The sequence below is a fragment of the Cervus elaphus genome, chromosome 28 (assembly GCF_910594005.1).
Source record: "Cervus elaphus chromosome 28, mCerEla1.1, whole genome shotgun sequence".
Classification (NCBI taxonomy): domain Eukaryota; kingdom Metazoa; phylum Chordata; class Mammalia; order Artiodactyla; family Cervidae; genus Cervus; species Cervus elaphus.
Genome location: NC_057842.1, coordinates 30,907,723 through 31,051,901, shown reverse-complemented (window position 1 = coordinate 31,051,901; position 144,179 = coordinate 30,907,723). Strand labels below are relative to the sequence as shown.

The following is a 144,179-nucleotide window of genomic DNA, read 5'->3' as shown; positions in this document are numbered from 1 at the left end:
TGATGATGTGGTATAACTTTAAGAATTAACCTTAATACAAGTTAATGATGTGACTTTCTGGATGTCAAGCATTAATCGTGGCCGTACCAGCAGAAGCCTCACCATCACAGAAGTTGTTGCTGACTACACTGTCTCTTCTGCTGATCTGTTATTTCAGCTCCTTCACTCTCCAATTCCCAAGTTGCATTTGGTTCTTTGTGCAAAGGTTTCAACTTGCTGTGCCTCACATTTTCTTAGTGGTAAATTTAACTTGCTAATATCCAACTATCCCATGTGTATTACTCAGGGCCCTGGTAGTACACGCAACTGTCTCAAGATAATTGGTAGCTCCGAAATCTTTGATAGCACACATTAGACATATATTCATTCTTTTCACTAATGCAACTCTAATTTCATAGACATCCTCATAGAAAATTTCACATTGATTAGAAATGACAGTATTTTTTCTTGTCTTTTTATCATTGTACTTCCATATTGAACATATACTTTTTAAAAATTTATTTTTTTAATTGAAGGATAATTGTTTTACAGAATTTTGTTGTTTTCTGTCAAACCTCAACATGAATCAGCCATAGGTACACATATAGCCCCTGCCTTTTTAAACATATAGTTTTATTTTCATACTATATTTACTTTTACACAAAATAAGAGCCACTACCAAACTAAAATAGGTATTGTAATTATACAATAAGTATCAACTATAGGCAAAATACATTTTAATACATATACCATATGACTTGGTATTTAGAGATGAAAAAATCCTGGGGGAATTTTTGACCCAATCATTTATTTTGTTATGTAATTTCCTCTACAGAGAACACTGTTCCTGATGGATGACCACTTGTCCGTTGCAGGAATACTTCTAATCAATTGTTTTCTTATAAAACGGCTCTTTCCATCTCAAAGAGCACTATTTCAAAATCCTTCTTAACATAAACCTAGATCTATTTCATCATAATTTCTAGTGACTGGTTCCTGCAAACTCTTCTCCACAAGTCACTCCTAATAATTTGAATTTCTTAATAACATAATCACCTAGATAAAGCAAAGGAATTATCATGACATGAAAACAAGAAGATATGTCATTAATGGGTGGCAAGAAACAAAGGCATGACTTGACAGGACCGAAAGAAAAGAAGAGAATGAGAATCAGAGCAAGAATAAAGTCAGGCAGAACTTACCCTGATGCACTGGAATATAGAGTCCTTAAATTCAGAGAATGACACTTGACCTTCAGGAGAAGCAGCATGTAGCTCTTTTGGAGGTAAGAGGATGTTTATGGGAAAGCAAAAGCAGCAAGGTGGGTGGTGACTTGAGTAGAGTTAACCATATACAGGGTGAGCTGCTTTGTCAATGAAAAGTAGATTTGTCCAACAGGAAGAGGGGTCCTTGATGGTGATGGCTCCTGGCAGGTAAAGGCAACTCTATGATCACCTAATGAGACCACCAGGGATTGTTTGTTCTTCTGAAAGCGTGTATATGGGATGAGAAATGTCCTCATATGTAAAATAAAGATGATGTATTGTGATTAGGACTATGTTGTCCTATACTGCTATTCATGCATGTGTGCTCGCTCAGTCGTGTCTGACTCTTCGCAGCCACATGGACTGTAGCCCACCAGGCTCCTCTGTCCATGGGATTTCCCAGGCAAGAATACTAGAGGGGACTTCCATTTCCTTCTCCAGGGGGTCTCCCCACCCAAGGATTGGACCCACATCTTCTGCCTTGGCAGGTGCATTCTTTACCACTGAGCCACCAGGGAAACCACATACTGATATTCATGGTTGTCAAATATATATTATATGTATAGTAATGTATGATTTTTATATATAAATATATACGACAAAAAATTGAGTAGAATTTTTCTCTTTGCCTGGAACATGTGGGCAAGCATATTTTGGTGATGTACACGCTGAGTTTTGACCAAGCTAGGCAGGGAATGAGAGAGATCACTCCACTCTATGTGTGTGACTTCTTTCTCTCTATGATGTCTTCCCAAGAACACTTTCCTTGAATTTGGCAGCCAGCATTGTTATACCATTTTTACCTGAAAGTAGGGCTGAAAGCTGTAGGAGATGAAGGATGTTTTCTAATAGAAAGAGAGTCAGAAATCCTTGGAGGACTTAAGATTACTATATTTGGGCTATTCTTAGTTACAAGTGGTCTAGATGTTTGTGGTAGTGAATAATAACCCCTCAGAGATTATCACATCCTCATCCCTGAAACCTGTAAATGTCACTTGACATGGCAAAAGAGACTTTGCAAATGTGATTAAGTTAAGAATTTTCAGATGGAGAAATTATTCTGGATTATTTTAGGGGGCTCTTAATGTAACCACAAGTGTTCTTACAAGAGGATTGCAGAAGATCAATCAGAAATGTGAGGAAGGAAGCAAGAGATCCCAGTGGTATGGACAGGAGACAAGGGATGCAGGCAGTCTCTAGAAATTGGAAGAGGCAAGAATGAGCTTCTCCCCTGGAACCTCCAGAGGAAACATGCTCTTCCAACATATTGACTTTAGCCCTGTTAAGACTCATTTTGGATTTCTGACCTCCAGATCTCTAAGAGAATACATTTGTTTTCTTTTAAATTGCTACATTTATGGTAATCTGTTACTGCAGCAATAGGAAAGCAGCAGTATTTTGTATGTTTTCCATTAATTTAACTGCTTTCTATAAATCTAGTAGAGGAGCCCTTGTTTCTACATCAGATATTCCCAGGGTGCTGTGAGAGGAAGGCGAATTGAGAGAGTATACATTCAACCATGCAATAGTACGTGAAACTAAATTGTATCAGTCAAGGTCTGTTAGTTGCAAGGTTCAGAAAACAACTCTGACAGATTTGAGCAGAAAATGAGTTTACTGAGAGGATATTGGGAACATTACTGACTATAGGATTTGGAAAATAAATAGGAACGAGGGAGCCAGGCGTCAGCTAGGACCAGACTGAGAGTCCTGTGGAGACGCGCCTCCTATTGTTGCCAACACTGACCACGAAGCTATGGCAGTTCATCAAGGCCCCAGACCCCAAGCACCACCCGACTTGACTGTCCCTGATGCTTCTGGAGATTTAATGATTTTGCTGCTGTTGCCAATACCTGCCAATGGAATAAGGTTTGCATGGCCCCTGCCTCTTTAAATCACTGACTCCTGTCCATAGTCTAAATTGGGTAAATCCAATTGATCAATTCCAGATCACATTTGGATCACCATAGCTGCAAAGGAAGCTGGCAAATGAGCAGCTGTCGGTTTCAGCTCATCAGAGAGAGTTTGCTCTGTTTCTCATGCGTGGTAGGATATGAATTCTCAAAAGGTGGGAAGAGTCTCAAATGATGGGTAGGCTTAAAAATGTATAAATGTCCCTGACCTAATTGTTAAGGCAGACTGGTATAAAATGCACTGATATGGCCAGGAAAATGAACATAAGAATGTAGTAGAATACACATAAATATGACATTTTGAAACTGGAGGGGAGGGGCTGAGCTTAAAACTAAAAGAAATCCTACAAATGGAGAAGTATCATTATTCAAAGAAATAATAGTAAATATTTATAAAGAGACTGCTATATACTAAATACTCTTTTAAGTATTTAACATATTAATTCTATTAATCCTTGTAGGAAAGCATTTACCTTACTTGTAGGTAAATAAATGAAGGCATCATATGTTTAAATAACACATGTAAGGTTACACATCTAGAAATAGCAGATCCAGGCTGTACACCCAACAGTCTGATCCAGAGTTGTAATCATTAGACTTTATTGACTCTTGAAAATAAGATCTGTTTCTTTGAAAGAATCTAATAATTGACATATTTTACTAGATCCTTTAATTTAAAAAAGTCAGGCACACTTATTGTAGAAACAGCAACAATACAGAAGTTTATTGGGAGTGGAAAGTAATAGTGCTCTTTCCCTTTCCCCATAAATCGCACACCACTCAGATGGACATTTATTTGTGTAGTGCAAGTTCTTACAGTCTCCAAGTTGAGTGTTAGGCTGGCCCTGTATTATATAAAATCCTATGAAACTGAGCCTTGTTAACCCCAGGGAACTATATGAATGAGGATAAAAGGGAAGAGAAATTTTAGTGTTTCTAATGTGGAAAGGTTCTGTTGGGTTTTTATTTTTATCCATTATTTTCCTGAGCCCCATCTTACACACCTGAGCTTTGGATAGTCTTTACCTAAAATCTGAGCTCAGGTAATGAACCAGTGACAATCATGCAGAGAAATTAACTCATACACACACAGTTTTTGTTTGTAGGGGTGGGAGGCTTCAGATAATCTAGTCACTTTGGTGACTTTAGCCTGATGAATTAAATTATAGTTGAGCACTCTAGTTGAGGACTCTCAGAATAAGACTACAAATCTTACCCCCAGATCTCAGGGTAAAGGAAATGGGGTTGATGAGCTCTGGGCTCACATTACCATACTGGAACCATTAATCCTCCTGCTTTGTGTAAGTGTCCTATTTCTTCGAAGATTTTATAATAAGCTGTGCTTTTTGTGTTATCTGTAGATGTCGTCAGTGTTCTTTCTCATTTATCCTATGCTCTCATTCCCTTCCAGGATCCAGGGTGACATCAACATCTCTGGATTAAAAAGCCAACATCTGGGCTGCCCATTCTCTGGTGCCTCAACTGTACTGACATCTTCAGCTTCTTAGTAACCCATTTCCATTGCCATATTCTGGATCAGGACAGCACCCAGAACTGGTCCAACCTGTTACTTGTACTTTTAATCCCTTCATCTACCTCACTGAGTGTATCAATCAGGGTTCTTTATTGTAAATCAAATAATCTGATCTAGATTGTTTAAGCATGAAAAAAAAATTTGACATAGACTAGTTAGATCAAGGAAACCAGGGAGCCATGTCTAAATGCCTTAAAGTAGGAATGGTGTTTGACTCTATTAGGGACTGCTCCAGTACTCTTGCCTGGAAAATCCATGGGGTCGCTAAGAGTCAGTCACGACTGCGCGACTTCACTTTCACTTTTCCTTTCATGCATTGGAGAAGGAAATGGCAACCCACTCCAGTGTTCTTGCCTGGAGAATCCCAGGGACTGGGTAGCCTGGTGGGCTGCCGTCTGTGGGGTCGCACAGAGTCGGACACGACTGAAGTGACTTAGCAGCTAGTGAAAATATCCCTGCTGCCAATATTCAGTATCACCAGTGTTGCTGGTACCAATGATGACATGGGTGTCATTGGATGCTGAAAATGCCCAGCCAATTCTTCTGAAAAGTCAGGCATCTTTACTGATATAGTTGCTAGGAAATGCATCCCTTTTGCTCACTTTCTCACATTGTTCACTCTTTGAAATTGATATTCCAGGAGCATGAAGCTGGTTGCTATTCACATGCCATGCTCTAGTAGAAAAGTTTGTTCAGGGAAGAACAAACTTGGTTTGTTCTTGGTTTCTACATTGGGTAAGCAAGACTTAGAAGGCAGAAAGTACTCAAATATCATATATGTGTCCAAAAAGTTCCTTGAAGCCAGAAAATATTGCAAAAAGCCACTATATAATTATTTGTCTTTCCATTGGTTCTCCCTTATCAGGAGTTCTAGTACAGATCACTCTACATGTACTTTGTTTATACATTTTCTATTTTCTTGTCATCTCCAAGCTAGGTTAGATTTTATGGTACACAATTTCAATCAGTTCCTTAAGAGTATATTGGATTCCTTTGACCCATTATTTTTTCACCCTGACTAACCCAGTATTGGACAAATCCAGCTATTTACATTTTTTTAATGTCTGCATAGGGACTGTGCAGCATTGTTGGAAGTAATTACACAATTAAGCAGATAATTGTCACTTCATGTTAATGAACCTGGGGACCACACCAACCCTGCCCTTAAGGTTGTCAAGGATTCTGTTTCCCTTGTCAGTTCTTTTTCTTCATAGCTGCCATTTTGAAAGCCCTATTCTATTCTTAATTCTCTCATTATACCTTTCTATTAAGCTCCCTCATATTTTGGGCATATAACTTTGTCTGTTACTTCTTAAAGAAAATAAATCCATCAAAAATTTTTTTTCAAAATGTTGCCCATCAACCTATAAACCTAATTATGTATATTTACATCAAATTGCCTTTTTTTCCCTACTTAATAAAATGAGGCCCGGTGGCTCAGATGGCAAAGAATTTGCCTGCAACATAGGAGACCCATGTTTGATCCCTGGGTCAGGAAGATCCCCTGGAGAAGGAAATGGCAACCCACTCCAGTGTTCTTGCCTGGGAAATCCCATGGACAGAGGAGCCTGAAGGGCTACAGTCCATGGGGTTGCAAAGAGTCAGACATGACTGAGTGACTAACATTTTCACTTTTCATTAAAATGAGACAACTCTTTACGGTTTATCTCTCTCCATCAGCATTTAAGCACACTCATATAACTCCTTATTAAATTAATTTAAAACATAAAAAGCCAAGTAAACAATTGTATAAAAATAACCAGACCTACTCTGTACCAGCAACTCTTCTATTGCTTTTACCCTTCAAAGGAAACTTTGATTTCTGGCTTAACTTTCCACTGAAACAGCTCTCTAATAGGATTTTACTACCTAATTCTCTCCCTCCCTCCCTTCTCCCTTCCTTACTTTCTTTCATTTCTTTTGACACTTTTAAAATTTATTTAATTTTTGTCTGTGATGGGTCTTCATTGCTACTCCTGTGATTTCTCTAGTTACTGTGTGTGGGCTTCTCATTGCCGAGGCTTCTCTTGTTTCGGAGCATGGACTCCGGGGCATGAAGGCTTTAGTAGTTGCTGCTCACCGGCTCTAGAGCGTGGGTTCAGTAGTTGTGGCCCATGGACTTAGTTGCCCCTCAGCGTATGGTATCCTCCTAGGCCAGGGATTGAACCTGTGTCTCCTGCACTGGCAAGCAGATTCTTCACCACTGAGCCACCAGAGAAGCCCTCTTTGCTTTCTTTCCTTTCCTTTCTTTCTCCTTATCTTATTTAACCGCCCTGGGTCCTTAAGGATATGGCTTCTTCCTACTTCAACCTCGCTACTTGGGGCCATGGGAAATAGTTCTGTTATACTGGATTTGTTCTTGGGAAAATGACATTTGGTAGCTTCAAAATTAAAATTCAAGTACGTTTGCATCCAAAAATGTGTTATAAATTCTGATAAGTTTGCACTCTCTGAATCTTTCTCTGACAGTCTAGACAGTCTAGTTGCAAAGAACAGGAACCCATTAAAGTTAGCTTAATGAAAATGGGAAATGTTGGGCGTATTTAGAGTTGCTTTGTGTGACTGACTGGCAGAAGTGCAGGTGGTCCTCGGGGGGCCCTGGCACCAGGAGCTGGGCAGTGATGACCTGGGGCTCCTCACTCCATCTCTCAGGGCCGTGAGGTCTCTCTCGGTGGTTTTTACAAGCCGGCAACTTTCTTTTCACTCCCTGCAGACTGCCTTTTTCTGTCTCTCAGTGCACATGAACAGGTGACTTTGGATTTACAAACCACATAAATAGTGTTCTCAATAGGATACTAGAAATATTTCTCAGAGATTTCATGGATTCCAAGGAAGTAGGTTCTTTTCTGCTTAAGACCCAATATCATCCATTCATCCTAACCAAGAATTGTTTTCAGGTTTGAAATCAGTATTTTACTTGTGTTTTCTCTGGATTTAGAACTCTCTCTCACTTGACCCCTCTTTTTCTTCCTGCTCTAATGTTATCACACTGCATCCTGGCTGATGAATGCATTCAGGTGTTCTTGTGACCTTGAACAAACTATCTTAATCTCCTTTCTAGTTTCTGCAGAGGTTCTGCTCTCCATTTCTCTAAAATATCCTCTTTTTAACCCATCACACATTTTTCACTTTTGTTTTTTAAAGTCTTCAAATTGTTTATTTAAAAAAATCCTCCTATAGTCTAAATAGAATATATCAACTCTCATTGCAGAAATCATAGTTTTGAAAAATGAAACCATCATTTATGTAGACAATAAACATCTTCTAAATGCATGCCATGTATGATATGTATGACTCTGAGGATATAGAATGCATAAAATTTACTTTTAGTGTTCTAGCATCTTCCAGCATTATGATTTGGGGCTCAAACATTAGCAATATTATCACTATTATTTCATAACTGAAACACTTAGACTTGAAGAGTTTAAGTAATACTAGTTCAAATTCTCATGGTTATAAATGTAGAGGCGGAATTCAAACTCATGTCTGAGTCCTCAGAATCTGTGTCAAAATCTTACAGAAATCTTCAGTAGTGGCAGATTGCTATCCCTTTTGTTTAGTGGATAATTAGAATCAGGTTCAATGGACGCTCCAAAAGTTATTGGGATCCAAAAGTAATATAAAAAGTATTTTATTAGACTGATATGCATGATCATTACAATGTGAATGTAAATATAAGCTTTTTTTTGGTTTCAGAACTTGTATAAGGTAACTGTAAAAAAAAAGTTCCCGAAATATTTTGAGTAGTGACAGCCTCCCTGAAATGAGTATGTGAGTGAAAGTTGCTCAGTTGTGTCTGACTCTTTGCGACCCCATGGACTGTAGTCCATGGAATTCTCCAGGCCAGAATACTGGAGTGAGTAACCTTTTCTTTCCCCAGGGGATCTTCCAGCCCAGGGATCAAACCCAAGTCTCCCACACTGCAGGCGGATTCTTTACCATCTGAGCCACAAGGGAATTCCAAGAATGCTGGAGTGGGGGGCCTATCCCTTCTCCAGGAGATCTTCCCGACCCAGGAATCGAACTGGGGTCTTCTGCATTGCAGGCAAATTCTTTACCAACTGAGCTTAGTTTTCTAAGATGAAGGATATTCTGAAGAATAACTTTCAATTATATGTACACATTCTTTGGTTTCAAAGAAGATATTTTATTAATTTACCACTATTTCTAGAAAGCTTTTAAAGGAGAGATAACTTACTTCAAAATCCACTATTTACCACCATAGACTAGTTAGTTTATCATATTAATTTCTGTCCCTCAGGCAACCCAGGGGGAATAAGAATACAAAGATAACTCAAATACTAAGCAAAAGGCATTCTGAAACATAATAATTTCTACCATAAAGTTGACATCAATGTGCTTGTGTAATTGGGCTAGTAAAAAGATCAAGATCTATTGCATCTCAAAATATGCATTTTCTATAGTTTGATTTAGGCTTTAAGTCAACCTTCTTTAGATTATAGCTTTTTAAATGGAAAGAAAATGTGCTCTTTCCTTTTGTAGCACATAAGACTTATTTGTCCTCATTGTTTGCTCACTGTTATTCTCAAGGCAGTTTTCTGTTCTTTCACATCTTTGTGGATATCACTTCAAATAAAAAGAATAAGCATCTTTTCATTGTTGCTCAAAAGCACAAACAAATACCATCTGTTCCTTAAACTCTTCCAGGTATAGTGACCACCTATTGCTCTCCATCTGTCCGCAGTACATCTATCCACATCAGCTGTGCTGTCAGTAGATCCTACACTTTAACGCTGTGGCAATAATTTTTTTACATCTCATTTTATGTTTGGTAAAATGTGAAATTTTGATTCATAAATAAAATATGAAACTAGAAAACAGTCTGTTTTCTAAGTTGACTTGGGAAGACATTTCAAAGGAGAATTTCCAAAAATCGTTGCAGCAGCATTGGCATTTGTGTTAGTCTTTCCAGTGGATTGTTTGGATGGCAACACTCATTGGGATGTTTGTCATTCAGTAAGTTAATTTTTTAAAGGTAAATCTTCCTATTTTTCTTCATAACTCACAGAAGTAAATACTATCATAGCAAATAGTGTTAAATACAGTTAAATGGGTAGGCATTTAAATAACAAAATATTAGTATTGCCAGCCCCGCTGATTTTGAGTCATTTCAATTGCAATAAAAATTATAATTTTAGCAATATTCATATTAAAAATTTTTTCCTCATAATTTAAATTAATCATAGGGCATTTGACTGCAATCACTAGGCTTTTAACTATACATTTTAGGCTTTTAACTATACATTCAAGACAAATTCAATTTGTCTTGAGAGTTGAAGAAATTAGCTAGGAATGTGAAAAAAATTTATAAAATACACATTCAAAGAAGAAAAAGTTCCATAAAAAATGGCAGAATAAGAACTTCTGGCCCTCAACACCCCCACAGAAGCAACAATTTAACAATGATATGTGGATCAAAAGAACTTTATGAGAAGTTTAGAGTCTAGTTTAAAAATTGTATTACTTTAGATGAGCATAAAACAAAAGAAGCCAAAAAGAAGTGAGTGAGAACAGCAATCTCACTTTACCTGCATCAGCCCCTCCCCAGGACAGCACCTGGGAGGAAAGAGAGGGTGGAGCAGGGCTTTTGGTGCACCGCCCTATGGGCCAGTCTCCTGTCTCGCCTCCTAGGGAGAGAACTTATGGATCTGACATACATCAGATACCGTGGTTCCATTAGGATCAAAGGAAAAAGAGCATGGTTCTATGAGAGGGAGGTGAGGCACAGAACCCGAGGCTTCTTCCCCGGGAGGGGAGTGTCCCGGAGCACAATCTTTTACTTTGTTTGAGGGACTGGCTTCTGTCTTGTCCCACCAAGACGACTGACACAACCTGCTAAGTTTGGTGGAGGCAGCTAAGAACAAGAGACTTGTATTCAGCACAGCTCTGTGAGTTTGAGAAGAGGCACAGAGCTGGAGGCGTCTCCACTAGGATCAATTTAGAATATTACTTAAAAAATCAATACATCACAAAGACAGCAAGAGAAGTAAAGAGTGACAAAAGAACTACAGAATAGAAAAAAAAATTGAGACAATGACAATTTACTGTCTTTAATTATGTTAAAAGTAGAAAAGTAGATGGATTAAACTCCTAAGTAAAGAGCATAGAGGGGCTGAAAAGACTTTAAAAAAAGAGAGAGAGAGAGAGAGAAAAGATCCAGTTCAATGCTGTCTACAGGAGACTCATTTTCAACTTAAGGATGTGTATAGCTGCAGTTCTAGATCAAGGTGGCAGAGTAGAAAGATCCTGAATTCACTCCTCCCATGAACACACCCAAAATACAGTTAACAACTTCATTGAGAACAACTATCTCTGAGAATGACCAGAAGACTAGCAGAACAGATTTTCTACAATTAAGGACATAAAGAAAAGGCCACATTGAGACAGGTTAGTGGGGCAGAGATGTCAGAACCCACATCTCCAGTGTGGGAACCCACAAATGGATGTCACAACTGCAGTTTCATCCTAAAGAATCTGGGATGCAAGTCCTAGGTTAATCTCTGCATCATGGGGGACCCGCACTGGGAAAATGAACACCCACAATGTCTGGCTTTGAAAACCAGCAAGGCTTGTATCTTGGAGAGCCAAAGAGCTGTGGGAGACTGAGGCTCTCCTCTTGAAAGACTCACACACAACCTCACTTACTCTGAGTCTCAGGGAAGGCAGCAGCTTGAGCCATAGGAGGTTCATTGACTAGTTTTAGAATGTGTGCCAGAAGGGCAGGATTCTGGTGGAACATTCTCCGGAGACAGAAATACTGGTAGATGCCAAGTTTCAAGCTCCTACTAGCAGCTTCAGTGTCGGAGGGCGCCATTTTGGTCACTCTCCGTCAACCTCGCTAACACCGTGCTCCCTGTACTGGTGCTCCCTTGAGGATCTGCCTCATGTCACCTGCAGAGCTTGGCTGCCACCTCCAAAGGCGTTCCTGTTCCATCACACATGGTGAACAGCCCTGAACCCCTGCAAAGTGGTTCCCGATCTGGGGGAGCAGGGCCCAGTCCTTCCAAGCCTGGATAGTGGCCTTGGCCCACACAAGTGCCCCTCCAAAGTGGCTCTCACCCTGGGGGCCAGCCACACACACCAGTGTACGCAGAATAGTTGCAGCTAGGGCTCACAGCCAGTCATGCCAGGGGCCAGACCTGTGTAGTAGTCAAGATATAGACACAGTCTAAGTGTCCACTGATAGATGAATGGATGAGAATCTATACACTGAAAGAAGAAAACAAGGAAACAAACAAATAGAATAGAAACAGATTCATAGATACAGAGAACAACCTGGTGGTCACCAGAGGAAGGGGTGGCAGAGGGTCAGCAAACTAGACGAAGGGGATTAAGAGGTACACATTTCAAGTTCTAAATAAATGATTTAGTCAATAATTTTAACAGCTTTGTATGGTGGCAGATGCTTGCTAGACTTATCATGGTGATCAATTCATAATGAATTTAAATTGCAAATTGCTAGGTTTACTCCTGTAACTAGTATAATATTATATGTCAACTATAATAAAAAAATTGAAATAAAAGCAGGCAAAATGACTCAAAACTGTGATTTAAGTCAGACAAAGACAAATATCATATCATATCACTTGTATGTGGAATCTAAAAGAATGATACAAATAAATTTATTTTAAAAACAGAAATAGAGTGACAGATGTAGGAAACAATCTTATGGTCACCAGGGGGAAGGAGGGGGAGGGGTAAATTGGGAGGTCAGGATTGACATTTACACACTACTATATATAAAGTAGATAACTAAGGGGGACCTACTGTACAGCACAAGGAACTTTACTCAATACTCTGTAATGATATATATGGGAAAAGAATCTAAAAAAGAGTGGATATATGTATATGTATAAATGATTCACTTTGCTCACAGAAGAAACCAGCACAACATTGTAAATCAACTCTACAGTGAAGGTCATCATATAATAATAAATGGGTCACTTTATCAGAAAGATATAACAATTATAAATACGTGTGCACCCAACATCAAAGCACCCAGATATATGAAGCACACATTGTCAGGACTGAAGGGAGAAAGAGGCAGCAAAACAACGATAGAAAATTTTAATACCAAACTTTCAAAAATCAGTCTAAGTAAACAGAGGATTCGGGCAACTTGGAATTATCTATAAAGATTTTTCTGGAAGTTTACCAAGCATTAAATGATTTCATTTATGTTTCTCTTTCGTGTACTGTCATATTCCATATTTCTCTCCATCAAATCTACTGTAGTCTTACAGGGGCAAATTTGTTTTTCATTCTTGTTGGTGAAAGTAAATAGTATTATTAAAAATAGCAAACCAGAGCATACACAGTTCATCAAAGAATTTTGTTCCACGAGTCATTTACTCTATTCAGAGTCAAATCAAAGAATTCATACCAAACACTTAATGATAGGGTACAGATTATCCAATTTGATAGGAGACTCTATTGACCTCATAACAGCAGGAGTTGCAATATAAAAGACATTAGGAATAAACAGACAGTAATGATATACTGAGAAATGTCTTAACTCTGCCTATAACACAGAATAAAAAGGAAATTTTTTCTGTTATATTTCTTTGAGGTCTAGGATGAAATTAAAACCCCAGGAATTTCAATTTGGTTTCAGTACCCTTCAATACTTATTTTTTTATTAAAAATAAATAATATTTCCTTCAGCTCTTATCTTTAAAGACTAAGTGAATCTTTGTTACTTCTCCCAGGAATATTAAATTCAGACAAAGCAATTATCTTTTCATTAGGAAATCTACAAAATAAAGTATTTCTCTATGGATAGTAGGACTTTCTAGATGGTGCTACAGGTAAAGAATCCACCTGCTAATGCAAGAGATGCGGGTTGATCCCTGGGTTGGGAAGAACCCCTGGAGGAGGGCATGGCAACCTACTCTAGTATTCATATCGGGAAAATTCCATGGACAGAGGAGCCTGGCAGGTTACAATTTGTGGGGCTGCAAAGAGTTAGACATGATTGAGCGACTGGGCACATGGATAGGTAAGGGACACTGGTACACTTATAAACAAATGTCTTTCTCTTTAAATTTCTTGTTTTCTGTAATAAGTTTATAGTCAAGATCAAGCTGTCAGTTGGCTGTGATAGGGTAGGTCAATGTTCCAGTAGATGAGTCTGTTAAGACACTTATTTCTTAAGCCCTTGCTTAAGAAATGCTTAGAGGCATAAAGCATTTTATGAGAGCACTGCCTGCAGGATAATGATTTATCCAAGTATTATACTCATTTGTCTAAGAAATGAAGTTGCTGCACCATCTTCCTTAATTTATGATCTTCAGTCCCAGCATGGGAGGACTAGGAAGACACGTGCAAGTGGTTAAAAAAATGAATTAAGGATATTAAATGTCATCACAAAGAAAACATAGGATATTATAAATACAGTCTGAAACACCATATATCGAAAGTTCATACTTGACTATTAACAACCACTTTTAAATCTTTTTACTATTTCTTCTCTGGCTGTCTTTATATCTCTTTATAATATCCTCATATTGATATGTATTATGTTATTGATTTTATGCCTTATATTTTGATTTCATGTTATGCTGGCTTATTGTGCTTTTCTCATCCCCTTCCTCATTTGTTCATTTAAAATATAGTCACTGTGTGCCGGGTCGTGGGGATACAACAATTAATGAAACAGATAGGGTCCACGCTCTCAAAGAGCATATGGTTATATGAGGAGAGAGATAAATATGTAAATGAATTAATGAGAAAATTCAAATGTTAACGGAGTGAAATGAAGACAATAAAGCATGGCAGTTCTAAGGGAAAATGTGGGTGGAACCACATACAGCTTTACATAGAGTCAGGGAAGTCTTGCTGGGAAACAGATCTTGAACTAGGACCAGAATAAAGGGATTCCTCTTACGGAAATCTGGGCTGTACATCCCAGATAGTAAAAAAAGCAAAAGCAAAGACCCTAGAATTGAAAATTTTTCCATTATGATAGTAATTACACTTTACATAAATTTTGACATATTTTCATACTTAAGAAATTGCTTTTGTTCCATTTCTATTAGCATATCTTCATTTTTGCAGTATATAAGATATGGATTTCATTGTTTTAAAATCTCCTTTCCATCATTTTCCTCTTATGGTTTTGTCATCTAAATGGTGGTATTGTTAATGCTAATAACTCTATTTTATGTTCTATAACCCAAACTAAGCTGTTCAATTTTCCAAAAGTTCATTCTAAAAATTCAAAAGAAAACAGTGTTTACATTACTGTGAGTAGTAAAATCTTGCTCTTTATAGAACCAATGGTTTGCCACGAGTTTTTTTCTTTTGTGTACAGTTTTTTATTTTTCCTCATTTCCCATGTTTTTCTCTTTTCCCTGTACTATTTGGTTTATCATACTTTTGTTTTTTAATATGCCAATCAAGCATTCTATTAGCTTCACCTTTTCTCTAGAGGCTCTCATGAATTTTTTCTGGTCTTGTTTGCCATCTAGACCTTTTACATAACTATCATCTGGAGACTTTCTCTGTTTTTCATATTTTATCCCCCAATTTCCTGAATTGCACATCTTTTTCTTTGAGTCACTAGAATAGTTTGGACTACAAGGAACAAAACTACACCGAGATGACCTAAGTAATTACAAAAATAATCACCTCACACAAAAGAAGGCCTGAGATGGAGTGATTCTAGAGCTGTTTAATTCAATAACTAAATGGAAGCAAGGATGTAATTACTTTCCATCTTTCTGCTTTGCCAGTCTGAGAGTTATCGTCTTTGTCCAACTGTCTTCCTGCTGTCAGGATGGCAACATGGAAGTCACAATTCTAAGGATCACACATAGGCATGAAAATATCATCTTTTTTATTTCTTTACTTCAAGGTTAGGAAAACTTAACCTAGAAGCCATCATGCAGATATCTGCTCTTGTCTCACTCCTAAATAAAATGTTGGCAAAGAAAATGAAATTAGTATGACTGGCTTAAATAATCAAAGTTTACCTATAAGGTAGGAGCTAGGATTACCATTCCAAGACCATCTGGGAGAAAGAGAAACAACTACCCAGTCCCTTCCTGACCCCAAAAGCAGAAGAATGGAAAGAGTGGCTATTGAAATACTTTTTTTTTGACTGAGACCACACTGTTCTGAGCCACATTGCCAGGAAGAGTACCCTAAGAAGTGCACAGAGGTAGATTTTGGTGGTCCCTGCATATGTGAAAATGTCTCAATTTTATCTCCCAAAAGACAGGTAATTGCCTACTTTGGGACTCTCAGAATGAAAACAAGTTTCTTCAGGACTTTGAAGGAATTTCTCCATGTCAACCAAGATCCAGTGTTGAGAGTTTCCAAACAGGACTTTCTAGGTGATCAGCTTAATCCTCTGAAGGTTTTTAGGATATTCTCTTTATTCTTGGTGTGCTGCAGTTTCTTAATGTAATGTTGTGTTTTGTTTTTTCATCCAGTGCCATTCACCTTTGAATCGAAGGTTTTATGATCTACTTCCATTCTGGGATATTTAGTTTTATTGATCAAATGACAATTTCCTCCCACTTGTCTTTTTCATTCTCTCTTTCTGGAAATTCTTTTAATTGCATGTTTGATGAGGATGTCATGAACTAGTCTTCTATGTTTTTTTTTTTTCCTCTTTTTTTATCTTTGCTGTTACATTTTCACCTCTTTTTAATTGTTACGATTTCTGAGAGGTGATCTTCATTTTATCACTTAATTCTCAGCTGAATTTTTATCTTGGTAATTATATTTTAAATTTTCATGATCTTTTAAATTTACTCCTATTATTACTTTCTTATTGCAGGGTATTCTGTTTCAGATATAGACGTGATATCTCCTCCAGTCTCCCTACATTTATACTAAAGTCTACTTGTCTCATTATTTACTACTAACAGGCAGATAATGTCTTTCCTCATTTCTGAATTGACAAAAGGATTGAGGGGAACTTTAATGGTTCTATTTCTATACAGAGATATTGACTTTATGAAGCCATTACTCCTCAGCTGACAAGAGTAATTCAGGCAGAGTGGAGAACGATATATGCAAGGACCAACAACATCTGACAGCTCGGATGTTGATTTCAGTGGAGTATCTTGGGGACATCATCAAGATTTGCCACTGTCAAAATTGCAAAGATGCTGAATTTGTGTTATGTATTCATCTAGTTCTCTTTCTCTTTCCTATTCTTTATAGCTATTTTTTCCTGTTTTCTCTAAACCCAAACTGGTCACTGCTCTCACATTATCCACTCTGAGATTCTGTTCAGGCCTTTCTTTCCCTAAAGTATGTCTAGTTTACTTATACTACTCATCTATTAAATCTGCTAATCTGTAAGATTTCAAAATTAGCTGATTAGTTCATGTTTAAATGTGAATGATTAATGATCCAAAGAGAGATCTTGAAAACTCAATAACATTTAATTGGCATAACTGAGAAGAAGATTTTTGAGACTCTTTCCAGGGCCCCTTGTTTTGTCTAGGCAGACTCTCAGAAGCTCTAGCCCAGACACATTTAAAACAGTAATCAGCAACCTAATGTCTTAATTCTGAAGAGATTTATTATACCAAAAATGACTTGTAAATGTATTCACTTGATATAAATCTACATATACATCATATACATACAGTCTGTTTTTAGGCATAGGAGTATATATGTCTTTCCATGTTTTTCAAGATCCAGATACAAATTATAGTCAATTTCTATACAATAAAGCCTTCAGAGAGAGAAAGTTGTTATAATTGTTATACTTCGTATCTTTCTTCCTTCTCAAAAACATCTAATGTCATTTTGACTGCAACTTGAAGTCTTTTATAATATTGGCCAAAGGAATTAATTAAACATAAATGAGAGTGTTGCACTTGTTATGTATTGATGACTGATTTAAGAATGCACTCAGAAGCGTATGGGACTTCCATGGTGGCTCAGATGGTAAAGAATCTGCCTGCAATGCAGGAGACCTGGTTTAGATCCCTGGGTCGGGAAGATCCCCTGGAGAAGGGAATGGCTACCCACTCCAGTGTTCTTGCTTGGAAAATCCCATGTATGGAGGAGCCTGGCAGGCTACGGTCCACGAGATCACAAGGAGTTGGACATGACTGAGCGACTTTCACTTTCACTTCATTTTAGAAGCATATATCTAGTTTTTCAATGTGATTATTGTAAACAAATTCACAATATATGAAGGACAGCTGCACTGAAGCAAAAAGTCATATATATATATATATATATATATATATATATATAGTGCAGTGCAGCTCCTACAAAGAAGATAAAAACGAGTCTAAATACTTTAAGACTTCAGGAAAGACCATCAGAGCTCATATCAACTTGGAAACTCTGGTAAAACAACAACCCATGAGAAGTACAGTAAGCATGACATGGAATGGACTGAGAATTAGGAATGAATTTTTAAATTTTTTAAAATTTTTAATTAGAGAATGATCGCTGTACAGTATTGTGTTGATTTCTACCATACATCAACATGAATCAGTCATAAGTATACATATGTCTCTACCCTCTTGAATCACCCGCCTACCTCCCACCCCACCCCTCCCCTCTTGTCACAGAGCACTGGGTTTGAGCTCCCAGAGGAGTGAATTATAATTGGTTCTTTACATGGATCCAACTCAGTAGGGTACAACACCACCACTCAAACACAATCTCCAGAATCAATCTTTCTTATCCTTTCTTCTCAGCATTTTGGAAAGATTTCATAGCTTTCAGTCATTTTCAAATATTGAAAAATGAAATCTAATGTAAAATTCTAATTTTACTTACAATTCGAGGCTTTTCTCCTTTTCTTAACTCAAGCCTAACCCAAGGCTTAAGATCAGGGATGGAAAGGAGAATCAGAGAGAGAGAGAGGACAGCTAGGCAGCACCTGAGGTCAAGTGCAGATTTAAGAGAGAGCCACCCATGAGTGCAGAAAACCTCCTTTAAAATGTTGCTGCTTATTTGCAAAATCGTGCCTGACTCTTTTGCAACCCCATGGAATGTAGCTGACCAAGCTCCTTGTCTAGACCTTTCTGTCTAGATCATGAAATGTAACAACTGAAGCCCATTTTATTTCTTCTTACCATTTCTCCTGTGGCATTGTGCAAAACGATTTAAATGAGTGATAATGTGAGCAGGGGATTTTCATATTTCAAATGTTTAGAATGTATGTGTAATATAAATAATATACCCTCATCCCTGCAAAACTGAAGTGAGGAAACGGAGAGTCTGGAGTGTTGATAGAGATTGAGGTTACCCTGGAGGAAAATAAGATAAGCTAATAAATATGTATGTTCTCAATAAATATGTGAAGAACTTCTACAATGGATATATACTTAAAATTGGAGTGCTGAACTCAGGTTTGAGGCAACAAGGAATTGAAGTATCTGAATGTATTCAGCATTCAGTTGGAAATAGCTGTTTAATAAGCACTCTGTGAGAAGTTCCTTTTTAAAAATTAAGCTAATGTTGATTTCATGATGCATGTATATTTAAACTTCTGTGGTTTACTAGTAAAACTTTGAATTAAAATTTATTTTTCTGCTTTTAAAGATTATGCATATTGATGTACATTGTATTAAATAAGAAGACATTTTTAAGAAAGAAATTTAAAAATTAATACCTACAATTCTACCATCTAGAAATAACAACTACTGCTAAGTGTTTGATATCTTTTAAATTTCTTTTCTATGCAAATATAAATTTATATAAATATTTTATGAACATAGCATATACAATATATTTATAATTTGAATTTTTAATCATGATTTTTAACATGTCATAATTTTTTTGCTATTATAAATAGTGCCACAAGAAAAAAACCCTTGCACATGTATTTTAGGTACTGCTGTGATCTGAATTTTTGTCTCTGCTCCCACTGCAAAGGATACAAATGTTGAAATCCTAACACCCAGTGTAACCATATTAGGAGGTGGGAACTTTGGAAAGCTTTCACTCATGAGGGTGGAGCCTTCTTGAATTAAATTAGTGTCCTTATAAAATAAGTTCTACTGAGCTCCCTAGGTCCATCTGCCATGGAAAGATACAATAAGAAGTCTGTAACCTGAAAGAAGGCTCTCATCCAGTCACATTGGCACCCTGATCTCAGACTTTCAGCTTCTAGAACTGTGCGAAATAAATGTTTGTTGTTCATAAGCCACCCACACTATGATAACAGACTGATAGGAACATACAAGTTCATCATATCTCTGATACAACTGTATTTTTATTTTTATGTGTCTTTTTATCATATAATGAATTTTGCCATAACTTATAGTTTATCTGAAATTAATATGCTACCTTGGTTTTCTTTTGATTAGTTTTTGCAAAATATATCTCCTCCCATCATTTTAAGGAGAAGGAAATGGCAACCCATTCCAGTATTCTTGCCTGGAAAATCCCATGGAAGGAGGAGCCTGGTAGGCTACAGTACATGGGATCGCAAAGGGTGGGACATGACTGAGCGACTTCACTTTCACTTTTCACTTCCATGTATTGGAGAAGGAAATGGCAACCCACTCCAGTGTTCTTGCCTGGAGAATCCCAGGGACGGGGGAGCCTGGTGGGCTGCCGTCTATGGGGTCGCACAGAGTCGGACACGACTGAAGCGACTTAGCAGCAGCAGCAGCAGCATCAGTTTAAGTTCAATACATATGTGTGTGTATATGTACATGTGTTGTGTGTGTGTGTAAGCGTGTTGCTTTATCAGCAACATAAAGCTGGATTTCTGTAAAAAAAAAATCTAACCCAACAATCTGATTTTTTCAATAGTTGGATTTAATCCATTTACATATATTAGAGCTAATGATTATAATTAATAGTTAACAGCATGGGTTTACTCTTGCAACTTATCTTGTATTTTCTACTTTATATATATATATACATACATATATATATATATATATATATATATATATATATACACATATATGTTTTCTTTTCCTATTTTTCTTCTTTTCTGCCTCCTGCTGGATTATTTCTTTTTATTCTTGTATTATTTTTTAGAAATTTCATTCAATTCAACATTAATTTGGCATTTTATGTCTATAAAATGAATTATATATTAGCTAATTATTTCAAACAGTTCCATGAGTTATACGCTACTAGTATGTTAATTTTATGGGTAAAGGAAAATGAGCCCTAGAGAGAGAAAATAATTAGCCTATAGTTACACAGTCAGTAAGTGAAAGAACCAGAATTCAACTCAAACATTTTGGCTCCAGAGTCTATGCTCTTCCCAACCACAGGGCTAAATCAATGCCATGGAGCAAAGTGTAGTTTTGGCCAAGGCTTTAGGATATTTTTGGACTATATCACATACCATGCAGTAAATAACAGTAGGAAAGTCTTCATTAGGAGGTGGTATTTGAGCAAAGACTTGAAGGGGTAATGAAGCAAGTTATACAGATATCTGAGGAAAGAGAATTCCAGATAGAAAAATGTACTGAGCCCTGTGGTGGAGGCCACAGACAAGGAGTCCGTGTGTCTGTGAGCAAGCAAGGGTTGAACGATGACAGTGAGCAAACAGGAGGATAGGTCATGGAGCACCTTGTAGGTTATAGAAAAAAACTTTTGCTTTATTGGACCAGACACACCCATTCACTTGTGCATTGCAGAATTGCAGAGTAGACTGGTTCCAACAGACTAACAGGATTGCAAAGCCTAAAATATGTACTATCAGGCTCCTTACAAAAAGAGTTTGCCAACCTCTGTTCTACTCCACGGATGTTTGTTGAATCAATGAAAAAAACCTCAATTTTGATACTTTATCACACAATTATATTATCATAGAGCATATAGTGTATATTTTATAATACTCACTGTACATTTTTAATGTATAAATACAATGTATATTCATACACATAAAATATATATTGTAGATATATTAATTTAATGTATATTAGATACATAAGTATGTTCTATAATATATAAATATTATTTAATAACACGACTATATATGCTACACAATTGTATATACTGTATAACAATATATAAATAACAGGGAGGCCTAGCCTGCTGCAGTTCATGGGGTCACAAAGAGTCAGACATGGCTGGGTGACTGAACAGTAATAAAAACAATAATAATATATAATTTTAGCTCTCCATAACTCATACATATATGTGTATGTATTAAAAACTCTTATACATATATGTGTGGTATTAAAAAATATGCATGTCTCCACAACTTTTATACTCTTTTCTCAATGAAATTCTAAAATGGGGACTAAAAGTAAAGTCAGGTCGCTCAGTCGTGTCCAACTCTTTGCGACCCCACTGACTGTAGCCTACCAGGCTCCTCTGTTCATGGGATTTTCCAGGCAAGAGTACTGGAGTGGGTTGCCATTTCTTTTTCCAGGGGATCTTCCCGACCCAGGGATCGAACCTGGGTCTCCAGCATTGCAGACAGACGCTTTACCATCTGAGTTATCAGGGAAGCCCAAAATAGGAACTAGGCCTTATAGTTTCTTTATTATTTGGTTCTCAATTTCACCTGGTGCTAAAGTGTTTAATAAATACTTGAGCTTGCATAAAATTGTTCAAGTTACAGTAATTCTTAACCCACTGACCTTTATAACCAGTTGCTCTTAAACTGAAGGCATTTGTCAGAGATTCAGAAGGAAAATATGAAATGGAATAAAATAAATGATTCAAGTATAAATCAGTAAGCTATTGCTGGAACAATTATATGTGTGCAGGATAAATATGCTGTCCTCTGTGAGTCGTTATTAAGCAGTCTCCCAGAATTAATGAACTCTTAAAGTGCCCTATTAGCAGCAGATAGTTACACATAGGGGGTAGCCAGCTTGAGGTACTATTGAATCAGAACTTTCTGTGTTAGTTGTTTTTTTTTTTTTTTCCTGTGTTAGTTTTATATGCTTCTTTTCCACAGGGGTTTTCCATTTTAAAAGCTGTGGACATTGATGGATTAAAAAGTAACATTGCCAATATTGCTGGAAACCATGTAGTCCCAGACTATAAGCAGCTTCACTGAAGGAGTGTAACTCTTGTTTAGAAAGAAAACGTAAGTGAGAGAAGTGATAACAACTTGGAAGAAGCTAAATCCACAAGTGAAGGGCACTGACATGTTTTAAGTTTGAAAAGAAAATGTCTAATAATGTGTTCTGAGAACAAAAATCTATAGTAGAATTATCTTAGAGCTAGTAGTCTCTTCAATTGTAATTTGTCGCTAGCTATGTGGAAGTTTTAAAGTATGATAAACATTACCTGGTAACACACAAAATTAAAAATCTCTATGTTGCACCATGGACACTCTTTGAATCAGTGTCACTTATCCAGTGACTACACAAACCATATAAATGATACAGTTTATAAATGCACAAATATTCCATAAAGGAACACAAAATACTAAACTTTTATTATATCAGCTTAAATATGTTTTAGCTTGTTACAAGGCATAGTGTCCATATGATTGATACTCCAACGTGTCTGGGAAAAAAAGATGGATATTTACATGATCACAATTACAAAAAGAAGTTGCTGAACCAATTGATTTCTTGAACTGCAAATGGTAACGTGCAGGACCTTAGGTATCCCACTCCTTTGGCATATGTATTTGTGTATTTTTCACTGAGTAAAGCCCAATGGACTCTTCTAGTGCCCACAAGGCTAGTACATTTTCTCTTTTGCTTTTAGGCAAAAAAAAAAAAAAAAATTACTGCCTAGTGTGTAGAGCTTGGCAAAGGGACACCCTTTCTGCCCTTAGACTTCGAATATCAACTACCAGCTTTGGATCCTGTGTTCCTATATTCCAATTTTTATTACAAAATAAACAACAATTCTCTCAGGTATAAGAATTTTAAATTTTGTAGAAAAACTGTGGCTGAGGCATGAGGGTAAGAATTGATAAGGGATTTGTATTAATCTTGTTACTTGGAACAAAAGACAAAAAACATTTTTCCGTGGAGGAATTGTACTTTTTTCTTCTGGGAACCATGTGAAATTTATTTGTTTTTACCTTAGGAAACAAGAAACAGAAAGCACTTTCCTTAATAAGTCTAAGAGTATGTGGAGAAAGAAATGTTGAGTCTCAGTATACAAGAAAGAAGAGGGAACTAATATTTACTGAGAGCTAAATGTGCAAGACACTGATAGAAGCTTTACGAAAATTATCTCTTTTAACCATGTCAAGAGCTTTATAGATCAGAGAGCTGAGCTTTACAGTTATTAACAAAATTCTTCAATTCATCCCACTATGCTTTGGTCTACAACTATTAGAATTTTTTATTCAAACTTACACATTAAGAATTCACATTGCGTGAAATTCAGAGCTAAGGGTAGGCTCCAGTGTTGATTAATTTGAGCTAAATAGGTTATCAAGGATTCAACAACAGCAACAAAACCTGTTAGCCCAAATACATCCAGTAAATTGCAAGATACAAAATTAGCACATAAAAATCAATTGCATTGCAAATCAATAAAAATGAATAATCCCAAAGGGAAACTAAGAAAACAATTATATTTATAATAGCATCTAAAAGCACAAAATTGTTAGGAATAGACTTAACCAGGAGGTGAAAGATTCATACACTGAAAACTTCAAAATATTGTAAAATAAATTAAAGACAAATAAATGGAAAGACATCCATGTTCACAGATTGAAAGAATTAATATTATTAAAAATTTCATGCTACCCACAGTAATCTATATATTCAATGCAATTCCTATCACAATCCTAGCATCATGTTATATAGAAGGAGAAAAAAACAAGCCTCAAACTCATGTGGAATGAGAAAGGATCTTGAAAAGCCAAAAGGATCTTGTTAAAGAAAACTAAAGCTGGAGGCCTCATACTTTCTGATTTCAAAACATATTACAAAACTGTAGTATTGAGAACAGTATAGTACTGGCATAAAGACAGACATATAGGTTAATGGAATAGAATGGAGAGACTTGAAATAAATTTGGGTTATTATTGTTGTTCTGTCACCCAGTCATGTCTGACTCTTTGCGACCACACGGACTGCAGCACACCAGGCCTCCCTGTCCCTCACCATCTCCCGGCGTTTGCCCAAGTTCATGTCCACTGCATCATTGATGCCATCCAGCCATCTCATTCTCTGATGCCCTCTTTTTCTGCCCTCAGTCTTTCCCAGCGTCAGGGAAATGCAATCAAATAATAGTCAACAAGGGTGCTAAGACTTTGTTGTTGTTCAGGCGCCAACTCCTGTCTGACTCTTTACAACTCCATGAACTGCAGCAAGCCAGGCTTCCCTGTCCTTCGCTACACAATGGGGAAAAAAAATCTCCCTAACAAAGGCTCTTGGGAAAGCTGGATATCTACATATAATAGAATAGAATTGGACTCATCTTACACCACACACAAAAACAACTCAACATGGGCAAAAGAGTTAAAAGTAAGGCCTGAAACTATAAAAACTCCTAAAAGGAAACATTATCGTAAAGCTTTACAGCATCAGTCTTGGCAATGATTTCTTGGACATGACGCTGAAAGTACAGGCAACAAAAGCGAAAATAAACAAGTAGCGCAATTTCAAACTATAAACAACAGAGTGAAAAGGTACCACATTGGATGGGAGAAAATATTTGAAGACTATATATTTGGTAAGAGGTTAAATCCAAAATACATTGATATAAGAAACTCCTACAACTCAATGATACAAAAACAAACAACCCAATTAAAAATTCGATAAATGACTTGTATAGACATTTCTCCAAAGAGGACATACAAATGGCCAAAAGATATGAAAAGATGCTCAATAGCACTAATCATCAGGAAAATGTAAGTCAAAGCCATAAGGAGATACCACCTCATATCTGTTAGGATGGCCACTAGAAATAAAACCAAAATAACAAACCATGATGTGGAGAGATTGAAACTTTTGTGCACTGCTAGTGAGAATGTAAAATGGTGTAGCCACTATGGAAAACAGTATGAAGTTTCTTCAAAAAAATTAAAAATAAAATTGCCATATGATTCAGCCCCATATCCCATTTCTGGGTATAACCCCAAAGAGATAAAAAACAGGATCTGAAAAAGATATTTGCCTTCTCGTGTTCATTGCAGCATTATCACAGTGGCCAAGATGTGGAAAAACTAAATATTCACTGATAGATGAGTGGATAAAGAAAATGTGGTATGCACATGCAGCAGAATAGTATTGATTCTTAAAAATAAGAAAATGCTGTCATCTGCTACAGTATGGATGAAGCTTGTGGGCATTATGCTAAGTGGAATATGACAGTTAAAGGATAATCACTGTATTATTCTACTTTCATCTAAAGTAATCAAATTCATAGAAGTAGGAAGTAAACTGGTGGTTATCTGAGGCTGGTGGAGGGTGAGATGGGGAGTTTCTGTTAAGTGGACACAGTTTCATTCATGAAAGATTAAAAAATTCTAGTGATTTGTTATACAACAGTGTACATATGGTTAACAACACTGTACTGTACACTTCAAAATTTGTTAAGAGGGATTTCACAATTTATTTTTTACCATAATAAAAACAAATTGAAAAATTGAGTTCTGTTAAAAAGGAAGAACAGAGTTAAATTCTGGGTAAGCAAGCAATCTATTCTATTAAAACAGCATTTTTGATTCCTATATTTTAGCATCAGAGGTTGCAATGTGTTGGCCTGTGATCTACTAGTTTTCATTTAAAATAGAAAATTTACTTTAGGTAAAAGGAATGTATATTTCATTGAGCATAATATTATTAATTACTGTTTAAGTATATGTCAAACACTTATTTAAGCTCTTTATATGTGTTACCTAAGTTAACCCTCACAACAATTTTATTAAAGTAAATAAAGTTATGTCTATTTACTGACATGAAAATTAAGAGCAGAAAGTTAAAGCAATTTGCTTCAGGTAAGTAAAGTGTAGGAAAAGAATTCAAACACAAGTAGCATAATTGTAGAGCCCACTCTCTTGAAACACATGAGAGAAAACTCCAAAGCGGGCTCTGTTATGAAAAAACATATGTTAGAGTTAGCCTGCCTTACATGATTGACAAAATCACTACAGCAGCTCAAAAGCAACAAAAATATTAACATTGATTCACTGCATCTTTTGTGATGTGTGATCACTTGAAGATAAAAGGAGGAACTAGAAGCATTAATAATATTTTGTCTCTCTTGCTGCGACACTAACATACACCCTTCTCCTTCACTGTTTAAATGTGGTAGTCTCTTGACTTCCTGACAGAAAAAAAATGTGAATTCTATTGTCCTTAGTTAATGCAGAAACAATTAGAGAACTAATATCTGCACTCTTAATTTCTGTCTCCTTTGATAGACACAAAGTACAATTAAATATTCTAAGAGGTAACCGTAAATCATTTAAGGTAATTAGCTACTCTCCCTAAAAAGTTCAGCTCTGTAGCTCTATACAGCAAACTGGAAAAATTGTCTTGATTGACCAGTAGTAGCTGATTCTCCAGGGAACATTTAATCTCTTAGGCTAAATATTACTTTTGTGTCACGAAGAATGGGTACAAGCCTGATGACTTTCACCTCCATTTTTACTTTTACATTTTTAGTTTATATTCCTTCACTTTCACAGGTGACATGCTAAGGGCTGTCACGCCTACACTTTCCTGCCATCACGAAGGATCTGTAGTCATTTTCCTGTATCACTCTTTCTCTGAATTACCATGTAAGGGTCTCAGAATAAAGTAGTTGTATGACATCACGGGCTTCTCTGGTGGCCAGAGGTTAAAGAGTCTGCCTGGAATTCGGGAAACCTCGGTTCGATCCCTGAGTTGGGAAGATCCCCTGGAGAAGGAAATGGCAACCCACTCCAGTACTCTTGCCTGGAGGATCCCATGGAGGGAGGAGCCTGGTAGGCTACAGTCCATGCGGTCGCAAAGAGTCGGACACGACTGAGTGACTTCACTTTTCAGATGACATCATGGTTTTCAAAGTCAAACTCTTCATTCTTCTTCTCAACACTATATTAAATTTGTATATATTCTTAGTTTTATTCTTGAATTATTTAAAGCAATATATTCCAAGTTTCATTAAAGTCTTAAATTTGAGTGTGCCGTCATAGTATAATAGATTTGAAAATAATATTGTATATTGTATTTTATTATACAGTAATTTCCCTTTTCCACATAGTTCTTCTTACCCATTGTTCTGAGAAAGAATTTTAATTCTTTGGTTTTTTTTTTTTAATGCATAGTTTTCTCTTTGACTGGTTAGTCCATGGAATAATTTGAATCATCAGTGAACATTCTGGAAAGTGAAAGCTCTGTCTATTGAAAGGGGATGAAATTAAGTAGGCTATCCAGGTCTAAAACTCTAAAAATTGTAATCTTGGACTTTCTCCAAAATTATCCTCTTGTCAGTAGCACAAGGAACCATTTACTTGAATAATTTACCATCTATGCTCCCAAGTGTGCATTTCAAAATCCTCTTTATTTCCTTTAACTTTTCATTAGGGGGATTTTCAAAATACACAAAATTAGAGAGACTAGCAGAGCAAAGTCACTTATATCCATAACCCAGCTTCAACAATTATCAACATTATCCCAACTATTTTTAAACTTTCCACTACTCGCCATTTTTTCCCCTAACATGTGCTTTAAAGTAGATCCCAGACATCATGTCATTTCACTGATAAGTAAAATAATAATGTTTGCATAGAGCTCTTGTTAAAGAGTAAGAATTGTGCAAGAAAAACATTCAAATGCATATGAAAATCACAGTTTTCCCTCTGTTGCAGGAAGGGGGACCCTTTCCAGGGCCCGAAATTGGGCTCTTGTCTAACACTTGGAGATGAATTGTCCGAGGAGACACATGTGCTGCCAAAGCAAGAGATTTTATTGGGAAAGGGCACCAGGGCGGAGAGCAGGAGGGTAAGGGCACCCAGGAGGACTGCTCTGCATGTGCTCGCAGTCTCGGGACTTAGAGTGACGGGATCAGTTTCCGGGTTGTCTTCAGTCAATCATTCTGACTCAAAGTCCTTCCTGGTGGTGCACGCCTTGTTCAGCCAAGATGGATGCCAGCGAGAAGGATTCTGGGAGGTGGTCAGACCTGTGGTGTCTCCTTTTGACCTCCGCGAACTCTTCCGGTTGGTGGTGGGTTATTAGTTCCGTGTTCCTTACAGGACCTCCTGTCCTAAAACAGCTCACGCAAATGGTTCCTATGGTGCCTGGCCAGGGTGGGCGGTTTCAGTCAGTGTGCTTCTCCTAACACCTCTAGACATGCTCAAGTAGTAGAGAGTGGAAAGGAGCCTTGGCAAGCTTCTAGTTCCCTTGAGTGACAATCCTGACTCAGGCACATATTAATGAGCTTTCAGTCATGCACCTTTCCCTCCGTGTCCTCAGTTCTCTTTTCTAAAGTGGAAATTTTGAAATGTCTTTTACCTCAGGGACAAATGCTGTGTTGTTACAATGAATACATACAAAGAATGTATGTTGCTGTTGTTTAGTCCCTAAGTCGTGTCTGACTCTTTGTAACCCCTTGGACTGTGGCTCACCAGGCTCCTCTGTCCATGGGATTTCCCAGGCAAGTATATTGGAGTGGGTTGCCATTTCCTTCTCCAACAAAGAATGTACACATACGTACAAAGATGTATACATACATACATACTCTGTTAATCTCGAATATGACAGCAACTTTAAGAGCAGCTCAGCATAAAAGCACCAAATAAGTATGTGTTAAATGGAAGAACAAGTATATAAAAAATGAATTAAAGACATTATCTGTACAATGTCAGATTGTTGTCTGAAATGCATAAAGTTAAGTCACTTCACCAAATGTTTTGCTCAACTGATGTTAAGCAGGTAGCTATTTAGTAAGTGATTGACTATATAGTGTATATGGACTTCCCTGTTAGCTTAGTCAGTAAAGAACACACCTGCCACTGTAGGAGATGAGGGTTTGATCCTGGGTCAGGAAGATCCCATGTTGTAGGAAATGACAACCCACTCCAGTACTCTTGCCTGGGAAATTCCATGGACAGAGGAGCCTGGCAGGCTACAGTCCATGGGTTTGCAAGAGTTGGACATAACTTTGTGACTAAACCGCCACCACCATATAGGGTATATAAAGAATATATACCTTTAGATCATTTGACTTTTAGTCTTTTGTCTATAAAACACCATATAATGGACAGATATTTTCATTCTTCATTTACAGGCTTTATTATCATGTAGTAATAGCAAGAAAAATGCTACATTTTGCATACTACTGCTTATATTAAATGTCAGATCTGTAACCTGTGTGTTTGGGCATTTTTGTTGCCTAGCATGGTGACTAAATGAATCTTCTCACATGAATTCTTATTGATCACTAGTTGCTCATGGTGATGGCAGTGACATACATTTCACAAGAAATTATTTTTTCCCGTGATTTTTTAAAAAGTAAGAGTATTTTGAACTGGTTAAATTAAATGATGCTCAATTAGACACAAAAATACTGAAATTTTGTCTCTTTGGAGGGTACCATATTTTGTGGTTGTGAAAGATGCTAAGATGAAACGGCCATGGGCACTGACTTTTAAGAGCTTACAGTTGTGTCATAGAGAAAAACATGCTAAAATAAAGGTCTGCTTCTAGACAGAAAGTTCTAGAAAGAAGGTTTTAATCAGCAGTTTTTCTAAATGTGCTATATGCTGTGCCATGCTAAGTCACATCAGTCATGTCTGACTCTGCAACCCCATGGACTTCAGCCTGCCAGGCTCCTCTGTCCATGGGATTCTCCAGGCAAAAATACTGGAGTGGGTTGCCATGCCCTCCTCCAGGGCATCTTCCTGACCCAGGTATCGAACTCGGGTCTCTTATGTCTGCTGCTTTGGTAGGCGGGTTCTTTACCACTAGTACCACCTGTAAATAACATTATAGAATTAAATAGTTTTTGTGGGGAAAATGACATAGAATTACAGGAAGCTTTTTAGTCAAAGCAGCTGCTCTTGTGATTTGTGTGGGGTTTACCAAATTCACACAACCCAGAAGGCTTACTTACTCTATCACTGTGGTGGTCGCTCTTGTCTCATCACCCTACAATACTCAGCTGTACCTAGAAGCCGCAAAAGGTTTACAGTGTCTAACGAATGGAGTTGATAAGATTTAAGGCTGTAGCTCTTGCCACTCTAGGGCTATGTAACAAACTGAGATTTTTTTTTTTTTTTCCATTTTAAAAATACTGTGTGTGGGGGGGATCTTTGAATGTGTTGTACATAGCCACATGGGGAAGATGTGTTGTGGAATTTCTATCGCTGAGAAGTCTGGGGAGGGGTACATTGACACCCAACTCTTTAACGCCGGTAACTTTATGCTTCTGTCCTCCTCATTCACACCCCCTGACTATACTGGAAGGAGGGGCCTCTTCTGCCCCTCACCCCGCTGCTCCCGTAAGTGCAGGCTTCTTCCAAGGAGAAGCCCTGGATCTCCCTGGGCCCAGCACTGCCCAGAGTTCTCTCTCCAGGACCCTCCTCGGATCAGCTGGGCCAGGGAGACATGCATGGTGCCCTGTGTTTGCTTTTCCCTTGGCCTCACACTCCTTGGGACCATCCTCAGTCTTCCTGAACTTCGCTACAGCTCTATGTGACACACGGATGAAACATTTCTCTCTCCCCAGCCGTCTTCACAGTGCCATTGTCTTAGACAGTGAAGGGAGGATCATGCTTATCATACAGATAGAGTCAATTGATTTCCATTCAGGGTGAGTCATGTTTGCTTTAATTGGTACATCATCAATGTCCATTCTACTAAGACAGCCAGTATGCTCTTTGATGAATTGCTTTTAATTTTGCTCTGACAGTTTGTGGTGGATTCTCAAAGGTGATATTACCTTATTCATTGAAAACTGGAAATTCTAATTCTATGGCCTCATAGCAACACACTGACATTAAATCATACTCATTTGAAAGAGAATAATGCTAACATTTTGAATTATCCATGCCAGCTTCCATATTGTGCTAATCAAAGAAGGATGCATAAAAAGGTACTAATAAAAGACAGAGTCAGAGGGAAAAAAAAGACCATTTAATTGAAAAGTGAATTTCTATCTGAGATTGAATCCTAGTAATTAAAATTGAATTACTAAAAGTAGACTTAAGAGTGAGTTTCAAGACACCATTTAAAACTGAGACTAACTTGTTTTCCACTTCAATTTTATTTAAGAATTAAGTTTTTCATTCTATAGTAAAATTGCAAAAACAAACTGATTTATAAAGAGTGTTAAAGATATTTAATCAAATAATAATGATGAATAAATATACATATATTATTTCATTTACTCCCATTTTACACAACTGAATAGAAGTAAACAAACCATCATGTGTGTGGGTGTGCACTCAGTCGTGTCTGACTCTTTGCGACTCCATGAACTGTAGCCCACCAGTTTCCTCTGTCCATGAAAATTTCCAGGCAAGATTACTGGAGTGAGTTGCCATTTCCTTCTCCAGGTGATCTTCCCAATCCAGGGATCGAACCCGCGTCTCTTGTGTCTCCTACATTGGCAGGTGAATTCTTTACTAGCTGAGTCACCAGGGAAGCCCTATTCCTAGTTAAATAATCTGGGAAACATTTATACTTTACATATATGCTGCCTACATTTGATGCTATTATCTGAGTAGAGAATTTTAAATTTGAAAGAAATATTGGGAAGTGTCTAACTGAACACCTTTGTAAGTGAAGAAAATCTGGTTAACAGATTTTAAATAACCTAAAGTGCAGCAAGTAAGAAAGACATAATTAATATTTGGTCTCTTGACTCCTACTCACATAATTTCTACCATGTAATTCATAAAGCTTTTTCTTATCTGTTTTAAATTACTGCTATCATATATCATTTGATGTATTTATTTGAATTTTCGAACCCACTGAGAAACCTGGCATATTCCTTAAGCTAGAAAGACAAATGGTGTTACTCATTAATTCAACATATATTTATCACATCCCTACAAGACAAAGCCGTAACTTTAAAGTGAAAGTGAAAGCTGCTCAGTCATGTCTGACTCTTTGTGACCTCATGGACTATACAGTCCATGAATTCTCCAGGCCAGAATACTGGAATGGGTAGCCTTTCCCTCCTCCAGGGGATCTTCCCCACCCAGGGATCAGACCCAGGTCTCCCACATTGTGGGCAGATTCTTTACAATTGAGCCAAAAGGGAAGCCCAGGAATTCTGGAGTGGGTATCTTACTCCTTCTCCAGCAGATCTTCCCCACCAAGGAATCAAACCAGAGTCTCCTGCATTGCAGGTGGATTCTTTACCAACTGAGCTATCAGGGAAGCCCGTGCATACTAAGGAACAGGATAAAGAGGAGGAAGCAGGCAGTTACCCTGGAGCTTGATAGGTGATACAGTAAGGTCATCACACAGCATTATGAGTAGAGTAGAAGCTCAGATCAATCTTAGCCACAGGTTGTGTGATGAGGTTGGTTTCAAACTGAGCCCTGAATGATTAATAGTTGTTTACACCACCGTGCAGAAGGACAGAAGAAGTATGTTCCAGGATTAGGGAGCAGAGTATGAAGCAGAGTGTGGAAAGGCTCAGAAGTGACACCGTGCAGTACTTAAACTTGCAAGGATACGCTAAGAGGTTGATTTTACTGAAGCTCAGTGAATGACAAAGGAAATGAGTCAAGAGGTTAGCAAGGTTCAGATAATATTTGGACTTTAATCTGAGGGAAATAGAGATCTGGTGAAGGGGTTTAAGGAAGAGATACAAAGTTCACGGTGGTCCAAGGGCAAGGACTGGCACCTCTGTGGTCAGGGTAGTCATCTTGCTAGGTGACTGTTTGATTTGCATTGATTTTCCATTCTCCTTAGGATAGAGTCTAATCTCCTTACACAGTTTACAGGGATCTGCTTCTGTTTTTTCTACCTTGGTGCCAGATTTGTCTTGGTGCCAAAGACTTTAAATAGCCTTTTGAAAAGGTTTAAAGGAGACAAGTGGGGAGGAGAAGGGTAGGGTGGGAGTCAGAGAGCTTTGTGAGGTTGAAGAACCCCATAAACAACAACATTTTTAAAATATACAAAATCATTTTGAGAATTCATCAAAATATTTTTCTTTGACTTGTAATTGGATGAATATAGAGACATCAAACAGGAAGGATAATTGTGTACCTAAAGACAAAAATCATACTAAATAAATGTGTATCACATACTTTGATTTGTATATTTGAGTCACTGAAGTATGTATATTATTGAAGCAACTGGTTTCTTCTTTCTTAAAAACTTATTGTGAAACATGTAAGACATAGACATAGAAACTATGTTATGAGGTAACCCTTACACCCAGTTATATACTATAAAATAAAATAATGCCAAATTGCTTAAAGCCCCAAGGCTTTTTGATTTTATCTCCCTGCCTTCATCTGAACTGTTACCAGCATTATGAATTTGGTGACACCTCCTCAGGAGATAAACTAAGAATATATTCTCATTGTGTCATTTTCCTGAAAGCAAAATGACCACAAATCAGGATTAGTATAATGTTGATTTATTATTTGACACTATGAGAAATTCTCAATTTTGAAAAAGTTTAAAACATATTTTTATACAAACAGTAAAATGAACTTTAAAAGATGGCTTAAACCCTGCAGGATAAGTAAATTCTCATGTAAACCAGACAGTCTGGGCATTATAATAAAAGATAAAGCTTATGAGCTAAACTAAAGCTCTTGCTTTGACTGGTGTTCCTAATTTCACGCCATTTCCTTATTCTCATGGTGTCTAATATGGTATTTTGTGCTTAGAATGATTTTTTTCCAGGGTTAAGCCTCTTAGGCTGAAATACCAGTCTTCCTTGTGAATGTTACAGTTCATTTGGTAGAAGGGCTGTGCTGTTTATACAGGTGAGCAGGGCAAGTCCAGACACTGGTCTAGTTGATGTGAGATGAGGAGGGGAGAAGATGGGACATAAGTCCAGAAGCACATCACCAGATATTAATAAAGTCCACATGGTACTCCTTGCTTATCCAATAACTTAAATCCCAGTCACGTTAAAATCACTCTGTCACTGGAGAATATCTAACCATTTTCTGTAAGACAGGAGTACTTGGTCTTGCACAGATTTAGCTTCAATAGTTTTAGTATTCACAGTGAAATATTTCAGCTTTATAGTAATAAAGAGATGCAATTATTTTTTACCACATTACTTTGCCCCCTCTTTTTGAAAGTCTCAATTACATTTTGATTCATTGATCATTTCTGAAACAAGCATACAGTTCTTGAGGCTCTGAAAGTTCCATTTTTACCTTTGGAGAAAAATAGTTTTCAGTCTCATGATCACAAAACATTAACATAAACATCCACAGCAGCTCCTTTGAGACACGATTGCATCAGGTGTTGGGAAGTCAAAATAAATAAATTTAATCCTTTTATTCAGGAAGCCCAAGTATCTCCTTGTGGATGCAAGCAGATCCCACTGTGCCTGCTGTTTCTGGGTCCTTTAAACCAAGCACACTTCAAAGGCTGGGGTTATTTCAAAAGACACATTTAACTCAACCATCCATTGAGTTTCTCTGAACTTGTAACTCTCCAGCTTTTCAGTTCCCTTGCATGAGACAGAGCAGTGTCCTGGAGCCTCTGCCCTCCCTACAAGGGTCGACGCAATCATGTAAGATGGACCAGATAAATCAAATGACTGGCTTCCCAGGCTATAGAAAACCAAGGTGAAGTCCATTGGGAAGTGTCTCCCAGATCCACTGCTCCTATTCTCCATCATGGCTACCCCAAAGATCCATAGTCTAAGCTCCTAGCTGATAGGTTCAGTGCCATTAGCATGAGCCTGGTCTTACTCACCAGCTTCTTGCCTATATCTTCCCTGCTTCCGTTTCTGGTATTTATTAAACAGGACCTGTCTTTTACTGTTAAAGTTTCTTTCTTCCCCTCTGTGGGCAACAGGCTTTTCAGCTGAGGCTGTCCTGGTGTGGCTCACACAGTAAAGAATCCGCCTGCAATGAGGGAGACCCAGGTTTGATCCCTGGATTGGGAAAATCTCCTGGAGAAGGGCCTGGCAACCCCCTCCAGTATTTTTATCAGAGAATCCCCATGGACAGAGGAACCTGGTGGGTTATAGTCCACGGGGTCGGAAAGAGTCGGACACGACTGAACGACTAAGCACAGCACACCAGATAAAACAGAGGGCTGTTCAGATAGATTTGGATTTAATTTTTTTTTTATAGTATAAATATATCTCAGATATTTCATGGGGCATATTCATGCTAACATTTTATTGTTATTTGAAAATCTTTTTTTTCTGAATCAGGCAATTTTTTTTTTTTTTCTGAATCAGGCAATCCTACTCTCAACTAGCTTTTGATAGCCCAGACCCCAAGAAACCCCTGTACTTTTGGCCCCTGGATGTTAGCCAAGCTCATTTAAGTTTGTAGCACCCTCTGCTGGGAAGCCAGACCACGTTTTTGACTTGAGCTCTGTTCTGAAGCTGTGAGCAGTGAGCAAAGGGTGGTACTGGAAGAAGGTATAAGATGATAATGGGGAATAGTGAGTAAATCCTTTTATACGAAGCATGCGGTATTTTGAAGAACTGGACCATACATTTTTTCCCTCATTTATTTTATATTTTAAGAATTATTACAGTAATATTAAGTCACTTATTGTTTACTTAATTTTGAAATCATGACACCTGTGTTTTATTTTTTCTTCTCCATAATGAATATACATCAAGCTATTACAAAATTCTTTTGTAACTTGGATCCTAGAAAATGTTGACTATCTTTAAAGTCTTGTTTTGTAGCTTCTTGAGGGTTATAAGATCAAAAGATAAAAACAGGATATTACTTTCTAGTGATTAGTGTTTGTGGCACAGTGGTAGAGAATCCGCCTGTCAATGCAGGAGACACAGGTTCAATCCCTGAGAAGGAAGATTGAAGATCCCCTGGAGAAGAAAATGGCAACCCGGTCTAGTATTCTTGCCTGAAAAATTCTATGGGCAGAGGAACTTGGCAGGCTACTGTCCATTGGGTTGCAAAGAGTCAGACATGACTGAGCGAATGAGAAATAGACAATTTGAAACTTCTAATTGGAGAAAAGTGAAAGTGAAAGTGAATTCGCTCAGTTGTGTCTGACTCTTTGCGACCCCATGGATTATACCCTACCAGGCTCCTCTGTCTATGGGATTTTCCAGGCAAGAGTACTGGAGTGGGTTTCCATTGGAGAAATGGCTACTGTTTTTCATTACAATGTTATTTTAAAAATTAAATTTTGCTTCTTTGTGAGAGTCCTTCAGATCTTTTTCCATAGTAACTTTTCCACAGTCATTTGACATGCACTTGCTGCAAAGTTGCTGAGGAGTGGGGAAGTATTTATACTAGATATGTCTTTCACCCTTTGGGATCAAGTAGTACAAAAATGGACAACTAGCAGGTTGACTGAGCCAAATGCAAATTTTACGGGGCAGCGTACCCTGGCCTGTATGTTACGGACAGCTTTGCATCTGGTGGTCAACATCAAACTCCTCATCAGTTTCTTGAAATGTGAGGAGAAACTTGCATAATCCACTAGTGGAAAACAGAAGGCATATTCTGGCCTATTCAAGGTATATTTTGCCTTTAATTGTAGTTTTGGTAGACTCAGAACAATTGTTGGCTGGGTAGAGAAGAAATGTGGAGACTGAAGATCTATCTCTGAGATGCTGCTGGGCTCCATTCTCCGGAAGGGCCTATGTCTTTCCCACACAGGGTCGTAGGAGAGACGTGCCCTTGACCATGACTCTGGCCGGCTGGCTGCACGTGTAGAAAGTGATGGTTCAGCCTCCAGTGCTCAGACTGGTGGGAGAACATTCACAAGTCAGAGAGTTCCTGGTCAACTTCTGGAGCAATTTTCTATTGAGGACTGATGCCTGGTTTCAGACACAAGGCAATATTCTGGCCACAAGGAGAGCAACCAGAACCAGCAAAGCAGGAAGACAGATGGCAGTTCAGTATGGACGTGTCTGAGGCGGGCTTCATAGCTCAATCCTGCAGAATGAGCCCACTTGGGTGTCAAATATAAGGGAGTGCTGAGGCGCTGTGACTCACGGATCATATGCGAATGAACTTCTGGCACACCACGTCCCAGGGAGCTTGGCTGATAAAGCTGAGGGGCAGGAGAGGTCAGTGGGACAGCACAACCAACTTGAGCATCTGGACGCTGCAGGGACAGTGGTTCACAAAGTCTCGGGTTTGAAGCATGATAGAGAAGAAGCTCAGGCAGAAAATACTAGCTTACATCAAAGGATGGAACCTGACAGCCCAGAAGATGTTTTGGGGGCTTAGTAATGGTTATCCACTCCAGTGTTCTTGCCTGGAGGATCTCATGGACAGAAGAGCCTGGTGGGGTACAGTTCAGGGGGTCACAAAGAGTCGGACACGACTGAGTGTCTAACACACACATAGTGTGGAAAGAAATCAGAAGATCTGAAAGTTAAATATGCTTTCACATTTGTCACAGTTACCAACACTCCCCGTGGCCTTACACAGACTGTTTCACATTTTAAGATACCCATTTAAAGTTTGTGTTTCCTTGTTAATTTTCTGTTTAGTTGATCTATCCATAGTTGTGAGTGGGGTATTAAAGTCTCCCACTATTATTGTGTTACTATTAATTTCCTCTTTCATACTCGTTAGTGTTTGCCGTACATATTGCGGTGCTCCTATGTTGGGTGCATATATATTTATAATTGTTATATCTTCTTCTTGGATTGATCCTTTGATCATTATGTAGTGTCCTTCTTTGTCTCTTTTCACAGCTTTTATTTGAAAGTCTATTTTATCTGATATGAGTATTGCGACTCCTGCTTTCTTTTGGTCTCAATTTGCATGAAATATTTTTTTCCAGCCCTTCACTTTTAGTCTGTATGTGTCTCTTGTTTTGAGGTGGGTCTCTTGTAGACAGCATATATGGGGGTCTTGTTTTTGTATCCATTCAGCCAATCTTTGTCTTTTGGTTGGGGCATTCAACCCATTTACATTTAAGGTAATTATTGATAGGTGTGGTCCCGTTGCCATTTACTTTGTTGTTTTGGGTTCACGTTTATACAACCTTTCTGCATTTCCTGTCTAGAGAAGATCCTTTAACATTTGTTGAAGAGCTGGTTTGGTGGTGCTGAATTCTCTCAGCTTTTGCTTATCTGTAAAGCTTTTGAGTTCTCCTTCATATCTGAATGAGATCCTTGCTGGATACAGTAATCTAGGTTGTAGGTTATTCTCTTTCATTACTTTCAGGACGTCCTGCCATTCCCTTCTGGCCTGGAGGGTTTCTATTGATAGGTCAGCTGTTATCCTTATGGGAATCCCTTTGTGTGTTATTTGTTGTTTTTCCCTTGCTGCTTTTAATATTTGTTCTTTGTGTTTGATCTTTGTTAGTTTGATTAATATGTGTCTTGGGGTGTTTCGCCTTGGGTTTATCCTGTTTGGGACTCTCTGGGTTTCTTGGACTTGGGTGGCTATTTCCTTCCCCATTTTAGGGAAGTTTTCAGCTATTATCTCCTCGAGTATTTTCTCATGGCCTTTCTTTTTGTCTTCTTCTTCTGGGACTCCTATGATTCGAATGTTGGGGCGTTTCACATTGTCCCAGAGGTCCCTGAGGTTGTCCTCATTTCTTTTGATCCTTTTTTCTTTTTTCCTCTCTGCTTCATTTATTTCCACCATTTTATCTTCTACCTCACTTATCCTATCTTCTGCCTCCGTTATTCTACTCTTGGTTCCCTCCAAAGTGTTTTTGATCTCATTCATTGCATTGTTCATTTTTAATTGACTCTTTTTTATTTCTTCTAGGTCTTTATTAAACAGTTCTTGTATCTTTTCAATCTTTGTCTCCAGGCTATTTATCTGTAACTCCATTTTGTTTTCAAGATTTTGGATCATTTTTATTATCATTATTCTAAATTCTTTTTCAGGTAGATTCCCTATCTCCTCCTCTTTTGTTTGACTTGGTGGGCATTTTTCATGTTCCTTTACCTGTTGGGTATTTCTTTGCCTTTTCATCTTGTTTAGATTGCTGTGTCTGGAGTGGACTTTCTGTATTCTGGAGGTCTGTGGTTCCTTTTTATTGTGGAGGATTTACCCAGTGGGTGGGGTTAGACGATTGGCTTCTCAAGGTTTCCCGGTTAGGGAAGCTTGCGTCAGTGTACTGGTGCGTGGAACTTGATTTCTTCTCTTTGGAGAGCAATGGAGTGCCCAGTAATGAGTTTTGAGATGGGTCTATGTGTTAGGTGTGACCTTGCGCAGCCTGTATGTTGACATTCGGGGCTATGTTCCTGTGTTGCTGGAGAATTTGCGTGGTATGTCTTGCTCTAAAACTTATTGGCTCTTGGGTGGTGGTTGGTTTCAGTGTAGGTATGGAGGCTTTTGGACGGTCACTTATTACTTAAAGTTCCATGTAGTCAGGAGTTTTCTGGTGTTCTCAGGTTTTGGGCTTAAGTTTCCTGCCTCTGGATTTCAGTTTTATTCTTCCTGTAGTCTCAGGACTTCTCCAACTATACAGCACTGATAATAAAACTTCTAGGTTAATGGCGAAAAGATTCTCCCCCGTTAGGGACACCCAGAGAGGTTCACAGAGTTACATGAACAGGAGAAAAGGGAGCTCTCACTGTTTGCAGATGACATGATCCTCTACATAGAAAACCCTAAAGACTCTACCAGAAAATTACTAGAACTAATCAATGAATATAGTAAAGTTGCAGGATATAAAATTAACACACAGAAATCCCTTGCATTCCTATATACTAACAATGAAAAAACAGAAAGAGAAATTAAGGAAACAATACCATTCACCATTGCAACAAAAAGAATAAAATACTTAGGAGTATATCTACCTAAAGAAACAAAAGACCTATACATAGAAAACTATAAAACACTGATGAAAGAAATCAAAGAGGACACAAACAGATGGAGAAACATACCGTGTTCATGGATTGGAAGAATCAATATTGTCAAAATGGCTATTCTACCCAAAGCAATCTATAGATTCAATGCAATCCCTATCAAGCTACAAACGGTATTTTTCACAGAACTAGACCAAAGAATTTCACAATTTGTATGGAAATACAAAAAACCTCGAATAGCCAAAGTAATCTTGAGAAAGAAGAATGGAACTGGAGGAATCAACCTCCCTGACTTCAGACTCTACTACAAAGCCACAGTCATCAAGACAGTGTGGTACTGGCACAAAGACAGAAATATAGACCAATGGAACAGAATAGAAAGCCCAGAGATAAATCCACGAACCTATGGACACCTTATCTTTGACAAAGGAGGCAAGGATATACAATGGAAAAAAGACAACCTCTTTAACAAGTGGTGCTGGGAAAACTGGTCAACCACTTGTAAAAGAATGAAACTAGAACACTTTCTAACACCATACACAGAAATAAACTCAAAATGGATTAAAGATCTAAATGTCAGACCAGAAACTATAAAACTCCTAGAGGAGAACATAGGCAAAACACTCTCCGACATAAATCACAGCAAGATCCTCTATGACCCACCTCCCAGAATATTGGAAATAAAAGCAAAACTAAACAAATGGGATCTAATGAAACTTAAAAGCTTTTGCACTACAAAGGAAACTATAAGTAAGGTGAAAAGACAGCCGTCAGAATGGGAGAAAATAATAGCAAATGAAGAAACAGACAAAGGATTAATCTCAAAAATATACAAGCAACTCCTGCAGCTCAATTCCAGAAAAATAAATGACCCAATCAAAAAATGGGCCAGAGAACTAAACAGACATTTCTCCAAAGAAGACATACAGATGGCTAACAAACACATGAAAAGGTGCTCAACATCACTCATTATTAGAGAAATGCAAATCAAAACCACAATGAGGTACCATTACACACCAGTCAGGATGGCTGCTATCCAAAAGTCTACAAGCAATAAATGCTGGAGAGGGTGTGGAGAAAAGGGAACCCTCTTACACTGTTGGTGGGAATGCAAACTAGTACAGCCACTGTGGAAAACAGTGTGGAGATTCCTTAAAAAACTGGAAATAGAACTGCCATATGACCCAGCAATACCACTTCTGGGCATACACACTGAGGAAACCAGATCTGAAAGAGACACATGCACCCCAATGTTCATCGCAGCACTGTTTATAATAGCCAGGACATGGAAGCAACCTAGATGCCCATCAGCAGATGAATGGATAAGGAAGCTGTGGTACATATACACCATGGAATTTTACTCAGCCGTCAAAAAGAATTCATTTGAACCAGTCCTAATGAGATGGATGAAACTGGAGCCCCTTATACAGAGTGAAGTAAGCCAGAAAGATAAAGAACATTACAGCATACTAACACATATATATGGAATTTAGAAAGATGGTAACGATAACCCTATATGCAAAACAGAAAAAGAGACACAGAAATACAGAACAGACTTTTGAACTCTGTGGGAGAAGGTGAAGGTGGGATGTTTCAAAAGAACAGCATGTATACTATCTATGGTGAAACAGATCACCAGCCCAGGTGGGATGCATGAGACAAGTGCTCGGGCCTGGTACACTGGGAAGACCCAGAGGAATCTGGTGGAGAGGGAGGTGGGAGGGGGGATCGGGATGGGGAATACGTGTAAATCTATGGCTGATTCATATCAATGTATGACAAAACCCACTGAAATGTTGTGAAGTAATTAGCCTCCAACTAATAAAAAAATTAAAAAAAAAAAAAGATACCCAGCTGTGGGGTCCCTAATGCCATCTGAGTCTGGAAACTCTGGTGGACACCTGACTTTTACTTTGATTGACCTGGGAAGCTGAGAAGGGCTGGAATCTTCAGAAGCAGATTGGATCCAGCTGTGAGAAGCTGGATCAACCAGAGGTAGAGAAGGTAAAGTAGCTGCTGACAGTGCTAAAGGGAAAACTGTCATCAGAACCACTATCAAAAACGTCTGGTTACTCTGACACAGAAACTAGCTAAGCTTCATGTCAATTGATGAAACCAAGGTCAGTTGCTCCTAATTATAGGGAACCAACAGACACATATTTTTGCCTTTTCATACTGTTCATGGGGTTCTCAAGGCAAGAATACTGAAGTGGTTTGCCATTCCCTTCTCCAGTGGACCATGTTTTGTCAGAACTCTGCACCATGACCCATCCGTCTTGGGTGGCCCTACACAGCATGGCTCATAGTTTTACTGAGTTAGACAAGGCTGTGGTCCATGTGATCAGTTTGATTAGTTTTCTGTGACTGTGGTTTGATTCTGCCTGCCCTCAGATGGATAAGGATAAGAGGCTTATGGAAGCTTCCTGACAAGAGAGACTGACTGTGGAGGAAACTGGGTCTTGTTCTGATGCTGACAAAAGTCCATCTAGTCAGAGCTATGGCTTTTCCAGTAGACATGTACGGATGTGAGAGTTGGATTATAAAGAAAGCTGAGCACAGAAGAATTGATGCTTTTGAACTGTGGTTTTGGAGAAGACTCCTGAGAGTCCCTTGGACTGCAGGAGATCAAACTAGTTAATCCTAAAGGAAATCAGTCCTGAATATTCATTGGCAGAACTGATGCTGAAGCTGAAACTCCAATACTTTGGCCACCTGATGCAAAGAACTGACTCATTGGAAAAGACACTGATGCTGGGAAAGACTGAAGGCAGGAGAAGGAGATGACAGAGGGTTAAATAGTTGGATGGCATCACCAACTCAATGGACATGAGTCTGAGCAAGCTCCGGGTGTTGGCGATGGACAGGGAAGTATGGCATGCTGCAGTCCCTGGGGTCACAAAGAGTTGGACACGACTGAGCGACTGAACTGAACTGAACAGACACATTTTGTAAGGACTCCAGGTTGTATTCTGTACTTATTTAAGTGGAAGAAAACTAGATAAGCAAGCTTTCCAGAGATTGCACAACACCCAAAGGTCTATCTTACCTATGAGATCATTGGATGATATCTTAAATAGGTTGAGGAAACCTGTTTTGGATGAAATTTAGGTGCTCCTAAAGAGATGCTAAAGGATGCCCTTTAGGTTACAGTTTGAAAAGTCACAGTATCACCTGTAATGGTCACTATCACAAAGGATTCTGTTTGAATTTATAGACCTGTGCCAATCTGAAACCAGAAAACATGACCTTAACAACCCTAAAAATGAGGCTTTTGCAAATTAATCCTCTAATAGTTCAGATAATTTAGCTACGGTATATTATACAGTGGTGAGCTAAAAAGGAAGCAAAAGTTGCCTAGCACAGGGTCTACATTGATTTTCAATAAATATTTGGTGAAAGAATAAATGAATTTTCAGAGAATTGAAACTGCATTCCCATCTTAAACAACATTTTGTTTTTTTCAAACTTCATCCAAGGATTGTCCATGACTTACTAGAATGATGTTTAAAGTAATCTTTGTATCAGTAAGAGTGTCATCTTAATAATCTGTCAACACAGATCCAGCTGGACAGTTTCAAGACTTTCTTCTACTACATAATCCTCTCTAGTAAGCCAGAAGATAAACAGTTTGGGAAAGGCACTTGAACGTTTGTAACTGTAGCCTAAACGGAAGCGAACCAATGGATAGCTAAGGAAGGCACTTTCAAAGGATGATTTAACTGAACTGCAAAAGAAATCCTAGAAAACCAATTTATAACATACAGTCAAATGTCAAAAACAATTGCTTTCAAGAATCTAAAATATTTCACTGGTATATTATGTGGTCTATTTCCACTTAAAAATACTCACTTATAGTTGGAACGTGTAGGGATTTTTTTTAACTCCACAAGTTTTACTTTTCTTCCACTTGTTTCAATGGTGGCCTTTTTGAGCATTTAATGTGTGCTGAACATTGGGGCTATAAGCAGGGCAAACATATATATGACTTCCATGTGCTTTTTGTACAAAATTTACTTCAAACTTTCATGAAGTTTAGCTAATTATGTTCCATTATAACAAACCTAGGTCCTATTAACTGATTGGTAACAGATACGACGCAATAACAGGATTCTCAATATTTTGGAGAATAAAAATGAAAGATTCAAGTTTGAGCAATTGGTATGAAAATATGTTATAACTGTAATTATATTCCTCAAAGTAAGAGCAATGAAGCAGAACTGAAATTGTTCTTATCTACTGATGAGACATCATCAACAGGATGACATTTAGTCACAAACATATTCACTGCCATGGACAAGCCTGGATATGTTGCCTTTATTTACAGAGTGACAAGTCTGGGAAATTCAGCATAACGTTAGTTTTCTACATGTTTTTCTCTTTAAGTAGCTTCAGTTTGACAGACTCTTTAGTATTGTATTTGGGGTGGACTCATTTGGGGGCTAGAGTTGCTTATTAAAAACTGCTGTCCAGGGAGTGAGCATTCAGTTGGTGATTGTGTTAAAAATAGCTGAGGTTCATATACATCCATCCAGACCTTCACACACACACACACACACACACACCCCTCTTAAATCATTTATGGAATATTTTTCCTTGAGGTGGTCCTTAATGATTATTTTAATCTAGTTTCATCTGCACAGCTATATCAGAACTATTGACACATAGAATGAAGTGATCCAGGCAAATCTTTTTAGTAAATTCTTATTTAAAAGTAGGAAACAATTTTGCAAAGTAAAATAAAATAACTAAGAAATTAATTTAATATAGATCTGTGATATGAGATAATAATTAAAATAGTTATGTATAATATGTATTAATGAATTTGACAAAAGCTGTCAGGCTAATAATTTAATGTAATCACCTCCTTGAGTACATTTACTTCTCTGAAAGAAGGGAGAGAGCAGTTCAATCACCTAGACTGCATGAAATAGGGTCTCTGGGAAGCATTTGTTCATCAAGGGGATAGCTGGATCAATTTCCCATTACTGGTTTCTGTGAAGGTGTGATATTACCAGTAATACAATACTAAGGTGAAATGAGAATTTGTCAACTACTTCTGCAACACCTCATCTATGCAATACTATTAAAGACCATACATACCCTTATCTGTAGTACTACCTATATAGGAAAAAAAGAGAGAGGGAGAAAAAAACAAAATAAACCTCTGGATGAAAGAACCTTGCCTATTAACTATCACAATAGAGACTATACATGATAATGTGGAATGAAGAATAATGAAAAGGATAAATAGGTATGTACATCTAGAGCAACAATTGTCAAACTTTAGTGTAAATTATTAAAGCCTGGAAGGCTGTCCAGATGACAGTTAGATCCCTCACCAGGATTTCTGATTCAGTGTGTCAGGGCTGGGAAGTTACATTTCTAACAACTTCCCAGGTGATGCTAATGGTACTGGCCTGGGGCACCTACTTTGAGAAACACTGAGAAATATTGGTTGTAAAACAATGATATCTTGTGGGGTTTAAAATTTGTATAGAGTTAAAATCAATGTATATACGGACAGTTATTTTGTGACAATGGTAGCTCTTCTGCTCATTAGGAAAAACATAGTCTTTTCAATAAATAGTCTCAATAAATAGTCTCACACCCTGCACTAAACTCAGTCTCAGGAGGTCCCAGTGTGAAAGGCAAAAGAATAAAACAACTAAAAGGTAATATCAGAGAATATCTCAGTGACCTAAAATATTCTTGAACAGGACACAAAAACGCTATATGTGGAAAAAAATTAAACTACATTAAAATTTTAAATTACGTTAATCAAAAGACACTATTAAAAAGAGTAAAAAAACAAGTCCCAGACTGGAAGAAGATAGTTGTAACAAATATAACTGACAAGGGATTCATATTCTGAATCTATAAAGAACTATAACTATAATAAACAATCCACTCTAAAAGTGGGCAAAATTCTCAAAATGATACTTCACAAAAAAGGTTATACAAATGGTCAAATGTATGGAAACTTCATAACCTCATTAGCAATCATAGAAATATATATGAAAACCACTATGAAATTCTCCTGTTTAAAATAAAAACATGGTTTTAATTAAAATACAGTTAAAATGATAGACAATAGTAAGAACCTATGAGAACTGTGGTACGGTGAAAAACCTTCCATACTGTTGGAGGCAGGGTAAAATGGCACAATCTTTGGGATATAAATAGTTTGGCATTGTTACTGTATTTGATGGTGTTCTCTGGTGGCTCAGCGGTAAAGAATCCACCTGCCAATGCAGGAGACACGGGGCCCATCCCCGGGTTGATGGCAACCTGCTCCAGTATTCTTGCCTGGGAAATTCCAAGGACAGAGGAGCCTGACGGGCTACAGACCATGAGGTCAAGAAAGAGCTGGACACGACCAGGTAATTAAACAACAATGATAACAACTGAATTTGAAAATGCATATTCCACATGACCCAGCAATTTCATTCCTAGGTTATGTCCACATGCACTAAGAGACTTGTACCAGAATTTTCATACGTCACGACTCCTAATAGTCCCAGAGAGAAAACAACACACTTTTTATGAACAGGAGAATGGATAAGGATGTCATTTGTAAAATGGAATTCTATGCATCATCACTGATTATGGTTGAACTAACTGCATGCAACCAGTTAGGTGAATCTTAGAAACATAATATTGAAAGAAAGTGACCAATCACAAAATCACATATGAATGACTATATTTATTTAACTCAAGAAAAAAGACTAATTTGTAGGGCATAGTTACTTAGTTTGCAAAATTTTAAAGAAAGACAAGTGACTTGAAGTGATTATTTTCAAAATGGAGATAGAATGGTTTCATTTTTTGGGAAGAAAAGCCAGTAGTTATGAGGGGAGGATAAGGGGGCTTTTTTGGGTACCTGCAATGTTCTATTCCTTAACCTTGGTGGGTGTTTACTTTATAATATGTCACTGAATTGTGCTTCTCATTTTGTGCCTCTTATGGTATGTATATTTTATTGGACAACAAATGGGATAAAATGCTTTAAAACAAAAACCACTCTCTCCATTTCAATACAGCAGTAATGCCAACTGTCCTTTTGGTTGCTTGAAAACACCTGAAGTTCTTAATTTAATCATTTTCCAATTATGATTTAATTATTCCTGTTGCTTAATTTATTTTCATATTCAGTTTCTACATTGCTGTAGTCCATGGGGTGGCAAAGAGTCAGACATGAATTAGTGACTGCACAACAACAGTTTTTACATTACTTTCCATTAATTTGTCAAAGTGAGTTAATTTTGAATGAGAATTAAATGCTCTGGTGTCATCTGGATAAACATCTTGTTTCATTTTTAGAAGGCTTTACATATTTATTTTGGCTTCAGAACTGATTTCAAATGTACAAGGGAGACAGAATAAAAGTACAGTCATTGAAGGACTTAGTAGTTTGTAAATACAACTAACTGACCAGCTCCAACAATGCTACTGCATGACAAAAGTGATCTATATCATATATTGATACGTTGAAATGAACCTTTTTGAGGCAACTGTATTATTGATATATAATGAAAACATCACTAAACATGGGTTATACAATTTCAATGACCAACAGGTTTTATTTTATAAATTCTTCTCTAAAAACATAGTTTAATATTTCCATCTCGGGGAACAAAATTAAGCAATTTTAAGCACCCTGAAGGATTTGAGATTTAACCCTTCCTGCAAGTGAACAAGTTAGATGACCACAGTTTCACGGATGCAAAACTCCTGGGTTACAGATGAAAGACTCAGACTCGGCAAGCAGTCTGAGCATCAGCATATTTGGGGCTGGTTTTCTGAGCCCAATTCCCACAAGCCTAAGAGAAGAGTTACATTTGCATACCCAGTGGGTGGTGTTACAGGATAGTAACTCTTGAGTTGAAGGAAACCAAATAAATGGGCTTGCCCTTTGTTCAGGAGAGAGACAGTATCTCTCTTCCTCTAAAGCCCTAAGCAAACCAGTCCTTCCTTCAGATGGAAGTACCATTTGCAGCTTCTAAGGCTCTTCCAAAGTTGCTCACTATGCACACAGCCTTGAAAAGATGGTCTCGAAAAAAGGATAGTTAGTATCTTGCTCATAAGACATGAAGAAACATGAGACCCATGAGAACTGTGTCTCCTTATTGGTGATAGTTAAAACCTCTCTATGCATTTGATATGAATCATTTTCCTCAGAAACTGAAAGCTGAATACTGTTCTACACTGAATTTTTCAATTTTTTTGGAAATAGGAACCCAAATATTTTAACAATTCATGTTGCACTCAGAATGCTTTTGAGAATCATAAACACATAAAGTCCTAGAAGGACTTTGAATATATATAGTGCATATATATGTATAATGCATAAATATAAAATATGTAGTGCTAAGTCATTTCAGTGGTATCCGACTCTTTGTGACCCTATGGACTGTAGCCTGCCAGGCTCCTCTGTCCATGGGATTCTCCAGGCAAGAATACTGGAGTGGATTGCCAAGCCCTCCTCCAGGGGATCTTCTCACCCAGGGATCTAACCCTCTCTTTTAAGTCTCCTGCATTGGCAAGTGATTTTTTTTTTACCACTAACACCACCTGGGAAGCCCATATATATACATATAGATGTGTGTGTGTGTTTATATATGGTTTATTTTCCATCTCCCTTATTCTTTGAGGATAATGACTATCTGTATGTATACAATTTTTCTTATTCTGGTTTGCTTCACTTTGCGTTGGTTTAATTAATAAAGTGGTATACAGGTCTGCCACCCCTCTTCTTTCTCTTTGTCACCACCATCACCTTGAAAGCAATAACAGAAGGCCTGTTTTTTAATCTGAAGGTTCTAATAGTCATCAAATACAATAATGTTTTCTTATCTTCAAGACCACCCATCCATAGACTCTAGGACAATGGCTCACACCCAATGGAGCTCAGTAGATATTTGTTGCATTGAGTCAATCTGAACTCAGGACTCCATTCAACATTTTATAAGCCAAAAGTTTATAAAGTGACAGGCTCAGTAATACATGCTGTGCTTTGAAAATTCATTTTTCTCAAACCCTTAGACAGTCATCTTAACCTCAAAGACTTCTGTTCATGATGATTCTAGTATACAGATGTATCAAACTGAGGGAACTATCAAACGCATCTCCAGAAACGTGTTTTATTATCAGATGAGAAGTCAAAGAGTACTTGTTTTTCCTTCCTCTGAAAACGTGTCCCTCCACCCCCACCCCGAGCTCATTTCCATCCTCTTCAATAGGAATTTAGCAGCCAGAGTGGTTGAAATACTATTCATATAAGTTCCCCCGGAGGCTTAATCATCAGCCCAATGCTGTGGAACCACTCTGGTCTTTTCTAAATTCAACATTTCTGTCAACTACAAATGCGGAAAGTACAAAATGTTTCCCTACTTCTTCCACATCAAAATTACCTCCTACAGGAACTAGAAAATGTGTCGCTGAATTACCATCTACAACAGCCACTCGCCACCGGGCAGCTCAGGGGTCTTGCACACAAAGGGTGAGAGAGGGGCGTGGGGAGGCTGCGGGGCGTCGCTCCCCCGCCTGGCCCCGCGACGCCCGTCCCGAGTAGCCGGCCCGGGAGTCGGGGGACCGGGAGCGGGCTAAACTTGGGGCTCGGGATATCTGAATGCCACGGAAATTGCGGTCCTATCCGAAAGAGTCAGGGCGAGAGGAGCGGAGTGCGTGCGCGAGCTGAGTGAGTGCTTACGTCGCAGCGAGATCTGTGCTGGGATAATTAGGAGTTGGGCTGAGCCGAGTCCTCTTTTAGCAGCGGCAGCCGGAGCCGCAGCGGCAGCGGCAGCGGCAGGGGCCGCGGCGGCACCCGGAGGGGCGCGTCTGACTTCGGCCGCCCGGGCGCGCACAGGCTGAGGGCCCCCGGGCCCGCAGCAGCCGCACCCTCGGCCCCAGCGGCTCCGAGCGCACAAAGGCGGCGGCTGCCCGCGTGGCCTCCTCCATCCAGGCGTTCGATTCTCGCTCGCTTCCTTCTCTTCTCCGGCAGGCGAGAATGGCAGGGCCGGGCGAGGACCTGGGACAGCGGGGGCCCTAGCTCTGGTCTCCCCCCACCCCCCACCCCTCCCGCGGGGAGAGGAAGCGGCTGCTCGCCGACGATGTGGTCAGGGCTGCTCCCCAGTGCGTCTTCTGCCCGGGTCCCCGCTGCCGTCCCTCTTCTCTGCTCGCTCCATCCCACCGAGAGGAGTTGATGCTGCGATCGCCGCCGCCGCCGCCGCCTCCGAAGCCGCGGCTGATGGATGCCAGGGAGTGCCGCATTGCTTAGCGTCCCCGCCTCCGGGTTTGCTGGTAGGAGCCGGCTGCTCTTTCTTCTCTCTTGCTTTGGGGCATTGTAGAAAAGGTAGAGATATTTTAATTTTATCTTCCACTCCTCTTTCCCACCCTCTCCTCCCCCCAGCCTCGCTTTTGAAATGTACCTTCCCGGAGAGATATCCCTCCCCGCCACCCCCCTCCGCAGCAAGTCCGTTGAAATAAAGGGCTAGAGGCAGGCAGAAGTTGGTGGGGGTGGGGTGAGGGGGCGCCCACGCGGGTGCCAACGCCACTGAAAACCCTTCTGGTGCCTTAAGAGATCACGGTGTATCCAGGAGGGGAGGAGGGAAGGTGCGCTCTCTGCAGTCGCCACCTAATTGGACCCTAATCGTTTTCAACGGAATCCCACAAATGTCTTAGAAATAGCATCTCTGAATAAGTAGGAGAAATAAGCTCCGTTCCCCTCTCTTTCTCTTTCTCTCTTTTTCCTTCTGGCAAAGACGCTCTCTCTCCCCCGCCCCGAGCTCAGCGCGCTGAAGAGCCACCTTATTATTAATCAGAATTTCCATCGTTATCCCTGGCAGGAGCAGCGTTCAGTAGGGACCGCAGAAGCATCACAGTGCTGGGGCTGAGATGTGCGTGGGGGTTGTTTTTGTTCCATCTCGGAAGAGAAGAGGACGGTACCAAGATCAGCACCCCCTGTGCTGGGTGCAATTAGGGGTGTTTTGTTAGGAGAGAGAGAGAGGACAAGAAGAGGGGTCCTGGGCCACCGGAGGGCCGCATCTCTTTGGAGGAAAAGGAAGAGGGAACCAAAGCGGGACATTGTTTTTAAGGAGGGGTGGGGAAAGAAGTTCCTATCTTTCAGAGAAAAGGTGCAGGAAAGCAGGAGCAACAGGGTACTTGATTGGACACCAAGACAAATCATTTCCTGTAAAGAAGAGGAAGCAGGCAGCAAGGAGGTCTGGAGGCCGGAGTGTGGTGGTGGCCAGGGCCAGCTTGGTGGTGGGACAGTCAGCAAGAGAGAGGCAAGGCTCAGGAACACGCAGGACAATGACTCATTTACAAGCGGGTCTCTCTCCTGAGACCCTGGAGAAAGCCCGCCTGGAGCTCAACGAGAATCCGGACACGCTGCACCAGGACATCCAGGAGGTGAGGGACATGGTCATCACTAGGCCGGACATTGGCTTTCTCCGCACAGATGATGCCTTCATCTTACGCTTCTTGCGGGCTAGGAAGTTTCATCACTTTGAGGCCTTCCGCCTCCTGGCCCAATACTTTGAGTACCGGCAGCAGAACCTGGACATGTTCAAAAGCTTCAAGGCCACTGACCCTGGCATCAAGCAGGCACTGAAGGATGGTTTCCCTGGGGGCCTGGCCAATCTGGACCACTATGGCAGGAAGATTCTAGTCCTTTTCGCTGCCAACTGGGATCAGAGCAGGTAAGTCCTAAATGCAGTCTTGTGCTGGATCTTCTTTTACTCTCCCATTTTTCAGAATGTATCTTGAGCAGTGTCACCGTTTTCCTGCTTTGATGTTACTGTTAATTTGGCTCCTGGGAAAAAGAGAAACCGGAACTAAGAAAAGAGTTTTTGGTGGCCGCCCTGGGGGCTGGCGGGGGCTTTTATTGTTACAGTTGAAACTCTTACTTCATTAGCACCCTTTTTCTACTGGAGATTTAAGGATATCCTGAACCATATCATTGTGCTGTGTAGTCTAAATCATTTGGCTTCTAAATAAAGCTGCTAAATTTATCAGCTCCTGAATAAGTTTACTGTTCTGTGGAGAAATGAGTTTGAGAATAGAGACAACTTTCCCTCTTTCCTCCCTAAAGAAATTCTTGTGTTTTTTTTTTAAAGAAATTCTTAAGCTAAATTCATCATCACCACCCTCCTTCCCCTCCATGTCCTCCTCCTCCTTTTCATCTCTCTCTCTCTAGCACTGCAATTTTATTTTATTTTTTTTTAAAGAAGAGCCTGGCATTCAACCAATATCAAGTAGCTTTATTGCTTGGGAACTTTTCTGCTTGGTGATGTGTAGATGAAGGAATAATATGATGTGTGTCACTTCAGTAAAAAGGAAGAGTTGTCCCCTCTGTTGCTGAGCATGCTGCTGACACTGAAAATAAAGGCTGACTGGTGTGCATGTTCTACACCTGTCACTAATCTAAAGAATGTGTTTCCTGTCTGATGTGATTTTTCATCTTTTGTAAGGAAGTGAAAAATGTTCAGATCTGTCAGTTGGTAGATGTTTTTGAGCTCTCTTTTTAATAGAGGAGAACTAATATTCTTATTTCATCTACATGACAATAGAAAATAACAGACAATGACTTCTACTTCCTCAGTCAGGGGAATTATTTTCTTAGATTGAAAGATATAAGAAATTATAAAAGACTCTTGTGGAAGGTAGTTTCAATTAAGTTCGAAGTTAAATAAATTTCATGAAACTTAAAAATGTTACCAGAATTCCGAATCATAGGAAGCCTGTTGTTAAAACATCAGTGTATTTTTAGTTCTGTGAACCGTGATTTTTGATGCATCTGGTTAGTTTAAACCATCTCTGGAGCAATTTTGAAAGACTTTATAGTTACTGGGAAACCTTATAGATCTCCTAGATCTCCTATGGCTTCTCAGAGTCTTGGGATTTTAGAATGCAAATTAATATTTTTAACAGGTGTTTAACCCTTCGATTGGTCTCCTATTCTCTTTAACTTTAGGTTGAGAACTACTCTAATTCCTTTTTAGGTAAATAAAAAGATAAATTACTGCCTGAAGAATCATAAAGCTAAGATGCTCATAGAAAGAGTTAGCCATTGAGGTGAAATGAAGTTCTCTTTCTGTTTGTTACTTTGGTTATTTATAGAGATTTTACTCTACTTTTTATCAGGTAGCAAAGTTTAAAGTCTCATGAAATGCCATTCTTTGACCACAATTTATCTTTAAAAAGTTTTTATTTCATCTAAGAAGTACATTGAAGATTTATGCAAACTAATTATTGTGTAGATCAAAGTCAAAAAAATTTATTCAAGAAAGAATCTAATATTTCATATGTCAGTTAGGCAGGAACTTAGTTTATTGAGCTACCATGGAATGGGAACTGTGGAAATGGTATGTTTAAATATGTGTCAGAGTCTGTTAAAGATATCTTTAGGGAGGCAGATAGCCCTTAGAGACATGAATATACATCAGACCTATTTTCCTTTATTTTTATAAGTGATCTAATATTCACATTGATTTACAAACCTAATTAAGTTGAAAATCACTTGTAGTTCTCACCCATATGAGAAGGTGATTATTCTGGATTTACTAAAGTAACTATGTTTTAGTTGTCTATCTCATGCTTTCATATAAAGTATAAGTTGCTAGTAATCAAAATATATCTCCCTAGAAATCTACAGTGGGAGGGGACTTATTAATTGATATATAGAATTATTTGTTTAAATCAACATATGTGACATTAACATATATGGGACATTAAAATGAAAAGCTATGCCCTGTAAAAATACCTTGCAGGTTCTATAGACTAATAATTGTGAATTCTATTTCTAAGGTTTAAATGAATAGGTATGATCAAGTAATAGTACTTCAAGGTCAAAAGGTGTACACGGTATTTAGAGCTTGTCTAAAATTCAGTTGAGTTTCCTCCTCCTATATTCATTAAAAAAAGTTCCCCCTTCCTTCTCCTTGTCTCCTGCCACCCCCATCCCAGATCTAAGTATACATATGGAACTAGTGGTAAAGAACCCACCTGCCAGTGCAGGAGACATAAGGGACGTGGGTTCAATCTCTGGGTCGGGAAGATCCCCTGGAAGAGGGCAGGGCAACCCACTCCAGTGTTGTTGCCTGGAGAATCCCATGGACAGAGGAGCCTGGAGGGCTATATACAGTCCATAGGGTCCCAAAGAGTTGGACATGACTGAAGCGACTTAGCAGCAGCAGCAGCAGCAGGGGATAAACAGGTCCATCCTCGTGGCATCTTCTGTGAAGCTTTATCATGGGGACATGTGCATAAGGACTGTCTCTGCCCTGCTCTGAAACCAGCAGGACAGCTGCCTTTCTGACTGTACCAGGGTGTCACCAGCCCTTTTCTTGCCTTCGGCCTGAATCCTCTTCCTCCACTATACATCTTCAGGGCCTATCTGACCTGACTCCTTCAGAAGTTTCTGCCACCTTCCCTAGATGTTTGCCTTATGATTCTTCTGTTAGCAGGATATACCATGTGCCAGATTCTCTTGCTCCTTATCCCTCCCCTGTTCTGTGAGTTGGGTGTTCTCATCTTCCTGCTCTGATCCCTCCAGTCCAAACAACCTGGGTCCCTGGAGAAGACTGCACATCTCAACATAATTCTAGCCATCTTCCTTGAGTTTTCAGTGAGTTGTCTGGCTTTCAGTAACTTAAAAAAAAAAAAACAAAACATTTTTAGAAGAAACAAAGTAGCATTGTTTTTAAAGAAAGAATAGGTGGGAATTGATCAGGGTTACATAGGGAAATTCTAGAAATGAAGTAGAAGAAAATTCACCCTCCTCTTTTATTTCCAGCTTCCCAAAGGGGATAAGCAAAATATTCTTTGTGAATTTTGAAAAACTTGGTAAAGACCCATGAAATGATTGATCTGTATAACAAAGAACAAAAACAAAACTAAGCCTCATATTACAACAGCACCTAAACTAGAGTTAATGTTCAGTAAATGTTTGTTGAGTTGAATTGAGTTATGCATTTTTTTTAAAAAAAGGTTTCTAAGTAGGAAGTTATCTGATTTATACTTTCTCCTATATTAAATTTTTAGGACAGTTTTCTGTGCTTCTCAGGAGACTAGAGACAGTAAATACATGTGAGATGGTGACTATAAATAAAATAGTGTCCCTTCCTACTGCAATATAGTGCAGGTCAGTTTCAGGTTATTGCAAATAACTGGACCATTTCCAAAGCCTTACAAGAAATATGGAATTGTTGGTAAGATGAAGATGTAATATTTACAGTGTGCCCACCTAATAAAAATAAAAAAATAATCGAAATGCTGAAATGTCAAAATGACTTTCAGTGTGGTCTGTGGTTCTTTTTTTAAAAAAATCATAGAACAGGTTCAGATGATTTATTACATTTATTGAGCAGGCTATCCTTGGAAAAGATTCACATAATCTTATCTTCTTTCTTTCAAGTTGTCCAAGATAATTTCTGAAAGCAAAAGTAGATTCCACAAAATTAAAAGCGATTGAATTGATACCCTGCAGCACGATGATGCGGTATCCTCCATGCCTTACACGGTGTCTTGCTTTCCTGAGTGACGGTACCCTGCTTTAGGACTCAGCAACACCTTCACATTTTCCAACTGATTTCATCAACAGAATGTGACGCTAATGTACCAAGAAGCTAGAGCAGATTACACTACCTTAAGAAAGGAAGTTTGGAATGAAAGTAGATTGCAGTCTAGACCCTAGAGCCTGAGAGCAGATATCTGAGAGGTGGAAATTCACTGGCATGTGATGATGGGGAATGTTCATGAGTAAATTGTGTCACCCAAAACATAATGACGACATACATTCTGATAACTGGCCTATAATTTGTCAGTTAGTCTGTAAGTGGTATTTTACATTTGTTGCTGTTCAGTTGCTAAGTCATGTCTGACTCATTCTAACCCCATGAACTGCAGCGCACCAGGCTTCCCTGTCCTTCACTGTCTCCCTGAGTTTGCTCAAACTTATGTCCATTGAGTTGGTGATACCATATTGAATCCAGCAGACAACCATTGATTTGGAATCAGATTAACAACCTCTAGAAAACAATTAAGTACAGTGAAGTTAGTGATTCTAATATAGTGGCAATCTGGAAAGCACTGACCATCTTGCACCATGTTTGGCTTGTCATAATGGATATTGATTATCACTTTTAGTACTGGAAGTCTGAAAGGGCTGGAAGACTGATTGGTGAGACCATGCTAAGATCCTCTAACCTGTCCTGGAATTTGCCTGAAAAATGTACTATTGTCAGTTTGTTCCCACTGTATGGCTTTTTCATACAAAAGAAAACATACAAATGGCCAGCTATTTGAAGCTTTAGTTTGAATTATGAATTATGTTGTAATTTATTGGACTTCCCGGTGGCTCAGACAGTAAAGAAACTGCCTGCAACGCAGGAGACCTGGGTTCGATCCCTGCATTGGGAAGATCCCGTGGAGGAGGGCGTGGCAACCCACTCCAGTATTCTTGCCTGGAGAATCCCCATGGACAGAGGAGCCTGGTGGGCTACAGTCCATGGGATCCCAAAGAAAATTATGTGGCCAACCTTCAAAATGAACGAAGATTATGATGATGGTAGCTTAAAATTTTTTAAAAAATTGCCATAGACTACACATATTTGTTTTATTCTCAGCCACAAAGCTTTACTGTTCTATGAAAGTGCAATAAAATAAAGCAACTATAAAATAACTAGAAATAGATTAAAATAGACAAGAGCAATTAACTAGATAATTACAGAGAAACACTCTTACTTGGTAATTTGCAAAACGCAAGCCAAAGAAGAGGTTTAATTTTTTGGACTGATTTTTCAAGTCTTCCTGGCTCTGTTTACTAAAATATTTAAATATTTCTCAACTTTCTGTTTCATGGGAGGGTCAGGATTCCTTAACTTCAAAATCCTAGCGACACTGCTGTGCTGTATTACGGCTGATTTTAAGATTGTGCTCAGTAACCAGTTGTGCCTGACTCTCTTGTGAACCCACGGGCTGTGGCCCACCAGGCTCCTCTGTTCATTGGATTCTCCAGGCAAGAATACTGGGGTGATTTTCCATTTCCTGTTCCAGGGGATCTTCTCAACCCAGGGATTTGAACCCACATCTCCTGCATCTCCTGTATTGGCAAGTGGATTTTTTTTTTTTTTTTTTACCACTGAGCTACCTGGGAAGCCTGATTTTAAGATTAGGTCAATCCTAGAAATGGCAGGTATGGATTCCATGAGGTTTCTGTCCCAGCAGAGCTTCTGTATTGCTTCCTTGTAGAAGGATGCTTTTTAAACAAATATTCTGGGAACTGCAGCTTATTTCAAAATATGCCCTTGGTTCATACCATGAAAAATGAAAGAGAAAAAATATTGTCCTGAGAAATGTTACCAAATACTGGAACAAATCTCTGAACAAAATAGGACAGTCTCTAAAAAGTAGGACAATTATGCAGTAATTAGAGAAATAATCCTGAAATAACAGCAATGACCAGGAGCACCAAACTTCACTAGGACGTTGATTGGGTCTGGCCCAAACCAGGCCATGTTCATGTTTCAAATATGCAACTTTAAACAAAGTTGGAAAGAAGCAATGGATTTGGTGTTACTATAGTGCTCTGAATCTTCAAAAGAAATCTTTAAAGATATTTTAAAACATGAGCCAATAGTTAGTAAATTCACAAATTATCCTTAGTAAATTATTATATTTCCTCCATTCTGAGAAAAAGATTGAGCTCTTTTACACCACTGAAGGCAGGTCTATATATATATATATGTGTGTGTATATATATATATATGTATATATATATATATATAAAAACATAGTTAATATAGTCATTAACATAGTAGTGGCACTCTTGATGTGAGGGAAAAGATGTCCTTGTATGTTGGTTGGATCTTTACAACATCAAGTAAGCTGAGTGAATAGTACTTAATTCAAATCAGTGTTTTAAAAAGTACACTTTTCTCCAGCATTTGCTACATACTTAGAATTTTAATAGGTGCTAGGGGCAAAAAAAAGACACATAACACATTCGTCGTACCATCAAGGAACATACAGCCTCTCTGGGAAGATAAAACATGAAAAGCTAAATGACTGTCAGAGAAATAGTGAGTGCTTAATGAGGATACTGCTCGGTAGTGCTGGAAAGTCCAGGCAGAGGCGGTAGCAGCCTGCTCTGTGTTATGTGGAAAGAATATCACTTGTTTGGGCAATGTAATTCAACCTTTTATTTTTTCATTTTAATTAATTCATTCATTTTAAAACACTTTCATATAGTAGTGTGACATATTGTAGCATGTCATATTTTATGTATATTATATACAATATTTATATACACAGACATACACATATATATATATGCATGTCATATTTTATATACACATATATATTTTATATGTGTCAGGCACTATTCTAAGCACTTTATAAACATTCATTTATTAAATCTTCTTCACAATCATAATAAGATAGGTCCTGTTAACATCCACATTTTGCAGATAAGGAAACCGAGGCACAGAGCAGCTAAGTATTTCACCCAGAACTGTACAACGAGTAAGTGAATTGGTCAAACTTGTTCTGTGTGTGCAGATAGTGGGCCAACAAAAATCTGGGAAAAAACAAATATACCAAAAAAAGCTAGCTCTGATAATTAAAAAATCCATCTATGGTTTAGAAAATCTTGATTAAACATCAGAATGTAGACAATTAGGCACAGGAGGTTAAGTTGGTAGAGTAAATATTCTTAAGACAAAGACTGTACTAAGCAGCTAAGTAAACAGTATTCTGCCCTGAGGAAAAGTTGCCTTTCCAATGTTTGTATTTTTTTCCAACATGACTTCATTCTGTTTTATTTCGTTTTGGTGGCAGTAGGTGCACATTTGTAACCTTTTTTTTGTTTTTCCCAAAGAAAGACATTTTTCCTCTAGATGTTTCATTTCCAGTTATTTTCTTGTTCTCACTCACCTATGTTTCCATAGCAGTAAAATACTGGAAAACACTCAGCAAGGCTGAGACGGCTTCATATGCCTAGTGATGATGTGATGATTTTGGATTTCATATTGCCTCCACGGTTTGTAGACTTAGCATCTTCCCATTCTGACTCAAGATGTCTTGATGTTTTCCTTCTGCCAAAGCCCCTTGCTGGGACCACGCTGGAGCTGCCCTGATACCTGGCCTGGTGCCATGTTGGTATCGACTTTCTGATCCTTCTTCTGATGTAGATTATGCCACTGACACATAAAAACACAGAGCAGCTCTTCATCAAACTCTGTTCTAGGTCTTGGCACCATAAGGAGTGGAGCGCTCTGTGGTGTCAGAAAGACCGAGCTTCCCATCTAGGCTTCCAGTTTTATTTACTCTTACAGTGATTTCAGAAAAACTCAATTCTCTGAGACCTCCTCTGTGTCTTCATCTTCAGAATAATAGGAATTAAGCCACGCACAGAGACTTTGGGCTTATTTTGAGATTAAGATAATGCTTTTGAAATTGCTTTGGAAATCCTAAATGGTTACACAGATAGAGATATTATTATTACCACTCAGTAATATAAAGCACCTTGATGGATTCATCAACTTTAGCACCAATGATACCCCAAGGCATTAATGAAGGTAATTCAGCTCCTTTGTCTCTCCCTCTAGCGCCTTTCTAACACAAGTGCTTTAGACATTAGGAAATGTGGCTTAATGAAAGCTGAGGGTTGGGGGCAGCCTTAATGAAGAATTTAATAATGGCTGATTGATTTAATGACCAAGGCAAGCTGCTTGCTGTTGTGCTGCTCAATGTGATGCCAAGATGCCAGTTTTTCCTTGTCAGGCTAAGGAAAGGGCTGGAAAGTAGGAATGAAATGAACTGTTTGTGATTTGTGTTGCGCTTTGCACTGATGGTCAGCTCTGGTAGGGGATGAGATCTTGTGAACCCCAGAAGAGAAGCACAGGCCAGGCAACTCCCCCAAATCTTGCAAGGTCCGAGGCAGGAGAAGAGGCTTCCCTGCTCTTGATCACCCAGGTAGTAAAAAAAAAAAAGGACAATTTTTTTTTTAAAACATATTGTAGCAGCTTTGATTTAACAGCAATGGCTTACATAGTCCCAAGTTGTAAAATTCCTTACTGGTGTCATTATTTCATCATCTCCAAGTCAATTTCTGATGCAGACTTTACCTGATGCTGCTTTGGGAAGCTGTTAGGAGTCGAGCTCCATGAACATGTTGGTTTATTGTTTATGGCTTTCTTTCAACATAGAAGGGAAAAATAGCTATGGTGGAGCTACTATAATTGGAGTGTAAACTCCAAACATGAACTTATGAAATACTTACTGTAGTAACATCTAATTTGTGAAGTACAGCAGTTAGAACATAGTTTTAATGAGAATAGTGAAAGTCAGATTCCTGAAGACAGAAAATTCATAAAATACTCCATTTCTTCAGAAGATATTTTATGGACTTTGGCATGTACTAATGTTCTGCTTAGGAATAACCTGCTGAGCTGCTAATGGTAGTAATGTGACATGTTTGACAACAGAGGATTGGAACATCAAGAGTGGTTTTGACCTGCCCTTTGAATGCCGTTATTAATAGCTAGAGTGTTTTTATATTTCTTCTATTAAATGTATAGTATATAACATATACTTCTAATAAAGGAAATATAAGAACACCCCAAGCTAACTGCATTCAAAGGGCAGGTCAGAAAAGAATCCACCTGCCAATGCAGCAGATGCAAGAGACGAGGGTTTGATCCTTGAGTTGGGAAGATCCCCTGGAGGAGGAAGTGGCAACCCACTCCAATATACTTGCCTGAAAAAGCCCATGAACAGAGGAGCCTGGCAGGCTAAGGTCCATGGGCTCACAAAGAGTTGGACATGACTGTGTGACTGAGTGTGTGCACACACACACACACACACATACATTAATATAATTTATATAAAGGTCATTTAATTCTCTCTTTGGAAGAAGATATTAAATAAAAAAAACCCATTGGTTAGATTTACTCTATTGATGATCCTGGGATTTACCTTATTTTATTTCCTTTGGAATAATGATATGTATGTAAGTTTTTCTCTTGATTTGACACAGTTTTTGAAAACCATACTTAAAATGTGTTATTTAAAATAAATTGCCTCTTATTTTCAGCCCTTACTGGTGTAATAGTTTATTATTATATACAGTGCATCATTCTTTCAAAGCTGATTTCAAATTCAAGTTTTTCTTAATCCTATTTGGTATTCTCACAGGAAAATCTAAGAATGATCATAACAGGAGAAAGTTCTAAGTTGGATTGTTCTAATTTTTAATTTTTTCAACCATTATTATTATGAATTTCAAAAATTAAAGTGAGTATTTTTTTAGAGGGGGCTCTGAATTTTAACCAAGCTTCCCTGGTGGCTCAGATGGTAAAGAATCTGCCTTCATTGCAGGAGACCCAGGTTTAATCCCGGGGTTGGGAAGATCTCCTGGAGAAGGGAATGGCAAACCCAGTCCAGTATTCTTGCCTGGAGAATTTCAAGGACAGAGGAACCTGGTGGGCTATAGTCTGTGAAGTTGCATAGAGTCAGACATGACTGATCAACTAACACTTTTCACTTTAAATTGTAACCAGAAGTACAGTCTTCCTGCTCCAAACTTTTCAGTCTGTGTAAGTTCACAGGCTTCTGGTCATAGTACTGTGTTAGGCCATTATATTTAAAAAGGAGATGAGCCAGCCATGAAGTGACTGATAAAGGTGTTCAGTCATTCATATTTCACAGTTTTAAGACAAATAAGTGACAGAGCTCTACAAAAAGTTTTATCTTATAGACTTACGTAGTGTTTTGGGATGCCATATCCTTAGGCCTATACATAGCCTGTATACTTGCCAGAGATTTAAAAATAGTCTCTTGATCCTTGCCTTTAACAGTAGCAGTAAGCTATGTAAAGGTTATCTTTAAGTAAAATTTACAAACACATATTCTTTAGTTCTGATTACACCCAGCTTAGTGCACTGTGAGTGTGGTTACCACTAAAGTGAAAAGTGTGCTATGTGTGTATTCCAACAGACCCTTCTTGAACACACATTCACATGCTCTTTTGCATTTTTTTAGCATTGCTCACATGCTCTCACCTGAATCATATCTTTGACTTCCCTTCCCATTCCCCCTCCTCTCACCTGGCGACTGCCAGTGAGATGCAGTGATAGTCACAGATACTCTCATTTAAGGAACTCAGCCTCAGAATGATAAATCATTGACTTGTCCAGGGCCACACAGCTAATGAGGAACAATGAAGAGATTCCATCTTGAAGTCTTCTGACACCAGGCCCTTTGCTTGATAAATGCTGGGACCCTGAAGAGATTCTATTCCAAACTGCTGATATTACAGATGAGGAAATGCGGCCCAGAAAAAGTGAGAAATTGCCTGAGGTTTCACTGTTGATTTTTCCTTCCTGTCTGAACTACTATGCTTTCTCCCTTCACCTCCAAATGTTTTTAGAAATAAAAATAGAAATACTCCCTCACATGTGCTCATTGTCTCAGACGTCTTCCTGGTGAGCCCATCACTTCCACTAAATTCCAATGATTTCAACTCCTAATCCACCACCCTTGCCATCTCACCTCTCCCCTGATATCAGGATCTCTTTCTCTATCTTTTCCTGGACACCTCCACCTGAATGAGCAGAAAAGTAAACTTGAAAGCAGGGTGCTAAAAAAGGAAAATTGTTAACATCTTCCGTAAATTTACGAATTTCTCTTGAAATGTGGGGATTCCCTCTTAGAACAATTACCTTGTTTTCCTCTCAGCTCTGATTGCATTACCTCCTTCACTTCTGTGAACATGGGATTGGTATGCTTTTGATTCTGGAATTTTCAATTTTGAGCTTTCTCCAGAGTTTGAAATTTACTTTCTTAGATGTTTACTTGATATATCTTCCTGGGTATACTACCTGTTTCTCAAGTACAATCTATTCTATTCCAAATTCTACATTTCCAGCCATCCTTAACTGCATCCTTTTTTTGCATTATTGATTTTGATGAAAGATTTCACCATTTGATAGATGGTAAAATCTAAAGTACCATTTACTTTAGATAGCTTACTGGTACTGTCAAAGGCAAGGGTCTGAAGCTAGAATCTGCGTGTCATCTTTTCCCTCAATCTTAGCCCCCACATCTAATTAAGGATTAAATTTTAACAAGTTTACTTCAAACATACTTCTCAAATTTGGCTTCTTTTCTTCTTACTTCCACTGCTTTGTTGAGACAATGCCTTCCTGTACAATTAGTGTCTTTGCACTCCAGCTCCATTTTACAAGAAAGGAAGCGCATTTATTGGATTTTTATAGTGTATCAAGGACTGTGCTAAGCTGCAAGGTAGAAAAAGATAAAGATGCAACTCCTGAATTTGGGTGGCCTATGTAATAACAGGCAGATGCATTTTCCCTTTTATTTTCATTGATTTCACTGATTTCCCTTTCTTTCTGTCCATCCCACCTTTCCTTTTCTTTTATCTTCATGATATAAACTCAGTCCAAGTAATTAAAATTGGTTGACACTTTCAACCACAACTGTTTACACATGGTGTTGTTTATTGATGAAACTCCTTCAAATCTCATTCTCAAATTTTCCACCTGTGAAGATAAGAAATGTCAGTCCTTTTAAAAGCATTCCTGAACTATTGAAAAGTACCATGCCTAGTTTTTAGGGAATGGAACATTTGTTGAAAATGAGATTTTGTAAAGTTATAAGAGGGCCTGCAAGGAAAAGGAATGATTGTAAAATATGAAACAAATTATAGAATTTTCAAAAGCATTGGAATTTGTTTTGGTAGAATGCATGTTAACTTCTAATATGTCCCCTGAGTATAGTGAATAATGTAAACTTCATCTTAGAAGATTTTTAAACAAAATGTTTTCCTTAAGCTTTCTGAGGTATTTTAAAGGGAATTTTCAGTATGCTAAAGACATTCCATAGTTTCTACAAATGGCGGTTGTCAGATTTAATGCAGTACTTCTCTGTTGCTGATAGGTACACGCTGGTGGATATTTTGCGTGCCATCTTACTTTCTTTAGAAGCCATGATTGAAGATCCTGAGCTTCAGGTGAATGGATTTGTTTTGATCATAGACTGGAGTAACTTCACCTTCAAGCAAGCTTCTAAACTGACGCCAAGCATGCTGCGCTTGGCTATCGAAGGCCTTCAGGTAATGATTTACAGATGACCCAGTTTCTCAGTCTCCCATGTTTGGCTTATCTCCAGTAGAGTAACAAGATGTCTGTTTTAAATAATAATAATAAAATTTAAAAACTAGTTTTTAAACACAAACACTGAAAACTAACGGGACAAAGGGTCATAGAAGAAAAGCTAGAAGATGTGGGCCTTTCAATGAAGGGAATTTTGTGGTACTTGGCAAAAGCCTTCACTATGTCTAAACATTAAGTGAATAATAATTTGAGATTTTTATCTTGATGATCAGAACAAAATCTGGATTTTAATTATTAGCTATTTAGGTTTTTGTTTCCCTTTCTTTTTCTGTGTAGAGTTGTTAATTAGCTAAATGTTTGCTTCATTATTACATTTAACCTGGTGAATTTGGGGGATGATTAGCAATATCTTCATGTAGTCCAACAACTGTTGGGAAGCCAATCAATCAATATGTATTTTCATGCCTAAGATGTGGAATCACTGTTTTGAATTACTTCTTTAGACTTAATTGGGAATTTTGTTGCTCTTTTTTTGTGGAGGGGCCATCATGTGGAATTGACATAGGAATGGTGTATCTTCTAGTGAATGACATTTACCTGGTTGCAGATTATGAAATAGAAGATCAATTATTACTTAGTGGCATGTTATAAACCTAATATTGACAATTTCTTTTTAGCTTTTAGGATGTCTTTCTTCTACTCTCTGCTGTCTGCTACTTTATATATAATATTTATGGAATAAAATTTAAATTCTTAAAAAGATTTGCAAATTAATTCTTAAGTGATGTTATTCAGTATTTATTCTCAGTGTGTTCAATGTGCGTTTTAAAATTTTGCAGCAGTTAAATTTTTGTAACTTTATGAATGAAAATATCATAAAATAACTTATTTTATCTTTGTTATTCATTAGGCCAGGATGTTAGTTTTCTTTAAATCAAATAACTAAAATTTTCTAGAGATGTCAAATCAGTTCAGTTGCTCAGTCATGTTCAACTCTTTGTGACCCCATGGACTGCAGCACACCAGGCCTCCCTGTCCATCACCAACTCCTGGGGTTTACTCAAACTCAAATCCATTGAGTCGGTGATGCCACCCAGCCATCTCATCCTCTGTTGTCCCCTTCTCCTCTTGCCTTCATAATAATTTCTGACTGTGTCTATAGGCACCTAAATTGATGGATGATGACCCTCTAAAATAGGGTCACTTCTCCAAGCAGCAGGGCATCTTAACCAAATTGAATTCACAGTTTGGGTTTTGCGTCTGAAGTGAATAAAAAACAGTGATCTTTTTATCTGAATGTGTTTTTCCTGATGCAGGCTTCTTGACTTGCTCCTGGTGAGCCAGCCTTGCTCCTACCTTATCTTGAACAACATTTTCTTTTTAACTCCACAGAAATAGTTAATATGGGTTGGAGAGAGGGCAACACCTGGAAATGTGTGTATCAGGTAGAATCAGTCCTAATTCTGCCCTATTGCCAGCAGCATATAAAGTGTTCTTCACAGAGAAAATTAGTTACTGCCGGCATATTACTTAACACAGAATGGTAACTTAGCCTTTGATTATTGTGATCCCAATTTCGCTGGCAAGAAACAAAGGCTAGGCCTTCAGCACTTGAACTAGAGAACTCTATTATTTCCAAAAGATTGAAAAAAACCACCTCAAGGATAGGCCTAGTATCTTGCTTTTTGCTAATTTACACACTTTATGGAGTCATTTAGTAGTAATAAGTCGTCACTGGAGAAAAAAACATGCTTGGGAGCTTGGACATATTTGGGATCTTCCCATGACTTAGGGCCCCAAACAGGACTTTGTAAGTGCTGAGAGTCAGCGCAGCAAGAGCTACGGTCAGATTCAACGTCTGTGCTTGTGTTAGAGAGGGCCATGGTCCCCTCTCCCCGCAGGGACCTCTGCTGAACTTCCCTGTCTCTGTCCCCCATCACTCTCCCGATTCCCTTTCCTTGTTCCCGGGACCCAGACTGCGTAAGCAGGCTTGATTCCTCCTGGTTGCTGATTGGGAAGCCACTTAAAAGAGGGAAACTCCCCCTGGGAATAAATTTGGCATGTTACTACTTTTAAATTCAGTTTTTCCTTGGTTTAAATTAATTTCTTTTTAATTTAATCTTTTTTTTGGCTGCACTAGGTCTTCATTGCTGCATGCGGGCTTTCACTACTTGTGGTGAGCCAGGGGCTATTCTTCATTGTGGTGTGCGGGCTTCTCACTGTGGTAGCTGCTTCTCAGATTAATTTTAAATGCTCCATATCTATATCTGTGTCTGTGTCTATATTGGTATCTGTAAACAATGGTGATTCTGAATAGGAATGTAAGATGTGCTAAAAGTGTTCCATTGTGACATGTGTGCTTTCATACTCAGTTTTACATGCTAAAGTAACATTTTCTGACTTTTCTAGTTAAGATTCTGTTTTATTTTACATTTACTATGTGAGAAATACTATTGTATAATGAGACGTGTTTCATGCAGAACTTGAATAAACTTCTTTTGAGATTAACATAAGATCATAAAATATTTGAAGTAAAGATACATATACACAATTTTTGATTGTTAAACACAATTATCACTATCAGTAAGATCATCACCAACACTATAATAATAAACCCCTTCCGATTAACCGAATTGGAGAAACTAAGGTAAAAATATTTTTAATAACTCGGTGATCATTTATATCATGCTATCATCCTGCTATAATATTGCTACTTTTATTTGTTGTTGTTGTTGTTTAGTTGCTAAGTTGTGTCCAACTCTTTTGTGACCCTCATGGACCCCACATGGACCCCCATATGATACCAGGCTCCTCTGTTCATGGGGTTCCCAGGCAAGAATATTAGAGTGAATTGCTATTTTCTTCTCCAGGAGAACTTCTTGATACAGGGATCAAACGTCTCCTGCGTTGCAGGTGGGACCACTTGGGAAGCCTACTTTATCAAGCATAAAAAATATCCTAGGGAATTGAACCCAAAGTAAGAAAAGCTACCGGTGGGTCTGATGCTAGGGAGGAAACTCATTTTAATGATGTATATTATTAATGAGATGTTACTATGTTTTGAAGAGGAACTATCTCTCATCTTTTTGAGGGTACTATGTAACCTGTCTGCCCTCACCAATCCCCTTTTTTCTCAAATATTTTGAGTGACTCAACTGGAGATAGTGCCTTATACTTTGGATAAAATATGTAGGCTCTTGCTATAATATCCACCCCTGTTCACAGTACAAGGCCAATAGGGAGACAGAATGGGCTATAGAGGCAGACAGACCTGGATTTGGATGGCAGCCCTGCCACATATCAAATATTTGAGCAAATTACTTAACTTGTTTGGATGTCAGTCTATTCATTTATACCAATTTTAAAGTATTAAATTAGAAGTAATACATCTTGCACCTAGCAGGTGATATTAATGATCAAAGTAATTGATGTGGATAAGCTCATTTTTCAAGTGGATTTCTTTCTGGATGTGTGCTGATTTTCTCACAATTCAGTGACTGCCTTGACTGTGAAGACTTAAAGATGATTGACTTTGCGAATCTAAAAAATATCATACTTTGTCTTAAATACTCAGATTATAGATGCTAAGATTATATTTTTAAAAAATTGCTTCACTTTGTGGTTAAATAGCATCTAGATATTTTCATAATAGGTGCCAAATAATATATTTTTTCTTGTTGAAAGCCAGGGGGAAAAATGAGTTTTTTTTCACCTGGTAAAAATTAATCTTTGTTTCTTTAGCCAGAAGCTCCAAGCACAGTTGAAATGGTGGTGATTGTAGAGATAGTTTTGACCTTAAGGGATGAGCAAGAGTTTGCTAAGTGGATAAGGGCAGGAAGAACAGCTTGGACAAGGAAACTTTGGGGAGGTAATTTGAACAAATATATAACTATTCAAAAAAGGGCTTACCTCGTGGCTCAGCTATAAAGAATTCTCCTGCTAATGCAGGAGACGCAGGTCTGATCCCTGGGTCAGGATGATCCCTTGGACAAAGAAATGGCAACCCACTCTAGTATTCTTGCCTGGGGAATCCCATGGACAAAGGAGCCTGGTGGGGTTCAAGCCATGGGGGTTGCAAGAGAGTCAAACACAACTTAGCAACTAAACAACAGCAGCAGTTATTAAGGATTGAAAGTATGTGGTAAGTCTGATTTGATGTAGCTAGAGTGAGAAATGAAACGAGTGACCAGAGATGATCTGGGGAAGACAGGCTGAGACCTGGCTCTTTGGACTGGAGGAAGGCAAGATTTGTGGTTTGACCTCTGTTCTCCAGATTTGTGGACATTTGGGATAGAAAAGTGACCTGGTCATCCCTCTGCTTTGGAAAGACCTGGCGAGTAGAAGAATTGACCGGGATCAAAGAAGGAAGGGTTAGATATAGAGAACCTCCAAGCTACCCTACAGGTAGTTATATTGATCCCATTTTATAGGAAAGATAATGAAACTTCAGGCAGTTTAAGTCACTTACCTAAAATTTCTTAACAGATATCAAGGCTTGAGTCCAGGTGGTCTGGATTCCAAAGAATGAATATCTTCCCTGAATCTTGTTGTTCCTATTGTTTAAACATTAAAAAAAATTATACAAGTTTCCATTTACAGTTATTATAAAATATTGGATAGATTCCTTGTTTTGTGTAATACATCCTTGAGCTTATTTTACATCCAATAGGTTGTGCCTCCCACCCCCTGTTGATGTTTCTGTTGTTTCCAAGACTTTGCCTAAGAAAACATGGGTCAGCTCAGGTTAGAGTAACTTCCCTCCCCATGCCAAACACCCTCACATTTTCACACAGGTGAAATTGCTTTATCGGGATAGTACAGGACTAAAATAGTCACCAATGGCTGACCTTGTACTTTTTGGAAACCAAGTGGCAGAACTATTTCCTTTTTCCCAGTGAGCGGTCTCCTTGAGTGACTGCAAGCCTCCCAGTTCCCTGTGATGAAGGACAAGGGCAAGGCACTTTTCTGATAGCCAAAGAAAACTTTTATCCTCACGGCCACAAATTGGTAAGCCCCTCATTATACTGATCCAAGGCAATTCTGTAGGCTTTCTCTCTGCAGAATCTTCAAACATTTTTTTTTTCCAAATGAAAAGCATAAAGCAATTTTTTTACCAACATAGTGCTCCTAAACAGATAAGAGGCAGCATCAGATATTTTTTGTGGAAATAAAGAACTCAGGCTTTTTTGGGGAAAGAAACGAGAAAGAGAAAATGGTCTGTACCTTACATGAAGTTAATTGATTAAGGTAGTCATAGTAACAAGAAGCATCTTAGAACAATCAATAGAAGATTAAGTGGATGTGACTTGTTGACTCTAAGATATCTGCCTGGGAGGCCAATTAAAACATGAAATGTTTGGAAATACCTGGAACAGCTGAAATTGAATTTATAATGAAGTGGTATGCTTTTAATATTTTTTGGTTGCTATTGCTCTGTCTTAATTTTTTTTCTCATAAAATATTATAATTCTTAAGACTCTTTGGTAATGAAGGGCTCAAACTCTTTTGTGAATCTTGAATCTCTTATTCGTGATTTTTAAAAAACATATCCTGACTCTCTTGTTTGTTGCCTTTTGGATGCATTTATCTGCTATTCCCCGTTAGCTCTGTCCTGCTGAGTCTCTGTGCTTTTGCTTTCACAATTTCACAGGAATCCCCAAACTCCATCTGCTAAAAAGTACATAATGTAGTCAGGACGTGGCTTGCTGGCAAGGGGTTTGGCTGTAACAAGGAATTGAATAGCTCTTTGAATTGCTACATAAGACTCAGATGTAGGGCTGTCACAAAGTGCCTAAATCAGTGCCAAATTTTGTAAGGACCCTTAATAAACAGGACTTGTGAAAGAATAAAGAATATGTAATCAATTCACAGTACTTAGTGCTGGCCCTTTCTTTTGACTCAAGGGTCCAGTGTTACTAACAACCACCAATCTGCTAGCTCTGAGAGCTCTGGTCATTCATGTAGAAGGCTGAAAGTGCTGCCACTACAAATTCTGGCTCTAACTGTTTGGAAGCGCAGTCCTACCTAGGGGATCTTGCCAAAAGCAGAGGCCATGCTAATGACTTGGAATATCCCTATCCAAGGCCAGCGGGTGAAGAGCTCCATTAACTTCAGTCTTGCATTAGATTATTTAGTCTTCCCGATCTTGCCCACAATTCTTTCTAGCTTTGAAACTGTATGTGTGTATGTGTGTGTGTGTGTCTGCATGTAGGATGGTTATGAGAGAATATTAAAAAGGAAGTCAGTGAGATCTTGAGTAAATTAGGCTTTCATAATAAAACAAAAGGCCTCTGCTTTGCAACTGTTTTTTGCAATGGTTGTTAACCTGCCAATAGTTTTCATGCTGATTAACTTTGGACAATGGCAGAAACCTCTTGCATGCAAGCTACCTTGTAAATTTAAGGCAGCATGATGGTGCATTGATGGAAGAGGTCTGAAACAATAACTATCTTTTTGAAAATGAACACACGGCCTTATGAACTATATTCATTCAGACAGCCTGGAGGTGGGAGCGTTTATTTCCACATTTTGTATGCACAGGCAGAACCACATTGAGAAACAGTGACAAGGGCAGTGTATAAAAAAAGTGACATTTTGTGCATCACATGCTTCGCTGTCTGAGCTAAGTGTGTTTCCTCTCTGTTGTTTCTTAACCTAAAACCCAATAAGTGAAAACTCTAAAGTGACTTTATTTCATGGTGTGATAATGTGGTTTGATTGAGAGGTTTAGTCCCCAGAAGTAGAATGTTGGAAATCTTTTTAAAAGCTGACAATAGGCTTGTAAAAGCTATATATAATATTTAGTTCAACAAGGAGGCTAGGGATTATATAATCTTTGCTAAGAGGCTAGGTTAATTCTATATACATATATGCACACACACATCACATTTATGCACCTATAAACATGTGTATCTGCATATATATCACAATTTTTCCTTGCATTATAATTGCTGCTTTTTTATATTAGCAGTTAAATCTATTTAAAACATCTAGTTATAGGAAGTAGCTGTCAACCTTGACAAAAGATGAAGAGATGAGTGCTCTAGATTTACTTAATATACACTTAATGAATTGAAGTAGAGAATATCAGCAAGTATCAATAAAATTTAGTACCTCTACACTTTCAGCCACTGAAAAGGAGACTAGTTACCTTTTTTTTTTTTCAAATAGTCAAATAATTTAAGCAGCAAAAGGGAAGGAAGAAAATAATCTTTCTGTTTGAGTCATTGAGATAATGATAAATGGATAGAAAGTCATTATCTAGAAAGAAAAACTGAACAAGCCCTATGAGTTATTCTGCATTTCATTTTATTGGCTATGTTTAGACAAGTCCTTAACTGGAGAACAAAGAAGATGAGTAACTACAAGTTCTTTCTTATTCTTTTTATTAGCAATGTAAATGTATCTTGATATATTCTTCTCTCCCAGTAGAACTACATTTTTTTCACTCTTCAAAGCAAAGTGGCAAAATGTGAATGTTCGTGTATCTTCAAAAAAGTAGTTTAGCTGCAACCTTAAAAAAGAAAGAAATCCTGCCATTTGCAACAATATGGATGAACCTTGAGGACATCATGCTAAGTGAAGTAAGCCAGGCACAGAAAGACAAGGACTACATGATCTCCTTTATATGTGGATTTAAAAAGTCAAATTCTTGGTAACAGGGAGGAAAATGATGGTTACCAGGGGCTAGGAGGTGGGGGAAATAGGAAGATGCTGGTCAAAGGTACGACATTTCAGTTATAAGATAAATAAATCCCAGAGACCTAATGGTAGCATGGTGACTATAATTAATAATAAAGTGTTGTATACTTGAAATTTGCTAACAGCATAGATCTCAGCTGTTTTTATCATGCATACCTAAAAAAAAAGGTTATTATGTGAGGTGACTGATTTGTTAGTTAGCCTGATTGTGGCATACCACGTCATGCTGTGTGCCTTAAATATATACAATTTTTGTCAATCATCTTAGTAAAACTGAAAAAAAATTGGTTTAAGACCCATGTGCCGTCAGATTTCCTACAGATGTTAATAAAATTGATATGCTTATCTCTCAAATGCTTAGTCATTTCCCCTTGATAAATGTAACCTCCTGGATTCTAAATCAAAACCTTTAAAAATCACAAATTAAGGTGTCATTTTTGTTTTCTTATGTTTTAAAATTCTAGTACTATGTTGCCAGAATTTTGGAGGTGAGCAATTCTTCTGTTCCATCCATGAATAGCAGTCTTGTTATATTCTCAAGATTGATCTGGAAATTAAAATACTCTTAATTCTTCATATCAGGGCTTCCCTGAGAGCTCAGTTGGTAAAGAATCTGTCTGCAATGCAAGATACCTGAGTTTGATTCCTGGGTCAGGAAGATCTCCTGGAGAAGGGGTAGGCTACCTACTCCAGTATTCTTGGGCTTTCCTTGTGGCTCAGCTGGTAAAGAATCTGCCCACAATGTGGGAGACCTGGGTTCGATCCCTGGGTTGGGAAGATCCCCTGGAGAAGGGAAAGGCTACCCACTCCAGTATTCTGGCCTGGAGAATTCCATGGACTGTATAGTTCATGGGATCTCAAAGAGTCGGACACGACTGAGTGACTTTCACTTTATTCTTCATTATAATCGTTCTGAGGATTTGTTTTTAATGGTCTTAATTTTCTTCAGTTTCTGCAATTGGAGAAGTCACAGTAAACTTGTAAGAGGAATGTCTCCTTGTGTTTATCCTGGGCTATTATTTCACACACAGTGAATTATAGTGTTTTTATGACTTCAAGTCAACTGCAAGGCTTCAGTCATCGGAATATTAAGATGTGGGTGACTGTGAGGTAATTACAAAAAGTAGTAATAGCTGCCGTAACACAAAAATGTGTGCATTGGCTTAGCCATCTCATGGTGAAGTCAAATAGAGTCTTTGATCAATGAATGTTGCTTTTCCTACTGAGTCAGTAACCCATGTTCCTTCCACCTTGTTACCCTGCCGTTTTCTATGTGTGGTTTCCCAGGTCACTTTGTCCACTTTCATTACATTTCCCTATAAGGTGAAAAGGCATGGAGAAACACGTATGATAACATTTCTATGGGCCTAAGCTGAAAACAGTGTACATTGCTTTATTTGAATTCCATTGGCTAGAAAACTCGGTCAAGTTGACATGCATAACTCTAAAGGAGGTGAAGAAATGTAGTCTGTGATCCTCCTCGGAAGAAGAGGGATGGTGGACACCTCGTTGCAAGGCGGGTTCCCTGAAATGACTTTGATGACTCTTCTGTGAGCTCTATAGCATGTTTGCTTATGTCCTCTGAAAAGAAGAGGTGATAATTAGTGTTTCAGGAAGGTTTAATTCCAACATTCAAGCTCAAAGGAGTAAATGCAGTTTTCCTACAATTCATTCTATGCACTTATTGGAATCTCTGTACCCAGCTAGCTTTGCCTAGGAAGGGGTGCTGGCAGTTTCTATGTACCTGGATCACTTAGCTGTATCCCTGGTACAAAGGTAGCGCAGGTGTGATTCAATCAGTTCAGTGCCCCTAAGATCCTGGTTTTAAAAGGAGAAGAAAAGCCAAACTCCTAAGATCCTGATTTTGAAAGGAGAAAAAGGCAAATCATTCCTCTAGGGTCTCAAGACTGCATGTAAGATGACTATAGTGATACTTTTGTTGTTTTACCTTGGAAGTTAGAAAGCCTCTGAATTGGAGATTTAATTTTCATAAAGTGAGAATATGATTTTTTAAATAACTTGAGGTTACCTACTTTGAGAAACTCCCTGAAAAGACTGTTAGCTGTTGAAACAGAGAGAATTTCGCTATAAAGTCTTATTATGTAGACTTAAAGACTATAAAATCAGTGTCAGACTGTAAGATGTGGAGTCCACCAACTTTTACCATTTTGTCAATGTCTATCAAATGCTTTAAAAATACCAGTTGAAGTTTTACTTACTGTTGAGTCATCTAGTCAAGACATGCAAAAACATCAACATAATTTTAGCACATAAATTAACAAAGTAAAATTATATTATCAGTACTTAATTTATCAATCATATTGTATACTATTAATGTAAGGAATCCACTTTCCTCTTGAATGTATTCTAGTAGCTCTTTATTTCCTGTTATGTTTTTTTCCCCTCTTGTTTATTAAATCTATATTAAGCTGTCATTCTAGAAAATGTGAGAATTTCACTTGTGTTATATTCACTGTTTTTTAGATTTCCTTTTCCTCAAGTCCTTTAATTCTTAGTTCTCCCCCCTTTTTTTTTCCTCCTCTAAGAGTACATGGGAGGTAAAGTTGCGGAACACATGCGTTCTCTAAAGTGTTTTTATTTTCACATTGGTTGATAGTTCTGTCTAGACATAAAAGTGTAGACTCAAAATAATTTCCCTCAGTACTTTGAAATCATTATTTTATTGTTGTTAGGCATCCATTATTTCCGACAAGAAGCCTGGATTCAGACTTTTTTTTTTTTTACTTTGTAGCTCCCAGTATTTTGTCTATAAAGATTTCAGGATCTTTTTTTCATCTTTGGCATTTACAAGAATGTGTCTGGGAGCAAATCTTTTATGTGTCTACCAGGCCTTAATGAATCCTTCACTTAAAAAAAGAAACATTTTTGTGATTCTTTCCTTTCAATTTTTCTCTGATCCCTTTCTGGTATTCCTATTGTACGGACATTGTATCTGTGAACTTAATCCTCTGTGTACCATAATGTTTCTGGATCACATGTTTTTAAATTAAACTATCCCATTTTTATTTTGAAATTAATTTAAATTCACATGCAGTTATAAGAAACAGTACAGAGAAGTCTCATATATGTTTTCCTCAGTGGTAACATCTTGAAAAAATTTTGTGTAATCTCACAACCAGGATATTAACATCCATATAATAGGACATTATATGTGACAGTCTAGGCTTCCCAGTCTGTCTCTTATATGATACTGATGGGGGCTGGGATGCTTCATCACAGCTTGGTGAGGGTGCTCTCATCCTTTGCTTGTGTGGGTGGGAGTGAGGTCACATTTTTTTTTATCTCCTCTAGTGTTTGGGTGGAGTAGACCAGTTATCACTTAAAACTTTTATGCATTGCTACTAGGCAACTTTCCTGGTCCTCTGTCCAGTGACAGGAAACTTTAGTTAGGGCCTTTTTTTTTCCGGTCTGTGCCCATCGTAGTTTCCAGTGGCCAATTTCCTGAACTATAAATCTGGGATAAAACCCACTCCAGTATTGGAATGGAAAATTGGAAAATCCCATGGACTGAGGATGCTGGAGGGCGGACTACAGCCCACAGGGTCACAAAGAGTTGGACACAACTGAAGGACTAACACCACTCTTACTACTTGAAACAAAATCAAACCCAGGGAATTTGCCAGCATTTCCTTCTTTGGATCCCAAAGTCTCCAGCTGGTCTGCCTCCTTCTCTACACCATTTATAGTCTTCTTATGTTTGTTTGGATAGCAAGGAGATCCAACCAGTCCATCCTAAAGGAGATCAGTCCTGAATATTCATTGGAAGGACTGATGCTGAAGCGGAAACTCCAATACCTTGGCCACCTGATGGAAGAACTGACTCATTTGAAAAGACCCTGGTGCTGGGAAAGATTGAAGGTGGGAGGAGAAGGGAATGACAGAGGATGAGATGGTTGGATGGCATCACCAACTCAATGGATAGGAGTTTGAGTGAACTCCGGGAGTTGGTGATGGACAGGGAAGCCTGGCATGCTGCAGTCCATTGGGTTGCAAAGAGTCAGACACGACTGAGTGACTGAACTATGCTTGTCTTATGTATAGTGCCCAGGCTTTTTAGTTATGCTTAATGAGAAGAATAGGGAAAAGTATAATTCCTCCACCTTTCTTGAAGTGGAAGCTACAACCATATGTATTTTTCACCTTTAAAAATTTAATCCAATATCTGATTTAATAAAGTTACTTTGCCTCATTTAGTTTTGATGCTGTTGTAAATTTATTATAGTTTGTAATATTTACTGTCATTTAAATTTGTGGGGGAAGGTGAGGAAATTGTGCTTATTGAGTGTGCCTTATTGACTTGGAAGCTCCTTAACTCCTTAAAACCAACCATTTTATAGTTTATGATCATAATACAATAGAAATGAAGGTCATGAGCCATCATTTTTGTCTATAGACAAGGATCTAAGGGATAAATTATTATTATTCTATGTAGTTATAGCTTGTATTATTATGTTCTTTAAATTTCTGGAATGATATATGGACTAAGTTTTTTTCCCCTCCCCCAAGAATTCCAAGAGATAGACCCACAATTCTTTGCCAGTCATTATAGAACTAAGACTCTAAAGCTGAGAAAGCCAGGTTTATTTGCAACTAAGACTCTAAAACTTAGAAAACCAGGCTTATTTGCAAGTAAGAAGTAATTTGGAGCTTCCTTGTAGATCAGATGGTCAAGAATCTGCCTGCAATGCAGGAGACCTGGGTCAGGAAGATCCCCTGGAGAAAGAATTGGCAACCCACTCCAGTATTCTTGCCTGGAGAATTCCATGGACAGAGTAGCCTGACAGGCTACCGTCCATGGAGTCACAAAGAGTTGGACATGAGTGAGGGACTAACCAACACAACAAAGAAGTAATTCAGGCTGAGGGGCAGTTTTATCACTTGGCTTTAAAAGAAGGCCTCAAAGAAATGCTACCAGTCAACCCATTATCTCTCCTAAAGTGGCTAAGAAAAGAACATTCTACCCCACATAGGATAGTGCCAGATTACTACAGAACTGGTAAGCAAGCTACACTTACTGATATTTGAGGCTTGCTGTCTCAATAGGAAGTAGATAATCAGCATCAGAGTGGGTTACTACTATATGCTAAACTTAGAGATGTAATTTACTCAGTGAAAGGAGAGTAAAAGCACTCTGCTGGAAATCATAACAGGCTGTTTTCTAGCTTCCTAAGTATTTGGATCTGGAACATGCATTAACTCAAAGAAGAACTAATGTGACTTCAGGGTTGCATAGTGTTAGTTGCTCAGCTGTGTCTGACTCTCAATGATCCCATGGACTGTAGCCCAGCAGGGTCCTCTGTCCGTGGAATTCTCCAGGCAAGAATACTGGAGTGGGTTGCCATTCTCTTCTCCAAGGGATCTTCCTGACCCAGGAATCAAACCCTGGGTTTTTATTCCTGCATTGCAGGCAGATTCTTGACCATCTGAGCCTCCAGGGAAGCCCATAGAAACCATCAAAGGAGGCTTAGGCTGAATATATCAGCACCACGGAGAGCTCCTTGAATTCCATTGCTGTGGTTTATCTTTTCCACCTTGCAGTTCTGTTTTTCTCTGGTCATCATTGCCTCTAAAGGGCTTCCCTGGTGGCTCAGATGGTAAAAAATCTTCCTGCCAATACAGGAGACCTGGGTTTGATCCCTGGGTCAGAAATATTCTCTGGAGAAGGAAATGGCAACCCACTCCAGTATTCTCGCCTGGAGAATTCCATGGACAAGGGTACCTGACAGGCTACAATCCATGGGGTTGCAAAAAATCGGACATGACTGAATGACTATCACACACACACACACACACACACACACACACACACACACAGCCTCTAAAGTAAGCCTTGTACCTCTTAGAATAGGTCACAGTCCTCACAGAAATAGAGATTTCCTTCATTATTCCTTAGTCTCATAGTTTCAATGATTCACTGTTTGAATCACAGCTACATTTTTCATGTGGCCCAAGGTTTTAAGTCTTCTTTTCCTTTATTATTTAGCTCCTATCTTTTTGGGATTGTTTACTGGAAACTCACATATTGGCATTGGAATTAGAACTATCTCCTCTCTTAGCTTTATTCTTGAAATCTTCCCATAGTTACTTATATTCTAATTTTAAAAGCACAAAAGATTTTCCAAAGTTGGATATAGGATAAGAGAAATGACACAGTGATTTGTGTTTCATCATAAGGTCATGCAAGGAAGAAAGAGATTGTCTTCTTTCACCCAAGAAAATTGCTAGGAAAGTGGTGGATTGATTATATGCTTTCTTCATAAAGAGTCATTTGGACAAAAATTATATAGGATATAGTTGAAAATAAAATTGTCTCTCTTCCTGACAAGTGCTAGAATAGGTCAGATTTTAGAATCAAGTATTCCTGGGCTTAAATCTTGTCTTGGTCACATCCAGATTTCAATTTTAGGTAGACTGCTTAACTGATCCTAGGCTTTGTTATCACATATAAAAATGGGGTTAATACTTTCCACCTAGTGTTATTATGAGAAGTAAATAAGATAATATATATGAAAGAGATTGGCATGATATCTAGTTAGAGAAGTCACTTGGTTACAGTCAGTCCTGCCCATCGCTTTCCACCTGCACTGTGCTGGAGAAGATAGTTTAAGTAAACTATGAAATTAGATGATTACGTCTTTAGAACAAAATATGGTTGTTCTGTAATGTCATTAGCCTAATTTGGTAGATCATAACAAAACTTTCCAACTAAAGTTAAGTGGGAAGAAAGTCTTCCTCCACCTAGATATTCAGCAAATGATCCACCTTTTAAGAAATTAAGTGGATAATTAATCCCCAGCCTGCCAGGCTTCTTCTATTCATGGGATTCTCCAGGCAAGAATACTGGAGTACGTTGCCATGAGCTCCTCCAGGGGATCTTCCTGACCCAGGGATCGAACCTGTGCCTCTTAATATCTACCTGCATTGGCAGGTAGGTTCTTTACCACTAGTGCCACCTGGGATGCCCAGATAATGGATAAATGTGATTATAATAAGTGAAATAAGTATTGTGTTTTATAACATGTGGAGCTCATTGGTTTGTTCTTAGGATGTAAGACTGAGGATTTTTCACTCTTGGAAATATCACAAATATTTTCTGTTGAAATAATTAAGAGATTTATATTTTACATGATTATTATACATATCTCTCCTCACTCAACTAGATGAGGAGTTCCTCAATAAAAAGAACAACATTTAGTGCAGCTAAGTAATGCACCGGTAAGGAGGATTATGCCTCTGGTTCTGGGTGGACTAAAAGTGTGTTAAAGACCTGCAATCCTTAAAACTTTTCCCCTTTGGTGAAATAGGATGGGATACTCTTGGAAGTGCATACACTGGAGAGTTCAGTAGCTAAGACATTTGAGAACTTCAGGGGAATTACTAATCAAAAGGACTGTGGTAAAGCAAGCTGGTACATTAGAGAAAGTCAGTGACAGGGTTCTCTGAGCAGTGGGGATGACTGGATTCAGAAATACTACTGGGCAGTTGATGACATTTACACACCAGAAGTATGTTGGGTGCAATTGTTATAATGGGGCGCAAGGTTGGAATGACAATCCTAAGGGCCTGGCCCTTAGGGAGCTATCAGTTCAGTTCAGTTCAGTTGCTCAGTCATGTCTGACTCTTTATGACCCCATGGACTGCAGCACACCAGGCTTCTCTGTCCATCACCAGCTCCCAGAGCTTGCTCAGACTCATGTCCAGTGAATTGGTGATGCCATCCAACCATCTCATCCAACCATAGGGAGCTATGGATATGGTTATTAAATATGGTGTTCCTATAGGAAAGAAAGATGTGAAGACAATAAGTTTTGCTTAAAATATTCAACCAAAGAATAGAGAGAGAGAGAAAAGGAATGAAGGCAGATATCTGAATATAAAGTTAGAATAATATGCCTAGTTTCCTGACCTGAGACAGTTTTCAAACTCAGAATCCATGTGCTAAGGGAGAGTATAGATCCTCATGAAGAAGGACTCTGCAACCCTAAGTTGTTTCTATGATGGATGATCTTTCAACAATGAGGAGTAATGGTTGCAAAGAATTTGTGGTAATGTTGGCGATGGGATTATTAATAATCTTAGGTGTGCGTGATAGAAACAAATGCAAAATGGGATCACATTTACATTAATAATATGTTAAAGAGAAGAAGAAAATGCTTTGGAATCTAAGCAATGATTGTATGGGAGTAGTAAGACTGTGGTGAAATTTTCTTTTTCCTACTTTCTACATTTTACACATTTTATCATTAGGAACATTGCATTTTTATCATAAAACATTTTATTTCAAGCAGCCATGATATACAGTAAAAAAAATAAAGGAAATTAACAAATACGTATACAATGTGCTATGTTTAAAAGATTAGCTTCTATTTTAAAGTGATATTGATATAGTCTGATGAGAAAATTAGTAGAATCAGGCAGCTGCAGCTGCTCATCTTAAGAAAATTATGCAGTGCTAACACATATAACTGTGATGGGTCACATTTGGGGAGCACAAAGGAAATTTACAACAAGACCTAGGAAACCAGTCAGTGAAAATGTAAATATGCTTTGGAGTTAAAGATCAGGAATGCTTAAAAAAGCATGTTTTATGAAGCTACCAGACTTATATTTAACCCCAAATATTATGCTAATATATCTGTATGTACTAACCAGTTTTTGGTAGGAGAAAAGGAAGTGGGATTGTTAAATAGCCATTAATAAGCCCTATTTAAAAGCATTTTAAGTGAATCTGAATACGATAACCATGGATGAGTTAAGTAAAAGACGAAAAGAGGACATAAATTACACCTTATAAAGACAATCATGGGACTTCCCTGGTGGTCCAGTGATAAAGACCACCTTCCAGTGTAAGGGGTGGGGTGCAGGTTTGGTCCCTAGTGGTCAGGGAGCTAGGATTCCACATGCCTCTCAGCCAAAATTCCAAACATGAAACAGAAGCAGTGTTGCAAGAAATTCAACAAAGGCTTAAAAAAATAAAGACAATCATGCTTTTAAATAGTACCTCTTATTTCTGCCTGTCAGTCATATCCTTATATTATTAAAGTTAATTCTATTAGTGGCAAAATAAAATTTGCAGACAGAAGTTGTTTAATTGATCAGAAGAGAGAGTTGATGTGTGTGGACTGAAATGCTAGAAATGTTTTATGGAAGAGCTGAAGATTGAACATATCTTCAAAGACGACAAGAGTTGGTATATAGACAGAGGGAGGGAAACAGCACAGCTAAGTATAGAGGTGAAAATTCATACATTGCATTTGGGATGTGTAATAAGTCTAGGCAGTCTGACGTGATGAGTTGTTGTAAGGTAGGCAAGAAAGATATGCTGAAGAAATCTGATAGGGTAAGGTCAAAATGGGATATGTTTTAAATTTAAACTGTATTTTATGATCACTGGAGAATCAAAGAATATTTTAAGTCAGAGAATAAATCTTGGAAGATGGCCAATGGAAAACTTAGTGTGACATAATTCTTTTGTTCATGATTTCAACCCACAAGTATCTATTGAGTGGGACTAATTTTAAAGAAAGAACTTGGAAAATTGGGAATTTAGGAGACTTTTATAGTAACCCAGCCCAGAGATGCTGAAAACCTGCATTTGTGCTGGCCAACTGATATGAAGAAGAAGGAGAGGGTACTTTTTGTCTGTTTTCTTTCCCATTCGCATTTTTTGTCCTATCCTCCTTTAAATCTTTGTTACCTCCTCTCATCTTTGTTTTCTCTGAAGATAAAACAGGGGCCTTGCCTCCAAGTGTACCCTATCCAGTTCCCCCTCATCATGGATGTGGAAACCACAGTTGTGTTTCTAAAATATGATCTGGTCACCAGACCCTCTGCCCCACCTCATGTCTTTGCTCACGTTGGTCTTTTTGCACAGACAGGAAGTAAGGGTTCTGGCATGCTCCTTGGACCCGGAGCTTGTCAGGCTTACCTTAAATGAAACAAATCAGAGGTTTTGGCAAGGCAAGAGTTTGGGACTTAAATTAGAATACCATTTAAAGATACTCTTAAAATATTAAATTAGTTGTTAGTCGTGGTAAAGCCTTATGTGGAAAAGTTTTTCTTGAGAAGGTTTATACTTTCATTTGCTCAAGATATGATGACAAATTATATTTGTAATATTGAAGTACCTCACATTTATAAGGAAATGCATTCTGTTTTATAAGACTTTTTAATGGATTGATCTTCTCCTAAAATCTGATCAAATGTTGGTAAATTATAAACATATGTTAAGTGTTTAACATTTACAGATTCATGTCTGGATTCTTCTTTTCCCTGTAGACTTTCTGGACTAGTAACTAAGTACACATGAATGGAAAACCAAATATTAAAATATCAGAGAGCATCCTAGTGTGATCTTTCTTGTCTAGTAGCTATGCTATTTCTTGGTATTTTATATGAGTCTGTACTGGGCTCTTGACCATTTTATGTAGATCTAAATTAGTTTCAGGCGGTCCATGACAGAGGAGCACATTCTATGTTGAATGCTACAATGAAAAGCTCAGCATAGATGTGGCTAGAATCTTAGCATTTGAAGGAAGCATAGACATTACACGGATGATCATGTGTAATAATTACTTCTGTGATAATATTAAGAGATGATCCTACAGCTTCTCTTTATACACATTCTGAGCCTGCTAACACAGCACCTCAAAAGGGAATACTTTTCATCTTTAAGAGTGGCAACAAAGCCCTTTCTTCAGCTAAAATCTGCTTCTGGGTCTTGCACCCATAGGTCCTTATACCAACTCACGAAAATAGTATCAATGCCACTACACCTAGTAGGGTGGCCCTTTTACATAACAACATTTCAGAAGCATAGAGTGTCTGTTCCTTGGGGCATTTGAAGCTCTCTGGTATTTTCTATTTTATGGTTTTCTTCTCCAAATACCTGTGGCCTGTTCCTCCATCCTTTTCTCTCATGACAGAGTTTCTAAATAGTGTATCCTTCTAGTTGCCTTCTTCTAAATTCAAAACATTTTTTTTCACTGTATATCCAAATTAAAAAAACACAATTACTCCATATATGTTTAGATCAGTGTGCAAATATTGCCTATGATGAGTAAAAGATATTATTAAATAGCCAAATGTGATGTTAACTTAAAATTGTAAATACTCTGTAAAAGTGCAAATAACGTACCAGAGAGGATAGTGGAAAGGGCAGTTACATTTTACTTAAGGAAAGATAAAGGAAAAAGATATTCTTAAAAGGCCCTGCAAGGATTTTGAGAGAAGGGAAATGCATCATTAAAAGCATTATAGACTGAGGAGCAGTTGGGGGAGAAATAGAGATGAAAATGTACATAATGGGTATTAGAAAGTAGATTAATTTAGTTGTATGTTACCATTCATGAAAAAGTAAAGTAGGAAATAAGGTTGCAAAAGTTAATTGATACCTAATAGTAAAAAGTCATAAATGTCGCACTAGAGTTTGAATGTTTTTTTCTGTGGGTGATCAGTCAAGTGTTTGAATTGACAGGAAAAAATGGATCTTAATAGAAAAATCTAGTGGGCCTGTCATAAAGGATGGATTAGACAGAGGCAAACATTGTAATATTTGCAACATGCTGTTGGTTAACTTAAGCAGATCATCAACCCTGCTTGTAGTAAACACTGCCTGATGATGGAATTCAAAGGTAGCAAGGAACTTGTGTATGAAAACACAGATTGATGAGGCAGTTCTTGCTAAAAGCGCCGTGAGAATAGTTCTCATGCATCATCTGACCTGGAGAACGCTGTTGGACCTGAAGATGCATCACCCTCCTTAGTGAAATGCTCATAACCTCTGCACACGGGACCTTTAGCGAGCCATGCAGAGAGCCAAGTCAAAGCCCTGTGCCAGCTCTGCAGTGCCGACTGGAAAAAAGACAGGAAGTTAAAGAGTTTATCACCATTACACTGTTGCCTTTTGCTATCCTAACATCTCCTTTTATGTCATTTTCTTCTTACTTCTTTGAAATAGGATGTTAATAAAAGTGTGTAAATTTAGGTCTTTTCTTGTTCAGTTCTATCTGTGCTTGATCTTTGATCTCATCTCTCGTCTTATGGAGCTATTATAAGAGACAGATAAGAGACTGGATTCTTGAAATCTTGGTGTCATGTTTAATCTGCAGTGGAGTCCCAGGTATCCAAAATCCTTATCTCATGTTCTGTTTAAATGTTCTCAGGGCTACAGGAGAGAAGCGGGAATGAGTCATGTTGAAGTCAAGCTTTATGCCACTTAAAACTGTATTTTGTTCAGACTCATATATGACTACTTGGAGAATGGCTCACTGTCTGCTGGCTAAGCATAAAGGTCAGCCCTATCTTCAGTAACATTTTCTTTAAATCTGCTTCCCTTTGTTTTTTTCTAATATCTCCAAACTGGACTTTGCTGTCCAGGTAATGTTGGGGTGGAATCAAGGTGTGCAGATCCCAGTGAGAGCATGTACTTTCTTTTTCACACTAAAACTTGCTCTGCCAAACTACGTGGAGTAAATCTTAGGGCTTTAACTTCTAATTTGTTTCTATGCATTCGGACAGGTTTGAAATACTTTTGTAAGGAGAATCTTAATCCTGCCTGAAAGTTCAGTTCAGTTGCTCAGTCGTGTCTGACTCTTTGTGACCCCATGAATCACAGCATGGCAGGCCTCCCTGTCCATCACCAACTCCCGGAGTTTACTCAAACTCATGTCCATAGAGTTGGTGATGCCATCCAGCCATCTCATCCTCTGTCGTCCCCTTCTCCTCCTGCCCCCAGTCCCTCTCAGCATCAGGGTCTTTTCCAATGAGTCAACTCTTCGCATGAGGTGGCCAAAGTATTGGAGTTCAGCTTCAGCATCAGTTCTGCCAATGAACACCCAGGGCTGATCTCCTTTAGGATGGACTGGTTGGATCTCCTTGCAGTCCAAGGGACTCTCAAGAGTCTTCTCCAACACCACAGTTCAAAAGCATCAATTCTTTGGCACTCAGCTTTCTTCACCGTCCAACTCTCATGTCCATACATGACTACTGGAAAAACCAAGGTTACATTCAGTTCATCACAGAGTAGAGGAAGGGTGAACTTCTGTTTTGCTAGGGGTCTCTCTTAGGCCACCTGTAAACGCTGCTTGTTTTGACATAAGCAAATGTTAGTCCTAATTCCAGCTCACATATCTGTTCACCAATCTGATAAACTTTTAAGTGACCATTTCCTGAAGATTGTCAGGAATTACATCCCCAAATTCTGCTGCTAAAACACCCAGGGATATATCTGTAGTCCACTAGTACGTACATATATCTCAATGCATTATCATTATTGTGAATCTTGGTCTTATTTTTCTTCTTTTAATATTTAATTTTATTTAAAAATATTTTTCACTGTTTAGTTGCTAAGCTGTGTCCAGCACTTTTTGCCACCCCATGGACTGTATGTAGCCCACCAGGCTCCTCTGTTCATGGGATTCTTCAGCCAAGAATGTTGGAGTGGATTGCCATTTCCTTTTCCAGGAGATCTTCCTGGGCCAGGGATCAAATCTGCATCTCTTATGTCTCCTGCATTGGCAGGCAGACTCCTTACTGCCAGAGCCACTTAGAAGCCCCCAAAATATTATATCAAGATATCTACTTCTTCATAAAAAATATAAGAGCTTATAATTAAAAGACCTTTTCCCGCTATTTACTGCCAGTATCTTTTAGTCACCTTTTCATACTTAACTTATGAAATTCTTTTTATTCTTTTAAAAAGCATTTTTCTTTTAGCCCAGTCCCTCTCCCTTCTAATTTTTCTATTAGCTTTCTAGTTTTGATTCATGACTATCATGTTGGATTGTTCTTCACTGAATTTCTGGTTTAAATCTATTGTTTCTTATTAAAATATCTATTTCCTGCATGTTTTCATGCCTGTATTGCCTCTGCTTAATTCATTAGACTTTCATATCCTTCTCCTATTCTAAAAATGCTTTGAAATAGCTTATGTGATCATGTTTTTTTTCCTCCACTCCTCTTACTGTTCATGGTTTCATTTCCTCAAAAAAAAATTTCCTTCTCATTTTAATGAAGTCTCAGGAGTAAGGGAAACAAATACACATGCTCTGTCTGTCATTTTAAATCAGAAAATACTCATCTACTTTCATATAATTTTATGTATTGCTATAAGCTGCCAAAATGCTCTCTGATAAAGCATAGAGTATAAAGTTTTATTTCAACTAAATGGCAAAATCCATGAGTGGCAGGGATGGTCTCTTACCATCACTAAGCGAATGACAAAAAAAAAAAAAAAAATGAGGCTTAACACAGGTTCCTTGAAAGAATATGTATGTCATCAATAAAATGTGAAGTTCTTTTTCACCTAAACTGACAAAATTTTGAAGGTGGGTGTTGACTGTAGTCTGACTGAAGCAATGTCACCATTACAGGAGTATGTGCAGTATTTTCTTAGTATGATACTTAACTCTACTATTCAAATTTTTGTCTCTTTCTCACTAACTAATAGACAAAAAATTTTAAGAGTGGACTAAAAAGTAGACTTGAAACTATGGTAGAGTCCATGCTTACCTTAACTACAGCTTGATTAGAAATTTAGTCCTTTAAAATCTTTGAACTTTCTGTGCCTCAGTTTTTTCAGTTATAAAATTCATATCATGTAATAGCAGATGTATCCAAGAGGCTATGGGTGTTCTGTATATCATAATTACCAAAAGTTTATTTGTTGTCTGTTGTTTCTTTGTCTATGTCAGAGATTTTTTAAAAAAATTAATTATTTCTTAGTTGTATATTTTTTCCTAGTAATTTTTTTCACTCTTTTGATATGTATTTTTTTATTCAGATTTGAGATTTTGGGGTTTCTGTTTTTCATACTGGCATATTAATCTTTTTTTTTTTTTTTTTTCGCTTTAACAGAAACATTTCAAACTAACACTATTTGGCCCATGAAATTGAAAGGCATAAAATGGCAAGTTAATTTTCAGCTGTTTCTAGGGATGGAATTGTTTCCTCAAAAATCAATTTTTATTTAATTTTCAGAGAACTGCATAGAGTTATATTTGCAAAATAATTTTAACTTACATCTTTAGAAGAGGTAGATTTTGTTTTTTTGTGTGTGTCAAATTTAAACAGCCACAGTAATATTATATATAAATATTAGAATGTTGAACTGGTAGAGGGTAAACACATAGCAAAATAGAGCAGAGAACCTAGAAATAGACTTACAAAATTATGCTTGGATCTTTTGCAGAAATATAAAAGCTATTCAGTGGAGAAAGTATAGCTTTTTCAACAGATGATGCAGGAAGTAACTGGACATCCATAGGCAAAAAATGAATCCCAATTTAAGCTTCAAACTTTATATGGAAAAATTAGCTTAAAATGGATTATGGAATTAAATGTAAATGACAGAACTATAACTTCTAAAAAACTGAAGAAAATCTTTAGGATCTAAGAATAGGTAAAGCTTTTTTAGACTTGATATTGAAAACACAATCTATAAAAGAAAAAATAAATTGAGTCTCATCAAAATTAATGTTTACTTTGTGAAACACCGTTTAAAGGGTGAAAAGACAAGCCACAAACTGAGAGAAAATATTTGCAAACCACATATTGAAAAAAGGAACTTTTGTCCAGGAAACAACTCTTAAGAAGTTAACATTTTCAAAAAAAAGCTCCAATAATAAAGTGAGCAAAATAAATGAGCAGATTTTTCACTGAGAAGGATATACAGATGACAAATAAGAATGAGAAAAGATGGTCAACATTTGGCATTTTATACCTTTAGGAAAAGGCAATTAAAACTATAGAGGACTTCCCTGGCGGCCCCCTGGTAAAGAATCTGCCTGCCTTTGCAGGGGACGTGGGCCCAACCCCTCGCGCCAGTTACTGGGCCCACGTTCTGCAGTGACTGAAGCCCATACCTCTTAGAGCCCCATGCTCAGCAGAACAGAAGCCACCACAATAAGAAGAAGCGTCCACTCACTACAACTAGAGAAAAGCCTGCTTGCAGCCATGAAGATCCAGCACAGACAATTCATAAAATTGAAAAAAAAAAAAACCCACAATGAGATACCACAATGAGATATCACTATATACCTATCAGAGTTGCTAAATAGTGAAAATACTAAATGATGGTAAAGATCCAGAGAAACTGGATCTCTCATACCTTCCTTGTGGTAATTCTCAAAAACAGTTTGCAGTTTCCTATAAAACTAAACATGCAACCATATGACCCAGCAGTTTCACCCTGGAGCGTTTATAGCAGATAAATGAAAATAGGTTCACACAAAATCCTACACACAGATGTTCTTGACATAATAGCCCCAAGCTGGAAATAACCCAGTGTCCTTAAATGAGTGAATGTTGGTATATCCCTACGATGGCATGTGTGTGTATTAGTCACTGTCGTGTCTGACTCTTTGTAACCCCACGGACTGTAGCTTGCCAGACTCTGTCCATGGAGTTCTCCAGCCAAGAGTCCTGGAGTGGGTTGCCATTTCCTTCTCCAGGGGATCTTCCTGACCCAGGGATCAAACCCAGATCTCCTGCATTGCAGGCAGATTCTTTACCACCCAAGCTATCAGGGAAGCCACTACTTAGTAATAAAATGGGGAAAAAGCAACTATTTATACACAAAGTTTTCAAGTATATCAAGGACATTATGTAAATGAGAAAAGCCAGTCTCAAAAAGTTTTATTCTGTTTGTTTCTACTTATGTATAAAATTCTCAAAATAACAAATTATAGTGATGGAGTACAGATCAGTGGCTACAGAGGTGTGGGATTGGCGTCGGATAGGTTGGATGTGACTTTGAAGAGGTAGCGGGTGGGAGCCCTGTGGTGACAGCTGATTTCTGGATCTTGAATGTGCTGAGCTACACAGATGATCCAAATCGCATAGGAGTTACACACGTACACACTCACCAATGAGTGCTTGTAAAGCTGATATCATCTGAATAGGCTCTGTGGGTTGTTGTTGTTCAGTTGCTAAGTCATGTCTGACTCTTGGCGACCCCAAGGACTGCAGCACGCCAGGCTTCCTTGTCCTTCACTGTCTCCCAGAGTTTGCTCAAACTCATGTCCTTTGAGTCAGTGATGCCATCCAACCATCTCATTCTCTGTGGATTGTACCAATATCAGTTTCTTGACTTTGATGGTTTATTCTAGTAAAATAGTATCCCACTGGATACTATGGTGCAGGAATGGTGCAGAGGGTCTTCCTTTCAGTTTTTTGACTTCCTGTGAGTCTATAATTAAAAATTTAAAAATCAATGAGTGACTAGATAGATACAAGTACCTTCTACATGGTGAAAAAAGTGAAAATGTTATAGCCTGGATCTCACCATCAGCATTATGTTATACTTAAATACTTGGTGAATGAGAAATAAATACCTTTATTATCTCTTTTGAACAACACCATAGAATAACATTCAGAAAACCTTTTTATTTTGCATCATTAAAAGGAGTAGAATATTTTTTGTGTTTTGTTTTTGATCAGATCTATATGACAGAGACTATTAGAGAAATAAAAGCAATACACTTCAATGTAAAATCTACCTTTGTGATAATATTTACTTGTAAAGGAATTTTTGATGCCTTTTCCTGAAGTTGGGGATTATTTTTTTAGAGTCAAATAAATAAATTTGATGGAACTTTCCATATATACATACATGAACACAGATAAGACCCATGTTGAAGGGATGGTAAGTGGATGGCAGGGAAAAAAAGGAACATGATCAAGACCTGATCCAATGACAAACTATATGAATGCAGTGGAGAGAGTATTGACGTTAGAGAAGAGGTGTAACTCTTGGTGTTTTGTCTCCAAAATCTCTTGAATTTACTTAAATTGTAAGTTACAGTTGAGCCATGGACTATTATAAAGGTTAGAAAGTGTTAGTTGCTCAATTGTGTCCCACTCTTTGTGACCCCATGGACTGCAGCCTGCTAGGCTCCTCTGTCCATGGAATTCTCCAGACAAGAATACTGGAGCGGGTAGCCATTCCCTTCTCCAGGGGATCTTTCCAACCTAGGGACTGAACTCAGGTCTCCTGTATTGCAGGGAGATTCTTTACCATCCGAACCATCAGGAAAGCCCAAAAGATTAGAGTGTGAGTTTTTAAAAATTACACAAATCAAAATATCAGCCTAAACTGTCACATACTTCAGTTTTTAAAATGACATGCATTGCCCCAGTCAGATTTACACCTTATATAAAATGGATATCTACCAGCTTTGTCACTAGTTCACAAGTGTTGTGTTCACTTAGATTTCAAGGTCAGGTGAAGGGCAAGGGATATAATTTCTTCTGCTCATGAATTGCAAGGAGTAGGTGAAGGTTGGGAGCTTTTTTAAACACATACATCCATGCGTTCAGTAATCATTGGAAATAACATTTCTTTATTCAGGAAACCTGTGCTTTTTTGAGGGTTTTATGCAACTTTATGTGGCTGGGCTGGAATTTTATTTTACTTTTTATGTATATGCCATGATTGAAATTATGGGAAGAGGATGTGTGGTTGCCTGAATATGAATGCTTAGACAAATAGAGATGTTTGCATATCTTTTTCACGCATATTGGCAGGCCAAAAACTAATATGAACTCTCCAGTACCATTGTAATATTCAACAGTGAAAGGAGCCCTTGTGTGTAGGAATACTATGAGGGGACAGTAAGTTCCAATGAGTGACATCTCTCCAGAGAAGTGTACCATGGTACAAGAACTTGTTGAATACGACTTCCCAAAGAGATTTATTTTTAAGAGGACTTTGCAGCAGTGTGAAGGCAAACTTCCAGGGAATAGCTTTGGATGATTATTACTGCCAATAAAATCACAGGGGGGGAAAGCAAAGGAAGGGTAATCCTACACAGGCCATGTGAATTTCCTGGTGATTTAATTAGCATCTTCTCAAATTAACCAAATTGACAAGTACCTTTGATTTTTGTAATAAACACTAGGAAAGCATGGTAAAATCTCTGTGAAATGAAGTTAGAATTTCTTTTTTTTTTTTTTAGAGGTACATTCATTAACGTGTTTTCAGATTTTGGAGAGGGAGTGATCAACCCAAGCCATACCCTTGCTTCCTTCCTGTTGTAAAACTACCAGGTAAGAAAAAGTGGATAGTCCCAGATTAGCTAAACTGAAGCATCATCCTCCTTACCCTTGGCCTTGCAGAAGATACTCAGAGACCAAATAGGAGCTCCTCATTAGCAGTGTTGGGCGAATGGGCTCCCTCCACCCTCAGCCTCGGCCATGCTCTCCTTCATGTGTGGGTCCATGAGGGACACATGCCTGAACATCTTTAGACCCTCTCAAGCTATCTTTATAATCCACTGCCTCACTATCCATATGGACCCCACACGGTCTTGGAAGGAGTCGGTAGAGCTAAAAATGTTCTGGCGAATGATTGGAAAACATCACTCTGGCTTCAGTGACCTCTTCTCTCCAGCTCCTTACTCAAGTCGGCAACGTGACATTGGTCAAGAACTTCAATTAGGGAGACAAATGGGAATTATTATCATTAAAGATATACGAGTGCCTGGAGCCTTTTAAAATGTTTTTCAGTGTACTCACGAGTCTCCAGTTTTTGCTCCCTTTCTGCTTTTCTGTGTCTCTACTCCAGTCTGAGCTATCCAAACTTGAGGATAGCTCCACATGGCCTCCCGCCAGTTGAAATTCGACATATCACACTTCCCTTCAAATATAATCCTTTCCCTCTTTCAGTTTCTAGTACAAGTAGTGGTCTCTCAACTAAGCAAGATTAAAATGTACCAGCCTGCTTTCAGCCTTTCTCTTGTATGCTACCTCTGCATCCAGTCATTTCAGTTATATAATGTCTGTCTTCCTGTATTTCTGAGAGCATACCTTGTTTTCCTTTTATCGGTAGCACCTTCATATGACTCGAATTTGGCTTTTTTACTGGCATAGTCCTAATAACCTTGACCTCATGTCTCCTTCCTCCCTTTCTCCCTACTTGATATCAAGTAAAGTGGGACGTTTTGCAGCTCTTCATTAAATGAACTGGGCAGGTCAAACCATAGAATCACTATTTTATATTCTAAGAAATGTGCACCAGAGACACCCAGGACTCTCCTTCCACCCTTATCTCCATTAGTTTCCAAGTCTTCCTTTGGCCCCATCCCATCCCTAACCCTCACTGTCTTGAACTCTGCCCGGTGATGGATGGATGTCTGTGTCACACATCACTTGGTCATTAAAGAACAAAACAAAACTGACACTTGTTTTCTATTTTTAACCTGAGACAGAATGTCTCTACATCAAAGTGGTTGCGCTAAAGCATAAATATTAAAACGTCAAATTTCCATAACAAACTACACAGCCCTGCTAGATAAGTGTTCCCACAGCATGGCTGAAACCTGCCTCTCTTCTCTGAAGGCCCAATGCGAGATACACACACACGCTTCTGTGAGACAGCTTGGACAGTTCGGGCGGACTTCAAAACCAGCTTCTCACTTGTGCTGCCAATACTTCTTCACACTTCGCCTCAACTGCAGACAAACAGTCCTGGCGTCTGTATCCTGAAGGGATCCCACCTCCCGTCTCTAGTCCCACCTCTCCTCTCTGAGATGCTTCTTCCCCTGGCTCGGTTGCCTCGTTCACAGCGACCGGATTCTCATGGACATTCTAAGATTTTCTGCAGATGCTACCTCTATGGGAAGTTCTTTCCTCATCATTCCAATTTCTGTTCAATCTATCATTCTTTCTCTCCTTTAAACCTTATAACATCTTGTGGACATTATCTTTCCTTATTTTACATTACTTGTTCCCTTTACCAGAATATGTATCCCTTCAAAGTAAGGAGTCTGCTTCATTCATATTCCCCTGATGTTTCCTAGGCTTGGGCACTTTTCAGTAAATATTTGTTAGAATTAATCAATGCTTAGTTCTATATTGTCTTTGTGTTGATTTTTTAATAATATTTCTCTAAGAGTGTGTGTGTGTGTGTGTGTGTGTGTGTGTGTGTGGTATATGGTCATTTCAGAATACTTGAAAGATACAAAATATACAAAGAATAAAATAAAAGCCATCTATTACACAGGGTTAACGAGGCCAATATTTGATATATATATTTCCAAGTCTTTCATATTCTTTGTTAAAATTTTTTCTGATTTATTACTTCATACTATATTTTGATTATTTTCTGTCATTAAGAATTCTTTGAAAATGCCATTTCAATGACTCTTTTAGTATTATATATTACAAATACATCATTCATTTATTCACCCTTTTGTTAAATAAATTTAAATTGATTCCAGTGTTTTCTTCATTACAAAATATGTACAAAACATTCTTGTACAAAAAATTTTGCTCCAATTAATGATAAAAATTTCTTGTAATTTATTTCCAGAAGTGGTATTAGGATTAATAAATTCCATGCTTTGAGATACTGGGGGAGAATGTTGCACCAGTTTGTATTTCCTTGGCAGAATATGAGAGGTCCTGTCTTGCCAAAGCTTTACAGCATTGAATTTCACCATTAAACAATCTTGGGCAGTTTCACCTGCCGGAGTCGGCAGGAGTGACCTAAAATATTCACTTAAGGACTTCTGCCTAATTCTTTTTATAATTTGCTCTTCTCAGTTCCTCTGGCTGAAGTTCTGCTGCTTCATTCCCCTTTGGCAATTTTGAAGATGAGAACGTCAGCACTTCTGCATGTGTGTTACTAAAGTAGTTTAAAAGTCAAGTGGGAGACCTGATGCGTTATTGGTCTCATGGCTAGGGGTAAAAGTAAGGCTGTCTTGCTACAGCTAGCGTATAGGTTGAAGTCACAAGACTCATGACACAGGTCACAGAAAATTACCATATATTCTCTTTTAGTTAGAAATGGCACAATTGTTTCTTACCTTTGCTTTGCGTTAATAGACGAACCTAGCATTTTATGTGGCAGTAGTTTTTACCTTGGGCTCCCTCCTGCTGTTACATCTGATTTAAACTGGTACTTGATGGATTGTGAAGAGGTGTGAGAATGGCTTTTTGTCCCATCCCAGGCTGTCTCGCCCCGCCTCCCCCGCATGTACCAGGCGTACAACCAGTAGCGACTAACTCACATACGCTGTGTGTCTTCGTGTGAAGGCTCTGTGACTGTGATTTGTTTCACAGACCTTCTCTGACAGCAAAAGTGGCTGGGGAGAATACCAACTGCTCACGAGAAAGAGATCTTCTTGCTCATTCAGTTATGTGATGACTAAACATGTTACAAATTCATTTTCAGTGTTGGTTTTACTTTAAGAAATATTTTTAGCTAGGTAGAGCTCTTTCGAGGAGGAATATTTTATGTAATATCTCACTTTATGTTGCTTATATTTTATTGTACTCAAGACTCAGACATTCCCTTCCATATACAAAGTTGATGTTACTATGTCACCAGTGTAATTTCAGAGTTTTATCTAGGGGTAGTGATTTAGCCGCACTAATAGACCAACATTGTGTTCCAGAGTTCTTCACAGGGTGGGAAGGGATGTATTTGAAGCAAAGTTTTATTTTTATTTTTTTGTCATTTTTTTCTTCTTTTGTATTTATTATCTTTTGTATTGGAAGGTAATTGCTTTACAATGTTGTGTTGGTTTCTGCAATACAACAATGAGAATCACTCATAATTATACATCGCCTCTCTCTTGAGCCTCCCTCCCCCCTCCCACCCCACCCCTCTAAGTCATCACAGAGTGCAGTAGCATCAGATGATCAACTGCAGGCACAAGAAAACAATAATAAAAGAACGATTTGCCTGGAATTAGAATATACCTGAGATTTTGAGAAAAATTAGTTCTCGCCCACAAATTTCAGAGACCCTGTTCACAAAGTTATAAGATAATCTCATGGGTGTTCTCTCCATAATAATCCCTCTGGTCTTTTTAATATTAATAATTCTAATCGTGTGGCTGGGGAGGAAGGGACAAGGAGACTTTTGCTGATGGAGACACATTTACCTAATAGGTAAGTGGATTTATCCCTGGAACCTGGAAGCCAAGATTATTATGGATTACTTTAATACATGTGCTTGAAGCATAACAAGGATAGGAAAAAAATGAAATAACACTTGTGTATTTTCCTGTGGAATTAGTGTATAACCATGATTTACAAGTGATGATTTACTGGTGAGAGAAGAGATATGGTTATTCTTCATAGATTTAAGAAAGCCAACTATAGTATATTTAAGATTCTTAAAACAAAATTAAAAATTGGGAAGTAGTGATCTATATTAAGATTACAACAATGATAAGAACATCAGAAAATTCTCATTTTCATGTGAGCAGGTGATAATCATGTACCATCTTGGGTGAGGAAAGGATTGCTCCTTCCCTTTCTCTAGGTCTGAAGCTTTGTGAGCTGGAGCAGCCCGTGGCCACCACTGACTTCAGGGTGGCCCAGAGATGTTCCTTCTAGTCCTTTGGAGTAGAAATTGGAAGATTGTCTCAGTGCAAACAACCACCAGAGTAATGCAGTCAGATACCTCTGCCTTCAAAATGTTGGTGTGAGACCTGCTCTCCCTATAGCACATGTCCACTCATAGTTTAAAGGACATGATAATTTAATCCCTAAGAATTCTCTGGCCATTTTCCTAGTTATTTGCATTGAGAAGATACAGCCCTCCAGTGATCCTGCTAAGCTTTCTTTTATGTTTGCCAGAAAGGAGAATATCAGGCAACATCCTTGCACTTGGATATCATTTCTAATTAACTTAAAAAAAGAAAACACCCTCAGACAAAACTGAAAAAGAACAAAGCTAGCACATCTCTATAATGGGAACTGAATTTTCTAAAAGCAGAGTGACAAGGCAAAAGATAGATTTATTAGGAGTCATAGTGTCATAATGTCTTCTTTAGCCAAATATTGATGCATATAGGATGAAGGAAAGTGGAATTTTTTAAAACAGAAATGTCAGAAATGATTTGCATTTGCCTTTGGGTACAGCACATTCTACTGGTCACCCTTAAGAGAAATACATGTTGACATACTTGTTTTCATGATAGACACTTTATTTTTTTTTTTTTTTAATTTTTTTCATGATAGACACTTTAAACAATAGCTGACCTTTGCCAGAGGTCTTAAAACAGATGCTATAAAGTATGCAAATGCAAATCTAAGAGCATCAATTTACAAATTTAAAATTTGACATTGTACTTATATAAAATTTAATTTTATATTTTTAAAATATAGAAAGTTATATTTTGACACATATTTGGATTTAAGAGTTTAACCTTTAGAAGGGCAAAGTCATTTCAAATTATTTTCATATCTCAAAAATTTTTAACTCTAAAAGAATGCCACATATTAATGGAAAATTAATGTACCCTATTCATCACTCTTTTAAATGATCCATCATGGTTAATCCATGTTTCTTAAAATACTTATTAAAATTAAGACACTGTTTTCTGAGGAATCATAAAAATTTAAATCTGTAATTTACATGCATTTTGTTTCAGAGATTGCTCATCAAATAAAAGCTTTACTAAGTGCTTATTTCGAAATGCAGTGTGATCTATTTTTGAAGGCTGACTTGTTTCCTGTAACGGGAATTTATTAATTTTTTCAACCATTCACTTTTTTTCCCCCTTTTTTCTCTGATTACAAACTCTAAATGTTATATAAACTGATTCTAGAAAATGTTAATCATTATTGTTTACCTACATATCAGAGCAATTGCTTTTTTGGGGGTGAAATTTTGTTTCTAAACAATTCTTTGCCTCCAACCAAATTCTTCTATTGTCTGCCTACCTAGGTAGCTTGAGGTTTTAATGGACAGTTAGAAGTTAAGAGGATGGAGATGAAGCAGCCTCCTGCCTGTGTGCAATTTCAATGTAAACTCTTATCTCTGTACCAGGGTCAAAGTCCTTCATTTTCAATTTGTTATTTGCGTTTATTTACATATGGCTTATTACCAGTTATGAGACAGGCACAGAAAAAGACATCCCAATTAGCTGATAATTAAATACTTTCCTGTGTGTCTTCTTACAATTTGGCAGAAGGCACTGGTTGGAATGTTTTGGTAAAAATTCTTGTTTCCCTTGTGAAAGCAATTGAATGACTTGCCTGGATCTGTCTGTCCACTGCTGATGACACTAAACATACAGGATCACAACTAATTTTCGGTCCCAGACACTGCTCAGGGTGCCAGTGTTAGGGAATGGGAGCAAGGCTTTGGAGCTAGAACAAACATTTCATTCTGGAATTTAACCTTCTTGAAGATGGTTATGACATGTAGTCAGATAGCTAATAGAACATTCTAAAAGATGGATATGAGGTAGTAAGACACTATTTTACCATCTAGAAAGGATATCCTCTGTATACATACTTAGGAAGACATGGTGTGGTTAGCATGGCAAAGAAATCTTCACAAGTTTGAACGTATCTGAAGGAAATTAATGTTGACCGTCGACTAAAAAATATAGTCACAACCTGAAAGAGTTATTTTTTTTTTTTTTTGTGGAAATGTTTAGGACTATGAGTCTGAGAGACAGCATCTCAGTAGCTCTGAGAAAACTGCTCTAAGAAGGAAGGAAGGGAAGTCAGGCTACATACAAGTTTGCAACAAAGGGAGCAGGCAATCTGAACATCAAAGATCAGGTGTCAAGTTAAGGAATTTAACATTCTATGTTTGGGAAGATGCAAGCCTCTGCGCTCACTGAATTCCGTCCTTTCATATGAACCTCAGCTATCTGGGACCAATCCTCTTTCCTTGTTCACCTTGCCTCTTGCATTCCCCAGCTCCTCAGCAGTTACTATGTGCGGGTGACAGCATCTGTTGGATCACAGTTTTGGGAGTCCTCATTCACATTTGGAGGCCAGAAATTGCTGATGGCTGTGACATTTCTTGTTTATTGATATGGCAGGAAATATTTTCATTTCACATGATCCTGCCTGACGAATGTGCATGTATTCTTGGTCCACAGTCGTGTCCGACTCTGCGATCCCATGGACTGAAGCCCACCGAGCTCCTCTGTCCATGGGATTTTCCAGGCAAGAGTACTGGAGTGGGTTGCCATTTCCTTCTCAGGATCTTTCCGACCCAGGAATCGAACTTGTGTCTCTTATGAAGTCTCCTGCATTGGCAGACAGATTCTTTACCACTGAGCCACCTGGGAAGCCCACCTAAGGAACCAGTAATATCAGTTGCTATAATAATTGCCTTCTACTTTCTATATCTGCTCATACTTTTAGAAAGAGTGATGTTACATATGTTGAATACATACATGCCATTATTAAAAAAAAACTATTGTCATAATTCCTGACTATTAAATAGAATTTCATGTCATCTATATAAAATTTAACTGAAAAAAAAAAATGGAAGCATATCCCAAGATGCCTAGAGTATTGCTTTTGTCTCTGGTTGGTGAAATTATGAGTGACTTTTTAAAATTATACTTATTTTGTGTTAAAAATTTCTGCAACAAGCATGTTTTATATTTATACTAAAAACATCATAAAAGAATAGTGTATTATTTTTTATTCTGATGTAACTTTAGGGATAGTATTATGGAATTAAAGATCTAATTTCTAGGTGCTGGTGCATTATCACTAAAGGCATTTTGCCATAGTACATATAGTAGTTGAAACTAAGTGCTATAGAAAAGTGCAAGAAAAGATGAAAAGAAAATCATTTTAAAAAGCTGAATAGATTTAATTCTGAAGGGGTGAACTACAAGTTGAATTTTTGCCTATATTCACATGGAGGACAATTCTTAACACAGTTGAAAAGTTTAGGAATCCTGGACAGTGTGGTTTAGGAATTCTAACTAGTCTTACTTGTGAAACAAGACCAAAGTTTTGGATTTAATAATAGAAAGTTCATTTTCCTCACATTTATGACATCAGACTTTATACCAGAAATTATATTGATTATGCTCTTAAATCTGACAGCTTATTCATAGTAGTACTAATCTTATTACACAATTTTTATATTTCATCAAGATCGATTTAAAAATTCAAGTAATATGCTAATAGATTCTCCAGCTTTTTCTTGAATGGCTAGATATTTGGAGCAAACATATTTTTTTGCTAGAAATATGTGAATAATCAGTTATGTATATTTGATGCATACAAATATGTTTGTCATTGTGTTGTTGTTTAGTCATTAAGTCATGTCTGACTCTTTTGCAACCACATGGACTATAGCCTGCCAGGCTCCTCTGTCCATGAGATTCTCCAGGCGAGAATACTGAAGTGAGTTGCCATTTCCTTCTCCAGGGGATCTTCCCTCCTAGGGATCAAACCTGTGTCTCCTGCTTGGCAGGCAAATTCTTTACCACTAAGCCACCTGGGTGGCCCCATAAATATGTCTACTCCTCCGTACAGTGCCAATGATGCCAAAGTCTACAGTGTCTACAGTTTTTCCTGTGCCAGTGAGGAGATGGTCAAGGCTTTGCTTTAACTGAGCTTGTTTTGCAATTGTTTGTCAAGGCAGTCACCTCTTAAAGAAACTCACATACTGCAGGATAGAAGTGCTTCCAAATCCATCTTCTCCCAAAGAATGATATCTATTTAAGTTTATAGTCGACAAAGGATGAGATGGTTGGATGGCATCACTGACTCAATGGACATGAGTTTGAGCAAGCTCCAGGAGTTGGTGATGGACAGGGAAGCCCAGTGTGCTGCAGTCCATGGGGTCACAAAGAGTTGGACATGACTGAGTGACTGAACTGAACTGAAAGGTCTACAGAGGCTTGCAGAGATGCTGAATTCCACTAGAGCTTTAGTGGGTCACGTTTGCACTAACTGAAGAATTTATTCAAGATAGTTTGTGCATTAAGCCCAAGTGTTCTGCTCAAGGGAAAATGAATGGAAGCAGGTGAATTGGCGAAAGCTCTTGGAGGATAGAAATTCTATTAACTTTCTTCAGCCCTTTTTGGCCCTACTCTCATTAATTGCAAAGCATTTCCTGTTTCATTGTCTCCAGCGAACAGCAATGTGTCCAGCAGAGCCAATGATTAGCATATTGTATTTTCTTGATATTTTTATTATTGTTTTGTACTCTGTAGTGTTGGAGAAGGGCATGGCAACCCACTCCAGTATTCTTGTCTGGAGAACCCCATGGACAGAGGAGCCTGGTGTGCTATACTCCGTAGGGTCGCAAGGAGTAGGACACAACTGAAGAACTTAGCACACATGCATGCACTCTGTAGTGTTATTTCAGGCCAAACAGCTGCCCAGTAAACCACATTATAAAATTTCCTCCACGGTCACTTCAACTTGTATAAAGGGAGAGTTGATTGTTAACTTGGTAGCTTAGTACCGAGGAGGTGTGCTGAATGTGTAACACCAGTGGTTAGCCTTAGCAATTCTATTAAATGTTGTTCCCATTTTGCAGATAAAGGAATTGTAGCTCAGAGAATATGGCTTAATTAAATAATAAATATCAAGATCCATTTCCTTTAATAAGTATTCATCTAGCTTTGCTCTGGGATGCACACATATATACACAAATTTTCAAAACACTAGTAGGATAAAGGTGAATCAAGCACAGTCTGGATCAGCATTCAATGCGCAAAACAGAAACCTCTGGATAGTTCAAGGGAAAGTGGATTTAAATGCAGAGAGTGAAGAGCAGGAGGAGTGAGAATTAGGGAGGACTGTGACTGCTCTCTTGTTTTGAGGTCACAACCCTGCAGATGTGATTCAGAGGTCAATAAACAAATGTCTTTACCTTCTTACTGACTGATGTCCCAGCAGACTTTTACCTGCCAAAGTGACAACTAGAAAGTGGAAGATCACGTCCAGATACTGCTGGAAACAATTGCTCCTCTAGAGCTTGCTTTTGTTGTTATTTAGTCGCTATGTTGTGTCCAACTCTTTTGTGGCTCCATGTACTTTAGGCTCCTCCGTCCACTGAATTTCCCAGGCAAGAATACTGAAATAGGTTGCCATTTCCTTCTCCAGGGGATCTTCCCGTCCCAGGGATCAAACCTGCATCTCCTGCACTGACAGATTCTTTACCCCTGAGCCCTCAGGGAAGCCCGGTGCTTGTTTAGCAGCTGTCATTGCGCAGAAGGTGACTGCCGCCTCCTTTTAGTCCTTTGAATCTTACTCAAGTGGCTCTTACATAGATCTCTCCTATTAAGAACCCTAGTGGTAAGTTTCCTGTGGTTTAGCCTTCCATGCCCTGCTCTCTTAGTTGGGCATGAAGTGGGTGGAAATGGATGCCAGGCCCAGCACCAACAGATCATATGGAACACTTTGACTACAGAAACCTCTGCACTCAAAGAGCTCACAGTTTAGTAGTGAAAGCAGGTGAATTAAGAGGCAGTGTTAGTATCTCATGGTAGGTGCAGTGATGGACTCCAGCACTGTGATGGTAGAGGCAAGCTTTTATGGGAGAGTAGTGGGATGACGCTACCAGTGGGGATTCCCCAGTGGCTCCGATGGTAGAGTCTGTCTGTAAAGCAGGAGACCTGGGTTTGATCCCTGGGTCAGGAAGATTCCCTGGAGAAGGAAATGGCAACCCACTCCAGTATTCTTGCCTGGAGAATCCCATGGATAGAGGAGCCTGGCAGGCTACAGTCCACGGGATTGCAAAGAGTCCACACAGCTAAACAAAGAGTCGACATGCCTGAGCGACTTCACTTTCACTTTCCTTTCTTTCAGTGGGATGAGAAGTGAGGAAAAGGATCAAAAGAGCTCCCTGGAGAAGGTGTTGCCTGAGCTGATTCTTAAGGGTTCAGTATGAGCAGATTATTTTTAAAAGCGGGAAAAAAGGAATAGAATCAACAAATAATAAAACAGCACATGAATATGAATAGACATGAAGGGGATGGAGGGAAGTGACATGGTACTAAGCAGAGAGATGGGGACAGTGGTTTCAGATTTTCCTGGGATCATATTAGCATCATCTGGAAGGTGAATTTGAAAATATGAAGCTGCACAGCATTGGGTATAAATATTTCAGGACTTGGGGTGTGGTAAGAAGTGAAGGAATCAGACTTCCGGTTTTCAGTTTCACATATAAAAAACTTGGAAGTTGCTACTCTGTCCTAACAAGGAAAAAATGGAACAGATTGAAAAGTCAATGACTATTCTTAGATTTTTAAAGATGATACCAGGATACAGGGCAATCCCCTACCTCCAAGACTGGAGAAACAGGTGAATACAGGCAGCCTTGACTTAGTGGGGCAGAAACTCTCGATCAGAAACCAACGTGGGAACCAATGCTGGAGATGGACAGCCTGAATTATAATTGACAAATTGCTGGAGGCTCACTGTACAAAATTCTGAGAGTGAAAAACTCCAGTGAGGGTGCAGGTATAGGGGGCCATCCACACTTCGGTGAGATTTACCTCCAGAATCTTGGCCCAAGTTCTCTCAGTGAGTATTTGAGAAAAATCCCCTTGTGTTTGCTTCAGGGGTGGGGGAAAGGAACCATTTTTAATTATGCCAGAGCACTGTGCTCTGGTCATCAAGGCTTGCTGTCAGGAGAACCCACGACCTCTGCACTTAAAGAGCTCTCAGTTTGTAAATTAAGAGACAATTTTAATATCTCCTGGTAGGTACAGGTAACCAGAGCCCAACCGGCTGGGTATTACTAGAATCTAACTGACCTATGTGGAGAAAGAAAGGACAACTCACTCCAGTATTCTTTCCTGGAGAATCCCATGGACAGAGGAGCCTGGCAGGCTACTGTCCACGGGGTCACGAGAGTCGGACACGACTTAGCGACTAAACTACCACAATTGACCTAAGGAAAGAAAATTCCCAATTTTAGTCTTCAACGTGGGAGAAGAGAAATATCCAACTCTGGGCACTTTAGCCATGTTGTTCTACCTAAGTGGGGAGAAAAAAATTAAAAAACAAAAACCAAACACTTGTGAGTGCACAGTCAAAAGGCAGGATCATTAAAAGCACGAGAGCCAGTCCACTGGACTCCAGAACGCTTTACCCTGCCCCACAACTTACCATTATGTTACTGAAGGCTTTTTACAATAGTTCCTTTTACCTGGTAGGTCATCCCTGGCTATTATGAAAAAATTATAATGCATAGCTGAAAAAAGGTAGAAAACACAATTTGAAGAGACAGAATAATCATCAGAATGATACATGACAGGGATGCTGGAATTATTAGACTGGGGATTTAAACAACTATGAGGAATATGCTAAGGGCTTTAATAGATAAACTGGAAAGCAGGTTAAAACAGGTGGGCAGTGTAAGTTGAGAGGTGAAAATTCTAAAAAAGAACCAAGAAAGAAATGCTAGAGATCAAAAACACAGTGACAAAAATGAGGAATGCCTTTGACAGACTTTTTAGTAGACTGGACACAGCTAAGGAAGAATCTCTGAGCTTGAGGATATATCAATGGAAACCTCAAAACCCGAAATGCAAAGAGAACAAAGGAAAAAAAGCAGAACAGAATTTCCAAGGACTGCAGGGCAACTACAAAAGGTGTATCATACGTATAATGGTAACGCCACAAGCAGGAGAGAAGGAGAGAGGAAATGAGCGGTGTCACAGTGAGGAAAGGAAGGAATCAAGTATTATGTCCTTGTTGTGGGCTTGGATACCTGAGGGGACACAGGCGGTTAAGTTAGAATTTTAACCCAAGTCTGCTTGATTTCAAAGGCAGTGCTTCTTTCTCTTTTACACCATCTTAACTGTGACCAAGTTATTCTGTGTTTAAAGATGTGTCTAATGGCATCATTTGTAAGTTATGTGCTTATGTGTGCATATTCCTTTTTCACAACAAAAGAAGCATGACCTTCAAATGATTCTCAAAGTTGAAAAATCTCTGAGCTAAGACTTTTGGTTCAATAAATCGATAACTGTTGCTCATTCAGTTTTGTTCTAGAGATCAAAATGCTCACTCAGGAGTATATTTTAAAAGCGTACCAAGTAGTTCTGCTTTAGGTAGTGCTGTAGGTTAAAAATTCTTCAAGAACGCCCTGCCATGAAACACCAAAGTCTTGAATAAATCACAGTGAAAATATGTCTAGATGATCTGCTGAACTCTAGTGAACATAAGACAAGTCCCAGCAGAGACTAGCACACAGAGTCTACTTGAAAGAAAAAAGAATTTAAGTGAAGTTTGAATGGTTCTGCAGGTTAAATGTTGACTGTAAGAACCTAGGTGGCACTAGTGGTAAAGAATCTACCTGCCAATGCAGGAGACAAGAGATGAGGGTTCAGTCCCTGGGTTGGAAAGATCTCCTGGAAGAGGGCATGGCAACCCACTCCAGTATTCTTGCCTGGAAAATTCCATGGGCAGAGGAACCTGGTGGGCTGCAATCCATGGGGCTGCAAAGAGTTGGATGCAGCTGAGCACACACACACACAAGAACCTAGAATTTTGGAGAGTAATGGTTGCTGGGGCTATGGGATTGGCAGGAGCAGGCATGAGGCTTGCACACACTGAGGGCAAGTTGGTGACTGATGAGAACCTGCATTCCTCCAAGTGCTGCATCCTTAGGGGAAGGTTGTGCTGGGAAAATCCCAGCTGGTCAGTAAACCTTCAAGGAAACCTGTCTGCCCCTCCCATGCGTGCTTGCTCAGTTGCTTCAGTTGGGTCTGACTCTTTGCAACCCCATGGACAATAGCTTGCCAAGCTCCTCGGTCCATGGGATTTTTCTAGCAAGAATACTGGAGTGGGTTGCCGTGTTCTTCTCCAGGGGATCTTCCCAACCCAGGGATCGAACCCCTGTCTCCTGCTTCTCCTGCATTGCAGACAGATTTCTCACTGCTGAGCCACCAGGGAAGTCCGCCTCTTCCATATTCAGGTATGAAAATAATAGTAGTAATAATAATATCAATATTGATAATGATGATGATAATAGTCTTCCCTGATACTCTGAAGTAATAATTGTCTCACGTGTCTGACATTTGCATATACATACCTTCTACAGGCAGAGAAACCATGAGATGAGAAATTAAATTAAAGCCAAACTAGGTTGATGGAACCTGGTAGGAGCTAATATAGATCTTGCCTGGAGAGAAGCATCCTCAAGATAGCTCTTTCAGGATTCCCAGTGATTAATAGTAGCCAAATATAAACTCACTGTAAACAAGATATCATGAACAAGGTCAGCAGAGACAGGCCCTCAAGGACTCAGAAGCAGAATACCTCTGAGTAAAATGGTTATACTATCAAACAATGTTATTAATGATGGAATTACAATGAGCAAAGGCCAAGCAACTAGCAAATTAAAGTGTCAAGAGAACCTATTTTATACTCATTAGATTGGCATTAGGAAAATTGACAATACCAAGTGTATGAGGAATAGCCAGAACTTTCCTGCATTACTGGTGGAAGGAAGAGTATAAATTGGTACAATTTAATCTCACCTCTTCTAACAGAAGAGGAACTAAAGAGCTTCTTGATGAAGGTGAAAGGGGAGAGTGAAAAACCTGGCTTAAAACTCAACATTCAAAAAACTAAGATCATGGCATCCAGTCCTATCACTTCATGGCAAATAGATAGGGAAAAAGTGGAAACAGTGTTTGATTTTATATTCTTGGGCTCCAAAATCACTGCAGATGTTGACCGTAGCCACAAAATTAAAAGACACTTGCTCCTTGGAAGAAAAGCTATGACCAACCTAGACAGCATAATAAAAAGCAGAGACATCACTTTGCCAACAAAGGTCCATCAAGTCAAAGCTATGGTTTTTCCAGTATTTATGTATGGATGTGAGAGTTGGACCATAAAGAAGGCTGAGTGCCGAGGAATTGATGCTTTCAAAATCTGGTGCTGGAGAAGACTCCTGAGAGTCACTTAGACAGCAAGGAGATCAAACCAGTCAATCTTAAAAGAAATCAACCTTGAATACTCACTGGAAGGACTAATGCTGAAGCTGAAGCTCCAATACTTTGGCCACCGATGTGAAGAGCCGACTCATTGGAAAAGACCTTGATGCTCAGAAAGACTGAGGTCAAGACGAGAAGGAGGCTGCAGAGGATGAGATGGTTATATAGTGTCACTAACTTGATGGACATGAATTTGATCAAATTCTGGCAGATAGAGAAGGCCAGGAAAGCCTGGCATGCTGCAGTCCATGGGGTCACAAAGAGTTGGACACGACTAAGCGACTGAAGAGCAACTATGCAATGGTGTGCTATACGATAGTGACGGTGAACTGTAGCTATGTACAAAATGTTTATATTTCAAATCCCACAAACCTCAATAACACCATTATGTGATGACATTCACTGTGACATTTGTATAAAGTTTACATGGCGCCTGCTAAGTCACTTCAGTTGAGTCCGACTCTTTGTGACCCTCTGGACAGTAGCCCACCAGGCTCCTCTGTCCATGGGATTCTCTAGGTAAGAATACTAGAGTGGGTTACCATGCCCTCTTCCAGGGAATCTTCCCAACCCAAGGATCTAACTCGCATCTCCTGTGGCTCCTGCATTGCAGGCAGGTTTTTACTGCTGAGCCACCGGGGAAAGCCAGGTATATTTGTATATGTAGTATTCTTGCTTGAGAGAGGAGCTTGGTGAACTACAATTCATGGTCTCTCAAAGATTCGGACATGACTGAGCAACTAACACACATAGCAAAATAATAAAATATAAAAATAAATAAAATATGCAAAATATAAAATAATAAATATGATATTTTATATTCATAATATTTATAATATAAAATGTAAGCAAAAGAAATGCTTATATTTGAAATAAAATATGAAATTTAAAAATGTGGGTAAGTGAAAGAATATGAAAATACAGTAAACTTCAAGGTTACCAGCACATTCTATTTCTTAAGCTGAATGGAGGGCACATTTTAGTATTCTTTTTAATGTATATACATTATTTATCTTCTTTTTATGTTTAAAAATGTCATGATTTAAAAACAACTATGTCTTCTTTTCTACTTGACTCGTTTCTGTTTTGTAATAATCTTTTGATGAATGAAAACCGCAAATTTATAAAAGAAGTAAGACACTGACATAGACTAAGACACATTTTACCAATTTATTATTAGAAATACCGTGGTGTTTTCATAGTGTATTATTCTCAGAGATAGAAATTTCTTTGCCAAAAAAATGGTTGTTGACTCAAAAGCCAATGTACAAAATCACTAATTAATTTCTTATGCTCATAAAGTGAAAGCGTTAGTCGTTCAGTCATTTCTGACTTTTTGCAACCCCATGGACTGTAGCCTGCTAGGCACTTCTGTCCTTGGAATTCTCCAGGCAAGAATACTGGAGTCACCAGCCATTCCCTTCTCCAGGGGATCTTTCCTACCTGGGGATTGAACCCAAGTCTCCTGCGTTGCAGGCTGATTACTGTCTGAGCCAACCAAGTCTTTAATGCTCATGTGTTCCCTAAAAACAAAATAGTGTTTTCAAATCTTTTGAATCTTATTCAAGAAAAAATTTAAATTAAGAAAATAGATTTACAATTATTTCAGTTTCTTTTCTTTTGTTCCTATTTATGCTCTATGTAGTATCCAGAAATATGTTAATTATTATGATGCCACTCAAGAGAGACTTCTAGTGGATGGATTTTTAAAAGGAGACTTTTGTAGTCAGCTCAGCATGGAATTTTGAACCATCAGGTGCATTTATGCAGAATCTTAGGACTGTCAAATGTCGTAATCTGTTTGATTTAAGGATTCTATTCAGATTTGGGGGTGGACTTGAGATGCACTTATTTAGTCACAGGTAGGAAGAAAACACCTCTGCATCACTTCAGATGCAAATCTTGCACGGGAGAGTTCTTACTGAAAGAGAAGATGGCTTTGTGATAGCCCTGTTTTCCTCCTGTGAGATGAGAATGGATTATGCGTGTTCCATTTAACCTGACAAAATGCGTGTGCAAATTTTCTTACATTACACTTCCAGGTTTTTATTTTGCTTAAGCACATTTCCTTTTTTTGGTAGCTGGAATAAGGAGAGTGTTCAGAGTAAAGCTGATAATAAAGAGAATAAAATGAGTTTGATATGTGACAGTCCTTACATTATAGATGTCTACATTGAAAATTAATAAAACATTTTAATTTAAATATAATTTAATACACACATATCTAACATAGATTCATTGTGCAACAAATTTCTCAGGTATTTTATTTATATTTCTTGGTTTATAATGACTGTCAGGAATTTGCAAGCTTGAAATGTGGCACTCTTAGAAACACTGAAATTCCTATCAACAACCAGTTCTTAAGAAAGATGCGTTTTGTTACATATTCCTTAAGTTTCCATATGAAATTTACAGTGTTAATTGCAGTAAGGTTCTTTTTTCTTTTTCTCCTTTGCTATACAGATAATCTCATTTAAGTGTGTGAAATAACAAATTTGTTTCCTTAACCTTCCCTTCACCTTCTCAATGTTTTAAAGTGTGTTTTGATTTTATCCCCCTCTGTGTTACTCTAGGATAGTTTCCCAGCACGATTTGGAGGAATTCATTTTGTTAACCAACCATGGTACATCCATGCCCTGTACACCGTGATCCGGCCTTTCCTGAAGGAGAAGACTCGGAAAAGGGTATTTATTTGCTTCTTTGTTTTTGTTTGTTTGTTTGTTTCCTTTCTGCTCCCCATTCAATAAGTTCTCATGCATACTGTGTGTGTAATGTTTGCTACAGCAAAAGTGTGCTTCTATACTGAATATATATTTAACATAAAAGATATTTTACAAAATTTAAAACCTTGTGATTAATTCTGAACAGTGTATCTGTGAAAGAAATATTTAAAAACTAACTCTCTTGCTTTTCCACAAATGGGGAGAACATTTTAGCACATTCATCATATATTAAAGCCTCAGTTTAAAAGTAAAAAAACAAATTATGCCATGTTACTGTATTGCTATTGGTACACTTAGTTTCAAGCAACATTTAGACAAAAGTTTTTAATATGTTGATAAATGGGTGTTAGTTATTTCACAATATGTATTGCATTATATATGGTGAATTTTGTGATATTTAATATAATTTTGTAGTGATTGTCATGAGCAATCATACATTACAGACAGAATGTTCATGTGTAGAAATTTTAATATTTCTTTAAATTACAGATAACTTGAATTCCAAGATTTAGTTTTATCCAACAACTAGGATATTCAAAGGATGTTCCAAAATAATCATTTTCCTGAGAATATAAAAATTTATGTAACTCATTTAACACAGTACATGTGCTCAATCACTCAGCTGTGTCCAACTCTTTATGACTCCATGGACTGTAGTCCACTGTAGGCTCCTCTGTCCATGGAACTTTTTGGACAAGAATACGAAGCAGGTTTCCATTTCCTCCTCCAGGGGATCTTCCTGACCCAGGGATGGAACCTGCATCTCTTGTGTCTCCTGCCTTGGCAGGGGGACTCTTTACCAGTATGCCACCTGGGAAGCCCCCAAACTACAATACCAAACACATTAATCATTATGATGATTTTGAAGTGCATTTAATATACATTATTTCATCTTATCCTGCAAACATCTCTGAAAAGTATGATTAGTAGCATCATTTTCTATTTCAAAGCTGAGGAAAGTAAGTTTTAGGATGGATAAATAACTTGCTTACTCATTTACACAGCTGTAAAGTTGTAGAGTTAACATTTGAATCCAAATAGCTTCGCATTTAGAGATATTTTTACCACTGTGCTGTGACCAATTTTCAAATGATTAGTTCCACAGTAAAATATAGTTACTTCTAAATCCATGCAGAAGATAATTTCCCATGTTTCTCAGTGAATGAGAAGGCACTTCGGGTAGGTTAGTGCCATAAAGCCTTACTGTAAATGTGAAAGTGAAGTCATTGTTAGGTGTGTGTTGGTTTCAAACATTTGTGAACAGAGAGTATTCTGCTTATGAATTTGTTGAATATGTTTTAGTAATTTAGGAGGAAGAATTCTGTAGACAATGATAATTTATATCAGGAATTATTTCTATCAATCAAGATTGATCAGTCATCAAGATTCAAGTTAATTTGTTGTTGTTCAGTCGATAAGTCATATCTGACTCTTTGTGACCCCATGGACTGCAGCATGCCAGGCTTCCCTGTCCTTCAGTATCTCCCTGAGTTTGCTCAAACTCCTGTCCATTGAGTCAATGATGCCATCCAAACATCTCATCTTCTATTGCCCCCTTCTCCTCCTGCTCTCAATCTTTCCCAGCATCAGAGTCTTTTCCAATGAATCAGCTCTTCGTATCAGGTAGCCAGAATATTGGAGTTTCAGCTTCAGCATCAGTCCTTCCAATGAATATTTGTAAATCAAGTTGATTTACAATTTATAGTTCAAAACAATGGATTGACATGCCTCAGAAATAACACTTTCAAGCAATCTTTTGTGAAGGGATGATCAGGTGATTCAAAGTACCTGCTGGGGTTTTTAGTACAAATTAGACCAGTGAACGCTAATGTAGCAATCACTCTACACCACATGCTGTTCTAAGTGTTTTCAATATGTTAACTCATTTAGTCCTTCCAACAAGGCTTTAGGGTAAGCATTATTATTTTTCTCCTTTTATAGATGGGAAAATGAGGCATGGAAAGTGAAACCATTTGCTCTAAATCTCAGCTAGGAGATAGTAGAACTGAAAATACAGATTTACTGGGAAGACTGTTCCAGGTTCAGGAATAGCAGAGGCAGTGGTTCTTGGGTAGAAACAAGCCTGGAATATTTGACAAATAGCAAGGAGGCCTTCCCAGAGGGCACTAGTGGTAAAGAACCTGCCTACCGATGTAGGAGACATAAGACACGTGAGTTCAATCCCTGGGTCAGGAAGATCCCCTGGAGGAGGTCATGGCAACCCACTCCAGTATTCTTGCCAGGAGAATCCCATGGACAGAGGAGCCTGGTGGGCTATAGCCCATAGGGTCCAAAGAGTTGGACACAACTGAAGTGAGTTAGCACACACGCAAGGAGGCCAGAAAAGTTGGAGCCAAATGAGCTATTAGAGAGGATAGTAGGGCGTTGGATGGGTGGGAACATGGTGTGCCAGCTCTTGGAGGGCCTTGTACACTGCCATCAGATCTGGGCTTTCAGTCAGAGTGAAATGAGTAGCATTTAAAAGACTGAGTTCAGGGTTGACTTGTTGTGACATTATTTTGACATGATTCTGCTCTGTTGAAAAGACTGGAGAGTGTCAAATCTATAAAACAAGGAAAGCTCTAGGTTTGGGAGTTATTTGGTGGAATTTGATGATTTTGACAATGTCTAGAAGAAGACATTGCTGGCACTATTCTAGATGGAAGTGAGGTATTTGAATTTTACCATTTTAATTAAAACTACATGATTTGGGAATTTTTGTATGAGAAAATAATTATAAATTAAAACACCCTTAATTTCTGCTTATATAATCAATGCAAAATACAATGCTATTGTTATATTTCCTTCCTGGAATCCCAAGTGATTCAGCCTTACAGTATTACTCAAGCACCTTATAATGCAGATGCTATGTTCTGAAAAGCTGGTAAAAGAAAACCTAAAGAAAAGTTGTGAATCATCTTTTACAAATGGACATTTAGTTCTTCAGTTTCTTAAATTAAAGCAGACTTTGAGTTTCCAACATGCTGGGCTGATGGGAATGTCAACCTTAAGTGTTACAGAGATCCCTTCTCAAAATTTCACCAATGTCTGGAACATTTCGTGTATAGCCAAACTTACAATCCATCATGGCCACTTTTGACGTGTTCACTGTTCAAACTAATATTAGTTCCTTGAATTAAGGTCTCTTTTTGGACCCAAACATCTTTATTGATGTTAGAATCCAATGACTAGGTTTCAATCCACTATCCCAGTGAACTTTTTAGCTGGTCCATGGACGTGGTCCTGCCAGACCCCAAGAGCTGACAGGAAACTGATTTTCCTACTAGTTGTCACAGCTTCTACTTCTTCCTCAGTATCATGGACTTTCTCTTCTACTCCTTGCTAATTCTTAAAAATATTTTACCCTCCTCTTCCTATAATTATGGTCTCCTACCATAATCTCTTTAATGGCACAGCTTAGGAAAATAAAATATTAAGCTTTAAAAAATTTTAATTAAAAAATTCAGCCTAAGTATCATTGTAAGGTAATCTGAGGCAAAAGAGCCCCTATGGACCAGACTTCTTGAGTGAAATGGAGGAAGAAAAATATATAAGGGGGAGAATGTAGTAAAACTTCAATAAGATGAGACAAATGTGTGCGTGGATGCTCCAGCAGATGAGTCGCAGGAGATGTGTTCACTGAAAGTGTTCAGAGAGGATTTGAAAGGATTTACTCTAAGAGAAAGGAGAAGCTGATGGGGGATTGTGAGCAGACTAATATGATCTGACTGATGTTTTGACACAGTCCTTCTGGCTTCTGTGTTGAGAGTAGAGTCCTGGTGGCGAGTGGAAGTAGGGAGAGCAGCTAGGAGGCTGGTGCAGTAATACAGTGGAAAGGATGATAGGAATTGAGTTAGGGTTGTAGCAGTGGGGTTGTTCAGATGTTTGAGTGCAGGATAGATTTTGGAGGTAGCACCAGAAGAATTTACTGACAACTCAATGAGAGAAGTAAAAGGTGAGTCAGAGGTTTTGGCCTGAGTAACTAGAAGCATATTTGTACCGTTAGCTGACCTTGAAAATAGGGAGAATCAGATTTAGGGGAGAAAGTTATAAGTTCCGTTTTGGACACGACATGTTTGAGGTGCCCATTGATCATTTAAGTGGAGGTGTGACACAGAGAGTAAAAGTAGTAATATGAAGTTCAAAAGAGAGGTCTGGATTCAGGGTACACATTTTCAGTGTATGGACGATATTTAAACCTTGTATTTGTTCAGTCACTAAGTCATGTCTGATTCTTTGTGACCCCATGATCGGCAACACGTGAGCCTTCCCTGTCCTTCAGTTTCCCAGAGTTTGCTCAAATTGATGTCCATTGAGTTGGTGATGCCATCCGACCATCTCATCCTCTGTTACCCTCTTCTCCTCCTGCCCTCAGTCTTTCCCAGTATCAGGGTCTTTTCCAATGAGTGGGCTCTTCGAATCAGGTGGCCAAAGGATTGGAGTTTCAGCTTCAGCATCAGTCCTTCCAATGAATATTTGGGGTTGATTTCCAAATTACCTGAGTGCATTTAGGGAAGATAATAAATCCAAGAACTGAAGCCTGAAGCTCTCTGATGTTAAGATATTGCAGAAGTGGAACAACCAGCAAAAGGGACTACAGAAGGCATCTATCAGATAATAGGAAACCAAGAGATTCTGGGAGAAAATTTTCATTGAGGAGAATCATCTACTCTACCCAGTGCTACTGAGAGTTTAAGAAAAATAAGGATAGAGAATTATTCGACACTGAATTTAGCAGTGAGAAGGATCTTGACAAGAGCTATTTCCGTTGTAGTGGTGGGAGGCAAACCTATTTGGATTGGATTCAGGAAAAATGGGACAAATGTACTTGGGCAATGAATATAGATAATTCCTTTGCTGAGTTTTGCAGTAAGAGGAAGGAGAAAATAGGATAATAACTGGAAATAGAAGTAGGGTCAAGATAGGTTTAATGTATCTGTTTGGGGAGGGGGAGGCAAGAGTAGAGTTGCTATGTTTGTTCTTTGATGGAAAACATGCAGAACAAAGAAGAAATCTGATGATGTGAGAGAGACAAGAGATCATTGCTTGGGAAATAAAACTGAGTGGAAGAGAGGATGAATTCTAGTGCACAGGTGGAGGGGTTGGCCTTTGTAGAGTGGATTCTTCCATTGTGCTGGGAGCAAAGGCAAAGCATATGGACACAGATGCTAGTGGGTGGATCTCATCTGGTTGCCCTGTTTTTTTTCTGGGAAAGAGGAAACAAGGCCAAAGCTGAGAGCGATGTTGAGGGAGGAGGTAGCAGAGTGTTGGCAAAAAGAGAAGTAGTGTGAATTACATTTACTGTTCTATGGATTTATCACCATAACTCTTGCATGACTTGAAAGAGAAAGTTTCTGATGTGAAGCAACATGTCTGATGAAAGAAAGGTTGTATACCTAATAAAGTGGGGATTTCAGGCACTAGAATTTCATCTTCCCAGGAAAATTATAGGGGTGTGTGTGTTTTCCTAGGCTGTTGTGCTCTGTAAATAGGAGCAGGAAGGTGGAAAATTTGCAAATAACCTGATTTAACTTGGGTCAGAAAGTATCTTCCACCTCTGTAATATTATGTATTCCACCAGCCACTTGCTGTGATCGTTTTGGCCAGTACCTGCTCTCACGTGCTTTTATACTCTTCCATAATTTATTAGTATTACTTGTTGATTGGTGACTCCCATTCTTCTCATTTTATTTGATATAGACTAAGGCTTCCCTGGTAGGTCAGACAGTAAAGCTTCTACCTGCAATGCGGGAGACCCGCGTTCAATCCCTGGGTCGGGAAGATCCCCTGGAGAAGGAAACGGCAACCCACTCCAGTACTCTTGCCTGGAAAATCCCATGGACTGAGGAGCCTGGTGGGCTACAGTCCATGGGGTTGCAAAGAGTCGGACATGACTGAGTGACTTCACTTCACTTCAGTCTTTCTTTGGCTTTCTTTGGGCTTCCCTGGTGGCTCAGATGATAAAGAATCTGCCTGCAGTGTGGGAGACCTGAGTTCAATCCCTGGGTTGGGAAGATCCCCTGGAGGAGGACATGGCAACCCACTCCAGTATTCTTGCCTGGAGAATCCCCATGGACAGAGGAGCCTGGTGGGCTACAGAGTTGGACATGACTGACCGACTAAGAACATGCACACATAGTCTTTGTTTTCCAAAATATTTACTTAAGTGGATTCTAAAAGTATGGAAATCAAGATGAATGTCTTAGCTCATTCATGTTGAACCTGAAATATGAGATTATTTCTAAGCCACTTATAAGCTATAATCTTTAAATAAATATATAAATCTATATAAGATGACAGTAGTACTTTATTAGAGAGGGCTGATCTGCAGTTTTGAGATTGATATAAAAGAAGAGAAAAGGGGTAGCTATTTAGGGAGAAACACATCTTGACTATGTAGCTTAAGTGATCCTCCAATTTAACTAAAAGCTCTGTGTAGCCAGTAATAACAATGGTTAACATATACACACAGCTTTACAGTTTCAACTCATTCCATTTATGATTTGAATGAGAAGCATGGAAATTTGTAGCAGAGAAGATGCTGGCAACATTACAGTACATAACTCCTTTGGGATGTGACTCTTCAGTCAACCTTTCATTGTGATGATACTAATCTACTTTTATTTACATCACATACTTTGCATTATAAAGCAGTAATTTAGTGGTTACAGTATTCTTATTTTTATTGATCATAACGACAAAGCCATACTGGTGACAGCTTTGGGGTTCAGTAACTTGAGTGGGCTCAGCAGTTGATGAGTTCCTCATGAGAAAAGTCTGTTTTAATAGCATTCATTATGCTCATCATCAGCTTTGCACAACTAACACCAGGATGATGTACAGATCGAAGTAGGCACATTAGATTCTGCTCATGTTCTCGGCTATGAAGCAGGAAGCGAAATTTCCAGTTCCAGTTCTTTAAAAATGATCTGACCTTCTAGAAGCTACTTACAGTCCCTGAGCCTCAGGATTTTTATATGAAATATTAAGATTATGTTACCAGCCTGCCTGTTTCACAGAGTAGAAGAGAGGCTTAAATATGTTAACAGACATGGAAAACTCTTGTTTTGGGTCCTTCTATCCTCAATCCCTCCTCCTACCCTACCCCACTCCCTGGCATCTACATGATATTTATTCTCCTCTGTGTGTTTTCCGCACCTTCTTCTTGTGTTTGTAGATATTTTTGCATGGTAACAACCTGAACAGTCTACACCAACTAATTCATCCTGAGATTCTGCCCTCTGAGTTTGGAGGAATGCTTCCCCCTTATGACATGGGAACCTGGGCAAGAACACTGCTGGACCACGAGTATGATGATGACAGTGAATACAATGTGGACTCCTATAGCATGCCTGTCAAGGAGGTAGAGAAGGAACTCTCCCCCAAGTCCATGAAGAGGTGAGCCGGGGGTACCTGGGAAGTGGGCTGGGCCAGGGTGGGGGCGCCTGATACAACTCCAGATTTTATATTTTTCTAAAGTAGATACTTGGTGGGATTTTAAAGCCTTTCATGCTCCTGTGTTTGGATGTCTAGGAGTTTTGAGTCAAAGATAAAGTCATTCGAGGTAACCTCAACTCAGAGTTCTGCTCCAGATTCACAGAGAGTCTAGCTGGCCCCTTAGAAGTCACCCAATCCAGTGGCTTTTCAAGCTGTACTTTAAGGTTCTGGTTGAGTCTCTCAGGGCAAGTGGGGTGGTGTGGGGACAGTGCCCCTCTCCACTGTGGTGAGACTGTCTAAACAATTTTTTTGGACTTCTGTGTAAGATTTCATTTGAAGAAAGGGATCCATAGCAAGCACACGCATACACACACACTTCAAACATTATCATTCAAAGCTTCTGTTCCTTTTTCAGTATCTGTGCCAGGTTTCTGTTTAAACATTTCTATCTAGCCATTCCTGGGGCAAAACCTTCTGTTTCCCTACGGCTTTAATCTTTACAGAATTCAATGTTGAGAATATCTAATTTTCTGCTTTGACTCTTATGGTGTTATTAGGCCTGTTTTCTCTCAATCAATGTGTATTTATTCAACACATGCTCTGTAATAGAAGCTTTCCTAAATGTTTTGGATTCAGTATGTATAAAACATATGTCCTGCCATAGTCTACTGGTGATTGAGGGCAGGGGGGTTGCTAGACAGATGCAAATGCAGAACTGACTCTGTGTTTGCGTTCTGTAGCAAACCAGAAGACTTCTAATTCTCATGCTACCCCAGGCTGTACCAGCCCAGGCTTCATTTGGATAATGGCAACAAGTATTATTTCTTGGTTGATTTCCCATCCTGGAAATACAGGAACCACAGTTCCTACAATTTTTCTTCACCTAGTTCAGGGAGGACCCAAGAGCATCTTACATGTCATCCCCAACATTGTCTTACATCCTCCTCTGATGACAGTCTTGTGGTCTTTCAGTTACCACCGACTCATGCAGGGACAACCCTGTTGTTTTAGACTGACCTCTTTTATTTGTTGCTGTTGCTGGGGTGTGTGTGTGTGTGTGTGTGTGTGTGTGTGTGTGATGCCTTTCTCTCCCAGATTGCTCCACAACAACTTGGACAAAATGGGAAGGTCAGTGACATCTCCAGCTTTAATTTCTCCATTAATTGACAAGATTAGGTTTAAATGAAGTTCGGGCTTCTCAACTCATTTCCCTTTAAAACAGTTCTTCCTAATTTGAGTTTTATGCTCTGCTAAAAGGGTTCATTAATGGGCTCTCAAAGGAGTCTGTTAAGTGCTAAAAGTTGTATTAAAAACTGTGTGTATATATGTATGTATACATATATATGTGTGTGTGTGTGTGTGTGTGTGTGTATATTTCCCCAGTGGCTAGGAGGGTAGAGATTCTGTCTACAGTGCAGGACACCTGGAGAAGGGCATGGCAACCCACTCCAGTATTCTTGCCTGGAGAATTCCATGGACGGAGGAGCCTGGTGGGCTACAGTCCATGGGGTCACAAATAGTCAGACACTACTGAGTGGCTAACATATACACACATATATGTGTGTGTGTTTGTGTATATGGTGCATTTTTTTCTGGAGAGAAGGCATATTTCATCACATTCTCAAAGTTTTCTAAGAAAAAAAGTGGTTAAAAGCCATTGCCTAAGAATAGGTTCCTTCTGATAAAAATAAAAATCCTAATAATGATAATTATTACAACCTATCATTTATTACCAACTTCTCATGAGTTAGGCGCTTGTGTACTGTGCTTAGCTGCTCAGTCATGTCCGACTCTTTGCGACCCCGTGGACTCTAGCCCTCCAGGCTCCTCTGTTCATGGGAATTCTCCAGGCAAGAATACGGGAGTAGGTTGTCATGCCCTCCTCCAGGGGAATCGTCCCAATCCCGGGATCGAGCCCAGGTCTCCTGCATCACAGGTGAATTCTTTACCATCTGAGCCACCAGGAGGCCCAAGAATACTGGAGTGGGTAGCCTATCCCTTCTCCAGGGGAACTTCCCAAAGCAGAAACTGAACCAGGGTCTCCTGCATTGCAGGCAGATTCTTTACCAGCTGAGCTACCAGGGAATCCCTGAGTTTAGCCCTTATGAGGTACTTTTTTTGGGTAAAATTCGTTTAGGTTTCATAGCAGCCCTATTAAACAGATATTTGTATCCCCCAAGTCGCATAGTCTATATGTAAAGGAACAGGATTCCAGTCTATGAAGTACAGAGTCTTGCACGCTGTGAATATAACTCTTTTCTGCTCTTCTGTAACAGCATGACACAGGGTGCCCTCACCCCAGAACTGAGCTCTCGGAGGATTCAGAGACAGCTCTCGTAGGTGGCCTCAGGTTTTTCCCCTTGCCAGCTAGCAATGCTTATTTCCTTCAGCCCCTCCTTCTGTGACTTGTTAACTAGTGCGGTCCCTTCCTCTGAGTACACTTCTCTCCATACCCTCTGCAGCCTTAGCTGTATCCTCATCACCTGCATTTCCTCCAAAATCTCTTGCCTGCTGTCTTTGCCTCTACCCTCATCCTTCTCCATTTATTATCCATGTGGCAATCAAAATAGTATTTTTAAAATGTAAATCGGATCATTTCACTTCTCTGCTTTGAATTTTTAAGTGACTATTAATTATACAATGCATGCAATCAATTTCATATTGTGATTTACAATATGCTGCATAATCTGCCTCTGCCTACCTCTTTCCTCCAAGTTTATCTCCCTTTTCTCTCCACCTTTCAGACACAGCATTTTTCTTTATTCTTCTTCAGCCTCTGCTTGGAATACCCTTTTCCTCTATCTTCCAATGGCTGGCCCCAATCAAAGATCACCTCCTCCAGAAGGTCTTTTGGTTAGTCACCAGGTCTTAATAAGCTCTACTCTGCATTCTAGCCACTTCCAATCAATCATCTCCTTTATTTTCTTTATAGCTCATTATTAGCCTGTGAAATAATTGACTTGCCTTAATTATTTATCGCTTTCATCCTGCCGTGTAAGCTTCAGGGAGACTTCAGTGGCTTTGTCTGTCCTGTTCTCTCCTGAATCTACAGTGCCTGGAGTAGAGTGTGCTGCACAAAGGATGCTCACGAAGTACCAGTCAGAGGAATGAAGGAGTTCTCTGCTGTCTGTCAGTGGCCCCTTTTAAGTGCAGTGTTTGGAAAGGCAGAGGTGACATCTGATGCTATCACTGCTTCCGTTGAGATTCCAGAAGCCCTGGCGTTGCAGCATAGACCTCATTGGCTTCCTTTGTTTATTGTTCTCACTGTCGTGGTCGTTCAGGCAGCCAGGGTGCATTGCTGACTCATATTGAGCTCCTTAAAACTAGTCTCCTTACTTCTAGAGCTTTGTCCTCATAATTCTCTATTTCTATACTTACCTCTTTCTTCTAAGCACATTATTTTAATTGATTGACATCATCTTGTTAGATTTGGTTTGGGCGATCCACCTTTTGAAGTCTTTTTGGATCCTGCTTCTCTTTTCCACTTAATTAGGCCATTTTGTCCCCTGCAGACTTGGCTTATAGCATGATGACTTCCCCAACCCTGAGTTTCTTGCTGATTGGATTTTCAGACATGGGCAGATTGGAATTTCAGACACCCTTTGTTTGGTATAGGTTTTGCATCCTGTGAAGCTTATATGGTTCTATTTGAAAACTCCTGAAGAATGAGATCAAGAGAGTTGTTTCACATGATTTTTATCTTCTCTCTGGAAGGGAATAGCAGTTCCCCATCAAGGATGGGAGAAAACTGTTTCTAGATTTCACCTTTCCTTCATTTTCTTTTCTAGTTTTATATCATTTTTAGATTGAGAGGGGGAAAAATCATTCCTTCACAAATGGGTTATAGATAGCGATTCCTTCGGGTGAATTCAGCTTCTTGTATAGGAAGAAGAAATGGCAACCCACTTCAGTATTCTCACCTGTAAAATCCCATGGACAGAGGAGCCTGGCGGGCTGCAGTCCATGGGGTCTCAAAGAGTTGGACATGACTGTGCAACTGAGCATGATAGGAAGGAGATTATTTTCTGTGTAAATTTGAGGAGAGATAGCATAATCAAGTGAAAGAATACAAAGCACATTAGATTATGGGTAATAAGTGCTTCCACTTGATTAAATAATATTCAACATCTATTGTTACTCCCTGTCAAACCCTATCTAATGTTTTGTATACATCAACTCCTTTGCTTTTCTAAACAACTAATAAGGTGATGCTGTATCCATCTTATTGATGAGGAAACCCTGATACAGAGAAGGTAAGTAACTTCTACATGTTCCATAGCTACAAAACCACAATGCTAATATTGGAACACAGGCAATAGTATTCTGTAAGTCATTTCTTTAACTGCTACCATATACTATTTGCCAGAATTAATGCTGGGGATTATGCATTATTGCACTCGATCCTTAGTACATCTGTATGATGTAGATGGTATTTTCCCCATTTCACAAGTAAGGGAACAAAATCATAGGACATTGAAATAGCCTCCAGTTGGTCACGGAACTAGTAAATCACAGAAAGTGCAATTGGAATCCATTTCTGTCCAAAAATCTAGTCTTTCAAACACTAAGGTATAGCACAATATTGTAAATGCATAATAAATGAATAAATGATACCTGGATAATTAAAGTTAAACTACAGGTTTTCATGGGAAAAAGTTATTCATTGAAAGACAGCAGAGCCTGGAGACTAAGATGTCCTATGAGTTAATGACAGCTTCCTCTATTGTAGTTGAAAAAGACCAATTCAATAACCAATCACGCTCAAATAACCCTGTTGTTTTGTACAAGAGGGCAAAAAGAAAGTCTAGACTAAAACAACAGTATACTTGGGACAATTAAATACCAAAAAAATCTTAATCAGAAATTGTTTCTTTCTGTCTTATTTTATTGAGGAATTTCTCTGCATATGGAGCCAGCAGCATTCATAATCGGACAAGTCTAACATCTGTAGTACATGATAAAAACAAACTAGAAACTTAATCCCAGGTTGAATAGTGCACTGCAATTTAAAATATTTTATTAAAATTTCCATGAAAGAAAGAAAGAAAGAAAGTGAAGTCGCTCAGTCGTGTCTGACTCTTTGCGACCTCATGGACTGTAGCCTATCAGGCTCCTCCGTCCATGGGATTTTCCAGGCAAGAGTACTGGAGTGGGTTGCCATTTCCTTCTCCAGGGGATCCTCCCGACCCAGGGTTTGAACCCAGGTCTCCTACATTGCAAGCAGACACTTTACTGTCTGAGCCACCAAAGTAGTTAAGGAAAGTAACAATATATAATACGTGTGTATGTGTGTGTGTGTACAATGTGTGTTTTAATAGAACATTATATTTAGCAAATGCTAAATGTGTAGACTGTATGCTGTCTGGAGAGCTTTGGTGTGTACTTAATACTATTAGGATGTACCTCAACATTTGTATACTTTGTGAGATTTTACAATAACTTTTCTGTAAAGAATTTTTTTCTTCACAGGATAAATTGCTTTATCTTCATCACCCTCCAGTTTGAATGCTGACATCCAGCTTCTTTCAGTTTGGAAAGTATTTATTGGATAAGAATTAAGACATTGAAATCCTCCTGTGTCAGAGGCTCTGTGACACATATTGTGTCTGTAGCAAGGAGAGACACAGATAAAGTCCCTGCTTATGGAACTTATAGTCCAGTGGACACTAGTTGTCCGGTTAACACTCTAGTGCAGGACATTAAATGAACCTCTGCATATTTTAGCATGGATTCACCTTGGGGAAACAATTATTTCAGTTGAGTCTAAGAAAAATAATGTTACAGGTCTAATTATTAAGAGTTTTGTGCAGTTGTCAATGTGCTAAAGTGTATTTTGTTCATGTACTGTTTTCTAAGATAAATTATCATTGCTCCTGTCCCTCTTTCTCTCTCTCTCTCCTGCACAGACACACAGACACACACACACCATATTCAACTGTGGCTAGGCTCCATTCTGATTTATGCATCTAATACCTATTATTGAGATAAAACAGTGAAAACGACTTAGAAAATAAACCTCCTGGTATAACTGTTCTCACCTTCCTCTTCATTCTCTCTTTGGAAATGAATTTAAGTTTATTTATGAAATGAAATGAAAGAGTTGATTTATCAGTTAATCTTGTAATTATTTTTGCTTTGATAATTCCTTCCATTGCTGTTCTTTTTCATTAGCATGTGTGGTTGTATTTTCACTTACAGTCTTTCTTTTTGAAAGTTAATGAGGTCTACTAAGACGCAAATCGTCCCAGCAATAGCCAAATGGCTGGAATGCAGCAGCAGGGGAAAAATTCATTACAGAGGAGAAATTTAAAAGGACGGCTGCTTCTTTAATGCCATAGCCATTAAGATGGCAGCTTCCTGCCACCACAGTAGCACGTTTCATTGACTTTCCTCCTTCTCAATTTCGTGTTGTTTCCTGGTGATGAATTGAGATGTAATTCCCACCTCCTATCAAAAGCATATGTAAGGGTTTTCACATGATTTGTTTCTCTAATAGTAAAGTACTGCTGCCTAAACAAGAGAGGATGTTAAAGTTTTAAACCATATCATAGATTTTCAAGAATAAGATTGATTTTATTCAGATGTTCTAGTGGAAAATTTAACAAAACTCATATGAAATATTGACTTTGTCCTATTGTGGTCCTTATGTATTTTAAAAAAGATGGTTAAAAATGCACATTCCTGTTGAAGTTGTTGCATAGAACCCTTGAAGCCAGAATTCAAGGCTCCTATTATTTCTACTTCATTTCTTATAATGGTAAATTCACCATAATAATTTCCCCTTTCGGTGATGTTCTCTTGGAATACATCAGTCCTGTACTAGAAGTTCTCAGTCTCAAAGAAAAGGCTCTTCTTGATTATAAAGATAAGAGCTTAAGCCAGTTGTTGTGTATTTAGAATCCTCCGCTGGGCACTGTTGTATTCAGGGACCAGAGGGGGTTGTTTCCTCTGAAACAATCACCGTGAGTGTGTCTCTGTCAATGTGCACATTCTCAGTTCATAAATCCCTTGTTGTAGAAGTCAATCCACATCCAAGAGAGAAGAAATAAAGGAGAAAAGACAGAGAAGAGAATATGATTATTTGGCAGTAAAGCGCTGACATTGGCTTTATCATTTCCAGATCCCAATCAGTCGTGGATCCTACAGTGCTAAAACGCATGGATAAAAATGAGGAAGAAAACATGCAACCTTTGCTGTCTCTGGACTGATAGCTTCTCTACCCTCTCCACGGATTAGAAACGGAAGGTACATGTTTTCAGCACCAGGGCCAGCGCTGTGGATGAATTACCAGCTGGAAACTTATTTATTCATGTTAATGTAGCATAATACATATTAAGGCATCAGGCTTTCCCATTTGCCTGAACCATGGGTGCCCTGGTCTGGATTTAAAGAAAAGTCAATAATTTATTCTGTAAGTGCCAAGTTCTTTGTAAATACAATGTAATCTTCACGTCAAGTTTGTAAATTTTAGTAGTAACTTAAATTGGAAGATTGACTTTTGAGTCCATGCCAGTGATATGAACTATAACAAGAACAGAAAAGACACATAAACAATCAAAGCTAATCAAATGTAGCCCTGTTTCCTATGAAGCCATATTTCAGCTATCATAGTGATTGTTTCATTGTTTTCCTCTGAAACTCTGTCATACTCAAATGTACGTTTAATGGGCACAGGGAGCTAAGTGATTCTAGGAAATTATTATGATAAATGTATTTCCTGTCTAGTGATTTTCAATTCACAGAAAATGTACCCTAGTGACTATCACTGGCCTTGAATTTGGGAGGCAAGAAATGGCAAATAACCTGGTAAACTCAACACTTGAACTCTTCTATATTGTTTAGTTCCTGAAGTCTTGTGAAAAAATATGTTCCTCAAAATAAGATGTGGAATTCTGAAAGAGAGTGGATTCTTTGTAAACTGCTGTCTTCACAATGTGTCCTTTACTTAAGATCCCATTATATGCCTGTCTGATGTACTTTAAGAACTTTATCCCGAAAAACTCTTTGACCAAGAGGAAGAGAACCGATACATGAGTAGTGTTTGACAGCTAATTTTGAACATAAATGTTGCCAAGTACTGATAAGGGGCTAATTTCTAATTCTTGTGACTGGTTGAAAAAATATATATATTCACACACACATATATATTTTTACTGAGCTTTGGTAAATCTGTGATGTGACAGGCTTATAAAATAGATCATGCATACTCAATGATCTTAGAAATGTTATAGATTATTGTCTGAGATGTTAACTCTGGAAAACCACTTCCACTAAAGTTAATGAAAATGAGGTATTGTGAAACAGACTTTCTGTGAATTTATTTAAGGGAATTCAATTTAATTTGTAATGCAATCTTGTATCTGTGCCATTTCAGTGAAATATATTTTTTCTTCAAATAAAACAACAAGTCTCAACATAGCATAGGCAGTATCAGGTGACAGAGAATAATACTGTTTTTCTCAAATTCGGATTAATTATCCCAATGATCCTGGAAGTACACATTTTCTTCTCAGAAAAGATTTTAAGAACATATTGCATCTAGGAGACATAATGAAAGCTTCTGAGGGCATCTGAGAGTCTATGTTATAGTTTAAATCTAGATTTGGAATCCTTATGTTAAAGTTTTCTTTTCACAAAAATTTTGCAAGGATAGCACATTTTAAAAATTTAACTTTAAATTTCAAATTCTAGTGTGAAAAAGCAAGATTCTTACCACCTTTTCAGAGTGGTAGTTTTTGAGACTGAGACTTTACCATTAAAATATTGTCTTGAAAGAAAAATATCTCAAGGAACTTATGGAAAACCAACAGAAATAAAGGCATGTAGCAGCCTCTATATACCTTTTAGCCAAAAGCTTTAAAAAGTCCAGTTATAATTCTGCAGCCCAGAATCTTAAAATTAATATCAGTACATTATTCTGCCGTGTCACAAATGAACTGTCTAGTATTTGTAAAAATACATAAATACACATAGATACTATGAATGAAAGATACCTTTAAAATGCCAACCTCCAATCAAGTGCAGAAGAATAATGATGGTCAGGCACTCTGCTCTACCCGTAAAAGGTATAGAGATCAGAATGCACTGGAAGAAAAAGCCACAGTAACTCTAATCTTTCTAAGAACCCTGATCAAAGGTCTTATGTTTTTTTCCTACTTGACGTCATACATTTTTTAGCCTTGGGCTCTATATACTGTTCAAGCAAGTGTTAGACAGTATGATGCATTGGAATAAAATAGAAACAAACTAAGTTCAGAAGGCCAGTCAACTTTTCATTTTCATGAGTTTCTTTGATATGCACCATTTATTGCCAAATTCAGACTTCTGCCGGCTTCAGATGTCTACCAGCATAGCCGGCTTTTTTCCCCTGTCATATGCTAGTGTCAAATGTAAAAATAACTTGGAAGGCATATTTTATATGTATACCTACCCACTTATAAGTACACTCTCTCACTCCCCAACATTTGGAACCTGCATTGGCATTGCTGCTCGACTGCTCTCCTTAAAATGAGCAATTGAGAGTTGTCTGGGTTGTGTGAAATATTTTTAAATGCCTGAACAAATGACAACAATGTTGTGTTTGCAATTGCTGTATCTAGTGCAGTCTGCCTATGATATCTTCAGCCTGAAAAAAACTTTCAGTAATCTTTTAAAGCTGCTTATAGGACATTTGATCAACTTTATGAATTTTCCCCTCAGCACCAGCTAACTGACACCATTTAGGAGTTTTCTTTTTCCTCATATGATTTTTTTGTGTTATGTGGCTATTTCTACTGTTACATAACTTAATAAATAAGCACCCTTATATTCTTTCAATTTACTTGTGATAGTACAACCCCACTCATATATAGACACAAACACTACACTGTTTACCCTAATGATTTGCCTCTCTATTATGACAACTGTGCTTTTCCTTTTCCGTTATCTTGTTACTTAAAATTTGTAGACATCAAAGAATCATCACATTTGATTTGGAATAGGCCAGTAATTCATTTACTCCCCTCACTCAGCCTTCCCTACCTTCTACATCTGGTATTATTTCTTTTCTCCAATTTTTCAGGGGCAGCTGCTTCCAAAGCTGGTTAAAAATAAGTAGCTTCCTTATGTTTTCAGTGGTATTTGCACACATTTTTGACTGATATTTTTAAAGGAAGAGATTATCATTAAAATATCCTCTAAGAAATATGAAGTGCCTCTTTTAAAATGGAATAAAGCAGTGATACTAGAATATGGATTCTATTTGTTCTCTCTTCCAAAAAGTAAATACATGCATCTCTATTATAAGGGTGAAATACAGATATCATTTGAAGAAGGATATTTGAGGTCTTGCTTTGAGCTTTCTTGTATAGTATTAAGTCTTTATTGTGTAAGTTTAATATAGTAACTTGAAAACATTATTGACAAAAATACAGTATTAAATTGAGTTTTGCAAGCAAGTTTTTGAAATGAGCATGCATGATTACTTTTATTTCAATATTGGTTTGTGTAGGTGTGAGCAGGAACATTCCTTAAGTGTTTTCATGTAAAATCCTTGTTTACTTTACAATACTGGAAATTCATACAATCATAAACAGGAAAGCCAAGCAGCTGGGTTCTTTTTAATATTAACTAGGTCACATTGTTAAATTAAACATTTGAAGTTTCTGTGATATTCCTGAGGAAACAGAGGCCCTCTAAGGCATCCAGAAAATGCAGAGTTGTTTTAGACATCAAGAAATATGTTTACAACTTGTCACGAAAAGAAACTTCGAGCCATGGCAGTGTGTCTTTAGGAACAGACTTCCTTTTCTTCTGCAAATAACCCAAAAACATATGGACATACCTTTAGAGAAGTTCTATCAAGAAAACCTGCTGAAAAGTTGTACGGTCCTCTGTTGTTTTATTTAAGTGTCTAGCTGGTTTGGTTGGTTAATAATATCTCTTTGGCTTCTTATTTGGTATGTATTTATTAATGATTACTTGAAACATTGCCTTCAGTTATGAGGATATTTCAGAATGGCTTTCAACACACAAAATAAATGAAGCAGAGCTCTGGTACAATGTGTGAATGTTCAGATTTGGTATTTATATTTTTTGCATCAGTCAGCTAATAGGCAAATGTTCCATTTTATATGTGCTATATAGATATTATAGATATATGGTCTAAGAAACAGTGATACATTTTAAATTTATGAGGCTATTAGATCATGTAAGAATCAGCAGATTATCTAAAATATATTAGAACAAACATAGAGGATTGGCTAGGTGGGTAGCATGTGTAATTATCTTTAGCAGAGAAAAGGATTTGTTTTTTTTTGTTTTTTTTCAATTTTTGTTTTAGTTGAGAAAACTGCTTTCTAATATGTTATTAGAACTAGTTAGCAGTGTTACCAGTATTCTTACCTGGAAAACTCCACAGACAGAGGAGCCTGGTGGGGTATAGTCCATGAGGTCACAAAAAGTCAGACATGACCCAGCACACACACACATATCCAGCACTATTAGTATTTGAAAGGGAGAAAATAATCAATACAAAGGAAGGCTTGGGCTTGAAACATTATTATATCTCAACTTAAGGGATATAAATTTTTTCATGAATTGAAGTTTTTATTTTGTAAATATCTATAGGTTAGCCCCACACATGGACATAATACTGTGGAATCTATTCTGTGCTGTGTAGAAATTTATTCTCCTGTACCATAGGAAAAAAATATAAAATAGCAATTCACCAGACTGGAACACCCAAGTTGTACTATTTTTTTAAAGGAGTGCAAATGGTATTGTTGAAATAAAAAATATATTTAGAAACCAAATAAGTATAGGTATTAAATACAATAAATGCACTTTTATAATAAACAGTGGACATTGTTAGGTTTAGACGGTGTTTGGTCAGTATTTGACTTAGTTTCAAGTTTCATGCATATATTTTTGTCCTTAATGATACTGATGCATTTATTCTGTCAAAATTAGTTTGTATGGTGAATGAGAGGGACCTAGATGAGAATCAAAATAAATGTTAACAAAACAATTGAGTGAACAAATCCTAAACCGTATTAAAAACTTGCAGTGGTTTATAATTGGTTTACATATAACAAAGGTTCAAAGCTTTGTCTTGTTTCTGATTCAGTTTTTCAGTTTTCATATTTCTGTAAAAGATAAATGAAACTTTGCAACCTAAGTAGTTTTTGTTTTCAAAACTGTCTGGATTAAATAAGATGAATACTAAGCATACTCTTTACTATTTGGCTCAACTACCTTTGACCTTTTGAGGGAGTTGTTTATTATAATACAATATTATAAATGATATAATTTTGAATAAATATACATTTCTGCTTTTAAAAAAGGCTTTATTTTGCATATGGTAAATGTTGAATTTTGTAGTGTGGATCTATTGCATCTATGAAATGGCAATTTCTAAAATGTCATCTAAAAATGGCAAACAGTAATTTCATTTTGAGAGAAATTGTAGTTAGCCATTTTGGTTAGGACACCTGAAATTTTCTGATGCTTGTATGTTTGGGGTTAAAGGGAAAAACACAATTTCATCAAAATTACATTTTCAGTATGTCGTAACTTCTAGACAAGCCTTCAAAGGAGAGCTTGAATGAAGAAAGTTAACTTTTAAGTCTCATGGAGCAGTGGGAATGATCAATAAGTAAAATAGCATTTTTATGCAAAGTTATTGGATTAAACAAGAAACTAATTATAAAAACTGATTTAAATAAATCCTATAAAAATAATTCTGGTTCAAAATATTAAGTAAAATAAAATTTTCAGTTTAACTTGAAAAAAATGCCTACTCAATAAATACACAGTTGTATCTTCTGTGAGTTTCCTTGTTTATCCTATCTGTGGATGAAAAATCATCTAATGAGGCAGAGACATCTGGAATCCTTTATAATTGATGTATGATTTTAGCTCAGATGCAGATGATTTTCCTGTGCACTGCTTTTGAGGTTATCATGTCTCTTCGAGTTACCTCTTTCCCCTGCTCTGTCAGGAGAAGCCCAAGTTTTCTAGCAGCTACTGGAGAAGCATTCTGAGCGGGAATAAACCCAGGCAACCAGAGAATACTAAAAAAGCCAGAGATCCAGTCTGTACTTCTTGTCGCTTAAAAGTCCATTAAACTGTAGCATTAATTCTAAATACAGAAGATGATTTAAAAATGTCAAGAGTTTCTGATATCAGAAGTTAAATATCAAGAAAAGAGACATGATGGGTGGGGCGGTGATGTGTAGTCTGTTTTCACACAACCGCAGCACCAAAACCCTTATCTCTGAGTGATCACTTTTCTCTGAAGATAAGATATGCTCTTATTCCCCTTTAGCTTCCCCAAGGTCTCAGCCTTAAAGAATCCATCTGCAATGTAGGAGCTGCAGGAGACGCGGGTTCAATACCTGGGTAAGAAAGATCCCCTGGAGGAGGAAATTGCAAGCCAGTTCAGTATTCTTGCCAGGAGAATTCCATGGACAGAGGAGCCTGGTGGGCTATAGTCCATAGGACACGACTCGGTTGACTTAGCACACACAGATGCTCTTATTCTCATTTTTCTAACTGGAAACATAAAAGTATCCACTGGAAACTGTATATGCTTTGTCATCTTTTAGGGGAAAAAAACATGCTGCATTATACACATGTAAACATAATTCACTCAGTTGCATAGGACTGAAATATTTGCATGCTGATTTACAAGTCCTAAAATTTTTTAAATACATATAATAAGACTTTATTGCTAGAAAATTATTAAATGTTCTTTATATCTGGGATTCATGGAGAAGACTGGTAATATCCTTTATGTTGAATCCACATATCTAAACATTTCATTTGGATGTTTAACGGACATACCGCATTTAACACTGACAAAACTAAATTTCTTTATCCTGAACCTGCTTCCTCTTTATAACCTTCCCATCTCACTAAGTCAGTCCTAACCTTCCAGTTTCTAGGGCTTGAAATTTTATAGTCATCCTCTCTCTCTCTCTTTTTTTTTAAATCTCAGAACCATATCCAATCTGCTAGCTCATAGTTTCCACACTCTGACCACTTCTCTAAACTTCATCATCAGTACATTGCTCCAAGACCTCACTTTTCACCTGGAATAATAATCTGAAAACTAGTCTCCTTGCTTCTCCTCTTACCCTGTAGAGATCAATTTATAACACATTAGCAAGGATGAGCTCAGGTGATTTCATTCTTCTGAAAACCCTCTGCAAGAGTAAAAACCAGGGTCCTTACGATGATGTTTGAGGATTGATAGAAAGTTTGTAAGCACCAGTATAGCAGAAGAACGTATTTTCTGATTGGGCTGGCAACATTACCTGCATGATGCCAACACAAATCTTAAGTAATTTCTTGCTTCTGAAGCCCTACACTGTACTCTTTCACCCCTGACCTTGATTTTTCTTAGGCCATCTCTTAAGCTTTCACCTACTCTTTATTATCTTCCTGTCATCCTTGCAATTCTAGGAACTTGTCAAGCATTCCTCCACCTCAAAACTTTCACTCTCTGTTGCTCCTGCCTCTTTCCACCAGATATCCCCATAACTTTCCCCCTCATCTCCTTAAGATCTTTGCTCAAATGTCACCTTCTTAGAACTCTCTGGATTTCCCTGTTTAAAACTACATGGCCATTTGATTCTTCACATTTTTTTTTCTGCTCTATTTCTTCTCCATAGCTTTTATCACCTCCTAATACACCATAAAGCGTATTTATTTTGGTCACTTTACATTTTCCTCTAACAGAATATGAACTCCACACAAGCAGGGATTTTTGTCTGTCTTGTTTACCATTGTATTACCAGTGCCTTGAATAGTGCCTGGAATTTAGTAGCAAATCCAAGAAGATTGCATGAATATCTTAAGTTGTTTTAGCAAGTTATATATTAGCTGGTAGTATACATTTGAGAAGGGCTCTTTTTTTTATTGTTGATAAGAATTTTTTTTAAAGAATTCTTCAAAGTGAGAATTTCACCTCTCTGATGATGGTGGAATCATGAACCAAGAATTACAGTCCCTTTTCTCCCAAATCTGGTTTCTACCCCAGGGCCTAAGTTTTACATCAGTGTATGAGCTTCATCTTTGGAAGCTTTATCTAAGATCATTAAATGTTATGTCTAAATATTCATGGCTTATATTTACACCTAGAGAGATCTAGAGAGATACCTCAGATGAAAAGTCATTTTGAACTCAAAACAATAGCAAATTGTTCTTAGTTGATTAGTTAATTCCAATTTTTAAAAATTGAAGTATGTTCAATATGAAAGAAAGATTAACAGAATATGCATATATACTTTTACTGGAAAGGAAAAGAGGAGAAGAAAGGAAATAGATTATGATCATCCTTCCTCTGAAACAATTATAAGATAAATGAGGAAGTTCTTTTATGTTTCTAAGATCTTCTTCTTATCTAGAAATCTATATATTGCAATCGCTTAATCTATGAACCCTCTTAACAGAAGTCTTATCTCAATTGGTTTTTATATTTGATATCTTTTCATATTTTTCACTATCTTGACACCACATGACAGGAATTGGTCAAGCTTATATATTCTAACTGCATTTCCAACTTTCTCCCTTCACCTCTGTATTTCACTTGCAGTTACTGTTTTCTGAATTTTACAATCACATTTTTGGTCCTTAACAACACTCCCCCCCCTTTTGTTTTTTTTTTTTTACTATTTTGACAGATTTCCTCATAATTTTAGTAAACAGATATCTTAGATATTGGTTCTTGGTATGACAAGTTTTGATTTTTACCCTTTGCAGTTTATCTTTTTATTCTTACTACATCAATACTGTTCCTTTTCTTCCACTACACCTTTTCCTACATTATAGTAGTTCAATCCAACAGATTTAGAGTTTTCTGCCAGGACTTCTGTTAAGAAGACACTGAAAATAAAAGGTTGGTACGTGGTATTGAAGAAGGAACTAGAACTTGAAAAATATAGATATTTGAAAGTGTTTTCAGAAGACAACCAGTATTTAGTGACTTTTTGGTGGATATTGTGTACACTGATACTCAGTGTTGATCGTGTTTCTTGTCAATTACTTAAAAATATAGCATTCAGGGTTAATGGATAGTTTGGAAAATCTTCTATAGAGAAGAGACTAAATGGCTGGCTCCTGCTCAGAAACAAGAAGGGATTTTCTTGTGTTTATATCCTTGACAGTCTGTACAGTGGAAGCCATTTGCCTCTGTGGCATCCTTTTTTGTCAGTCTTCTAGAATGTGTTTAGTACCACTTCGGAAATAAAGAGTTCAAGCTCAGCACACATAGAGTATGAAAGATACTATAGGTTGTGTTGTCTTCTACTCAGTTTTATTTTTTTCATGAATTATTTTTATGGTTTAATCCTAACAATATGTTCTTTGATAAATGTATCAATTGCATTCACTGTTTAATGCACCTAGAAATTTTACAAAGTAGGTCACTTTTTATTATATTCTTAAGCCCATAGTATCAATGTTTCATTTGATGTCTAGATTATTTCATTTAATGTCTAGATTATTTCATGCCATTGTTGATTGCTGAGGACAAATGGACTTCTGTTAAATAAAATGTCGCTAGATGAAATTTCAGGTTCTGAAATGTGAATGTGCGTATATGCCCTTTCAATCTTTTCATCATAAACTAAATTTTTGTAAATTTAGAAGACACATCATATCAAATAGCTATGAATACATTTGTCATTAAAACATGGAGACATGAAGCTGGTGTTAGTATTTGAAAGTACAAAATACTTTTAAAAAGACTAAACGTGTGGGCATATTGTAATGTTATTTTGAATTTATTGTCGACTCAATCAAATACATTTTATGAGATTGTTATAAACAACAAGTCACTAGAAAGAACTTAGTGACTTCTGGAATGACAGAGTGTCTCCAAGCCAGTGTTAGTTATAAAGTCCTCCCCCTGAAGCAGTGGAATGAACTGGATGATGATTTCAGTTTATTTCATTTTTAACGTTAACAAACATTTATTGAGCACTTATTCTGTCCCAGGTACTGTCCTAGGCTCCAGAGGTACAGGAGTAAACAAAACCAATCCTGTGTCCTTATGAAAATCTCATTCTAGGGGAGAAAATATACAAAAGGCAGATAAACAAAATAATATATTGTCAGTTAGTAGTGTGACTACAGTGAAGACTTATCAGTTTAACTTGCGTCATCTCTGGCACTCTGGTCTTCCCTGGAGGCTCAGATGGTAAAGAGTCTGCCGAGGTGCAGGAGACTCGGGTTTGGGTTTGATCTCTGGGTCGGGAAGATCCCCTAGAGAAGGGAGTGGTTACCCACTCCAGTGTTCTTGCCTGGAGAATCCCATGGACAAAGGAGCCTGGCAGGCTACAGTTTATGGGATCACAAAGAATCAGACACGACTGAGCAGCTAACACTTTTTGGCACTCTGCTTCCTCAGCTGTGAAGTAGGACAATACTTGTACCAAAAACATGAGCTAGATCTCATTATATATCCTCTTGTTAATCTGGCCCCTTACTTTTCATGGAAAAATACAGTATAATTTTTCTCTATCCATGCTATTTGGGGATGGCGATCAGGATTCTTCAGTTCCTTCTTTTCTGCCCAGCACGGGCGGTGGTTGCCAGGGTTTCACATACTCACAGAAAATTCATCTTGCAACCTGCCTCTCAGGATCACCCAGCTGTGCCGGCCCCTCCTCAGTTTTGTCCCTTTTAAGGGAAATTCCATACTGCTTTAATTTATTATGAGTGAAACATAAGCATGAATTTTCATCAGAAAAGAAGACTAGGGAACCAAAGATAAATGAGTCCTGATAGACTGAGCGATTTAATTTTTCCATTTAATAGGTTACTTTCCCTTATCCACAGGCAAAACCACAGATCTATGGTTTTCCTGGATGGGTTTGGGTGTATTTCGTCCACGTACCACAGTTAAAGGGAGCTCTGATTGTCCATCCAGAGGTGTTAATTTAGGTAGCATGTAAAGGATTACTTCCTCTTGGTATGTGAAACAGTGAGTTTTGTTTTTTTATAAATGGGTCATATTATAAAATACTCAGAGAATCTTGTCATGGGAAAGTCTGAAAGTTTGGACAGAGTACAGGATACCATGAATATTGATTGTAACTCATCCAGGAGGAGCTGTGAGCAAATAAAAGTTTTTCTTATGAAACATTAAAAAAAACAGCAAATGACTTCCGTCTTAGAAAAACAGGGAGCTTCTCTATTTCTGTTCATACAGACAAATCACTAAATAAAAGTATCTACATTAGGGGCAGGATGGAATGCCAGGTTAATTAATTAAAATAAAAATGGAGTCTTCTTTCATATACTTTCATAAAGGGATATTTCAGATGGTCAACAATTGATTCTTTGAATTCATGGGAAAACCCCAGATAATCTATCATGGTTATAATAAAACATCCTACCTTTGAAAGCAGTAAAGTATTGCCTACTTTTGTGAACTGATATGTTTCTGAACTCTGTAAATTTATTTCTCTCATTGACTATATACTAAAGATTTTAGCCAATCTCTAGAAAAAAATAGTGACTTTTATACAGTTTTCATGCAAAAAAGCATTTGAAAGCAATTTTTCTTGTAGAAAGAATTTTAAACCTATTTTGCCACAGTTGCTCTTTTGTCATTTAATGGGCGTTATAAACATGGCTTAACAAATTTTTCTCAAAAATAGTAAAACAAATTATTGATATAATTCAAGACTTTTTAAAAAATCTAAGAATCTGTAGGCATAAATAATTTTAAACTTGGAACAATTATGAGAATATTTGATAATTATTCAATATGTTTGATTAATGAAAACTGACAAAGAATTGTTAACTCCCAAGGAATAAAAACAACAAAAAAAGGAGCTTTCTTATTACACACCCCTCACCATAACCCAAAACTGCCTCTCTTTTTGCTTTCTTTGAGAATAATAGATACTACTACTGGAAGATCCTTTAGAGATTAAGTAATCCAGACTGCTCATTTTATTAGGGTTTCTATAAATATACTATTATTTATAGTATAACATAAAGTTTGTCTTGCTGATAGTGAAATGCTGGTGCTAGAATGAAGATTCAACCAATTTGGAGATAATGTTGTTTTTAAGCAATGTTGTTGCTTCCTTGTTCTCCCCACCCTTTTCTACTAAACTATGACTCCATTTCATTTTTTTCCATACCATTTAATGTGCTTGGAATTCTCAATCAGATTTTATTGGGTAAGCATCTACAAATGCAAAAAGCACAATACCCAGGGATATTAAAATTAAAAACGGACTGTACATATCCACTATTCCCAGTCTTTGAAACGATCTTCAGTGAAAGTCGATTAGTTGTGTCTGATGCTTTGCAATCCCATGGACTATACAGTCCATGGAATTCTCCAGGCCAGAATACTGGAGTGGGTAGCCTTTCTCTTCTCCAGGGGATCTTTCCAACCCAGGTTCCCTGCATTGCAGGTGGATTCTTTAGCAGCTGAGCCACAAGGGAAGACCTTGAAAGGATTTTAGCCATCAGTATATGTGGCATAATCCCAGACCTGCAGGAAGATGAAATTTTAACAGGCTTATGACTAAAATAGCAATAGTCACTCTATGAAGCCAACTATCTTGTGTTTAGAAGCATGTGTTTCTTTATTTCAAGAAGAAAATGGGGTGGAGAGCAGCTCAGCACAATTACTCAGCATAACACTTGGCTATCTTCTCTACATTCGTCAATGATTGAAGGCAAGTCAAAGATCAGGAAGTTGGTGACTTTCCCTGTCATGGTGGCCGCCAATCAACTTTGTGTTTGTGGGAGAGTTGTGGTACTGTTTGGGAGAGAGCTTTCCACACGCATTTCCCCTAATGTGTTACCTTATTATGTGCATTTGTCATAGGATTTGCTACAGGAATTTTATGGGCTGTCAAAGAGTTGGATACAACTTAGTGACTAAACACCAAAAATCTTTAATGGATTGAATTTTCTCAAATCTTGAGAGAAAGTTGGAGAGAACTATGGGTCTTAATAAATTGCTTAATCTAAGTACACAGAAATATTTAATTCAGTTCACTAAAAGGGAGTAAGGAGGTTCTGTTTCAGAATTTACCTGAGATTATCTCAGCATTGCTATTGTTGAGTTTGGAAAATGGTGGCTTTGGAGTTACTTGGCCATTATCATATTAGTTGACTTTTTAACTGCATTCTTTTATTTTTTTAATTAATTTTTATTGGAGTATAGGTGCTTTACAATGTTGTATTTGTTTGTATTGTGCAGCAAAATGAATAAACCATGTATTAATATATACATATATCCCTCCCTTTTGTTTTTTAAAATAATGTGTGAAAATATGTTATTAGACCCATACTGAGAATATTAACATAAATGTTACACAAAAAAACTATCTTAAAATAATGCACTTAAAAAAACATAGTACTCATAATGCAATTGTATTCTAAGTTGAGAGTAATTTAATTTAAATATGGTTTCTCTTTGGGAAACAAAACTATGATGAAAAACAGCATAGCTTCACACATCATATCATAGATTATGATAAATTTCAAATGCAAGTCATTTGAAAGTCAAAAAATAAATGACAATTGGGAAATTTTTTTGACTCATATCACAGACATAGAGCTAAGTTCTCTAATATATTAAAAATGTTTCTAGAAATTGATGAGAAAAAGAAAAACCTAATAGAAATATGGGCAGCTGATTTAAACTTATGGTTCACAGAAAAGAAAATATAGTATCTCTAAAAATATAAAAAGATGCTGTACCAATGCTCAAAATGAGAGAAAGAAAAATTCAGTGGAATAGTCTGATAGCACACCTTCTCTTGAGGAGGTGATGGAGAAATAAGTTCTTCCTCACATTGTTTTTAGGATGGATGACCATTTGGCAGTATCTTTAAAAACAACAAAAGGAAAGGTACTTAGACTCAGACAATTCACTTTTGAGAATTTAATCCTTCAAACATACTTGCACAAGAGAAGTATTTCATAGGATGTATTTAAATATATTTCCAAGGATGTTCATAGGATAATTGTTTTTAAGAACAAAATATGGAAGAAAATAATGTCTAAAAACACATACTATATCTATATTAAAAAAGATACATGCTATATCTATACTATACAGATCTAATAGAAAATGCTTAAATTAACCAGAATGCCATACAAACCTAAAAAAAATGAGGAAACACTTTCTGTACTAAAATAGAAAGATACATTGTTCAGAAAAATGGCAAGGTACAGAACTGTACAGTTCAGTTCTGTTCATTTGCTCAGTCTTGTCCGACTCTTTGAGACCCCATGGACTGCAGCACACCAGGCCTCCCTGTCCATCACCAACTTCTGGAGTTTACCCAAACTCATGTCCATTGAGTCGGTGATGCCATCCAACCATCTCATCCTCTGTCGTCCCCTTCTCCTCCTGCCTTCAATCTTTCCCAGCATCAGGGTATTTTCAAATGAGTCAGTTCTTCTAATCAGGTGGCCAAAGTATTGGAGTTTCAGCTTCAGCATTAGTCCTTCCAATGAATATTCAGGACTGATTTCCTTTAGGATGGACTGGTTTGATCTCCTTGCAGTCCAAGGGATTCTCAAGAGTCTTCTCCTATAGAGAATGTGTTTATTACAGTCTTCTACTGTACAGAATGTGTTTATTTAATGTAAAAAAAATGTAAAAAAGTGGGGAAGGGAATAAAATAAATGTACATGTTTGCTTGTATATTAAGGAAATGCAGAAGAATATAAAAAAACTAATAGCATTGGTTGTCTGTTGGGGGGGGGGTTGGAAATTGGGTAGATTTAGCAAGGGTAGGAAGGAAATTTGCACTTTTCACATTTCTATATTTTTTAAATTGAACTTTGTCTATGTATTGTTTATTGAAAAATCAAATAAAAGCAAGGAATTGTTATTGTCTTAAGCCATTTTGACATTGATAGTAGTTTAAAAGTTTGTAGTATATATACAGAATAACAGGAGTACCCATATATCTACACTTCAGCTTAAGACCATTACCAATAGTTTTAACTCCTCCTTCACATCTCTATATGATGTCATCCAATTTCGCTTAGATTGCTATCCCAAATTATGTTGATTATTAATTTTATTTTCTCTGTAGTTTTATCACTTATGAGTAGTTCTTTGAAAAATATAGCTTTTGCAAAAAGCAAGATCAAATTTTCTCTTCTTTGAATGACAAGCACAGTTAAAATTATCTGGGCTGATATTTTCCTTAGGTAAATACTTATGTTCTTAATAGCATATCCTCAATGATTTCAGGACTATTGCAATTTTCACTTTCTAGTTGAGTTATTTAGGCTATTGTACAGGCATACCTCATTTTATGTGGTTTGCTTTATTATGCTTTGCAGATATTGTGGTTTTCTTTTCCAAATTGAAGGTTTGAGTCAACCCTGCCTCAAGCAAGTCTATTGGCTGCATTTTTCCAACAGCATTTTCTTACTTTGTATCTCTGTGTCTCCTTTTGGTAATTCTTGCACTATTTCAAACATTTTCATTATCATTATATGTGCTATGATGATCTGTGATTAGTGATCTTTGATGGTACTACTATGACCCACTGAAGGCTTAGATGACAGTATGCGTTTTTTAACAATAGAGTATATTTTAATTAAGGTTATGTACATTGTTCTTCAGACATAATGTTGTTGCACACGTCATAGACTAGGGTATAATGTAAATGTAACTTTTATATGCACTGAGAAAGCAGAAAAATTGTGTGACTGGCTGTATTCACTTTACTGCAGTGGTCTGGAACTCAACCCACAATATCTCGGAGGCATGCCTGTCTGTATTTCTTTTTCTAGAAATTTGATCATTTTCAATAAACTCTTCTAACTTATTTACCCAAATTTTATACTAATCTCTGTTTTTTTAATAGATAGGCTGCATTTGTGTTCATCTCTGCTTTGTATTCCTCATATTAATAATACATTTTTTTGCTTGTATTGCCGTATGCCTTCTTTATATAGCTTAGTTGAAACTGTATTGTACTTTTGCTTCCTATTTCACTAACTCCACTATATTATTTTTCATTTGTTTCTTTCTTTGTGTTAAATTTTGTGGATATTCTTTTTTTAAAATATGAATTCTTACTTGGGTTCTGAACTATTAATTTTGAGTCTTACATTCTAACATTAAAAATTTTTAAAGCTGTGATTTTTTCTTCAGAAAAAATGTTTTCCTCTTTGTTCCAAAGTATTTTACATTGTTGCCTCTCACATTTCATCCTTGACCTCTGTGGAATTACTGTTTGTACGCAGTGAATGGTGGAGATCAAATATTGCCTCCCATCAAGCATCTAACCTTAGCCTTTGGTAGTCCTGACTTCTCTTATTGTTGCATATTTCAAATGTTCCAGCCCTTTTATGTTTCTTTGCTTTATCTCCTGTATTCTCAGTAACTATCTAAACCGAAACTTTAAATGAAACAAGAATGGCAAAAAATTCCAGATTAGTGACCATCACCAGACTTAGAAATCCTTCAGATTCACACACATGTCTTGTATTTATCATCTGAGAATTTCCCTTATTTTCTTCTCAGTTTAGCATTGTTTAAATATTTTTTTAACATATAGCATTTCTTTTTGTTTTGTAAAAAGAGAAATTGTCACAATATCTACATATTAATAGTATAAGGATTGTCATTTTAAGAACTTTTAACTACAGCAGAATAAAAGCTTTGGAATAATGAGTGTAATTTAGTTTTTAAGAAATATATATTCTAGGAACTTTGCTACTCTCTCTGTGATGTGTTTTTTTATCACCAATACTTTTGACATTTTCCTTGATGCAACATGTTCCAATATTGTACATTAAAAGACAGAAAAGAAAATATTATTAGTGTAGGAAGCTGAAGGGGCTTCCCAGGTGGCACCAGTGGTAAAGAACCCACCTGCCAATGCAGGAGGTGTTAAGAGATGTAGTTCAATCTCTGGGTCGGGAAGATCCCCTGGAGGAGGGCTACCTGTGGCAGTATTCTTGCCTGGAGAATTCCCATGGACAGAGAAGCCTGGAGGGCTACAGTCCACGGGGTTGCAGAGTCGGACATGACTGAAACAAGTCAGCATGCACACAGAAAGTTGAATACTCACTGATTTAAGAATAGGTGTTCTAGATATTGTAGATACACATTAAGTTAGGTATTCTATATTGGTTGGAATTGTTGGTAAGTTTCCTTGGAATCACAATTGCTTAGTCATTGATTTTTCTCTTGCCTGTAATTGATGTATCATTCTAGGCAAAATGCTCTCACATTTCACCTGCTGCCTATGCACTTTTCCAGAAGTTTAGGTAGCACTTTCTGAAGTCGTGGATATATAGAAAGTATTTAGCAAGGAATCTGTCATTTTCTATGGATTCCGTCTGTTTAAATAATTACATAAAAGGTGAAATCCTTTCAGGATTGTAGGGGGTAATGTTATAGTAAGCAAAATACTTAAGTGGGATTCTTTCTGTGTCTAATTTTTCTACTGTTCAGAACGTCCAGATTGTTTCTAAAATAGTTTCTTAACAAAATCATTTTATACCTTTTAGAATGGACGTACCAGAATCAGAGGTGATTTTTTTTTTCAGTTTTATTTATTTATTTATTTATTTTTACTTTACAATATTGTATTGGTTTTGCCATACATTGACATGAATCCACCATGGGTGTACATGTGTTCCCCATCTTGAACCCACCTCCCTTATAAGATTCGTCATTTGTGGACAAACAAAAAAATCTGTCACAAGATAATCAGAACCTAAAGTGACTTTCAGATTATTAAATAGCTCTCTACAATTGCTTGGATAAAAAAGTTCGAACTGGATATTAGTAATACAGATAGAAAATCAGAGGCAAACAAAATTAATCATGTCTGCCATGATACCCCAAAATAAGGGTTAGTACATAAGCCTCTCAGGTCTTGTGTCTTTTATGTAAGTTTATTTCTTTTGTGTATGTTTGCTAGAGTTGCTTTACCAAAACACCACAGACTAGGTGGCTTAACAAACAGAAATTTATTTCTCACCATTATGGAGGCTGCAAGTCCAAGGTCAAGGTATCTGCATGTTTGGTTTCTTCCGAGGCTTCTCTCCTTGACTTGGGGGTGTCTGGCTTCTCGCTATAACCTCACATGGTCTTTCCACTGTGCACCCACATCCTTGATGTTTCTCCATGTCCAAATTTCTTCTTATTAAAGTACCAGTCAGACTAGATTCGAACCTACCCTAACAGCCTCATTTTAATTGAATTACTTCTTTAAAAGCCCTATCTACAAATACCATCATGTTCTTAGGTCCTGGGGGTTAGGGCCTCAGTATATGAATTTGGCATGGTGCAGAGCAAGGGAGAATAGAATTCAGATCATAACATCCTTGTTTGTTGTTCACCAACTGTGAGAGACATCTCTGTCTTTTTAAATCTTCCTTGTACTTATTAGAATTATTATGACTATTAAAGAATAAAAAAACATGCAGAACACTTAGGATAATGCCTGGTAAATAGTAAATGTTAATTACTAGTGTTCATTATAATGGAATGGAGAATGTGTATTTTTACATTTTGGTAAAAGTTATGAAATACCAAGTGTTCTGAAGATATCAAGTAAGTATGTGCATGCTAAGTCACTTCAGTCATGCCCGACTCTTTGTGACCCTATGGATGTTAGCTCGCCAGTCTCTTCTGATCATGGGATTTTCCAGGCAAGAATACCAGAGTGGGTATTGCTCTTCTCCAGTGGGGTCTTCCCAACCCAGGGATTGAACCCGAGTCTCTGAATTCTCCTGCACTGGCAGGGAACCTGAGTCTCTGAGTTCTTTACCACTAGCACCGCCTGGGAAGCCCTAACGCTCATGTATTCTGTTTCCTTGTTGATCTTCTGTCAAGTTGTCCTATCTGTTATTGAAAATGAAAGTCTGAGGAACCCAGCTACTACTGTTGAATTGTCTATTTCTTCCTTCAGTTCTGTCGGTTTCCCTTCATGTGTTTTGGGGCTCTACTCTCGTGTACCTGAAGGTTTACATACCTTCAAGTGTGTGTCTTACACTTACATACCAGTGTATGTCTTCAGTGAATTGACCCTTTTACCATTATAAACTGCCATGAGTGTTAGGAGAACATCTATAACTGGAAACCATAACATGCTTTGCCTCTTTCGCTTCCAGTTCCTTCACCTATCATATTGATATGTGTGGTAGCCTCTTCCTGGCCTTGGAGCCCGGTTTGAAGAGAGAGGAAACGACTACAGTGCTTTGACCAATGTGTGCTGCTACATCCACCCTGTGTCCTCTTGCCACTACCAACTCACCCTTGGTGTGGATGCAGCTTACCAAGGCAAATGGGAATTGGAAAATAGCAAGTGTGACGAAACTGAACTAGAAATCAGGGGAGACCATATCTTCTCAGTTTGCATTGACTGTTATTAAGCAAAACTGAATATCATGACCAAAAAAGTCTCCAAATACTGATGAAAGTTGAAGTACTATTGGTCACTGTGTCTGTTGTCAATATTGTCAGCAGTACAAACACTGAAATATTATCCATTAATAGTCATTAAAGACATTGGATTATATAGCTTTACCTTATTTCTTAATAGATAGCATATTCTACTTTTTAAATGTTCTTAATAAGCATGGAGGGACTTCCCTGGTGGTTCAGATGGTAAAGAATCTGCCTGCAATACAGGAGACCTGGGTTTGATCCCTGAGTTGGGAGGATCCCCTGGAGAAACGAATAACCAACGCCAGTATTCTTGCCTGGAGAATTCCACGGACAGAGAAGCCTGGCGGGCTATAGTCCATGGGGTCACAAAGAGTCAGACATGACTTAGCAACTAACACACACACACACACACACACACACACACACACACTAAACATGGAAGGAGAGAATATATCATATACAGTACTTTTTTAATGTAAGAAGCTATTTTAAATTATATTTCAATTTGATGAAAACAAAGACTGTGTGAAGATGAGTTCAGAGTAATAAATGGAAAAAGTAGGATTGAAAAAATTGGATATCTAATGTTCATAATTAATGAGCAATAACTAATGTAAATTATTTCTACTGCAACTTTCTGCTATTGGAAGATATCTTGACATTACCCAAATTAACTTAATCAGGATATTCTGTTTTTTGTATTTCTCATTAATAGAAATGTTTTAACATAGCATGTTATAATGTGACGCATATTGGTCATGTCATGTATAACCTGTATTATGTAATCCAAGCAGTTAGATTGTTTAAGTGTTATTGAAAATTGATTTCGCCATTTTATAGTAATAAAAAATCCCTCTCTTTATGTTTATTTTGTACAATGTGATCTTCACCATTGACACATTTGCAAAATGTGTTAGTAAAAGGAAGATTGAAGAGATAGATTTCATAAAACAGAACTATCTACAATGTTGACATGCTCTTAGTTCAAGGTAGTGACTGGTGATGTGAAAGTTCTGATGGATGTATATCGCTATTTCTGTGCTATAGTGAAGCTAAGTGAAAAAAAGGAATTGAAGACAAGGATGGACATTCTCGTAAAGCATATTCATGTGTATTATCTCAACATTATGTATCTTATCTCAAGCTACTTGGAAGTGATAAGCAAGAAATGTCTTTTAATGTACCTAATAATTGAGAAGAAATGTGGCACATGTTATATGTGTTAAAGCTGTTTGAAGATTGGGTTTTAAGCAAAAGTATTTTATAAACGAAAAATGTGAGAAACCAATGTTCTCATCACTTACTATTCATGAACAAGTTTACTTAACATACATATAATCTTCATAGGGCAGAGATTGGGGACAGTGGGGGGTGGGTTTCTTGCTCTCTTTAACAAAACAGGTGTGTTGAGTGAAAAACAAGTCATAATCAAGTGCTTATTCTTATTTTTAACTCTAATTCTGGAAAATCTCTTACATTGATTCCATTTATCTAACCTTATTATGTTGCTTATTCATTGAGATGACATAGTAGAAAGAAAAAGATATTTAACAGATTTCTGGGAATACTAACAATTGAAACCAACCTTCACTTGGTTGATTATATTAACCATATGGCCTCTACCAGTTTTCCAAGGG

General features: G+C 37.9%; 2 protein-coding genes across 3 annotated transcripts; one reads left to right on the top strand and one right to left on the bottom strand.

The window, feature by feature from the left end:
* Window positions 1-49,012: 49,012 nt before the first annotated feature.
* Window positions 49,013-51,277, bottom strand: LOC122685375. Its single transcript, XM_043890142.1, has 3 exons — window positions 51,254-51,277; window positions 50,876-51,019; window positions 49,013-50,778 (listed from the first exon to the last, which is right to left on the bottom strand). The coding sequence occupies exons 1-3, from the start codon at window positions 51,275-51,277 to the stop codon at window positions 50,185-50,187; spliced, it is 762 nt and encodes a 253-aa protein (XP_043746077.1). The 3' UTR covers window positions 49,013-50,184.
* On the top strand, window positions 50,424-124,369 carry CLVS2 (clavesin 2). 2 transcript variants are annotated; one of them, XM_043890486.1, is made up of 6 exons: window positions 50,424-50,747; window positions 51,209-52,147; window positions 64,407-64,581; window positions 108,564-108,674; window positions 115,891-116,111; window positions 123,271-124,369. In XM_043890486.1, exons 2-6 carry the CDS (start codon window positions 51,759-51,761, stop codon window positions 123,356-123,358), a joined length of 984 nt encoding a protein of 327 aa, XP_043746421.1. In that variant the 5' UTR covers window positions 50,424-50,747; window positions 51,209-51,758; the 3' UTR covers window positions 123,359-124,369. The 2 variants fall into 2 exon arrangements, with proteins under 2 accessions (XP_043746421.1, XP_043746422.1); XM_043890487.1 differs by having other exon boundaries at window positions 50,641-50,799.
* The last annotated feature ends 19,810 nt before the right edge of the window (window positions 124,370-144,179 follow it).

Coding starts and splice junctions, on each gene's coding strand:
- LOC122685375 (XM_043890142.1), bottom strand. CDS start 51,277: ATGGAAATTCTGATTAATAATAAG. Junction 51,020..51,253: donor AAATTCTGATTAATAATAAG/GTGGCTCTTCAG, acceptor TGATCTCTTAAG/GCACCAGAAGGGTTTTCAGT. Junction 50,779..50,875: donor AGGGATATCTCTCCGGGAAG/GTACATTTCAAA, acceptor AATGCCCCAAAG/CAAGAGAGAAGAAAGAGCAG.
- CLVS2 (XM_043890486.1), top strand. CDS start 51,759: ATGACTCATTTACAAGCGGGTCTCTCTCCTGAGACCCTGGAGAAAGCC. Junction 64,582..108,563: donor TGGCTATCGAAGGCCTTCAG/GTAATGATTTAC, acceptor GTGTTACTCTAG/GATAGTTTCCCAGCACGATT. Junction 116,112..123,270: donor TCCCCCAAGTCCATGAAGAG/GTGAGCCGGGGG, acceptor TATCATTTCCAG/ATCCCAATCAGTCGTGGATC.